This window comes from Pinus tabuliformis, chromosome 1_2 (assembly GCF_031772625.1).
Source record: "Pinus tabuliformis cultivar Carrire ecotype Pingquan chromosome 1_2, CPIR1, whole genome shotgun sequence".
Lineage (NCBI taxonomy): Eukaryota > Viridiplantae > Streptophyta > Pinopsida > Pinales > Pinaceae > Pinus > Pinus tabuliformis.
Window position 1 is genome coordinate 683,096,935 of NC_142298.1, and position 144,179 is coordinate 683,241,113.

Below are 144,179 nucleotides of genomic sequence, written 5' to 3' on the forward strand. Positions count from 1 at the left end.
AGGAAATTATAGTTCATGTCTTTCTGATCTCATCAAGATGAAGAATTTCAAGTGTTTTCGCGAGCCATTTTGGGGGATATTTCTGTTATGGTTTTGGATGATCTCTTAACTGAGATAGGGTTGCATCAAGATTTATCCTTCCAATCCTTTCAATCACATCACTCAAAGGTTCTTCTTGATATGAAGGAGTGGCTAGAATGGCAGTTATAGCGGTAAATGTTGCATTTGTTACGGTTGCACAAGATAACTTAGAGTATTTGCTAAATGAGAATGTGATGGTAAAAAGAGAACTTGTTGTGATGAAGCAATAGGTAGAGTATCTTGTAGCAGAGAACCAACGACTGTCATAAAAAAACTTCAGTTCCACAGAGTGGCAGTCAACAATGTTAGAAGAGTTGGGAGAAATGGAGGATACCATGGCACAACTATATGATGAGATGATACTTATACAACATGTCATGGCCCCTCTCATTGGCATTCAGAAGAATGCCTAGGAAATAGTGAAACTCCCTAAGATAGAAACTAGAGGAGTTGACCAGATGCAAGGATGGACTGCCAAATATCCAAATGCTCTGCAACACTTGGAAAGAAAGGAAAAGATCGCCACAAAAGTTGACAGAGTGCAGTTGAGTCCACCTACATAACTAATCACATCTTAGCACACAATTGGTTAACACCATGGTTTCTTACAATCAACTGCATAATGGGTTTGATTCTCTTACACAAAAGCACGGGATGAATGCCATCAGATCTCTTGAAGCAATCAAAGGTACGGAGGTCATCTTTCAGTCGATCAGAGATTACATTGAACAAATCAAGCAACTAACAGAACAACAAGGCTTGGAAGTGACCAAATATTTTATTCAACAGTATGCCTTGCACCAGTCAAAGCGCACATAAAGCTTTCATGGTTGTGGAATAATGTTTAGTCGAGCTCTAAGAACATAATGTCAAAGGCATTGGAGGTGAGGGTAGGTTATAAAGGAGACTTGCTAGACTGAATCAAAGCCATTGCAAAGGAGTTCAGAACATGATAGACTTATATCACAAATGAACTCCATGAAGAAGAAGATGATTTATCCATTTGATGAGTTTTTTCTTTTAGAATTTTTGTCTTATTAGGCCACTATCTAATGTGTAAATTGTCTTATGTAATGAAGTCCAAGGGACACAAGTGAAATATGAATGGCCACACATTGGATGTAGCATGAGTCATATTAGAATATGAATAGTCATAGAAGTCAAAGAGTCATGTGAAGCTCAAGGGTCATTGTATTTGTTATAAATAACTCCTCATAACTCAAGCAAATGGGCTTTTGGGGACCAATATTCTTGTCAAGCTTTTGGAGGCTTGGCCTTGGTTTCTCTTGTACTACATAGGAGATAGATTATTCTTTGGAGAATCAAGTTGTGGCTTTGTCTTCCACTATTGGATACAATGTTTCACTCATGTAATAGATTTCTCGGGATCTTATACCTATAATCAAAAGCTCAATGAGCCGACATTCCTTCATACGTGTATCGAGTATATAGTTGTACTATTCTAGTTATGTGTACGATATATGTTTCTTTAGTTACATGCTAAGTTGAGGAACTATTTCATTGTTTGGTTATGGATGTTATTGAATGAATGTTGTTATGCTTTAACTAGTGTTGTTTATTATGTGGACTAATCTGCACGTACACAACAAGTGTTTCTCTTTACCCCGGGTCCCCCATTAGGATAGTAATATTACTTTTCTAACTGGTGGATTGTTCCCTTCACCATTCGTGGAAGTCTCCCTCGTACACCTTACATTGAGTGTCTCACAAAGCTCACATTCTAGTTGACCCAATGAGGCGTTGTGTTTTCTTATATCCAATTGTAACCAAGACATTCCTTGGAAAACCATTCCAACGGTGGTCGAACTGTATGATCGGATGTGACTCCTACACCATTAGGACTTTACATTGGGGAGACCACCTTGAAATGTTGGCGGAATCAACAAAACCTAAAGAGAACAATATATTTAAAGAATTTTTTATTAAAGATTGTATACTTCAAAGACATTCAGATGAATTTAACTAATGTTAAATTGTATAGATATGTTTGAATTTGAAAAACAAAACTAAGTTCAAATGAAATAAATAGTCACAAAGTAGAAAATTAAAATTATATGATATCGTCACACTGCATCATAGTCATGTGTGTTTTGATAAAACCAACTTACCCTCTAATTAAATAAATATTCAAATGTAATAATGAAATTTAATTTTCATAATTAACATTCAAACTAAAATAATTAATCTAAATATATAGACAAAATAATTTGAAAATAAATATTTAAATTTAAATAATAATAAAATTCAAAAAAAATCTTAATAATGGTTAAATGAACTAAACTAATTAATTTTAAAAATAGATATCTGAACCAGAAAATTTCAATTTAGATTTATAAAAATTAATAATGTGATAAGCTGGAAATGTCCCTTGTGAGTAACCTTATGTGTAAGAAATTTGTGGAGGTTAGCAATGGTTTGTGAATTCAATATTGACTCTCGTAATTGCACGAGAGCAATAACCCACGAATAGAAAGTGCTGCACTCATTCTTTGGCTGCCCTTTTCTATTTCAGTTACCGCATCAAATTGATGCGTATTATCAATAGAAATTTATGCGATAAGAATGTTTTTAGTTACAATATATTTTTCATAATGAATATTTAAATTAAATAAATAAATCTTAATAATGGTTATATAAACAAAATCAATTAATTTCGAATATAAAGATATTTGAACCAAAAATCTAGGCTGCTGCAGACAGACACCAACCTGATTCTTTTGTTAAGTTGCACTGTGGAATATTTACAGCCATAAATTAATACAAATGTTATTTAAAAAGAGCTTTGTTATAAAAAAACAAATGTTATCTAAAAAAGGAGTTGTTTTTAGTGTGATTTTTTGGACTTTTCAGTGCTCGAATTTGGTGGAAAAATTTGAGATGAAATCTTGATTTGTATTATTTAAACTAGTTTTTTTATTGTATATATGGATTTAGCACCCTGGAAAACCCCTAGGTCACTTCGATTGCACAGGATTACCCATCAAGCTTGTGATTTCAATAAATTCCTGACGGATTTTAGAGAAATTACATCCGAAAAACCCACTGTAAAAGCTTCCAAAAAATCGCACTAAAAACAACTCCCGTAAAAAGATGTCTACCACTCATTGTCTTGCCCAAAAACAGTTTATTAGAAAAGAAATAAAAAATTGAAATAATTTACACAGTGATATGGGGTTTAACGGTAAGTTTCTTTGGGTGAAACCCATGAGATGGAGGTTCAAATCTCATTGAGTATATGGCTTGTTGTGTCTTGGCTAGAAGAGTAGGCAACCCTCAAGCGGACGTCTCAGCTCTTGTTGAGGTATAAGTTAATTGCTATTATGTGCGGCTTGCAGGCTGTTGCACCGCCTAGGTTTTTAGTGGCAGCGAGTTGGATTTGATCTCCTAGATTGATTTGATCTCCTAGATTTATAGTGGCAGCAAGTTGGATTTGATCTTGAGCAGAAGTCTCGGCGCTTGTTGAGGCATAAGTTAATTGCTATTGTGTGCGGCTGGCGGTCTGTTGCACCTAGCCTAGGTTTTTAGTGGCAGCGAGTTGGATTTGATCTCCTAGGTTTATAATGGCAGCGAGTTGGATTTGATCTTCAGCAGACGTCTCGACGCTTGTTGAGGCATAAGTTAATTGCTATTGGGTGTGGCTTGCAGGCTCCAGGCTGTTGCACCTAGCCTAGGTAGGCATAAGTTAATTGCTATTGTGTGTGGCTTGCAGGCTGTTGCACCTAGCCTTGGTAGGCATAAGTTAATTGCTATTGTGTGTGGCTTGCAGGTTGTTGCACCTAGCCTAGGTTTATAGTGGCAGCCAGTTGGATTTGATCTTGGGTGACTTGCAGGCTGTTGCACCTAGCCTAGGTTTATAGTGGCAGCCAGTTGGATTTGATCTTGGGCTTGTTCAGGATAACGCTCTTGTTGAGGCATAATTTAATTGCTATTGTGTGTGGCTTGCAGGCTGTTGCACCTAGCCTAGGTTTATAGTGGCAACCAGTTGGATTTGATCTTGGGCCTGTTCAAGATAACACTCTTGTTCAGGCATAATTTAATTGCTATTGTGTGTGGCTTGCACGCTGTTGCACCTAGTCTAGGTTTATAGTGGCAGCCAATTGGATTTGATCTCAGTTGGATTTGATCTTGGGCCTACTCAGGGTAACGCTCTTGTTGAGGCATAAGTTAATTGCTATTGTGTGTGGCTTGCAGACTCTTGCACCTAGCCTAGGTTTATAGTGGCGCCCAGTTACATTTGATCTTGGACCTGTTTAAGATAACTCTCACTAGTTGCCAATTATCCTAGATTAAAAAAAAAAAAAAAAAAAAAATTAAATTAATATATCAAAGATGAATTAATTTGTTATCATATACCGTTATAAAAAAATTCAATTACCGTTATAAAAAAATTCAATTGTGGTATAATTAATATTAATAATTTGATACATAGAAAAAAAAACCAAATTAACTAATTTTAATAATGAGTGCTTAGAATAATTAATATTAATAACGGTTATCTAAACAAAACGAATTATCTAACGGTGTCACTCGTTGCCAGCGCACTATTAACTACATGCGGTGTGTAGTTGTTAGCGCGCACTCTTATTCGTCGCTTCTTTGACTCATTTTCTTTCACAAGTGTATAGTTGTCAGCGCTCCAATCACGTACCACTTCAAGTCTGACTGGGTCTGAGTTGAATTCTATTCGTTTTACTTTCACATATTTTTTTATTTTTTAAGTCGCTTTTTGTTTTCAATAATAATTTTACCACAAATTAAAATTAACATATAATATATGGGTTATAATTTTTTTTTTAAACTACCTTTTGTTTTTAATACTTGTAGTTAACATTTAGGTTATTGGATTATATTTAAAACAAATATAACATTTATAATAAATAGTAATAATATTTTATATTAAAAGAAAAATCTGAAGTATAAGAAGAAATTATAAAAATATATGTTTATCTTAAAAAATAAATAAATTTGAAGTATAAGAAGAAATTATAAAAATATATGTTTATATTAAAAAATAAATAAATTTGTAACATATAAGTATATAGAGAAATAAAAATAATAAAGAGTTATGCGATTTTTGATGGTTCCTGTGGAATATTTATATTTATAGGACCACGTCTGGGACTCCAACTCGAATTCCATGTGTGTCTAATTCTTTGTGGCCTGTACAGTGGTCAGCGTTCTAATCTTGTATATCTTTCATCCCATATTTAGAGATATAGGGGTAATAATTTATTATTATTATTATTATTATTATTAATAAGTATTTTATTTTATATTTTAATTTTAAATAATATCTGAAATAAAAGGTCCACATGGGTTAGCTCAAGCGGTAAGGGCCGTGGAAATGAAGTCTCACCGAACCGGAGATCTTGGGTTCAAATATTGGGCTACCCTTCCCCCGTAGAGGGGTTCATAATGGACATGTAAATCGGAGAGTCCCACCCCGGCCTACAAAAAAAATATATATATATATATCTGAAATAAAAGATCTAGGATTTTTATTTAAAATGACATGATTTTATTTAAATATGGATGTATTTTATTTTTAAAATTATGTAGAGTGATAATTTTTTTAGCATTTTATTATTAATATAAAACAAGAGCTATATAGTAGTTAGTTCTTGCTGCATAATTTAAATATAATTAAGTCAAAATAAAAATATTAAATTTAAATTAGTATTTAGATTTAAAATCAAATTAATTTAAATTCTACTATTTAATAAATTAAAATATTTAACCATTTATATTTCAACATTCTCATGCTAGAAAATCCAATCCTACCTAACAATAATAATAAAATTTTAATTAGTTGATCAAACGCCTATGTTGAAAACAAAGAAAGAGAAATGTGAGGAAAAGAACGAGGACTCCAACTCCATGCGCTCTCTTATTCCTCGCCACCTGTGCAGTTGTCAGCGTTCCAATACCGTATTCATTTTGTGCGCTGTCTTATTCCTTGCCACGTGTGCCCTATCGTATTTCTTTCGGTCACTGGTGAAAGCATGGCATGATGGTGTTCTTGAATCCATATCCATATTCATTTTACTTTCACATATTTTTAATTTTTATATATTTTTGTTTTTAATAATAATTTCACTGTTACTTAATATACAGGTAATAATTTTGTTTAACTGGAATATTCAATGTTTCAATTTCAAGTAATGTGTGAAGTAATAAATACTAGGCTTAGGTTTTCTATTTGTAAAATATAATTATTTTCAATATACAATGAGTTGATGTTATTCAGATATAAATTTATTTTATTTTTAGAAATATGTAAAGTAATAGTTTTTTGGTTTTTTATTTGCAATATACAATGAGTGATGTTGTTTAAATATAATTTTATTATATTTGTAAATGAAAAATATTTTTTTAGAAATATGTGAAGTGATAGTTCTTAGACTTATAGTTATTAATAGTGATGAACTATCTTAAGATGTTTATTTAATAGTTTTCTAATCTATTGCTTTTTTTAATACATTGAACTACAAACAAATTATGTTGGAAGGATCATGCTTAATATAGATATTTATTATATATATATATGCTTAATATAGGTATTTATTATTTATTTATATATATATATATATATATTTGTCTATTTATTTATTTATTTATTTGTCTATTCCATACTCTATATTCAATAAAACTTTGAAATTGAGGTGAATATTTCTTATATACGAGATATAAAATTCTAATGTAATATTAGAGACTCATAAATCATCACATATTGCTATCATATTGCTATGGGACTTCTAAATTATATGTTAGTTTGAAATACTTCAAGTATGATTATGATATATGTGTGTGTGTGTGTTGGTTAAAGGAGTGAAGCATTGAAAACATTATTTCACGTTGAAAACTTTCATGGACATGATCTCAAAATTTGCATGGGTTGTCGATCATTTTGATCTAGTATTTAATGTGGATAATATAACAATGTATAAATGTTTGATGTTTGTAACAACCCAGCTGAAATTGACTTGATTTTTGCCTTGTAATTACATCATCTAATTGAATTTTAAAAATTAAAATTGGTTCAGTTAAGGGACACGAATTCCAGAGCTAAGGAGGTTACTTGCTTGGGATGTTCAAAATTTTCCTTGTTGCCGAAAATCTAAAATTTTTTGACAATCATTAAAGGTTGGTTGTTGAGCCTTACATGGGCTCGTTTTTTAATTAAATTTGGTTGAAGATGAAGGACAAAGGCCATGCTTCCTTGGGAAAGATTTACAAGGCAAAGAGGAGGAAATTAATGTGTTTCACATCAGTGTGCCAATTCCTTGCGTATTTTCGTTAGTGGAGAGAGCATGGCATATAAGATGGTCTTATTGAATACACATTTATTTTACTTTCACAAGTTTTTAACTTTTAGATATTCTATGTGATAATACAAGTGCCATAAGTATTTCAAAAAATCCTGTCATGCACTCCAAGACCAAGCACATACCCATTAAGTGCCATTTTCTATGAGAACAAGTGCTTGAACAAAAGGTTAAATTGGAGTATGTTCCCTCCAAAGAACAAGTTGATGATATATTCACTAAACTGCTTCCCAGAGAAACATTTGAATATCTCAGGCAAAATTTGGGACTAGTTTTTGCATCATCGTGTTGTTAAATCCAGTTTTTCAGAGGAAGGTTATTATACACGGGTTTCATGAAGTATGGTCGGGTATACACGCGGGTTTCTGTGGCTGAAGAAGCGTATATGTTTTTCTGACAGAAAAACAGTGGGTCAGACTCTAATATGGGTGCTCTGTCTGATATTGATGATTACAATCTAACGATATGATTTGTTCATTGATTTTTATCTGACTGACAAAGATGCCTTGATGAATGACTTGTTGACAATGCACATGTAGCACAGGTTCAGGGGGAGCATTAGCCTTCACACACATTCAACATTGTTGGCATCATGGTTACTGAGTTCAGCTATGGCTTCAGATACTTATCATTTGTTGCATAAGTCATGTAAAGATCTAGGGTGTGATATGACTTCTTCTATCATGATCTATATTTCAATGAGTCCTATTGGACATATGATGTAATTTTTATCCCCACTTTACATGAGATGGATGATGTAACAATTGTTGTATTTCTATCATGTATAAACAATTGGTATATCCCCACTTGATTGGGTGGATGAGTTAAATGTGGTGTATCCCCACTTGGTTGGGTGATTGATGTATATATGAGTCATTGGTCATAAGGAGGTCATACTCACTTAGTTGAGTTATAGAGTCATGTTATTCCTTTGAATCATATCTCTGCAGAGTCAGCATGTACTCAGGGGGAGTATGGACATCATAACGTATATCAAAGGTGGAAAGTTGCTTGGTTCGCCCTTTGCCCTTGATGTCAAAGGGGGAGAATACTTTGGTGTTGCATGTTATCTCTAACAATTTCTAAAGCTTGCAGTAATCAACACCATCATGGTTTCCATCAAGTCCAAAGGGGGGTCTGTGTTGGCATTATGATACAAGTGTTGTCCTTGATGGCAATTCACTCACAGGTCAATTCAGTTTTGATAAAAGGCAACTCATAGTACAACAGGAATATTTAGAGGTAACAGGGCAGTGTTACAGAAGAACAGGAAGATGGAACTAAGGTCTACTGATCAGAATAAAGAAAGTGAAGGAAAAGGTTGATGTAAAGCAGTTTAAGAAGTATACACAGGTCCACTTAATCAAAACGGTGTATACACACTGGTTCACAAAACAAAAAAAGCATATGCATATACACGCACTATCACAAGAGGAAAAGCGTGTGCAAGTTGGAAAATCAAGTTTTTGGTCCGAGGTATTTAGTCCGAGGTATTGGTCTGAGGTATTTGGTCCAAGATATTGGTCCTAAGTGGTTTTGGTCCAAGGTATTAAGAAAGGCCTAAAACTATATAAGGAGGAGAATATCATTAGGCCATGGTGTGCAAGTGAAAAGGGTTTCTAAGGAATACTTCTATCTGAAGTATATTTTATGTTGCAGGGGCTATTTTGGTGATTTGATCTGAAATATTTTGTGCACCTTGAATCAATGTTGGATTAGGATCATGAGATCTGAAATGACTTATCATTGAATGATTTGATATTGGTTGGGCCAGGTCTAATTGTGTACACCTGTTTTATTCTTTGAATGTCATGATCTGGGTTTTTCTGAAGTCCGAAATAGCAGCGAAGTTATGAGTTAATATTTGCAGATCCGTATGCTGGTTTGCTTTGGTGAAGTTGCGTATACACACTGGTTTGGCTCTTCCAAGTAGTGTATGCAAAAGAAAAAGTATATTGTTTAGAGATGACTAATCTATTTGATTCGTTCTATTGTTTTACTATTGTCTGTCAATGAAGCCTTCTTAGATGTGAATGTAAAACTGAATGCATAAGGAGTTTGATATCTGATTGATTGATTGTATAAGTAAGAAGGGTGATCTCTGCTACTGCCTATGTAAGGCTTTGTAAATTGACAGTAGATTGCTGGTTGGTACAGACTTGATTCATAAGTTTTATGTTTCAGTAGTTTTGAAGGTATATGTAGGTTTGATTAAAGGAAGAAGCATATACACACAGGTTGGGTTCAGTAAAGTAGCGTATACATTCTGATGCATGATTTTTGAGGTTGCAGCTGATTCTGAATGATGATGCAAGATTTTGGGTTCAACAAAGTGATCTGGTGATTGTGATTTGATTGTTCAGATTAACTGATTGTTGGTTGATGCAGTTTGAGTTTAAAATTTTCTGATGGGTCCAGTATGAAAATTTGATGAAACAAAGCCAACATGTGTATTGTTGTACCAGGAGCATCCAGTCTGAAAATTTATGAAACGTGGTCCCTGGAGGAAGAGAGAAGGTCGTAACCTTCTGTAGGCCAACACCTACATACTAGTAAACACATTGGCTAGTACAAGAGCTAGGGGGTTGTAGCTCCCTTCCAGTAGAAGTTGGAAAACAAGAGAAGGTTGTAGCCTTCTGCAGGTGGGTACCTGCATACTGGTATGAGTCTGCACAAATACAAGATTATAAATAGATTTTATTATTATTAAAAGAAGACAAAGATGACAGCACTAGGTGATTTTCACCCACATTGGGTTTCTGCCTTAAATCTTGGTGTTCATGTATGTTGCTTATGTGTGATGGTTCATTCTATTTTTACTGCACTGTTTAATAAGTTACCGATACACTGGTTATAAATAATCACATGATAGATTAACTAAATCACGAGCTCTCTGGGTATACACTGGTTTCACTAATCACAATAGCGTATACACGCTAGTTCACCTCACAGAAGTAGCGTATACAGATATGTTTGTGAAATGAAAAATTATTGATCTGATAATACTGATTCACCCCCCCTCTCAGTGTTATTTCCAACAATTGGTATTAGAGCAGGTCCTTCAGAAGAAGCTTGATCGCTTGAAGGAAGATCTTGCAAGATGAATAATCACAAAGGCATGGGATCCATCAGACCACCAATACTAAATGGGAGCAACTTAGTATATTGGAAAATAAGAACCAGAGCCTATCTTCAATCACTTGGAGCCGATGTTTGGGAAATTATGGAAGGAGGATATCAATTTCCAGCAACAATTCCTATAGACTCTGTAGGTAAGAAGTTATATGAAACCAATGCCAAAGTTGTCAATACGTTATTGGGAAGTCTGTCAGAATCAGAATTTGTCAAAGTCATGCAGCTCAAAACAGCCAAAGAGATATGGGACAAAATCATTTAGAGCTACGAAGGAGACTCTCAGATAAAACATGTTAAGCTTCAAACTCTCAGAATTTAGTATGAAACTCTTAAGATGCATAGTGATGAGAGTGTTGCTAGATACATCTTATGTATAGATGAGATTGTTAATTGTATGAAGAATCTGGGTGAAGAGATAAAGGAAGTTACTTTAGTTGAGAAAATTTTGAGATATTTGTCTTCTAAATTTGAGTCAAAATTGTCTGCCATAGAAGAAAAACAAGATCTTAAGACTATGATTGTGACTCAACTTCATGGAATCCTAACTTCCTTTGAAATGAGAAAAGGAGGTCCATCAGATATGAGAGAATCCGCATTTAAAGCATCAGCAAAGGGAAAAGAAAAGGAAGAGCCCAATGAATCAGGACACATTTCAGAAGAAGAAGATGAGGTAAATTTTGTCAAGAAGCTTCAACAAGGTTCCGAAAGATTCAGATGTAAGCTACCTTTCAAATGCTTTTCTTGTGGTAAAGTCAGTCACTATGTTGCCAAATGTCCTCATAAAGATAAATATGAAAAAGGGAAGGAATATGCAAAAGGCAATAGAAAATAGGTTGTGAATAGAAGGAGTTACTATACGCATGAAGATAGTGATGGTTTATCTAATAGTGATGAAGATGAAACTGAACAAGATTATAGACTACTCATGGCTTATGACAATGATGATTTTTTGGATGCATTAGAAGAGGAAGACTTTCTTGAAGAAATCACTAAACTCAAAATATGTGTAGAAGAAAAGAATATGATCATAGATACTTTGACACACCAACTTGTTGAAAGAGAAAAACACAATGAAAATATAGAATGTGAAATTGTGGGTCTAAGAAAAGATATTGAGAAGACAAAATCTCTTAATCATAGATTTTCTAAAGGAGTAGAAAATTTAAATGAAATCATCAATGTTCAGCGTTCTCCTCTGATAAAGACAGGTCTTGGATATACTAAAGATTCATCTCAATCACAAAAGTCGTCAGCCTCCACCAGAAGCTATCTTGATGCAGCAAAGACCAGTGAAAAATATGTCAATCGTCAACAAAAGTCTAAAATTACTCATCAGGTAAATCATACTCAATTTACTACAAGGATGAATATCAGTAGAAGTCGAAATCAACAGATAAACAATACCAAAAGATACTATGATTGCAGAAATTTCTTTAATAGGTAATGTTTTTCATGTCATAACTTTGGGCACAAGGTTGCTCAATGTGTTTCTTACAAAACCATCATGACTAGAGAAGCATGAAATCAAACGAGTGTGACAGGAATCAAGAAAAGTTCCTATAATAACTTTTTTCCTCTTGAAAATGAAAGAGAATGTTCGATTTGTAACAACTTTGGTCATGAAGAATCTGGATGAAGGAGCAAATTTCGGCCAACACTTAAAAAGGAGAAAACACCATTAAATCCCAAGATATGGAGAAGAAAGGAATCTCAATCAGAAATATGTGGCATAGCTCTGTATGCAGAAGGACAAGAAAATCAGTGGTACATTGACAACAAATTCTCCAAACACATGATAGGTGATAAAGAGAAACTGCATTCATATAATTCTTTAGAAAAAGAAAAGAATGTCTCATTTTGAAATGACACAACTGCTATCATTAAACATAAAGGCTCAGTTTTCTTGAAAGAAAAGGTTAAAGCTGGAAATGTCATGTATGTAGATAGTTTAAAGCATAATTTGTTGAGTGTTAGTCAAATGTGTGATCAAGGAAATGAAGTGGTATTTCGATCAAATGGATGTGTGGTTCATGAGCTTGATACAGGAAAGACCGTGATCAAAGGAACAAGAACTCCAGACAACTTATACATACTCAAAGGAGGAGAACAACAATGTTATCTAAGCAAAACAGATGAAAATTGTCTATGGCATATAATATTGGGACATCTAAGCTTTTCTCAAATAAGAAAAGCATGTAGGCTCAAGGTGGTACGTGATCTTCCAGACATCAGCATCCCAGAAAATACCATATGCAAACCATGTCAAATCGGTAAGCAAAACATAGTTCACTTGAATGAAAAGGAAGGGTCAGCAAGTAAGCCTCTTGAACTCATCCATATTGATTTATGTGGTCCAACAAGGAAAAAGTCACCTCGTGGAGAAGAATACTTTATTTTATTTATTGATGATTTTTCCAGGATGTGTTGGATAGGTCTACTAAAGCATAAATATGAAGCATTTGAAAATTTCAAAGCTTCAAAGATTTAGTTGAAAATGAATCAGATCAAAAAATAAAATGTCTCAGATCTGATCGAGGGGGAGAATTCATATCAGATGAATTCTTTGACTTTTGTGAACAACATGGAATAAAGAGGAAATTCTTCATCGCAAGAACTCCTCAGCAAAATGGCGTGGTGGAAATAATGAACAGAACAATTCAACAAATGGCTCGAGCAATGCTTGATGAATCTGGAACTCCTGCAACCTTCTGGGGTGAAGCTGCATTTGCTACTGTGACTATTCTCAACAAAGCAAATGTTTGGATAAATAGCAATCAAACTCCATATGAACTTTGGTATGGTAAGCCTCCTACTGTAAAACACTTTAGAGTGTTTAGAAGCAAATGTTTCATCAAAAGGACTGATGAAAAACTTGGTAAGTTCGAACCCAGAGAAGACGAAGGAATTCTTCTTGGTTATTCATCTAGAAGTAAAGGATAAAAATGTTATAATAAAAGACTTCGAAAAATTGTTGAAAGCATTGATGTTGTATTTGATGAAACATGTAGAAATTTGTAACAAATGAAATCAACAAAATAATATGACAGTGAGGAAGTTGGGGAATGCTTTCCCGCATCAAATCAAAATGATATAGAAGAAGAAACCAATGAAGCACCAGAAGAAGATACAATAGACAAAGAAAAGACTCCATCCAGGTATGTTCAGAAGAATCATCCAGAATCTCAAATTGTAGGAGAAAAGGGGGCTGGTGTACAGATAAGAAAAACTCTTACAGGGACCTCAAGCTACCTAGCATTACTATCCTCCACTGAACCTTAGAATGTAAATGAAGCCTGCAAACATGAATGTTGGGTTAAGGCCATGGATGAAGAACTTGACCAAATTAAAAAGAGTGATACTTGGGAGTTAGTTTCTAGAGCTCATGATAAAAATGTTATAGGAACAAAATGGATATTTAAGAACAAGCTGAATGAAAATGGAGAAGTTATTAGAAACAAGGCCAGACTTGTCTATAAAAGGTATGCTCAACAAGAAGGTACAGATTTTGAAGAAACTTTTTCACTTGTTGCCAGACTTGAAGCCATAAGGATGTTTCTTGCTCTTTCTAGTTTTCGAAAATTCAAAGTATATCAAATGGATGTAAAATCAACCTTCCTTAATGGAGACTTAGAAGAAGAGGTTTATATTGAAAAACCAGAAGGATTCATTCTTGGAAATGATGCAAAACTCGTATGCAAGCTTAAAAAGGCTCTCTATAGTCTGAAACAGACTCCAAGGGCTTGGTATTACCGCCTTGACAAATATCTACAACAACAAGGTTTCACAAAAGGTTCTGCAGATAGAAATTTATACACAAAGGTTGAAAATGATAAACTGCTAATTATTGTCGTTTATGTTGATGATATCATATTTGGCAGCAATGAAGAATCCATGAGTCAAAATTTTTCTTCAGTAATGCAACAAGAATTTGAAATGTCCTTACTTGGTGAACTTACTTATTTTCTTGGACTACAAGTACATGAAACTAAAGATGGCATCTTTCTTTCACAAACCAAATATCTCAAGAAGATATTGAAGAAGTACATAATGGAAGATTCTAAACCAGTATGTACTCCAATGGTAACAGGATATAGTCTCAGTTCTAACGATGAATCACCAGCAGTAAACCAACCAACTTATAGATCTATGATTGGAAGTTTGCTATATCTAACAGGTACCAAACCCGATATCATGCATGCAGTAAGAATTGTTGGAAGGTTCCAAGCAAATCCAAAGGAATCGCATCTCCAAGCAATCAAAAGAATTTTCAAATATCTTCAAGAAACTCGGGACTTTGGACTATGGTATCCTAAAGATACAAATCTTACTATTCATGCACATACATATGCAGATTGGGCAGGAAATGTTGATGATCGAAAGATCACTAGTGGAGGTGCATTCTATATGGGTTCTCGATTAGTATCATGGTTCAGCAAGAAACAAAGTTCGATTGCCTTATCTACAGCTGAAGCAGAATATGTGGTTGTTGCATCTTGCTGCACACAACTACTTTGGATGATGCAAACATTGAAAGAAATTCAAATCACATGTACTCCACCCATCTCCATTCTATGTGATAATACAAGTGCCATCATTATTCGGAAAAATCCTGCCATGCACTCCAAGACCAAGCACATACCCATTAAGTACCATTTTCTACGAGAACAAGTGCTTGAACGAAAGGTTAAATTGGAGTATGTTCCCTCCAAAGAACAGGTTGTTGTTATATTCATAAAACTGCTCTCCCAAAGAAACATTTGAATATCTCAGACAAAAGTTGAGAGTAGTTGTTGCATCATCCATCCTGCTGTTAAATCCAGTTTTTCAGAGAAAGGTTATTATACACTGGTTTCATGAAGTATGGTCGCGTGTACAAGCAGGTTTCTGTGGCTGAAGGGGCGTATATGTTTTTCTTACAGAAAAATAGTGGGTCAGACTCTGATATGGGTGCTCTACCTGATATTGATGATTATAGTCTGACGATATACTTTGTTCATTGATTTTTATTTGACCGACGAAGATGCCTTGATGAATGACTTGTTGACAATGCACATGTAGCACAGGTCCAGGGGGGGCATTAGCCTTCACACACATTCAACATTGTTGGCATCATGGTTGCTGAGTTCAGCTATGGCTTCAGATACTTATATCATTTGTTGCATAAGTCATGTAAAGATCTAGGGTATGATATGACTTCTTCTATCATGATCTATATTTCAATGAGTCCTATTGGACATATGATGTAATTCTTATCCCCACTTTTCATGGGATGGATGATGTAATAATTGTTGTATTTCTATCATGTATAAACAATTGGTATATCCCCACTTGATTGGGTGGATGAGTTAAATGTGGTGTATCCCCACTTAATTAGGTGATTGATGTATGTATGAGTCATTGGTCATAAGGAGGTCATTCTCACTTAGTTGAGTTATAGAGTCATGTTATTCCTTTGAATCATATCTCTGCAGAGTCGGCATGTACTCAGGGGGAGTATGGATAGCATAATGTATATCAAAGGAGGAAAGTTGCTTGGTCTGCCCTTTGCCCTTCATGTCAAAGGGGGAGAGTATTTTGGTGTTGCATGTTATCTCTAACAATTTCTACAGGTTGTAGTAATCAACACCATCGTGGTTGCGATCAAGTCCAAAGGGGGAGCTTGTTGGCATTATGATATAAGTGTTGTCCTTGGTGGAAACTCACTCATAGGTCAATTCAGTTTTGATAAAAGGAAACTCATAGTACAACAGGAATATTTAGAGGTAACAGGGCAATGGTATAGAAGAACGAGAAGATGGAACTAAGGTCTACTGATCATAATAAAGAAGGTGAAGGAAAAGGTTGATGTAAATCAGTTTAAGAAGTATACGCAGGTCCACTTAGTCGAAACAGCGTATACACACTGGTTCACAGAACAAAAAGAGCGTATATGTATACACGCACTATCACAAGAGGAAAAGCGTGTATAGGCTGGAAAATCAAGGTTTTGGTCCAAGGTATTTAGTTCAAGGTATTTGGTCTGAGGTATTGGTCCGAGGTATTTGGTCCAAGGTATTGGTCCTAAGTGGTTTTGGTCCAAGGTATTAAGAAAGGCCTAAAACTATATAAGGAGGAGAAGATCATTAGGCCATGGTGTGCAAGTGAAAAGGGTTTCTAAGGAATACTTCTATCTGAAGTATATTTTATGTTGCAGGGACTAACTTGGTGATTTGATCTGAAATATTTTGTGCACCTTGAATTCAATGTTGGATCTGGATCATGAGATCTGAAATGACTTATCATTGAATGATATGATATTGGTTGGACCAGATCTAATTGTGTACACCTGTTTTATTCTTTGAATGTCATGATCTGGGTTTGTCTAAAGTCCAGAATAGCAGTAGATTTATGAGTTAATATTTGCAGATTTGTACGTTGGTTCGCGTTGGTGAAGTTGCGTATACACGCTGGTTCAGCTCTTCCAAGTAGCGTATGCAAAAGAAAAAGTATGTTGTTCAGAGATGACTAATGTATTTGATTAGTTATGTTGTTTTACTGTTGTTTTTCAATGAAGTCTTCTTAGATCTGAATGTAAAACTGAATGCATAAGGAGTTTGATATCTGATTGATTGATTGTGTAAGTAAGAAGGGTGATCTTTACCACTTCCTATGTAAGGCTCTGTAAATTGACAATAGATTGTTGGTTGCTATAGACTTGATTCAGAAGTTTTATGTTTCAGTAGTTTTGAAGGTATATGCAGGTTTGATTAAAGGAAGAAGGGCATACATGTAGGTTGGGTTCAGTAAAGTAGTGTATACATTCTGATGCATGATTTTTGTGGTTGCAACTGGTTCTAAATGATGATGCAGGTTTCTCGGTTCAACACAGTGATCTGGTGACAGTGATCTGATTGTTTAGATTAATTGATTGTTGGTTGATGCAGTTTGAGTTTAAAAGTTTCTGATGGGTCCAGTATGAAAATTTGATGAAACAAAGCCATCATGTGTATTGTTGTGTACCAGGAGCATCCAGTCTGAAAATTTATGAAATGTGGTCCCTGGAGGAAGAGAGAAGGTCGTATCCTTCTGTAGGTCGATGCCTACATACTAGTAAACACATTGGCTAGTACAAGAGCTAGGGGGTTGTAGCTCCCTTCCAATAGAAGCTGGAAAATGAGAGAAGGTTGTAGCCTTCTGCAGGTGGGTACCTGCATACTGGTATGAGTATGCACCAATACAAGATTGTAAACAGATTTTCTTATTATTAAAAGAAGACAGAGACGACAGCAGCAGGTGGTTTTCATCCACATTGGGTTTCCACCTTAAATTTTGGTGTTCATGTGTGTTGCTTATGTGTGATGGTTCATTATGTTTTTACTGCACTGTTTAATAAGTTACTGAATGGGAAAATTTTAGGGGCTAATATTCACCCATGGGCTAATTTTCTATACTTTTTACAAAAAAAAGATTCGCTCATTTCCATTTTTTTGTAAAAATGATTTGCCCAAATTTTATAGAATGAAATTATTTTACCATAAAAATCGCCAAAATATTATATATAAACTATATAAAAATATTATAAATTTGAATATTTTTACAAAAATATCTCCAAACATTTTACAGATTTCATATTATGGACTAGTGGAATTCGCCAGGGTTTCTAAACTTTAAGATAAATTTCCATCATTAAAATTTTCCATATTACTAATGCACTGGTTATAGATAATCACATGATAAATTAACTAAATCACGAGTTCTCTAGGTATACACTGGTTTCACTAATCACAGTAGTGTGTACATGCTAGTTCACCTCACAGAAGTGGCGTATACAAATATGTTTGTGAAATGAAAAATTATTGATCTGATAATACTAATTCACCCCCCCTCTCAGTATTATTTCCAACAATCTGCGCCACATTGTAGGGACCAGGAATAGTGGGAGGCTGCTTTGGTTATTTTAGTGGCTCCATCTTCTGCTTGACTGCGTCTTTGAATGATGTTGGGCCTTTTGAACTAGTTCCAAAACATCCTCCTAGAAGTCTCATGTTAAGGATGACGATTGAATCGGGGCGAATGCCATAATCCCGAAACTTGTATTCCCTTGCAAAGATTTCCCTACATGAATCATATTTCGTAGGCTAGCTGGGATACCCACCTTGTCTTGCATCTTTCTATTAAGAGTTTTTATCCACTCCCAATACCAGACTCTCATAAAAACTAATTTTCCTTCGAGTTTTCTAATAAATATTTGGATCAAGGCTCATTTAGGTGGATCTCGTATTTGATCTTCAAGAATAAAATTATACACAATTGGTCGACGCTCTCTTCTTGCCTTCTTCAATTCCACACCCATCAGGTGGCTCGTAGAGTCGTATATATACTACACCCTTAAGACATTAATCACATAATGGATGAGAAGAGCAGTAGAAATATTGTTTTGCATAACCCCTACATGGATCTAGTAAGTACATTGAGTATAAATCAATCGTGACTTTTGTGTCATTATTTAAAATAGGGCATGTAGATTTGGTGAATATTTTGTTGTCGGAGGTCCCTCTCTTCAGAAAATCATAGGATCCATCGACAAACAATGAGAATGATGATTTTAGACTGAATAATATTGTCTGGTGAAGGCCTCCCACCCTCGCCTATCTATATCGATTGATGTTGCACAGGGATACACTTTGGGGCTCTTTTATAATGAAAACCACAACTTGGATCTCCCCAATACTTCATGATCGATCCAATAAATCATCTGTTACGTGCCAGGGATATAGAGTGTCGTCTTCATATTTGAGAGAATCATGTTATTTCACTATGTTAATGGGAGTGAGTAAGGCTAAGGCGAATACTTTATGGCTTTTGTGATCCACATACCACACATAATAACCCACCACCATGTGATCCGTGAATTCACGGTGATCTATGTACCCCTCAGCGTGTAGGATCAGTTCAGAAAGATAGTTCTGATATTTTTTTTCTACATTCCACCTCAGCATTCATGCATATTTTACTTCCACATGTATGTCGATATTTCGAAAACAAGTGTGAGAGCGAAGAATGACCCACGCAGGCTAGGTAATCGATAGATCTATCATCACGCCATGAGCTAGAAATAGTGTTTGAGACAGAGCCTTTCCCCTCCTCCCTTCGTCATCTATCAACATCCACTTGCAACTAGAATTACAAATTTGCCACATGGTTGTTCATAGTCAATAACATGTTAGTCTTATCCATACATCTATGTTTTCTTGGCATCATGTTGTCTTTAGATTTATCATTTTCTTTCTTGGACTTGTTTTTCATACTCCTTTATCGTCATCCTCGTCCCCTCCTACCACCCTTTGCAGAAGAATGTGCAACCCCTTCATTCGGTCAAATTCCATTGGAATAATATGTGTTGTGTTCATGGTGATCATCATTTGTTTGCAAGATTAAAGATAAAGATAATATGCAAATTAAACCATCAACCCACGGTTTTCACAATATGTGTCCATTAAAGATTAAGTGTCACATATGATGAAAACAGTCGGCACAATGTTTACTTTCCATATTTTTTGCCCATACTGCTGCACTTTTCATCTATTTTGGGCCTATTGTTGCACTTTTCATAATCATCTCGTTATCTCTTGTGATTCTTGATGTCAGCATCTACATGAATGAATGAGTTATGGAGATATTTACATTCGTTGTGGAATATTTATATTTATAGGAATCTAACTCTAATTTTCATGTCATGTATAAGCGCACTCTAACTCCATGCAGTGTCTAATTTCTTGCCACATGTCTAAGCTATAGTGATTTAATTTGATGTTAGCATCTACATGACTAAATGACTTGTGCGATTCTTGATGGTGCAAAATATATATAGAGGCATGAATCTAACTCCATGGCATGTCTAATTCCTTTCCAACCAACTCTAACTCCATGTTGTGTCTAATTCCTTGCCACGTGTGCAGTTGTCAGCGCTCCAATTCCTTGCTTCTTTCACATGTGTGCAATTGTTAGCTCTCTGATCGCATATAGTTTAGTCATTGAAGAGTACATGGCACATGAGATGGTGTTGATGAATACAGATTCACTTCTTTTCAAAGGTGGGAAAACCTATCATAACTCAGTTTTCAAAACCAGCAATGAGGACAACTATCTCTAGCTGCTAACCGTGAAGGTAGGCTAACTCATCACTGTTTTTTCAAGGAAAGCCACGCCACCTGGAATAACTCATTGGTGGTCCGTAAGGGGGAGGGATTTCACTCCTTCCAGATGCCTCTAGGTCTTGGGTCCTTAACATGTTTACTAACGTCTGAAGAAGAAAATCTCTTAGCCCAACAAGAGTAGTTTAGGGCATACTCTTTTACTTTCACATATTTTTTATTTTTAGATACTTTTTGTTTTTACTAATAATTTTAGTGCTAGTTAATATGTAGGGATTTTTTTTTTAAGTGGAATATTTAATATTTTAATTCTACATAATATGTGAAGTAATAGATCAGAGGCTTTCCATTTGTAATATAAAATCATTTTCAATATATAATGAGAAGATGTTGTTTGAATATAGATTCATATTATTTTTTGTTAGGTCCCTATAATACTAGTGATTCCCCCATTACTATTGTCATTGTAGCCATTATCGTTATTGTTGTGCCCCTATTGTCCCCATAGTGTTATTATTGTGCCCCATAGAAGCCCACTATTGTTATTGTTACACCCTTATATTATTATTTTTATGTCTGCTTTGATTATATTGTGACCCCTTGACTCCTATATATAGAAAGGAGGTTTTTTCATTTGAATCATCCAAGAATTGTTCATTTGTGTAAGGTAAAGGAGGTTTCTCCCTCGAAGAGACTGATTTTGAAGTCGCTGATCTACCTTTTCTTCTATTTTGTGAGCTAGTTGCATAACATTTGGCATTAGAGTTTTGGATTCTAGGGTTTCATTGCTCCAAAAAGTCATGATGGAATTTTCGTTGTAACTTGTTTTCTATGATGTTTCAGAAGATGAAATTAAAATCCTTTTGAGCCGAAATATTGATAAACCTTGGGTCTAAATTTAATATCTTTTCTCGTGATATTTACGGAGATATGATCCAATGAAGTTAGGGTTTTTGGAGGCTCCTGAATTACATCCCAAACAGGTGACCTGGAAAATCGTCATAACTTTATCTATGAGAATCAGATTGAAATTTCGTAAGAAGTTGCAGAAAGAGGATAGACTTTAATTTTCGGTGTATCATTTTCAGGTCTGAAGGTCCAACCAGTGATACGTTGCAATCGTAAAGTCCACTCTATTGAACCATCTATAATCATGTCATCACGGGAGATTTGTCATAACTCTTTCTTCAAGAATCCAATATTGATCAGACTAGTGGGGTTAGAAATATGACTCAGAGGGATACCACAACAATCAATTTCAGACCTTGGAGATCTGAAATTACAGAGATACAACAGATTCAATATCGATCTCCTACAAAGTAAAAAAAGGTGTGTAGTTTTTCTTTTTAAATTTGCATAAGTTTGGTTTGAAAAATTAGTTTGAATTGATTCAAAGGGAATAGTAAGGCACAATTATCATTAATTGGTTCCTTGAAGAAAGAAAATGGAAACACCTAGTAAGCAACCTGAAATCTTTACCATGACTCATGAAGAACAGGAAGAAATGCAACATGATATATCAAAATTATGAGACCAAGTGCAACAATTTTCACTCTCACAAAAAGTAATAGAAGCTAAAATGGATGGATTAAAAAAAGGAATGGAAGGTAATATGAATGGCATGGAAGCTAAGATGGATGGTGTGGAAGCTAAGATGGATGGCATGGAAGCTAATATGAATGGCGTGGAAGTTAAGATGGATGGCATGGAAGCTAAGATAGAGGGTATACAAGCAAATATTAAAGGAAACATGGAAGATTTAAAGATATATTTGACAAAGTTGCTGCAAGAAATGCTTAGTAATTGCGAAAGGGTAGTAAAGGAAACTCATGATGAGAACAAAAGAAATGTTAATCATGATTTCATAGACTCTAACGTTGGATTGAATACCCACCATTTTCCAAAGATCGATATGAGGAATTTTGATGGCAAGGATCCCGTACCATGGATACTACAGATGGAGCAATATTTTGATCTCCATAATGTTCAAAACACAAAAAATGTACGCATAGCAACTTTATATTTGGAACCAAATCAGTTTGTATGGTATCGATGACTTTTCTCTCGTAAATAAATTGTCGCTGGGGAAATTTTTACAGAAGAAATGATAACACATTATAAGGATACAAAAAGCAACACCTTTTTTAGCCAATTGATAAATCTCAAACAAAAGGGTTCAATGATGGAGCACATTGAGGACTTCTAAAAATTGAATATAAGGGTAAAATATATTCCAGAGGAACATAGTATTGATGTGTTCATAGGGACTTTAAAGGATAACATCCAACATGAGGTTGGCCTTTGGGAACTTGATTCATTGGAGAAGGCATTCAGGTTGGCAAGAAAAATTGAAAGCAAAATTATGGCAACAAGGAAGCCTACCACTCACAAGTATAAAGATGGAAGTGTTGTTGCCCCTAGCCTTCCACAACCTACAAGGTTGACACCACAACAATTGGAAGAAAAAAGAGAAAGAGGGCTTTGTTACAGTTGTGATAGAAAATACACTAAAGATCATAAGTGTGTTGAGAAGAAATTATTTTACATAGATTGTGAAGAGGAAGAAAAGGAACAAGAAACGTCAAAAGAAGAGGATATACACCAGGAACAAACCCTGGAGAAAAAAGAAATGAATCTGACCATATCTTGTAATGCATTGGCTAGAATTACCACTCAAACTCTCAAGATAGAAGGACATGTCAAGAAGAAAAAGGTAATAGTGTTGATTGATTCAGGAAGTACCCATAATTTTATTCATTGTAAGATAGTCAAGGAATTGAATTTCTTCCTATATCCAGTACCAGAGTGTCAAGTGATGATTGCAAATGGATGAAGCATAAATTGCTCTGGAAAGTGCCATAATATCAAGCTATCCATGGGAGAATATGTATTGAATAGTCCAATGCTTTCCATTCCAATGGGTGGTGCTGATGTTGTACTAGGAGTCCAATGGCTACAATCTTTGGGTAAGATAGATTTTAATTTTCAAGAACGTTTTTTGAAAAAAAATGGAAATGAAAGGAATTTGAATTAAGGGGTATCGCAGGGAAACTAGCAAAGATAATAAGATCTAACGGCATGACAAAGCTTCTAAATAACTAACAACGAGGCGTAATTGCATAATTATGTTCGCTAGAGGTTCCCACATCAAAATCATATATTTCTCCATATCTCCAAAAGGTCTTGGACAATCATTCCAAGCTATTTGAGACTCCCAAATGCCTCCCACCTATTCGTGATCATGATCATGCTATTCATTTGATTCCAAGAAGTGTTCCTCCAAACATCAGGCCTTACAAATACCCCTATTCCCAAAAGAATGAAATTGAACGCATGGTTGCAAAAATGATAGAGGTTGGTATAATTCAACCTAGTCAAAGTTCTTTCTCTGCTCCAGTAGTATTGGTGCACAAAAAGGATGGATCATGGAGCAAAATTATAGGGAGCTCAACAAGCTCACTATTAAAGATAAATGTCCCATTCCTGTCATTGATGAATTATTGGATGAATTGCATGGACCAATTTACTTCACCAAGTTGGATCTTCATTCAAGATATCATCAAATCAGAATGAAGATTGAAGACTTTATGAAAACCACATTTAGAACTCATGATGGTCATTGTGAATTTTTGGTCATGCCTTTTGGCCTTACGAGTGCACCTTCTACATTTCAAGGTGATCAGAAAGTGATCATCGATGACTTTTAATCCTCAAAAATGAAAGTCAACGGATGCTTTTGGAAATAGTCTCATTGCATAGATTTCTTCATCTTGAATCTAACGCAATTTGAACGGACTTAAACGGACTTCGGACGAAGGAGTTATTGTAAAATGAAAGTGCCTAATATCCTTAGAAAAGGAGGCCTTCTCTTATTAAAGTGGAATAAGGGTAAATATGTTTTAACGTAAGTCCCTTAAAGATTATCACATCGGCAACCTTTCATCGGATCACAAATATGTATTATAGCAGAGCAATGGATATATCACATTGTAATTATCCAAAGGGGAAGACTTAGTCGAGGCATAAAGGTTTTGCGATAAGCGATCAACGATTGCATGTGGACTGTTGGAGCGGGTGCGCAGATCAACGGTCAGGATATGATCCCTGATCGGCGATCGGAGAAGGTTGAGGACCATGACCCATGGCATTACGACTTGCGACCATACGACTGTGCGATATGCGATAACTTCGATCAGCAATCGGTGAATCGCATCGCAAACAATACAAAAGCCAATGCACATGCGACTTGCAAATAAAGCAATGGGCCGATTGCGATGAGAGCTTATAGCCGTCGGATCAGAAAAGGAATCAATGGTCAGGATCTGATTAAAGATCATTGATTGGGGAATCTAAAGGGTTGCGGACCATGGAAGCAGCAACCGCCGATAAGCGATATAGCGATAATGCCGATAGCCGATGAGGCGCCGATCGGAGTGATCAGAGATCGGTAAATCGGATCATGATAATACAAGGGAGAAATAGACCATGCGACATTGTGATTTGCGATGGATGCACGGACCCAAAATATTATAGATGCAAGTCTATATTTCTTTGAAATTTGACTAAGGCTCACAGTCGGTTTTTCAATGTATTTTTGTGTATTCTGTGAATGGTTAATGTATTGTTCTTAATCGGGATTTTAGTTCCAGAGAAAGGTCGGATGGTCGGGTTTGCCTGCGCCCGCCGGTCCTTTCATTCAAACTGTTTCTATTTCAAAATTTTCGTTCCACGCTATAAGCGGTGCTTTGTAACAAAAACGTGTTCTAAAACACGATGAATGCAAATCAGACAGAGGGGGATTCCTCAGACATAGAAAAGAGGAACAAAGGACAGAAAGCCGAAAAGAGGATTCCTTGGGAAGAAGATAGAGAGCTTGAGTGACCGAGAGCCTGAGTGCCAGAGAGTAGAAAAGAGGATAGAGAGTGCAGAGACAGATAGTTCCTCGGGAAGAAGACAAAAGAATAAACAGACAGAAAACTTAAGAGCTGCAGAGCCAGAGGGCTAGACAAAGCCCGAGAGCTACCCATAGAGCTTGAAAACTAAAGAGCATGAAAGCCAGAGAGACGCAAAGCCGCAGAACCACAGAGCTTGATAGAGGCAAAGCGAGATACAAAGCTAAAGAGCCATAGATCTTGAGAGCCAGAGATTCCAGAGAAGCATCGGAAGACTACTAAAGGCTGAGACAGTGCCATCCATGGAGGAAGGCTTAAGAACGGAATGCAGTGCAATCCTTTAATCTATTTCACGGAGACAAAGAGGGATGTAGATGGTATTCTAAGCCCAATTGGTTCAACCAATAACCATTGTAGTTGAGCGTGGAGCTTGTAAAAGAATTCAAGCCATAATCCCAAAGAGCCTAGTCGAAATGACAAGTGCTCACGGAGACGTGGCCCATGAGAGTTGGGTAACTCCTTTATTATATTGTTGTTATGAGTGTGTTTATTTGTTGCATTGTTCACTGTTATGAGTTTATATCAGTTTAAACAAATGAGTCATTAAAGGACTTAATCAACATAAGTCAAACATAAGCATACACCTATTCAAGTATTTAATTCCGCAAATTATCAATCATAAGCATAGATCTTGGAATTTGTTTAAGCTTTGGAGTGGGAGAGGTTCTTATAAGTATGACAAGAAGCCTAGACCCCCATTTCAGATCAGGTGGTATCGAAGCTTAAGTTATACTAGAGAAAGTTGTATCATGATGTATCATGATGCGGGTGATATCAGATCAGGATGCTTGATTGACAGAGCAATCTACATGCTTGTTTGACTTGAAAGGTGTTCAAACAGTAGAAAGAATTTAGTTGTTTGATTGTTTGTAAACTAACTATTGTGTGAGTTTGCAGAGGTGAAAGCTATTGATAGCTAAGTCCAGGAGAGGACAGGAAGGAAAAAGAGTTGAAGGCATTTTCCTTATCCCAAAGGACCTCAAGTAATCCTTGAAGCACAAGAGGTTTGTTGCAAAAGGCTGCTTGAATAAGAGCTTGACTCTGAAGTCATTTAATTCAGAATCTATTGAATTGTATTGAAGTTCTATTCTGACTTTTGTTGAAGTTCTTTTGTTCATTTTTATAATGACAACTTCTACAAGTGAGTCCTCAAAATCTTCTTTCTTCACAACATTCTTTGATGACGGCTTGAAGAGAGATTTTTCCACCATGATGGATATGGTGAGAGAAATGAGCACTACACTTCGAGAGCAGTTGAATTCCATGAAGGAAGAAAAGCAGTTGCTTTCTAACAAATTGCAAGAAGTGGAGAGACAACTTCATATTGCAAATATGGATCTGGAAAGGATGCATGGGTTGGAGACAAAGCTCCTTATTGCCAAAGAATCCTTAGTCAAGTATCAGCTTGAAGAAGAGGTAAACAATTCTGGTTTTTCCTCAAATTCCTCTAAGAATGTTTATGTTGGTTCTTTTGAAAAACATACCAGAGGCATAGGGTCCAAGTTAATGTCCAAGATGGGCTATGAAGGAAAAGGATTGGGCAAACATGCACAGGGTATTGTTGAGCCAATTATGGTTGAGGAAAGGCCTAAGTATTTGGGTCTTGGCTATGGACAATCTTATGGAGAAAGTTCCAAAGCATCCATGAAGGCAAATGAAACAATTCCTAGAAGGAGTTTCATGTCAGGTCTTCTACCTCAAGAGTGTAAAGATTGTATTCATGGGGAATGAAATAGCTTGAAACATCATTTGCAGGACGAAGGTGTTCATAAGCATACACTTGAACCAAAGAGTTGTGGAAACTCTGAAACAATTGAAGAGGTTGATGGTGTTCCAAAGGGAGCTACTTCTTCATGTGATTCACCTCCTCGTGAAGGTAACATAGGTGAAAAAGAAAGGTATAAATCTGGTTCTAATCATATTCCTTTTGATTATGTAAAGCATGATAAATTTCCATATAAGCATGGGAAAAGAATTGCATGTTCCTTTTATGGTTTGGATAACATAATGTTTCTAGGTGTTGGAAGAGAATGGCCACATACAGGAAACTTTTGAAGGAAAGAAAGCAAGAAGCTAAAGGTCCACTAGACAAAACAAATCATGCTGTCAAGAAGATGCACATTTGTTGTACTTATTGCTATCAGCAAGGACACATTGCTGAAAAATGTTGGACTCTGAATCCAACAATGCTTCCACAAAAATTGAAGAAAGTGGAAAGAAAGAATGGAAAAGAAGATTTCATGATTGATGTGTTTCAGGATGATTCACATGTTGATGTGCAGACAAAGGAAGCACCTTTGAAATGGATTGGTAAGAAATGGTTAGAGTTCTTATCCAAACAAATCTGCATATCCTTTAATGTGAAAAGAAATGCATCATATCTATATTTCTTTGTTAATGGAATGCAAGTTGCAGGGTTTTACCAAGAAGGTCAATGGAAAAGTTGAGTATGCAGACTCACTTTATTGCAGCAAAATTGTTTTCATTTCAGCTTTGAAAGTACAGTGTACTTAAGAGAAAGTTGAAGGATGGAGTACATGCATAAGCATGATATGCATGAACATAGGGATGTTGATGATTTCCTTGTATTTGAACATGTATGTAATTGACTTGATGGAAAGCTATCGACCATCATATTGTGTTGTTTAAATGGGCATGTTTTTTTTGTCGTCTTGGGATTTAATCGATCATTTTTACACAAGATGTAAAGAAATGATGATGATTCACATGATGTGAAATTTGTTTCTTTTGATGGAGCAAGAATTTATGTCGTCAAGTTGTTTTCTTGTATTTTGGCATTGTCTGCTGAAGGAGATTTGTCACAGTAAAGGTCGCCAAGGAAGTGGTTTGGAAGCAATGTTCAGATACCTTCTGTACACTCTGAATAAGTTCAAGGAAGACAAATTCTTAACAGGAGGACAAGCGCATCCAGGAAGGGAAGTGTCGACTACCTTCGAGTTTTGGTTCAAAGGCACCCTCCATGTAGGAAAGTGTATGGAGGCTGAAACAAGAGGGTGTTGTTACTCTCATCTACTGTACAGATCAGTATATTAATCTTTTTGGGTCCAAAATATTCCCAATGGGAAGGAGTGATCAGAAAACGATCATCAATGACTTTTTAATCCTCAAAAATGAAAGTTAATGGATGCTTTTGGAAATAGTCTCATTGCGTAAATTTCTTCATCCTGAATCTAACGCAATTTGAACGGACTCCGGATGGAGTTATTGTAAAATGAAAGTGCCCAATATCCTTAGAAAAGGAGGCCTTTTCTTATTAAAGTGGACTTAAAGGTAAAAATGTTTTAACTTAAGTCCCTTAAAGATTATCGCATCAGCAACCTTTCATCAGATCGCAAATATGTATTACAACGGAGCAATGGATATATCGCATCGCAATTATCCAAAGGGGAAGACTTAGTCGAGGCATAAAGGTTTTGCGATAAGTGATCAGTGATTGCACATGGACTGTTGGATCGGGTGCACAGATCAACGGTCAGGATATGATCACTGATCATCGATTGGAGAAGGTTGAGGACCATGACCCGTGGAATTGCGACTTTCCACCATGCGACTATGCGATATGCAATAACGTCGATCGACATCAGTGAATCGCATCGCAAACAATACAAAGGCCAATGGACATGCGACCTGCGAATAAAGCGATGGGTCGATTATGATGAGAGCCTATAGCTGTCGGATCAGAAAAGGAATCAACGGTGAGGATCTGATCGGAGATTGCTGATCGGGGAAGCTTAAGGGCTGCAGACCATGGAAGCAGCGATTGCCGATAAGCGATATAGCGATAATGTCAATAGCCGATGAGGTGTCGATTAGAGTGATCGGTAAATCGGATCGCGATAATACAAGGGAGCAACAAACCATGCGACATTGCAATTTTTGATGGATGTGCAGACCCAAAATATTATAGATGCGAGTCTATATTTCTTTGAAATCCAGCTAAGGCTCACAATCAGTTTTTCAATGTATTTTCGTGTATTCTGTGAATGGTTAATGTATTGTTCTTAATTGGTATTTTAGTTCCGGAGAAAGGCCGGATGGTCGGGTTTTCCCACGCCCGCCGGTCCTTTCGTTCAAACTGTTTCTATTTCAAACTTTTCGTTCCACTCTATAAGCGGTGCTTTGTAACGAAAACATGTTATAAAACACGATGAATGCAAAGCATACAGAGGGGGATTCCTCAAACAGAGAAAAGAGGAACAAAGGACAAAAGCCGAAAAGAGGATTCCTCGAGAAGAAGACAGAGAGCTTTAGTGTCCGAGAGCCTGAGTGCTAGAGAGCAGAAAAGAGGACAGAGAGCCACAGAGACAGATAGTTGCTCGGGAAGAAGACAGAAGAATAAATAGACAAAAAGCTTAAGAGTTGCAGAGCCAGAGGGCCAGACAGAGCTCGAGAGCTACCCATAGAGCTTGAAAACCAGAGAGCGTGAAAGCCAGAGAGCCGCAGAGCCACAGAGCCACAAAGATTGATAGAGGCAGAGCGATATACAAAGCCAAAGAGACATAGAGCTTGAGAGCCAGAGAGTCCAGAGAAGCATCGGAAGACTACTAAAGGCTGAGACAGTGCCATCCGTGGAGGAAGGCTTAAGAATGGGATGCAGTGCAATCCTTGAATCTGTTTCATGGAGACAACGAGGGATGTAGATGGTATTCTAAGCCCAATTGGTTCAATCAATAACCATTGGAGTTGAGTGTGGAGCTTGTAAAAGAATTCAAGCCATAATCCCAAAGAGCCTAGTCGAATTGACAAGTGCTCACGGAGACGTAGCCCACGAGAGTTGGGTGAACTCCTTTATTATATTGTTGTTATGAGTGTGTTTATTTGATGCATTGTTTACTGTTATGAGTTTATATCAGTTTAATCAAATGAATCATTAAAGGACTTAGTCAACATAAGTCAAACATAAGCATACACCTATTCAAGTATTCAATTCCACAAATTATCAATCATAAGCATAGATCTTGGAAATTGTTTAAGCTTTGGAGTGGGAGAGGTTCTTGTAAGTATGACAAGAAGCCTAGACCCCCATTTCAGATCACAAGGTTTGATGAATTCCATTTTCAAACCCTTCCTTAGAAAATTATGGGAGAATAATAGCACCTTTAACAAAATTATTGAAGAAAGATGCATTTTCATGAACTCTAGAAGCAACTAAGACCTTTGAACATCTTAAAGAGGCAATGTGTCAAGCACTAGTCTTAGCTACCCCAGACTTCACAAAAACCTTTATTGTGGAATGTGACGCCTCAGCAAATGGAATTGGTGTTGTTTTAATGCAAGAAGAAAGACCCATTATTTTCGAAAGTTGTCCAATCAAAGGAAAGTATTTACAAACATATATTTATGAGAAGGAAATGTTGGCAATACTACATGCACTTAAGAAATGGCGACCCTACCTAATGGGAAGACACTTCAAGATAAAAACGGATCAAGATAGTCTTAAATACTTTTTAGAACAAAGATTATCTTCATAAGAGCAACAAAAATGGTTCACAAAGATGTTGGCTTATGACTTTGAAATCATCTATAAAAAAGGGAAGAAAAATGTTGTTGCAGATGCACTCTCAAGAAAGGATGAGGATGTGGAAGCATTGCTTTGCGCCATTTCTATTATGTAACCAGATCGGATAAATGAAGCAAGGGATGAATGGAAGAATGATGAAGAAGTGTAGACACTCATTCAAAATCTACAACAAGATCTCAGTACATTTGATACATTTAGCTAGAAAAATGATTTGTTATGGTACAAAGATCGTTTATACCTCTGTAAGAATTCCCAACTCAAACAAAATATTCTTATGGAATTACACACCTCTCCCTTAGGAGGGCACTCAGGATTTTTAAAAAACTACCACAGGGTTAAGAAGGAATTTTTTTGGGATGGCCTTAAATCTGATATTCAAAAGTTTGTGGTAGAAAGTTTGGTTTTCCAACAAAATAAAGTTGAAACAATTAAGACCCTGTAGAAATTTATCTATAGATCAGCTAGCTCTAATACCATGTATAAATTCTCACCGTAGATTAAACTGATTATGCAATGTACTAAAGCAAAATACTTAATCTACTTCTACAATCAAACTTGTGGAAGCTTAATAGATTTGAGAAAGATCAAGCACAACACATATAATAGAGAATAAGATTCAATCACACATGAAACACAGAAGAATACTCTAGGGAAAGCGTAAGCTAAAAACCCCGCTATATGTATTATCATACAAGTGGAAATATCTCAGGATTACACAAAGCTTTAGCTCTCAAGCTATCCAACTCTCAGTACAATCCCTCACTACTGCTCATAAACAGAATAGACAGTGCATATGCCTTCCTTTAGTCCTCCAAGCCTCCTATTTCCTTGTGTAGTTTCTCCTGGGTCCTCAAGCTGCCACTTGTGTGTAATAATCCCTCACACACTACTCTGACCTCTGAAATAACTGTGCAATCCTGAAGGACTGAATTCCTTCTGCATGGATGAGTTTCCTTTATAGGAAAATTCCCCCAACTGATAGTACAATGTCCCTATCTTTAATCTCAACTGGGTCTTTCTCTGAACTAACATGCATGAGTTATTTATGAGTGAATATTCAGTTATCTGGAGAACACTAGTTGCATGCATGCATGCATTAACTGATTGAACCCACAATTAGTTCCTCCAACTGTTTGGAACTAATTTAACTGGACTTAACTCAGTTGACTGAGCTAACTAATTACAACTCAAATACAACTCATCCTTTTCTCCTTAATTAAGGGATAACTTCCTCAATCAAAGGGATAACTATTGGATGCCTTCACATAGACTTCATGTTTGATTTTCTCCAACTAATTAACTCAAGATCAATTAATTAATTATTTTTCAAATAGCTAGTGAGACTAAATTCGAATTTTAATTCTCAATTTTAATGCAGGGACTAATTAAAATTGGAATATATCTTGAAATGATATATATAGCAATGTTATTTTTAGCATTTCTATTTTATCATTTCTTGTTGCTATTTTACACACTGGTACCTGAAATGCTATCTATAGCAATGCTATTTATAGCATTTCTATTTTTTGTATTTCTTGTTGTTATTTTCAACGCTTCCTCTCAACAAGAAAGGCATTCAACTCGAACCTGATCCAGAACCTTTGGAATGTTCTGCATGCAACACTTCTCTCAAGTTTTGTTGCTCCAGCAACTCCAGAAACAAAAATATCCAACCTGAATCAGAATGATGCCTCTGTCATCAAAGTATCTAACTGTTATTGCCTCTGTCGTCTAAAAACTTTGCACCTCTATGCCCTTCAGTATCTGACTGCTCTAGCCTCTATCACTTTGATCTATAACTGCATCAATCACATTGATTCCTCCTGCTGCATCCGTGTTGCTGCTGGTCCTATCTCCCAGCACTACATCCACACTGCACCTCCTCTCATCATGTTGCATCATGATGCCCACTGTTGCACTGCAACTCAATTACTGAGAAGTAAGTAACTGATCTCCCAACTGACCTCCCTGTTGGGCTAGAAACACCCTCTGATGTTGAAGCTTCCTCTGTCGCTCCATCTGCATCTGTCTCTACCCACTTAGCCAGTCCTGCTACTCCTCATCAAGGCTCCCATAGCAAGGTCTAATCAAAGAGGCTGGGTACCTCAAGGATCCTACCCCTATTTCAGCCTTCTTGGGACTATCACTTCACATCGCCCCACCTCCCACCTGGAGGTATGGATGCATGTGATCCCTCTGCCCACTTGGCTTGAAATTTCCCCCTACTGGAGGTCTCTGCATGAGTGGATGCCTCCACTCGATCTCCTCTCGGCTTCTCCAGTTGTGGCTACTCCACAACCTCCTAAAGCTGCTTCACCAATTGTGGCTCCTCCACAATTGTATGAGACTTCTTCTGGCGTTGCATATTGAGAGGTAATGTACTCTCCCTCTCAACCACCAAGTCTCTAACAGTTGCCTTGCTCTTCAAGGCTTTGCGTGCATCTTGAACCTCAAGAGCATACAGGTTCTTGACTCGTGAACCGATCTGCTTCACCTATCTCATGGTGATGTGTCTAAGGAAAACCTTTCCCTTATTGAAGACTACATCATAGCCTTTGTCCCCCAACATCACGATCAATACCAAGTTCTTCTTCAGTCCTAGCACATACTTCACATATGTCAAGGTGATGCGAGCTCCAGGCTCCCTCTAAAAAGCAACCGTGCCTACTCCTGAAACACTATACTTTTCATCATTGCCCATCTCTATGCACATTTGGAGGTCTTTCTCCTCCAAGGTACTGAACAAACTCTTATTGTCAGTCATGTGGAATGAGGCTCCACTGTCTAGAAACCAACCATAACCCGTCATCGATGAAACCATGCATGCGATGAGGGTAAAATCCAATTCGAACTGAGAGGCCAATGCCTCACCTTCAGATCCTTCCGAGGATCCCTTCTTGGATTTCTTCAATGGAAAATTAGTTTCATAATGGCCCACCTCATGACAATTAAAGCATCTCAATTTAGATTTTTCAATATTCTTCCCTCCATGAGAAGAACTCGATTTGGGATGAGAATCCTTCTCCTTCCCTTTCCTTGCCTTACTTGCTAAGGCGGAATTTTCTTCATCCTCCTTGGATGAAGAACCATCTCTGGTGCTTCTCCTGATCTCCTCTTGCATTAGATCTGACCACAGTCATTCCCAATCTGGCAGTTTCTCTCTTCCATTCACTGAGTCTTGGTAGCTATGCCAGCTCTTAAGAAGACCGAGGAGAGCAAGACTCACCATATCATCATCGGTTGTCGTGATTCCTACACTTCCAAGCTCATGTCTGCAGGTGGTGAGCTTTTTTAGACATGTAGAGATCATGTCACCCTTTTCACACTTGATTTTCCAAAGCTTGTCCTTCAGCGCCAGCTTCCTTTGGTCGTTGTTGTTCTGATATAGATCCTTCAATGTCTTCCACATTGAAAATGAAGTCTCCTTCCCATGGAGACTCGAGACAATATGGTCTCGAACTCCCTCTAGAAGAATCCTCCTTGCTCTCCCCACACATTTCTTCCATTCCGCTAATTCTTGGGCATTAGTTGTTGCTGGCTTGGGGACTTCTTGCTCAATGAAGTCCTTCAAACCATTGTCCTCTAATACCGCTTCCATGCGATCCTTCCATGCTATGTAATTCAAGCTGCCATCCAGGGCATACTCGAGTCTCAAGCTATTGAACGCCATTGGTGAACTTTGAGATGTGATAAGAAATCGATTTTATACCTACAATCAAGAACTTCAAACTTCGAACTTCTCCCTTCTTTGTATAATGTTCTCCGCTTTGATCACCTTTGCTCTAATACCATGTAGAAATTTCTCTATAGATCAGCTAGCTCTGATACCATGTACAAATTCTCACCATAGATTAAACTGATTATGCAATGTACTAAAGCAAAATACTTAATTTACTTCTACAATCAAACTTGCGAAGGCTTAATCAATTTGAGCAAGATCAAGCAGAACACATATAACAGAGAAGAAGATTCAATCACACATGAAACACAGAAGAATACTCTGGGGAAAGCCTCAGCTAAAAACCCCACTATCTATATTATCATACAAGTGGAAATATCTCAGGATTGCACAAAGCTTTAGCTCTCAAGCTATTCAGCTCTCATTACAATCCCTCACTGCTGCTTAGACAGAATAGACAAAACATATGCCTTCCTTCAGTCCTCCTAGCCTCCTATTTCCTTGTGCAGTTTCTCCTGGGTCCTCAAGATGCCACCTGTGTGTAATAATCGCTCACACACTGCTCCGACCTCTACAATAACTGCGCAATCCTGAAGGAGTGAATTCATTCTGCATGGATGAGTTTCCTTTATAGGAAAATTCCCCCAACTGATAGTACAATGTCGTTATCTTTAATCTCAACTGGGTTTTCTTTGAACTGACATGCATGAGTTATTTATGAGAGAATATTCAGTTATCTAGAGAACACTAGTTGCATGCATGCATGCATTAACTAACTGAACTCACAATTAGTTCCTCTAACTGTTTGGAGCTAATTTAACTGGACTTAACTCAGTTAACTAAGCTAACTAATTACAGCTCATCCTTATCTCCTTAATTAAGGGATAACTTCCTCAATCAAAGGGATAACTGTTGCATGTCTTCACATAGACTTCATGTTTGATTTTCTCCAACTAATTAACTCAAGATCAATTAATTAATTATTTTTCAAACAGCTAGTGAGACTAAATTCAAATTTTAATTCTCAATTTTAATTCAGGGACTAATTAAAATTGGAATATATCCTGAAATGCTATATATAGCAATGATATTTTTAGCATTTCTATTTTATCGTTTCTTGTTGCTATTTTCCACACTGGTACCTGAAATGCTATCTATAGCAATGTTATTTATAGCATTTCTTGTTGCTATTTTCAATAGACCCTAGGTCAATTACAACCTTTATTCATTCAAGTCAACATTGGGAGGAGGTTTCAATGGATTTTATCACAAGTTTACGTAAGTCTGAAGGAAAGAGTGTCATCATGGTGGTAGTTGATAGACTTACCAAGTATGCACACTTTTGTGCATTATCTCATCCATTAAAGCCAGTACAGTTTCTACTGCAATTATGGAAACAATTCAAAAGCTACATGGAAACCCAAATATTATTGTTAGCGATAGAGATCCCATTCTCATTGGAAATTTTTGGACATAATTATTTTTTTGTTTGGGTACTCAGTTAGCTCATAGTTGATGTTATCATCCTCAATCTGATGGGAAAATTGAGATAGTAAACAAATGTTTGGAAGGATATCTTCGTTGCTTTGTATCTGATAAACATACACAATGGATCAAACGGTTGCCTCTAGTTGAATGGTGGTATAACACTTCCTTCCATACTGCAGCAAAAATGACCCCATTTACGACACTTTATGGATATCATCCACCATCCATCACATCATATTTAAGAGAAAATTCTAAGGTTCAAACAGTGGATGATCACATCGAGCATCAACAACAATTTCTCCAACTCTTAAAGGATAACCTCACTTTGGTGTAGAATAGAATGAAATAACAGGTAGATCAACATCATAGCGAAAGAATTTTTGATGTAGGTGACCGGGTATTTCTACGGCTACAACCATATAAAAAAATGTCTCTCAAGAAAGCTAAGAAGGATAATAAATTATCACCAAAATATTATGGTCTATACGAGGTGTTGCAAAAGATTGGTTCTATGCCATACAAATTGGAGCTTCCTACAGCTTCCTGAGTGCACCCAATTTTCCATGTTTCATCTTGAAAGAAGGTTATAGGTGATAACCTCCCAGTTCAAACAATATTTCCAGAACTTGGCGAGGAAGGAAAAATCATATTGGAACTTGAGCCAATCACAAAAACAAGAACTTGACAGCTACGAAATCGATCAATTTCAGAGTATCTCATCAAGTGGAAGAACTTACCCACTGAAGATTCCACATGGGAAGATGAAAATTCTATATAGAAGCATCCAGGACTACTCAAACGTTGAGGACAACACTTTTTTGAAGTAGAAGGGCATGTTAGGTCCCTATAATACTAGTGATTCCTCCATTACTATTGTCATTGTAGCCCTTATTGTTATTTTTGTGCCCCGATTGTCCCCATATTATTATTATTGTGCCCCATAAAGGACCACTATTGTTATTGTTGTGCCCTTATATTATTATTGTTATGTCGACTTTGATTATATTATGACCCCTTAGACTCTTATATATAGAAAGGAGGTATTTTCATTTGAATCATCCAAGAATTGTTCATTTGTGTAATTTAAAGGAGGTTAACCCCTCAAAGAGGTTGATTTTGAAGTCATTGATTTATCTTTTCTTCTATTTTGTGAGTTGGTTGCATAACATTTTTAGAAATGTGTTATGTGGTAGTTCTTTGGCTTTCTATTTGAAATATATAATAAGATGATGTTGTTTAAATATAGATCCATTTTATTTTTAGAAATATGTGAAGTGATAGTTCTTAGGCTTTCTATTTTCAATATAGAATTGAGATGATGTTGTTTAAATATAGATCTATTTTATTTTTAGAAGTGTTTTATTTTTAGATATTGTTTGCTTATGTAATATCATTTTTGATCTTGTATCGTTATGAAATTAATAATTTTGAAGTTAATAATTATGAAATTAAGTGACGTTCACAAATTGAGCTATGGGTCCATCAGGTGCAATGATATGATCCACAAAGTATTCAATGTGATGCGAATCACATTTGTTATGTAGTATGTTGCCCCAAAATTAAGTTATGCCAATGTTGAGTTAGTTACTGAACCATACACGTCGAACCATACGTTGTCACAGAGAGCAATCCATAGAATAGTATGTGTGATCTACTGTACATGGAACCCACTATATATATAAACCATAGTGATCTATTGTAATGCGAGTTTGAATCAATGTTTAAATTACAAGTGTGAGCCACAAGAAGGGCCTTGTCATGTGAGTTGCTTGAGTGATTTTCATATTATATCATGTCATACAAACTAATTTCAATAAAACCATAGAAAAATATCCTTCAAAGATGAATCAGACTTCTACCAACAAAGTGTGATATGCAGTCCTCCTTTGCCAAACCTTCGCTCTAGTACCATGTTAGAGAAATAGAAGGTTTGCAAATTAAATTTGTTTTTCTCCTTAAAATATTCACCAAAGTTTAGATATTCTATACCTTGAAATAAAGTGAGATCAAGAATCATTAGGGACAATAACCATTAATGCATGATAGCATACCATATATAATGCTAAGGACACAAACATACTTCATACAAAACTCACCTTCAAATGTCTAACTAGATCAGGATATGCAACACTGTCCAAAATTTTGGCCCGCATCCAATTTCGGATCCTCCCTTGAGTTTTTACTTGATGTTTACAAGCACTTGATCTCACCCCATGGGCTCGTGTTGAGTCTTTGCACCCACCTTGCTTAACCATTCAACAAACAACTTTTGTGTGTTAGTAGAAATGGCTCGCTTGCGACCACATTCTAGTCGTGCACAAGGTTTTCGCTTCATGTGTACATGTTGTGTTCGCTATGTAAACATCCGTCGTGCTCGCACATGAAGTTGTATGCACTATCGTGCAAGTGTCATCGCGTTCGTTTAACGATCTATCACAAGTGTCGTGCTTGTCGCTCACACCGCCAGTCAATCATGTTGAGCATGTGTGTCATGATTGTTTGAGGCATCTTGTCGTCAAGTCATGTGAGTGTGTGTTTGCAAGGTTGCATATGCATAAATTCACTCACTCACACACTTAATCATTTTTGTTGAAGTTCTGAAGACCAGATCACCCTCTAACAACCAGATCTTCACCATGCCATCGACACGACCAACTGTCACCCAGAACAGTGCAGAAGCATCTAGCAAACTATTTCAAGTTGTGCTACTCACAAGCTAATCAATCAAGCCTCCTACTTATCAACTGGAGAGTTTGACCGGGCAGTCACCCTGGGACTCATTCCCCTCAAAAATTGCGCAAAGGCTGCAGACCTTGTTCGCTCTGTTGAATGAGAAAATTGCACAGATAGGCCAGACAAACACCCAGTTCCCATCCCTGTCTCCCTTAGAAAATTGTGCAATTTTCCCATCCAGTCACCTAGTCAGCTGGCCAGCTGCTCACTCAAAAAAATTTGCAGATTTCATGAGCAAGCCCTCTACAATGCTACACCCAGCACAACTTAGAAACTGCGCAGAGGTTGTTAGCAGGTTAGCCTCCCAGAAACTGTGCAGTTTTTCTTGCCAGTAGTTCCCAACAGCCTATTGCCATCTCCGTCCAGGAATTGTGCATTTTTTGCTGCCAAGCTCCAGTAGCCCATTGCCTGCTCCATCTAGAAATTATGCAGATTTTTCTGCCAAGTCTTCCCGTAGATCGCACTAATTCCCTGCGGAAATTGCGTAGATCTGTCCTCTAGCCGAACTAGATCCCGCGGACAGACACCACTGATCCAGATTGCCTGTCTCCATCTCTCAATGAATTCTGTGCAATTTTCACCAACAGTGCCCGGAGCCCAAATCCTAGCTCAAAACTTGCCTCCCACAGTTTCATAACCTTGTCATCTCTCCCGGTCACCTACAGCCGAAAATGATCATGCATCATGGTAAACTAGGAGGTTTATGGATTTGATGTCATCTCGTCATGAGTGACTGCAGATACAGGTACATGAATAGACATGACGCGATGAAAGATGGGATGAGAAAGGAGTGTGCATGCAAAAGGACATGTTCGCGAACGGATAGACAACTATGCATGCAAAGAGATGTGTTCACAAATGGACGACCATGCGAAGGGATATGATGGACAGCGCTTCAGATTCGCTTCCCCTGATGATGGACTCACTTTGTAGTCCGAAACGTTGGGTTCACAAAACTCTACAACAGGTCATTCCTCCTCCATCTAAAACCGCTCTCACCTGTATGGATTCTCTATTTAACAACATCAAGTCCTACCATGGAAGGGATATGATGGACAGCGCTTCAGATTCGCTTCCCCTGATGATGGACTCACTTTGTAGTCCGAAACGTTGGGTTCACAAAACTCTACAACAGGTCATTCCTCCTCCATCTAAAACCACTCTCACCTATATGGATTCTCTATTTAACAACATCAAGTCCTACCATGGAAGGGATATGATGGACAGCGCTTCAGATTCGCTTCCCCTAATGATGGACTCACTTTGTAGTCTGAAACGTTGGGTTCACAAAACTCTACAACAAGTCATTCCTCCTCCATCTAAAACCACTCTCACCTGTATGGATTCTCTATTTAACAACATCAAGTCCTACCATGGAAGGGATATGATGGACAGCGCTTCAGATTCGCTTCCCCTGATGATGGACTCACTTTGTAGTCCGAAACGTTGGGTTCACAAAACTCTACAACAGGTCATTCCTCCTCCATCTAAAACCACTATCACCTGTATGGATTCTCTATTTAACAACATCAAGTCCTACCATGGAAGGGATATGATGGACAGCGCTTCAGATTCGCTTCCCCTGATGATGGACTCACTTTGTAGTCCGAAACGTTGGGTTCACAAAACTCTACAACAGGTCATTCCTCCTCCATCTAAAACCATTCTCACCTGTATGGATTTCAAGTCCTACCATGGAAGGGATATGATGGACAGCGCTCTATTGTCGCTTCCCCTGATGATGGACTCACTTTGTAGTCTGAAACGTTGGGTTCACAAAACTCTACAACAGGTCATTCCTCCTCCATCTAAAACCACTCTCACCTGTATGGATTCTCTATTTAACATGCGAATATGTGTTCATGTATAGACGAACAGGCAAACATGTGAAGATGTGTTCATGGATGGACGTACAGAAGAACATGCAAGGATGAATTCACAGATGGACGAACGGATGAACATGCATTTTCGTGAACAGACGAACATGTTAAGCGTGCAAAGTACAAGCAAGGAGAAACGTGCGAACACAACATCAAGTGAACCCAATGACCATCGAAGACTCCACACACCTTGCCATGTGGAGGTGAAGCTGTGACACACCATGAGGACATCCATCACTCAAGAGCACTGCAGGTCGACATGCACCAGCAGAAGCACGAACATACCAGTACTGTCATGTCGAGTCATGTCATGAGTCATGTCAACCACATCACTACTGTGGGCCATACTGTGTCAATAAATGTAATGTAACGTGGAATTCCAAGAGACCCACTTGTAAGTTGAAAATTCGTGAATGTCAAACAGTCATGAGGGAAGTCGAACAGTCACAAGGGTCAATTTTACCCTTGGCTCTAAATAGCCCTCATTTGTACATGCAAAGGACTTGTCACCTTGGCTCCTCCCACACAGCATTGAGAGTTTGTTATCTTTTCTTTAAGGAGTGAGTAATGACTCCAATGCCCCGTCCACGGGGTTAGTGATGTATGGTGTATCGATGCATCTTGGAACTTTCGCTTAATTAAGAAGCCTGCTAATGGGCCAGCACGTTTTCACACATGTGTTGTAACTGTTTGTAAGATTAATATTGAACACTTGTAATACATGTTGTTGTAACCTGTGTTTAACACTTTAATTCATTCAACTCTTCTAATACATATATTAATGACAATGTGTTGTATAAGTTGTTAACATTGTCCTGCTTATGTTGGTTACCTCCCTGGACATCGCACAAAAACCTTTCACATAAACTTGTTATAATGACCATTGCACTCGTACAGATTGACCCACTTAGTGTTTTACGTTATAACTTTCCTTGTGTTGTGATTGCCGCATCTGCGTGGATTTCTCCTCCAGAAGTTGTGCATGTCCTGTTGTTTTGTGTGTTCCTAAAAGAGTTGGGGCTTCCTCCCGTCCGACTCGGGACTCACTCCCACCCTCTCTCTCTGCAGTGAAAGAACCTTGACACAAGTAACACTAGCAATCAAGAGGCACGCAAACCTCACTACTCGAAGACAAAAAGTACCACTTCCCTGTGCTGACAAGAAAGATCTAAAGCAAACATTTAAGATAATGGAAAATGGGCCATCATACCAAATGGGACTCCCACACCAAACAGTGTGAGGTCTAGTTGGGACTTCATACCGGGGTGATCCCCTGAATGTTGGCAGGTCCAGCACCGTCAACATAATATTGAAACAAGGTTGGATTTTATTGGAAAAAACTTGTAGTCCAAATATATTTGAGCGCTCTTGAATGTATTCACAATGTTTAATGAGTAGTTAGTAGGAAATTCATGTGTTACTTATCCCTGTCAGTGTTTCTCTGTTATGTAATTGTCTTCTTCCATGTCTGAGAATGTTAGTTTGTGAGATTAGATTTCATTGATGCTCCTCCCTTAAATTATCAGACATTAATATTTGTTATTCTAGTCATCTATAAACTTTGTTTTCCTTCAGTTCTCTTTCTTCCAAATCCCCCAAACAGTCAAAGGACTTGTGACTTACGTGCTTTGTACAATCTGCTCATTGGAGCTATGATCTCATTTGTTTAATAGCTAGACTCCATGCCCAATGGTTTTGAAGATCACCCAACCAATTCGTCCATAGATCTAAATCTAGCCACCTTAACTCAATTGTACAAAACCTTCTACTACAGTGACCATAGGGTAGTTGAGTTTTTATGGAGAGATCCCTATCTGGGTTGAAGGGCGAGCTTCAACCTAAAAGAGGTTTGAGGTTATCTCGATTATTTCCTTCCATAGGCAGGGAAATTTATGAGTGATAATAGGAGCTATAAAAGGTTTTTTATATGAAATACTTGGGTGTACTTCATTATTATTTAGGAATTAAAGTCGATCATAAATCTAAGCATATTTTTATTTCTCAGAAAAAACATATTGGACAGTTATTGAGTAAATTTGGAATGCAGGCTTGTAATTTTGTTTTTATTTCAATGGAGAAGAACCTAAAGCTCACCTCAAATGAAGACATTCCATTTGAAGATTCAACAAAGCATAGGCAAGTCATGGAAGTTTGATTTATCTTACTACTACTCATCCTAACGTAACCTTTGTTGTAGGAATACTTTCTAGGGTTATGCATCCACCCTGTGAAGGTCATTGGATCATAGCAAAATGAGTGCTCAAATGTTTAAAAGGCACTTAGTTGTATGGCAAAAAATATTCTAAAGTCTCGTACTTCCATCTCATTATTTATTTAGATGTTGATTTTGATGGTGATAAAGAGCATGTGGTGTCTGCTTCTAGCTATTTGATGACTCTCGGATCAACAACTATTACTTGAAGATCACGAAATCAATCTGTCCCTGTTGATTCTACCACTAAAGCCGAATATGTTACTGCAGCTCAAGCTACAAAAAAATCATTTGGATTTAGAAAATACTTGATGATTTGCAAGAGAAACAAAAGATTTTACTGTCTCTCTTTACTGATAGCACTTATGCAATTCAATTGGCCAAGAATCCTAGATTCCATTATCGAACCAAACATATGAACACAAAATATCGCTCGATTCAACATCATTCGAAATTGAACTAAAAAAATGATTTCAATTTCAATACATCAATTTTTTTGTGGAGTTTATTCACAAGCGAATCTACGTTCTAAAGTGTTGAAGAGTAGGTAGGAATCCTAGTTACACGCTCTCATCCCAATATGGAAGAGGTGTTGTAATTTTATGTTATCTTATGTAAACATTTTGACTTGGTTTTAAATAAAAATAAGAAAAATAAAATTCAAATGATCTAAAATAAAATTAAAATTAAGCCAACCTAAACCCATCTAAACTTTAAAACTATGAAGCACCAAGAAGGATTAAATATCTCAAGGTACAAATCTATTTTTCGAATGAAAAACTTGAGGATTGGTTTACACCTCAGGAGATTTGATCCCTCTTGACATATCTAAAGTTAAGATGGATCTAGGTCAGTATTTTATCAAATTAGATTAAAAAGGAAATTGGGGAGCTGCTAGAAGCTTGAAGTGAAACACATCAAAGTAGCTATAAGTTAATTTTCCTTGTTTAGTAAAATAGTTTTATAGAAGAAACAATTTATTCAATTTAATAAAATAATTGAATAAGAAACAATTTAATCAGGATATTTTTTGTAAATACGTAATGTTGAATTAGAAATATAAAATCACATAGAATTCAATAACATGAGATGCATATCTTATTGGTCATATATTGAGATAAGTACCAAAATTTTTAGTGGCATCTATGTATTACACCAGAAACTCAAAAATTAAAATTATGTAATATTTGCAAACTTGATTATGTGTTTCTTGATAAACGGATTCATTCTATAATTACATCAATATTTAAATGTTGTCATGATCCATTTCCAATTGAATCGCAATTAATTTAATAATTATATTGAAACAAACTAATTAATTTTAATAATTAATATTTAAATAAAATTAAGTTATTAAGTGATAATTAATATTTAAAATAATTAAGTTAATTTTGATGATAAATATTTAATGCAAAGCCATTAATCTTAATTATCAACTAGTTATATAAATATTTAATCAAAATTATTCAATTTAAATTATAATATCATACAATCTATATCATAATAATTCATCTAATTTAATTAGATTAAAATTATAATAATAATAATAATTAATTAACATATAAATAAATAAAAGTAACACCTTTTTATCAATAATATGAAAATAAAAATATAATTAATCATTGTAAATTAAAAATTTTGAAAATCATTAAATTCATTTATATTATAAATATGTATAAATAAAATAAAAATAAGAAGACAAATGAGCAACTATATTTTAGTTTCACCTTATTAAAAAAAAAAAAAAAAACACACCCTAGTGAACAGAATATCACAAAAGTTTCCTTTAAGCACCCGTAGATAGAAACTCACACCCCTGAAATGGCTTTTTTCATTGATATTGCAATATTTTTTACGTACAACTTTGCTATTTAAAACTATTATCAAATGAAGAGCATTTTTCATGTTGCGGTTGCACAAGGTTTTATTTGTAGCGTAAAATTTTCCAAATTCAATATGTCATAACAAGATATCTGGAAACATTATAAATTAATTCTAATTTTATAGAAACAATGTTTATATGTTTTCTTTTCAAAGTGTATAGATGTTTTTCTTTTAAATGAATCTATAATTATATTGATAAAAATTTTGATTTATCCAAAAAAAAAATACTATTTAAATAGCAATAGCTAGTTTTGAGGATGAATCACATTAGCTGGTTTGAAATGTCGACCAAATTCTATCAATGTGATTAATTCGAAAAGTTTTCTTTTACATTATGGATCACAAAAGTCTTAGATCTAACAATGCTCAAATACTTTTGACACCTGCTCCAAAGAGTCCAGAATGTCTAAAAATGGCTATCTAGCCTCTTTGTTTATCCAATTTGGTGGAAAACTGAAGAAGTTATGATTTCCCCTTGTTTTCCCATTATTCGCTCCACAAATTGCTCCATTTCCGGCATGATCCTACAAATTATTGCCAAAAATCCGCTAATTGGGCGAAACTTTCGCCGCGCGGCAGGCCATAATTTGTCGGCTGACTCGCAAATCGCAATCGACGAGGAAACCAACGGTATTATGGCCTATGATCGCAACGAGGTAATGTGCGATTGCAATCTGGTGGACCCAACGAAACAATTAACCGGAACCTATAGTCACATCGCATCTGGGAACCTATCGCATTTCGCAATCGACAAAGAACCGGTCGTAATATAATGCAGGACTCTGCTCTGTTTGTGATATGCAATTGCGATATCGCATCGCAACTCGGTACCTATCGGGGGTTGATTCTGTAGCGTCGTTCCCTTCACCAATCTGCGATTGTGATCCATCGCAACCGCAACTCCATCTAATCCATCACATCGCAACTCCGGGTTCGATCCTTTAACACCTTTCGCCTGTCTTTTGCGAAGTGCTATTGCGATTTATCGCATTGCAACCCTGGTTGTTCTGGGGCCTATTTTTAACACGATCCGCCTGCGACATGCGATATGCGGGGGCCAATGGCGTCTTGCCACTTGGTGCTTCCTCATTCACTGAAGGACTTTTCCACATCATCCAATCCTGCCATGCGAGCAAGTCAAACCTAAACTTTGACTTGCTATAAATTTTGCATACAAGCTCGGATTTGAGTGTCGTTCACATCGTTGGAATCAAAATGACGAGCTCTCCAATTTGAAGCTATGTTTATCAAGATTCTGACACTTCTATTTTTGAGCCTAATTTTGAGCACCTGACCAATGACAGTATGAAGTTAATGGTCTATTCAATCAATCCAGATACTGGAACCAAATTAAAATGTATAACTTTCCCTATATGGACTTGCAAATTTTCTCCTTTAGTAATATAATTATTTTTCTCTGTCCTTCTCCTCCACAAATATCTTGAAAGCAAGCCATAGAGCTAGCATCCAAAGCATAGTGTGGCAATGCTAAATATACAAAACCCAAGTACAAAGAAAATGGCCTTGTATACCCAACACACCATAAACCATCAAAACATGGGTGAGAAATCGAATTGAAGATCTGATCTTCTATTAGAGATGAAGAAAAAAAATTAGGAACTTGACATTTAGTACCATTTGTTGCCCCAAGAAATCCATATCAAGTTTGTTGGCTCATCCTCAAATCAAATTCCATTGCAATGCTTACATCTGAAGATTTGGAAAGCTAATCGTTGCATCCATATTTTGGGGTTCTATGCTCTACCATTCATTTTTATCCCATTTATTGCAATTATAGGTCATACCATTTATTGTATCCAGTTAGTTAATGGCAGTTCCCTATAATATCTAAAGATTTGTAAGTAATAATGCTACCTGTGTGTGAAAATGAAAATTTAAGTGGATTGTTGTTTCTTTGGATTCCAATACCCAATCAATTTCAACATGTGCCTTGCTTGTTGATCCACATAGAACTATATTAGAGTTCTCTTCCTTTGGTAGATTGATTAGTAATGTTCTTTTAGAGTATGTGAAGTCCAAGTATGCCTCAATTCTGTCATGTTTCATCGTTTTCTGAGATGAGATTTGATGTATGTAAAATGGGGTTGTTAAATGAGTTCCATGTGATTTTTTTTCCCTTCAGAGGAAGGGATTCAAGATAATGTATGTGCATTTTGAGTCATTTTTTATATCAATTCCAGCAGGTTGTCACAATTCTGTTTTTTTTATTATCAAGAGTATAAAAATTTTAGGGTGGTGTTATATGTGCACTAAAATATCTATGAGATCCACCACTATGTAGGGGGTTTCGATTCACGATATATTTGTCCAGAGTAAGGAAGTTTTCAAAGGTTTTCTACAATAAGCGGAAAACTAGGTTGCTAAACTTTTTAATGGCCATGTCTCTCTTGAAAAAAATCTAGAAAACAAGAAGTAAGGAAGGTGAAAATTTTATTTGAGTAACGCAATAGCAGCTACAACCCGAGCTTATGATTTAGAATCTTGGAAATAATTTTATATAGCAGATTTTTCATTATTTCTTCGAACATCAATTGGTTACATAGTTGATGAAGACAAATGAGTGTTGTATGTTTCTCTAGCTTTATAAAATGTCATCACACATCTACTAACCAATGTGATGCTTCAAATTTTATTATGTCTTTTGAACTAGCAAAGGACAAACATGTGGCAATAGTCAATAAATCATTTCCAATATGTTATTCACATAAGTTAAGCTACAATGACAACTAAGAACAATGTAGTAGACTAATATTTACTAGTTCATTGCATAATTTTTTTACTTATTTCTTCTATGTTATTCTTTCTTATGCTATAATGTGTTTCCTTTGCAACATGTGGTGCAATTGCTAGTATAGATCCCAGTATGGCGGAGATGTTGTAGTTTCTATAAACTAGTGTAAACATTTAAATGTTGGCTCAATTAATAACAAAAAGTTAAAATTAATAAAATTCAATTTGTTATATTGTAATTTTTTTGTTGGTTTGACCCACGAGGGTGGGGTTTGAACATTGAATCTATTTTGAATCTCTTCGTTTACAAAATACTTCATAACCTGACTGTCACCAATTGAACTACCCCCGTGGGGTTATATTGTAATTTTTTTATTAATAAAATTACCAACTATTTTTTACATAAAATAAAATCATAATATACATATCACATTAAAATATATAACATATAAATAGTAGTTATAAATTAAGATCCATTTTACCATATAAATTAAAATAATGATTCCATAACCACATTTAAATTTAATTAATAAACACATAAAAACTTAATAGTTACAATAAACTTAGAATATAACAAGATTTTTAACCATGGATATTCACCCCCGCTTTACATGGATAATATTAACTTGTAAATAGGCTTTGCTAGAATACCATGGCTTATCATCACGACATGCCCAAAAACCATAACTCGTTTCACAATCAATTTTTTTATAAAGATCTTATTCTAATTTAATTTTATAACATTTTTTAATTAAATATAAAAGCAAAAAGGTTATAATTACTTTCAGATTATATCTAAACTCTCTATCCTCACTACTACTAAAACTATTGTGTGGATGTCGCGTAGAAATTTAAATTAAGGTTTTGTTAATAAAATTAAAAATGAGAATACTTTTATATATAGATAGGCTTTGCTACAATACCATGACCCAATACCATGGCTTATCAACACCACATGCCCAAAAACCATAACTCATTTCACAATAATTTTTTTTTATAAATATCTTATTCCATTTTTTATTTTTTTTGTCAAGTTGTTTGAGTTTGACTTTAGGCTTCACCTGTGGCTTTACAAACTGCGACCCAGGGGCATCTAAGCCATAAAAATCACCCAAGGATCGCACCCGACCTGGACCACACAAACCCTTAACATGGTTGGATATTTTCCCACATAGTTTCAGACAAGTGACCTTCACATCATGGAGTGACTTAATAGTACACCCCATCACCATCTATTTTAGGCTCCATGGGCATATCTTATTTTAATTTAATTTTATAGCATTTTTTTAATTAAATATAAAAGAAAAAAGGTTATAATTACTTTGAGATATATCTTAACCCTCTATCCTCACTCCTACTAAAAATATTTTGGGGATATCCCATAGAAATTTAAATTAAGATTTGTCAATAAAATTAAAAATGAGAATACTTATGTGTGTGTAGACGTATAATTTATATAATATAAATAATATGTGTGTGTGTGATATACATATAGATGTGAAATTTATATCATATGAATAATATTATTTAGAACCAGCATAGATCCATCTTAACTAAGGATAACAATGAAAGGAATCAAATCTCTCAATGTGCAAACATTTCCGAGTTTGCATCTTGAGAGACTTGATACCTATTGGTGATTGGTAGATCCAGAGTTAAGATGGATCTATGCTAGTTATCAATAATATTAATCAAGTCTCTAATAATAACACTTCATCATTATTTCATAGACACGCACTCAATTATTGGTAAATTATTTATTCAGTATAAGCATTTATTTATTTATTTTCTAAATTTTTTTACATTTAATTAGAGATTTTGAAGATGAATGGAGTGTCCACTTGTAATATTAATTTTTTTTTTAACTTCAACATACTTTTTCTTTTGGTAAGCTATGTAAGGTTTTCTAGGTTAACTGCACCAAAAAAAAAAAAACGCATTGTGTAGATTGTGTTGTTGGTTTCTCACTAGGGAAACTAGATCAATAATAAAAAATGAGTGTTTTAGTCCATAATGTTTAAGATGAATTATCAATTCATATGTAATAAAAAAGAAGATCAAAACTAAGGTACAATTGTCTTAAAAGACAATGCCTAGAAAAATAAGAAGCAATGCTTCCATACCTAAGTAAAATAGACAAAAAACTAAGAGAACAAAGCATGCAATAACTTAAGCATGAGGGAATTTATCATCAGAGTCCCAAACCTGAACATAAGTTCCTTCAAATGTTGGAAACTCTTAACCTACTTATTAATTTGGCCATAATTGAAACTTTGCAATTGACCTCTTTAATTTGTAGTTGCAGAGTATTTAACTAGAGCGGGGTGGCTTGATACTACTCATTTCTTTCCACAAAAACCCTGCCCAAAATGGTGTAAATCTACCAAAATAAATCTTTTTTTTTTAAGTAGTTCATGTCTTAGGTCATGGAGGTGCCCGTGTCTAGAATATAGGGGATTGACTTCTCATGAATTTCCTCACTGGGGAGGAAATCCCTCTCTAGTCAATCTTAAATTTTGGTTGATTCAATCGCAACCCTACCCACAAGAGGAGTACGTTGGTGGAAAATCACTATTGAGGTTGCAACCTCAAACTTCAACATAACTTACTATTAAAAAATGCATTACAAAAAATATTGGAACTCTTGGTGTTCTAGTGGAAGTTGCTAGGTTTGATTTGGGCCTCTTCCATATTACTCCAATGAGTTACCAATTCACCATGATTAAGGAAAAAAAAAACATTACAATTATAAGTGTGAAAGCCTACATACTCAAACATAATTTGTTTTAATTAAAAGTCTTTCAAAGGTTATTAAATTTGTAGGCATTCCAAATTAAAACTTAGGACCACTCTAAACATTCTATGTTTTTTACTTTTTCTAACAACCACATTGGAAGTCAATGATGTAATTGTTGGTGAAATTATAGAGGGTTCTCCAACCCAATATAGAAGAGATGTTGCAATGTCCTGTCCTGTAAACATTTTGATGCGGCCAAACTACATAAAAATAAAATATAATAAAAAAATAAATTAATAATTAAACATTATTGGACTCTAGATTTCCATAACTCATGGTTTTTCCCATGGTATTCTTGGACCCTCAACGTGGGATACACTTATCCTTATCCTTATGGCAATACACTTCCTAAATATGATGTTGCAATTTCCTGTCCTGTAAACATTTTGACTCGGCCAAACTACATAAAAATAAAATATAATAAAAAAAAAATTAATAATTAAACATTATCGGACTCTAGATTTTGATAACCAATGGTTTTTCCCATAGTATTCTTCGGCCCTCAACGCGGGATGTGCTTATCCTTATCCTTATGACACTACACTTCCTAAATATGTTCATGTTACTATAACTCCAATACCATTTTTTCTTTCTGCTTGCACGTGTAGAGAGCATTACCATTTCATTCAAGGTGCAAACCCATGAGATTACATTCCTCTTCCATTGAAAACGACACATATCAATTTTAGAATCATGGTGATGAAAATATAGAAGATTTTTCTTTAGACAAAGTGAAAAAATCAACAGTGGCTCTCCACACTTTGCAAAACATTGAAAAAATGGAGATAATTTTAAAGCTTTATTTATTTATTTATTTTTAAAGTGTTCATGAAATTTTAAATAAATGGAGATATTTTTCATGTTCTTATAGAGGTTTAGCCAAAATTTGGAAAAAAATGGAGATATGCTTAGCCCCTTTTTTTAATAGATTTTTCTTTATGGGAGAGAAATGGAAATATTTCTCACCAATTTTATTTTCTTATAGTTTTTACCATATTTTGAAGAAGTGGAAACATATTGGCAAGAAGTTTTACGTAGTTTCTTTAAGAGCCATTTTAAGGATTTTATTTTAGTGATTATAGCGATTTTGTTTAAGATGAATTTAAATGTTTTATTTTTAATTTTTTTGTAATATTATTCAATTTTAAATTTATAATAGTTTGTAAAATTAGAATTTTTTATAATTTAAATTGTATTTTTAAATGTAAAGATAAATGTAACGTTTTTACAATTAAAAAATTAAAACCTTAACCATTTAAATTTACAATAAATAGTTTTTTTTTTTTAATATTTGAAAGGATGTTGGTTAAAAAATATGTTTTAAATTACTTATTTTTATTAAATTTTTAACTTTCCAAAATCATGGTAATTTTGGAATGTTCCTCTCACTTATTTTTTAATATAGAAATAAAATTTTAAATAATTCTCATTTATTTCTTACTTTCTTAAAATTAATAAAGCGCATAAATTTTAATGGACATTTTTTTTAACATAAATGAGTAGTTTTGCTATTAAGTATGTGCCCAATCATAACAAATTACTTAGATGATTACATGGATTTTCCATACATCTAATTTTTCAAGGAAGAACTCGAGAGAAATATCAAAACTTCACACTGTAAACCTGCTACTACAAAATATTTGACCTACGCTATAACATCGACAGACATATAGTCTACAAAATTGATCTAACAATAAAACATATTTACATGGGGAATTCATAAACCAAAGGGAGAGTGTTCATCTTTTGGGGTCTTATTTAAATCGATCAACAAATGTCTTGGATGTTGGTTGGGAGCATTGGCTGCATAACTATCATTTTCTCTCGTTTCAAACTGCAATTCAAGCTTTTTTAATTGCCTACGTAGAGCATCCACTTCATTTTCTTGACAATTGACTTTGGAGTGGAGAGATTGAATTTCTTCTATGAGGAACATAATTGTGTTTGCTTGATGATGAACAATCCATTGCAGGTTCAAGATCTCAGTGAGAAGGTCCTCAAGTTATTGTGGTTGTTTAATGCCTTTACTATTATCACCATTGATGTCAGAGGGGTCTTGTCGACTTGACATCATCCAAATTCCACTAGAAGGGATACAATTGTTAGGGTGGGCTTGTTGTCGGAGGGTCCCAGGGTCAACAAAATGGATGTTAGGAGGGTTAACAATTAGGAGAAAGGCCAAGGGGGGAATTTGGGATAGTTAAGAAGCCCCCTGGGGGTGGCTGAGGGGATTACAATTGCTTAGAGAGAAAATTCTCATACCAATGGTGAAAAAAAAAACCTTGGTGACAAAGGAAAAATATGTCAAATTGATTGAGTGCTATCCAAAGTGAAGAACAAAGGAATAATACTCTGATGGACGAGATACTGAGTAGGAGATTGTCTGAGTGTAAGAAGAAAGTCAGTGAGACCAAGGAACTTCTCATGGAAGCCCAAGTTGAGGTTGAATTCCTGACCAGAAAGAACGAATTTAAGATCTTTCAATAGGGTTGAAATGACCCACTATGCGCCTCGCCCAACAAATATGGGGAGAAGGGAAGAATTTAGAGCGACGTTGACTTCATCTTCCAACAAAGAGAACCGAGATGCCTCAGAATGTCTAAACAACTCGAAACTCCACCTCCCGACCATAATTGATACGACTTTCTCTCCTCAGAGTATTGGACCGAAGAAATACCCCAAGTAGTTCCCAAGTCGAAGTTGATGAAGTTTTTCCTATAAGAGTTATTTTCCCAACTCAGGCCATTAATCCAACCGTGCCATTATATGTGCAAGTTACATGGATGCCATAACCAAGATATTCGATCTTTTCCATCAATTTAGCCCCATTACTGACGCTCCCACACTCTACAAAAATCATATCACCATTAAATTTCACCACAAAGCACCACCTCAAAGCCATTAAAGGTTCGGGTGCACGATCTGATATTTGGTTATGTCATCAATTGTCCAAAACACCATTTCACCTTTGATGAATGGTACATAAAATAGGTTGCGAGAAATATGGGAGGGCTCCATGTGAGGGAGAGGGGGGTATTAAAAGGGAATGCTTTGGTCCTTATATAATCTCCATGTTTGACAAACAAAGGTGCAATTTGCATAGGGATTGGGAACATCAAGCAATAACCAAGTTGAGTTCCTTGCTCTATGGCAAGGATTACATCTAATAATTGATCATAAAATTTAGGAAATATTGATATTTGGTGACTCAATGATAGTTATCTAACGAGTTTTGGAGGCTTATCGTCACTCTAAAGTGACCTTCTCTTCCATAGAGATGATGATCCTTCTCCAACTCTAGCATTTTGCAAAGGTTGGAATTTTTTACGTGTCAACAAATTTAAACCCCTCAGCAAATATATTGGAAAATCGAGGAGCTAGGATGGCACAAGGAACATTAGAACTTGCTAACAATCATATACCATTCTCCTCCTTTCCATTAGGTTCCAAAATCATATAGTGGGTTCATTTTTTTCAAATCATGAACAATTAATCGGGAGAAATGTTGAAGCATGTCCGATGCATGGGATAAGATGACAATTCATTTTATTTGAATTGTGATCCAACATGGTTTGGCGTCTGTCGCTATGGATCAGCCTCGATCATCTCCCAAGGAGTACTCCTGCCACCTCATTAAAAGCACTTGACTTGTGCTCTTCCTTCCTTTTTGCATGGCATATTATAAAACATGTGTTGGGTAGTGAATAACTAGAATGTTAAGATAAAATCATTTATTTCACATTATGTTGGAGTCATTTCCCTATTCTCATCATAGCAAGTGGTTTTTCCATTAAGGATCTCTCAGTGGTTTCACTTTGGATTTCTTACGAATGCATTCAATGGAGGCTAAGCAAGATATCAGAGGTCACATGGGTTATGGTAGTGGGATTTCTCAGGATCACATCTGTAGACTTAATATTTAGACCCCCCCTTCGGGCTTTAAATTGGGCGTGGTCTGAATCTATTATCCCTGGTCATAATCGAGTCTGTTTCTCCGAATTAGTGTCACTGTTGGACAAATTTTCTATGGATATTGCAGGTTCTTCTTCATGTGACCCCGAATCTATGGATATTAACTTAATTATGGACAATGTTCTTGTGATGATGGAGAGCATGCATATTGGTTTCAAGCAGAGGCAGGAAGTGAAGGAACATGCTTGTAATTCTTAGCAACTGATAATTAATTCTAAGCTTGAGCTTATGCAAGTCAAAATCAACCATCTCCAATGTGAGTTTAGGACATAACTAATAACTCTCCATTGTAAGATGGTGGAGATGGAAGACTTGTAAATCCTCGGGCTTTATTTTTCCCTAGAGGACCCTAAGTCAGAAGATGAAGCAACAAGGAATTAGAGAGGAAGGTCGGGCTGAGCTTCTGGTCATCCAGGTTAATCTGTCGAGGTGCTTGGCATCGAGCTTCAGAACTCCTTTTAATAAATTTTTTTTTAATGTAGTGTGCATATAGTTTCTATTTAGGCATCTTTATTAGGATATTTAGCATGCACATCTTTTAAATTATTGGGAAAATATGTCACAATATTAGACTGCATGTGTATTGGACCTCATAACATAGGATTTTGATGGAACTAGATGAATTAAGTAAGGGTTTGGCCCATATTCTAGATTTTGCCTTTTTAATATAAAAATTCTAACTACTTCTTTGAAAAACTTTTATCAATAAAACATTTAAAAAAAAATTATGTTCATCATAATTATATAATTTTGAGTTTGGTTTTATAATATGACTTGAAGCTACTTATATTTAGCTAACATCATGTCTTTCTCATATGTAAGGAAAAAAGTTAACGACTAAAATCCAAAGGCATTTAGCAAGAGTGAAAGCACCCCCCCTTTGTACTAGTTTTTGGTCATTCCAGGTGGTGGTTTTCCATAAATAACATTAATGAATCAACTACAACAGCAAGTGATAACTATCTTCACTATATAACTTTGAGTTTCTAAGAAAGAAAAAAAATCAGCAATAATCACACCGAGAAACATTTGTCCACGTGTTTCGAACCATCCAGGGTGGTTCATCGTCATGACAAGATGAAGCAACAAATCATGGCAACAGGTTAAATAGAAAAACAAATCGTTTCAACGGCTATAAGGAAATGACTACTTTTTCAATGGGTCAAAAAATAGGAGAATGATTAATTTAAATAATTAAGTCAAATATATATAAAAATAAATATTAATATTATTTTTCACATAAATATGAAATTTCCTTTTACTAGACTAAAAAAATTAAATTAGTTTGATTATATATATATATATATATATATTATTTTATTTTTCTTCATAAATTCGGAAAAACTCTTAACTACTAAATTTTTTATAGAAAAAAAATATTATTCTTTTATTTTATAATATATATATATATATATGAAGATATACTCCATAATATTTCCCATTATTTTTTAATGCATCGTAGGCATCTTAGTCTAGGCAAAGGCAATTTCATATTTATGTGAAAATTAATATTAATATTTATTTATATATATTTGACTTAATTATTTAAATTAATCATTCTCCTATTTTTTGACCTAGTCAAAAAGTAGTTGTTTCCTTATAGTGGTTGGAACTATTTGTTTTTCTATTTAACCTGTTTCCATGATCTGATTCTTCATCTTGTCCTCATGATGAACCACACTAGATGGTTCGAAACGTGTCGACAAATGTTTCTTGATGTGATTATTGCCGGTTTTTTTTCTTAGAAACTAGATATGGATCACATAAGGCTAAACTCAATAACTTTGAGTTATTAATTTTCAATTTGTTTACATTTCCAATATTAACATGTGCAACCATATAAATTAAATGGCTAGTAATGAATAGTAAATTCAGAGAGGTATTAATCCATAATAAACATAAAAAAACTTGGTTCATGAAAATTGTGGTGGTGGAGGAACATTTTGCGCGAAGTCTACATGGACATTTCTTGAGCGGGAGATTATCAAATCCTGGTCGAAACTCTTCTATGGCTCCCAATTACATTGGCGGTGATAATTGATCTTCCACTCTAGATAATTCTGCACTTGAACATCCATTTTGCATCTATAAAGCTAGAGATTTTAAGGTTTCCAGGGAGGTTCAAGAGCTTAGATTCGATAGGGACGTTTATTGGAACAAATTTTTAGGGTTACAAAAGTATGCTTTTATTGGTAAGTGGGTTTTTGCAAATGTGAATGGGGAACATATGCGAGATTGGGTCAACTTTCATTGGGTCCCTGTTATAAATTATAAGCCATGAATTTGTATGTTGTTAAACAAGTGGTTCTATTTTCATTTCCTCCATTTAGAGGAAGTTGAAAAATCTTGAGCACTCCTTGGGTTCTTAATTGAAGTTTCTTATCCTTACAACATTGCGATGTTGGTTTCAATCCTTTAATAGAGGTTCCAAAGCACAAATTAATCTAGTTCAAGATCCTTGGGCTTCCCTTGGAGCTTTGGATTCAACCAACGTTGATGCCCATCATAAATTTAATAGAGAGATTTATTTATTTAGAGGACGACAATATATGTGACATGGACAAGCACATAGTTTGGACTCTTGTGGAAATTGATTTCTCTAGTGATCTTCCTGCTGACCTCAACCTGTTATGGGTTGATTCGTTAGAGGTTCCAATATTAGGGTATCCCCTTCAGGTTTCTAAGATTCCATTTAACGACTCATCTACTTGCTAATTGTCCTCAGTAGTTTGGGGGTGTGTGTCATGTATCTATATCGATGGATCATCTGCAGTTAGATTTTAGGGTTAGGACCTTATGTAATGGGTCGAGGAAGATTGTGCATCCTACTACTATTCAAACATCCTCTCTAGATACATATTTACAACATGGTACAATTTCTTTTGTATCATTTATTAGTGGTTTTGATAAGCGTCATTTTGTTGATAAATCTCAAGATGTCTTAAATGTACATATTTCACCATGTAAAAATCCTTTGATTTGGGTTAATAATTTTGAGGTTCATCCATTTTTAAGTCTCTTTCCCATTTATTGTCTCACTTTGGTGTGCTTGTCCGGGGGTCTCATTGGATGCCCCTATTCAATCCGACCGGGATATGCATGCCCACCCACCCTCACTGCTTTTGTCTCTGATTATCTATTTTGGTTCCTATTCGAGGGAAACATTTCCTACTAACTCGATTGGTAGTGATTTGGAGTTCCTAAAGAACATTTTGACCCTGGATATGGCATCCTTAACTATCCATTCATCATTATCTCATGAGCATTATCTACCCATTAGCCTTAACTCCCAATGAAATGTTACCATCAAGAATAAAAGGCGGGGTAAGCTTAATCAGAGTTCACCTGGTGCACCAACACAAATTGGCACGTCATTAATTTTTTTGGATGAGTTGGACTCACATATTTCTCCTTTACATGGGGTTTCTACTAATCAGGCTCTTAGAGAGATATAGCTCCAAAAGATCATTCCCCCATGAATATTATGTGTTTTAACATCAAGGGCTTTGGGAATGCCTTGAAATGGAATTCCCTCCATTTGTTTGATCAATGTTCATCGCCCATTTGTAATCCTCATACAGGAGACTATGGCCCTAGGGGTTAAGACTTAGACATACTTCTTGAAATTGTGTTTGGGGTGGCATATTTGGTCGGCGGATGCACATGGTATATCGAGGGGTTTGGCTGCAATGTGGAATCTTTTGGTCATTAAATTTATGGCTTTTAAAACTATTGTAGTTTTTTCCAGTTTCACCAGGGAATCAAAGGAACGCTTTCACATTTCAACGTTTATGCATCATATGGATTTGTACAGGAGTTCTAGAGTCATTTGGATGATTGTGGTATGTTAAAGATCCATTCACTTATTTTAGCTAGTGATCTTAATCTAACTATGATGACGGGGAGATTTAGGGAACTAACTACATGATAGGTCCTCTGGGGTTTTTTTAAGGATTTATTTAGGTCAAATCACCCTGTGGATATTATGTCAGCCCCTCTTTTACCTACATAGAAGAATGGTTGACTTGGCGTAGATGGGATTGCAAAAATATTAGATAGTTTCTTGGTACATGAGAACTTGGTGGAGCGTCTAGGGGTGATGCATTCATGGGTCATTCTAGAGATGATGTCTAACTATGATCCTATAATCCTTGAATGGTGCAGTGACAATGGTTTTGGGAATTTGGTGTTGACTACATGGACTAAGGCCGATTATCATAAGGAGACATCTTGTATGGATGCGATTTGTTGAAAATTATCTGAATTAAAAAAGGAAGTTTGAAATTGGGAAAGAAGGAAGAAGAGGAACAATATTAATGTTGAAAATAGCAACAAGAAATGCTAAATATAGAAGTGCTAAATTTAGTACTACTATAAATAGCATTTCGAGATACCTTCCTATTTTAGTTAGTCCCTGAACTAAAATAGAGAAGTAAAATTCGAATTTGATATTAGCAGTTGTTTGTAAAATAATTAATTAATTCACCATGAGTAATTAGTTGTAGAAAATCAAACATGAAGTCTATGTGGGGACATGCAACAATTTCTCCATTAATTGAGGAATTTATCCATCAGTTAAAGAGATAAGGATGAGTTGTAATATTGAGTTGTAATTGGTTGGCTCAATTAACTGAGTCAAGTCTAGTTAGATTAATTCAAACAATTTGTTGAATTAATTGTGAGTTCAGTTAGTTAATGCATGCATGCATGTAACTGCTGCACTTCAGATAACTGAATATTCTCTCATAAATAACTCATGCATGTTAGTTTAGAAAGAGACCCAGTTGAGATCAAATGGAGGGACAGTGTACTATCAGTTGCTATAATATTCCATTGTGAATATCCCTTGCATGCAGAAGGAATTATTTCCTAGAGGATTGCGCAGTTACTTCTTCAGGTTTTGTGAGTGTGATGAGGCCAATTCACACATGTGGCTTCACTGGACCCCAAGAAAAAATGCGCAAGGAAATAGGAGGTTTGGAGGGCTTGAGGAGGACATATATTGTGTCTATTCAGTCTGTGAGTTGTATTGTTTGATCGTAGAGAGAGCAGGATAGCTTGAGAGCTGATTCTTTTTGTAACTTGAACATATTTTCACTTGTATGATAATACAAAGATTGGGGTTTTAGGCTGAGGCTTTCCCCGAGTTATTTCTTATGTGTTATGTGTGATTGATTTCTCATTCTTAGTTATATGTGTTCTCATTGATCGTGCTCAAATTGATTAAGCTTCCGCAAAGTTTATTGTAGAAGTAGATCTTGTATTTTGCTTTAGTCTATTGCATAATCTGTTGATCTATAGTGGGAATTTCTACATGGTATCAGAGCAAAGGTGATCAAGGAGAAGAACAATATACAAGAAGGGAGAAGTTTGAAGTTTGAGGTTCGTGAATATAGAAATCGAGTTCTTAAAACATCTCAATTTCACCAATGGCATTCAGTGGTTTAAGACTCGAGTATGCCCTTGATGGCAGGTCGAATTATATAGCCTGGAAGGATCGCATGGAAGTATTAGAGGATAACGGTGTAAAGGACTTCATTGATCAAGAAGTCCCCAAGCCGACTGATGGTACTCAATTGGCGGAATGGAAGAAATGTGTGGCTAGAGCAAGGAGAATCGTCCTGGAGGGAGTTCGAGACCACATTGTCTCGAGCCTCCATGGGAAGGAGACATTGTTTTCAATGTGTAAAACATTGAAAGATCTATATCAGAACAACATCGATCAGAGGAAGCTGGCGCTGAAAGACAAGATTCGTAAGATTAAGTGTGAAAAGGGCGACAGGATCTCTACATATCTGAACAAGCTCACCACCTGCAGGGATGAGCTTGGAAGTGTAGGGATCATGATCGCTGATGATGACATGGTGAGTCTTGCACTCCTCGGTCTTCCTAAGAGCTAGCATAGCTACCAAGACTCGGTTAATGGAAGAGAAAAACTACTAGACTGGGAACGACTTTGGTTGGATCTGATGTAGGAGGAAATAAGAAGAAGCACCAGAGATGGATCCTCATCGAAGCAAGATGATGAAGAAAATCTAGCCTTAGCGAGTAAGGTGAGGAAAGGGAAAGGGAAGGTGTCCCATCCCAAATCTGGTTCTTCCCATGGTGGGAAGAATATTGACAAATCGAAAGTGTGATGCTTCCATTGTCATGAAGTGGGCCATTATGCTACGAATTGTCCACAGAAGAAATCCAAGAAGGGTTCCTCGAAGGGATCTGAAGGTGAGGCATTGGCCTCACAGTTTGAGCTGGATTTCTCTCTTATCACATGCATGGTTTCATCCATGGTGGGATGTGTGTGGTACCTGGACAGTGGAGCTTCATTCCACATGTCAGGTGACAAGAATATTTTCAGTACCTTGGAGGAGAAGGATCTCCAGATGCGGATCGAGATGGGCAATGATGGAAAGTATCGTGTTTCAAGTGAAGGTACGGTTGTGTTTCAGAGGGAGCATGGAGCTCCCCTCACCCTGACTGATGTAAAGTATGTACCAGGTCTGAAGAAGAATCTTGTGTATGTCTCTATGCTAGAAGATAAAGGCTATGATGTAGTATTTAGTAAAGGAAAGGTATTCCTGAGGCATATCGGTACTGGACAGACAAAGCGAATAGGGATTTGAGTTAAGAATCTCTACAAGCTGGAGGTACACGACTGTGCTACATTGAGTTCCAAATCCGAGATGGTGCAGAGGCAAGATGTTGGCGAGCTATGGCATAGAAGACTGGGCCACTTGCACCATGGAGCCCTAAATATCATGTAGCAGATTTCTATCGGATTACCCAAGGGAAAACTTGAGTAGACGAATACATGCAAAGGTTGTACCTTGGGTAAGTATGCGAAATCTTCCTTTCTGGATCGAGATAGTAGAGCTGGAGCAATCCTGGAGCGAGTTCACTCAAATGTTTGTGGACCATTCTCTACAGCCTCCACCACTAAACAAAGGTACTATGTTATTTTTATTGATGATTTTTCTCGTAGATGTTGGATCTACTTTATGCAAAAGAACAATCAGACCTTCTTGAGGTTTTGTGAGTTTAAAGCCTTGGCAGAGAAAGAATATGGAAAGAAAATAAAAGCCTTGCGTAGCGACAATGGTGGAGAGTATGTCTCCCAACAGTTTAAAGACTTTTGCGTTGCAGAAGGAATTAAACGGGAGTTGACGGCACCCCATAACCCACAGCAGAATGGGGTGGCCGAAAGGAAGAATAGATCGATTGTGGTAGCAGCTCGAGCGATGTTGCATGACCAAAACCTACCACTGCATTTGTGGGTTGATGCATGCAATAAAGTAGTATACTTGCAGAACAGAAGCCCGCACCGTATACTGGGGATGAAGACACCTATGGAGGCCTTTTCTGGGAAGCGACCTGATGTACGTCACTTCTGAATCTTTGGATCATCAGTTTACTGTCATGTGACCAAAGATGCCAGGAAGAAGCTAGACCCAACAACTAAGTTGGGAATACTTGTTGGGTACACGAATACACCCCACAAATATCGGGTGTACCTGCCTTCCACTCAGAGGACTGTGGTACGCAAGGATCTGGAGTTCGACGAGCAGAAAGCCATGCAATTATCACTTGAGAGGGAGCTCAAGTTGCATGTAGAGGAGGAACTTTCAATTCCTAAGGAGGAGGAGCCTCAGATTAATGCGGAGCAGCTACATGAAGAGGATTCGGGAGTGGAGACATCCACTCATGCTGATACTTCCAGAGATGGGCAGAAACGCTCAAGGGAAGCTGATAGGTTGATGTTGGATGCGTGGGAGAATGTGGGATAGCCATCTTCTTAGTGCAGATAGAGGAGGTCACCCGAGTGGTACACTGGGTACATGGTCGTGGTTGGGGAGTGTGTAGATACCGAACCTTCTTCATTTGAGGAGGCAGTGCAGCAACCAGTCTGGGTTGATGCAATGGTAGAGGAGTACGACTCTATCATTTGGAATAGTGTGTGGGATGTTGTCCCAAGACCTCAGGGAAAGTCAGTGGTGAGTTCCAGATGGCTTTACAAGGTAAAGCACGAAGCTGATGGCAGTGTTGAGAAACATAAGGCAAGGTTTGTTTCTCGGGGTTTCTCACAGGTCGAGGGGATCGACTACGATGAGACTTTTGCTCTCGTAGCAAGGTACTCATCGATTAGATCGATGTTGGCACTATCAGCTCAGATGGGGTGGAAGATCCACTAGATGGACTTGAAGACAACTTTCCTTAATGAGAATATTGAGGAGGAGTTGTACATTGAGCAGCCAGAAGGTTTCGAGACCTTCGATCATGAGTCGCATGTGTACAGACTCAAGAGGGCTTTGTATGGGCTGAAGCAAGCACCCCGTGCTTGGTACACCAAGATCAACATCTATTTCACCAGGTTAGGCTTCACCAAGAGTGAAGCAGATGTGAACCTTTACCACATCATGGTAGAAGGTAAGCCATTGATCATTGTTCTTTATGTCGATGATCTGATTTTGACAGGTGATGATCAGCTGATACAATCTTGCAAAGAGGACCTTGCAAGAGAGTTCGAAATGAAAGACATGGGTCTTATGCACTATTTTCTAGGCATGGAGGTGTGGAAGAAAGATGGTGAAGTATTTGTGTCTCAAGCCAAGTATGCCAATGAGATACTCAGGTGCTTTCACATGGAGAAGTACAAGCCCATGCAGACTCCTCTAGCTAGGAACTGGAGGAAGGAGGATGCTACTTCAAGTGAGGTAGTAGCTACTATTGTTTATCAGCAGCTAGTGGGTTCACTTATGTATCTGGTGAACACACGACCCGACTTATGCTTTGTGGTGAACCAGCTGAGTCAAGCTATGGTTCAATCTACCAAGCTGTTTTGGAAGGCAGCGAAGCATGTGCTAAGATACCTCAGAGGCACATCTCAATTTGGGTTGTAGTACAGACAGACAGAGGGAGTGAAGCTTCATGGCTTCACAGATGCGGATTGGGCAGGGAGTCCATCGGACCGAAAGAGCACTTCTAGAGGGATCTTCAACCTTGGTTTAGCTGCAGTTTCCTGGTACAACAGGAAATAGAGGTCAGTTGCACTTAGCTTAACAGAGGTTGAATACATGGCTGCTAGTCAGGCTACATGTGAGGCCATTTGGATGCGGAAGATTCTAGTGGGATTGTTTGGTCAGAGGATGGATCCTACAGTGATCTACTGCGATAATTAGATTTGCATCAAACTCTCTGAGAATCCAGTTTTTCATGACAGGTCCAAGTACATTGATATCTGGTATCACCATCTTCGAGACTGTGTGGTCAAAAGGATCATGTTTTTGCGGTATGTTTCAACCGAGGAACAAGATGCAGATATTTTGACTAAGGCATTGTCAAAATGCAAGTTCGAGTTCCACAGAGACAAGATTGGGGTTACTGATAATCCCTTTCTTGTTGAGAGGGAGTGTTGAAAATAGCAACAAGAAATGCTAAATATAGAAGTGCTAAATTTAGTACTGCTATAAATAGCATTTCGAGATACCTTCCTATTTTAGTTAGTCCTTGAACTAAAATAAAGAAGTAAAATTCGAATTTGATCATAGCAGTTGTTTGTAAAATAATTAATTAATTCACCATGAGTTAATTAGTTGTAGAAAATCAAACATGAAGTCTATGTGGGGACTTGCAACAGTTTCTCCATTAATTGAGGAATTTATCCATCATTTAAAGAGATAAGGATGAGTTGTAATTAGTTGGCTCAGTTAACTGAATCAAGTCCAGTTAGATCAATTCAAACAGTTTGTTGAATTAATTGTGAGTTCAGTTAGTTAATGCATGCATGCATGTAACTGTTGCACTTCGAATAACTGAATATTCTCTCATAAATAACTCATGCATGTCAGTTCAGACAGAGACCCAGTTGAGATCAGATGGAGGGACAATGTACTATCAGTTGCTAGAATATTCCATTGTGAATATCCCTTGCATGCAGAAGGAATTCTTTCCTAGAGGATTGTGTAGTTACTTCTTCAGGTTTTGTGAGTGTGATGAGGCCAATTCACACATGTGGCTTCACTGGACCCCAAGAAAAATTGTGCAAGGAAATAGGAGGCTTGGAGGGCTTGAGGAGGACATATACTGTGTCTATTCAGTCTGTGAGTTGTATTGTTTGATTGCAGAGAGAGAAGGATAGCTTGAGAGCCGATTCTTTTTGTAACTTGAACATATTTCCACTTGTATGATAATACAGAGATTGGGGTTTTAGGCTGAGGCTTTCCTCAGTTTATTTCTTCTGTGTTATGTGTGATTGATTTCTCATTCGCAGTTATATGTGTTCTCATTGATTGTGCTCAAATTGATTAAGCTTCCGGAAAGTTTATTGTAGAAATAGATCTTGTATTTTGCTTTAGTCTATTGCATAATATGTTGATCTACAGTGGGAATTTCTACAATTAAAGAACTGATTGATATAGACAAAAACATCTCTATGTTATCTAACTCATTTGATCCAGTTTTCTTCACTAATGCGTAGAACCAATTGATACTAATATTGAAGGGCGTAAACAGGTGATCTTAAAACATCAAGAGGAGTGAAGGATTAAAATCCTTGTAATTTGGTTATCTAGGGGTGATAAAATCACTAAATGTTTTCATAATTTTGCTTCCCAGCAGAGCCGGGCAAACACCATATGGGAGCTTCAGGATGGTGAGGGAAGATGCATCTCTTCACTAAAGAATTTGCATAAGGAATATGTGTGTTTTTTTAATAATTTGTATTGTGCCAAGGAGAATGTGGACATCGAAAATCAGTTGAAGGTCATTCAAATATATCCAAAAATGTTTAATGAATTTGACAATGTTATTATTGGTTATTCAATTACATATGATTAATTGGCTTCTATTTTAAAGTCATTCGCAAAGGGAAATATTCATGGCCCAGATGGGTGGAATATGGAATTATTTCTTCATTTCTTGGACTTCATGGGACATGACCTATTGCAGTTGGTTGAGGAATCACAGACCACTTGTAATATTTCAGGTGCTTTAAATTCCACCTTCATCACATTTATTCCAAAAGTCTTTGTGCCATCATCATTTATAGATTTCAGGCCTATATCTCTATGCCATATCATCTACAAATTAATATCGAAGACTATTGCTACTCTATTAAAAGATACATTGTCAAAACACTTTACTCCCAAGAATTTTGGGTTCTGTTGTAGCAGCTGCAACACCCTCCAAAATTTTGGCATGTACTCAAATTGCAGGGCCTATTGTGGATCGTGTGATAAATTGTTCCATAGCCACTTCTTGGTAAGTTGATGATCTCAAGCTCCCCTCTTCTATCTTAAGAGTCATTCATGCTTTATCTTATACATCATGTGTCATCTTTGGGCATGGGGATTATTGTTTGTCATGCAAAGGGAAGTTTGTTCTGCTTCAAGGGGAAATCTTTGTGCGTATGATTTGTTCTCATCACATAGACATGTCTCGTACTCACTTCATGCACTCTTGTCATAAAGGTTGTTGCATTAAGAGAAGTAGGTTTTCTTATGTTCTGGACGGTCTATGTTGTATCGCTAATCGTTCAAGTGTGTGATCATAGTCAATTTCTATCATTGTTCACATTATTTCCACTGATCCCACACTTAGCCAAATTCTGGAGTTTCCCTAGCAACTTAGCCTCATCCAACTTTCCGGAACTACACACTTCGCATCTACAACCCTCAAGATTTTCCCCTTGCCTGTTGGAATTGCGTAATGAGCAGAGAGCCCAACCTCCCTTGGCATCCAAAACTACGCAATGGTTTCCTCTAATGTCCTTCCCTTAGTCAGAACCTACTATTTCCAAAACCTACACAATGTTGTCCCTTAGTTACCTAGTCTTCCTTGCATCTAGAAACGGTTCAGAGGTGTCCTCCCAGGACCTCATCCCGCAACAGTGTCTTGCATCCCAAAATTGCACAGTGTTGTCCCTTAGTTGTCTAGTCTGCCTTCCATCCTGAAAATGCACAAATGTCTCCTCCCAGGGTCTCATCCTAGCACTAGTCACTGCCCGCTAAAACTACGCAGATGTATCTCTCAGCGACCACAAATAAAGATGACATGTTAGACGACTCTCAAATATCCAAGGAGAAATATAAGCAGGCCAAGAAACCCAAGTTATGATAAAATATCGGGACCACATGGAGGCTCCGTCGGATGCATAACCCTTTGGAGGGTAGGTATGGAAAACAAAGCACATCTTTTGAAATACATCTCTTAGTGTAGCTTGAAGGATTACTTATCTTTGTCATATCATTATGTCTTCAAAGACATGCATGGTTGCGAGCACCGAAAGTCATTCCATGTGTTTCCTCTACGTGTCTTGCTCCCTTTTGATTGTTGGACCAACTGTCGTCTTTGGCGTGTTTATTTCTTTGTCGTGCTTGCGATCTTGTTCTTGTGAATTCAAAGTTTTGTCTTTGTGTGTTTGGGTTGTCTTAGCTATGTGAACATTCATTGTACGTACACACAAAGTTGTAAGTGTTGTCACGATCATCTAAATGGTCTATCTCAAGTGTCGCACTTGTCGCTCTCAACTCAAGACAATCTCACAAAGGGTCGTGCTTTGTTATGTTCTCCCGGTCGTCAGTGTTGTCATGTTGTTGAAATATGCTAAGTGTGTGGTCACAATGTTGAGTCCTCACAAGTCCACTTGCCTTTCACACGTAGCCATTTTCTTGCAAAACTCTCGACGAAGCAACTCCACTTCACCGAACCCCGACAGAGTTGCACTGTGTAGTCTTTGCCCTCAGTGGTTTTACTATGTCTTCTAAAACTGCACAATACTTGAAATTGTCCTCCTGGCCAGCTACACTGTGCAATCCCAGGAATGAGAAGTTGTCTTCCTTCCCATAACTACACAAAAATTGCCTCCTAGCCTATTTGAACTATGCATTTCTCAAGCACAGTCATCAAGCCTCCTTCCTGCCTACTAGAACCCCACATTGCACAAAGACCTGGGTCTGCGCTACTCTCAAAAACTGCACAGAAATTTCCACTGGTCCCCTATTGCCTTGTCATGTCTTCCCCTTGGAAAATGCGCAAAAATGCCCAATTGATCCCCTGCTTCCCTGTCATGTCTTCCTCCTGAAAATTACGCAGAACTGCCCAGTTGGCCCTCTGTATCCCTGTCTTGTCTTCCCTCCAACAACTGCGTATAAATTCCCCTCAGGATCCCACCATGTTGTTGCCACTTGTGTCCTTCACTACGCGGTTTTCCCCGACAGTGAAGATTGTGCCTCCGAGTTCCTCATCCCAACCTGATCTGTGTTGTCCTAGTGACCAGTCCTCCCTCCTTGTCATCTGGAACTGCGCATTGTGCAATTGTTGGGCCCTCTTCCCATCCTTTCATTTGTCACGGGTTCGGAACACGAAAATAATGCATCATGTTAGACTAGGAGGTTCTTGATTTGATGTCGTCCCATCAAGAGAGCATGGCGAGATGATGAATGGATGAAGAAGGAGTACACATGCTAGAAGACTTTCTTGTAGGTAGACAGTCGTACCAAGCACATCAAGCAACAAGTGAAAGGAACATATGCATTGAACCATCATGCAAGACCAAGACCATCGATGACCCCGCAACACTAAGCCATGTGGAGAAGAAGACAAAGCACACCTGAGAGTACATCCATCACTCAGCAGTGCAACAACTTGACATGGACACCACAGTTAGCCAGTACATGTCAGCAGTGTCATGTCGAGTTGTGTCATGAGTTGTCGTGGCCACATCACCACTATGGGCCATATCTGTTGTAACTAAATGTAATGTAAAGTGAAAGTCCAATGGACGCACACAAGAAGTTGAAGAGTCATGTCAGTTGAAAAGTCATAGGAAGTTGAACGGTCATGAGGGTAGTCCAAGAGTCACAAGGATCAAGCATCACCCTTGGCTATATATACCCCTCCCATTGTATGAGAAAGGACTTTTCACCTTGGCTCCTCCCACATAGCCTTGAGATTTTTCAGTCTGTTCTTTGAGGAGCGAGGAGTGGCTCCAATGTCCCACTATTGGGACTAGTGATGTATGGTGTACATATGTGTCTTGGGACTTTTGCTTAATTCATAAGACTGTTAAGGTTATACATTTTCACGCATGTTTTGTAGATGTTTGTAAGACTACTCTTTAAACATTTGTAATGCATGTTTGCTTAACCTTTACTAAGATAGTTGAACTACTTTGGTTGTTTTAGTACTTACATTGTTGAGAATGTGTTGTACTAGGTATCATTGTTGTCTCGTCCTTGTGGACTACTCCGTAGGACATTAGAGAGACTTGCCTTTTTTACAAGTTATAACGACTGTCACATCCCTGTGGACTACTCTACTGGATGGTGTACGTGTTTTCCCTTGCACCTCAGTTTATGGACTACTCCATTGGATGTTGGACATACCCTTTCTGATTTGCATTTGTCTCTTCTTGGGTGGTACTACTACCTCTCACTAAGAGGCCCACTTTACCCTCCCCCTCTACAGTATGAGAACCTTGACACAGTTACATTACGCACTCACCAGGGACACGTACCTTGTTGTTTGAAGATACCAACACAACACTCTCATGTGATGATAGCTAGAGCCAAGGCAGATCTCTAAGTATATGGAAACTAGGCCATTATACCATATGAGACTCCTACACCAAACGGTGTGAGGTCTAGTTGATACTGTTGACACCTAATCCTCAACGGATGGGTGAACTGGACAGTCATCAAGAAGATGAACTGATCCGTCATATTTGTGTATATAACTGATAGTTAGCTAATGAATAAATCAATCAGTTTTTTCTTGCGCTCATTCATTCTGGAGTTACCCTGGCCTAACATGGTATCAGAGCACAGGTCCCAGGTTCTTAAAATAGCCGTAACTCCTTCATTTCTGCTGTTGTCCTTTGTCTCTTTGCGCATTGACTGCCAACGCTCTGACCTGCATCTGCCACACCTGCTCTGCCTCTGCCTGGCTCTGACATTGATTCCCTGGGCATCTGCTGGGTAAACGTTTCCAAGCATCCCGCTACCTTAGTATCATTGATTGTCCTGCGTAAACGCTTTGTTCATGGCCGCATGCCTTTTTTCTTTGTAACTCCGAAATAGCTCTTCGTTTTTCTGCTTTCTACCAAGCCGCAAATTTGCAGCCAAAGTTTCATCTAGTAAAGGAACTCCTGTTGCATCTATTGCAGCTCCACCCACAAGCATTTCATTGAACTTAAAGTTTACATCTTGTTGGGAGCCCACGAGACGCAGCACATTTTCGCGACAGACATAATCTCTGGTCCAATGCCATCACCTGGAAGAATGATCATTTTATATGTTTTTGAGGCTACTGCTGCGCATATGAGATGCCCACAGACGAACCAAGATAATCAGATGATTTAGACTACGAGGAAGTTTAATCTGTTTGAAGCAACCGGGAAGTTTCATCTGCATCTTTCTTTTGCCTGATTTCATTCAAGTTTGTTTATTCCAATGGACACATTTAGTTAAAGAATCCCTCGCTGTCATAAACTGAATCGACCTTTATAGTTAGATTGACAGTGGCCATTTTGCACATTATTACGATTTCTCTATTTTGGGCATAACTGCAATCCTGTCGTTTCATTGTTGTAATTCCTCTGCAATTCCATCTGGAAAGAGATAACAACAAGTTCCAGTTTCTGATAGTCGGCATCCTGAGTGCTATCTTTGGATTGTTAGTGTTTTTCATGGTCGTCGAGGCGAATACATTATAACAACCCGGAAGACAGGCTCGTCTACGAAACAATAACGAAGGAAATCATGGATATGCTAGCTGAGGTCACCAGATCTATGATGAAAATTGCTGAAACGTCTGAGACCGAATTGAAGGCATTGCTCCGGTCGAATTGAAGGCTTTTCTGACAAGTCACTTGAATTTGGTAACCGGCAATTGCAGATCCTAATATTCACATCTTTTACGTCTTAGAAAAATTATAATGATATGTTTTATAGATTTTTAGTCGACTGAATGGGAGCTGAACTATATTCGTCAAAACATTTTGGCCTGGCCTGATCGGGCAAGGCAGTTGGAGGATCGGGTGGTTCGATAAGTTTGAATGCGTTGTATCTCTTTGTATTGTAATCGATACACTAGTTCATCTCCTAGAAATATCTCTGCGAAGTTTCAATATGTTGGTTAAAATATGTTGAATTCTATGTGCGTTGAGCTTTGAAGTCTGTGAGCAGTCAGTCCATGTGTTGGAATACTACATGTGCGTTGCTGAAACTGTGGTGCGTTGCTAAAACTGTGGTGCGTTGCTGAACTGTGGTGTTTCCAGAATGCCGATATATGACATAAGAGATGATCTTTACTTCAGTATGGCGGTTCTGATATAGTGCTGAGCAGTTCTTCAGTGTATATTTATGATAGCAATTTTGGTATAGTGTTGAGCAGTTTTGATATTACACAGTTTAAAATAATTCAAAGCGTTTTCATTCAAAATATTGTGGTGTTTCCAGAAGTCTTATATACCAACGCATTTGTAGTATTGATATATTGAAGTAATCCATTGCGCATTTTTCAAAACATAGTAGTATTGCAGAGATATGTACAATGAAATGATTATGCTTTTAGCAAAATATTAGAGGAATTTGAAGGCTGTAACGTAAGGATTTTCTATCAGTAGAAATAATTTTGTTACAGTATGCATTCAAGAGAAAGAAGAAGATATTTCAGAGGCAGGGGGGGCAGACACCCTCAAGAAGAAAAGGCAGACTTACATTGCATTCGTTGCAAACGAAATGGATCACATGATGCTTCTACATACAAGCTACCATGGGAAAAGATTGAGCAGAGAAGAAATCAGCAGAAAGGTAAAACTGATGACACAGACAAAGGTAAAGCACCTGAATCCGCTCACTATATTGAGGCACAATGTAACATTGGAGTAAATGAAGATTTGTTTAATGCTTCACTTGCTTCTTCGAAAAATGACTGGTTGCTTGATTCAGGAGCAACCTGTCATATGACTCATAGGAAAGATTTTTTTGAAGATTTCACTGATAATGTTGATGGAGCAGTATACTTTGCAGATCAGTCAAAAATCAAGCCATCAGGGCTTGGCACAATCAAGCTTAAACTGCCTGGTCTTCCAGACTTTCTTCTGGATCATGTTCTATATCTCCCACAGCTCAAGAGAAACTTGTTGTCCCTGGTCCACATCCGCCAGCAAGGTCACTCCATTCACATGTTTGATGGCAAGCTTGAGGTAAGAAAGGCATCTGACCACTCACTTGTCATGAGGGGTATAGAAGAAGAAAGACTTCTTAAACTGCAAGGAACTTCTGCTCATGCACAACATTTCTCATATATTTCTCATCATGAAGAAAGTACACTTCCATCAAGTTTATTATGGCATGCTAGATTTGGACATTTAAACTATGACAGTCTTCGCTTATTAAAGAAAAATGGTGTTGCTGGTTTGCCTACAATTCCTAGAAAACATAAGCAATGTGATGCCTGCATTCTAGGAAAGCATATCAAACAGTCTTTTCATGATTCACATTCAAGAGCACATAGGAAACTTGAACTCATTCATTCAGATTTATGTGGTCCAATGCCTATTTCTTCTGCAAATGGAAATAAGTATATCATGACATTTATTGATGATTACACCAGAATGCGTTGGGTTTATTTATTGAAGAACAAATCTGATGCTTTTCAAACATTCAAGAATTTTCATAAGTGGATTGAAAATGATGCACAATCTCATATTGGGTCTATTCACACTGATAATGGAAAAGAATATACATCAAATGAATTTGAACACTATCTTCGCCAACATGGGATTAAACATCAAACAACTGTACCTTATAACCCCCAACAGAATGGTGTAGCAGAAAGAATGAATAGAACAATCTTGAATATGGTACAATCCATGCTTTTCTTCAAAAATGTAAAGACAATGTTTTGGGCTGATGTTGTTCTATGTGCTGCATATATAAAGAATAGATGTCCATCTAGTGCTATAAGAAACAAGACTCCTTATGAATTGTGGTATGGACATGTTCCTTCGGTAAAACATCTCAGGATCTTTGGTTCCACTTGTTATGCTTTAATACCAAAGGTACATAGAAACAAACTTGGTGCTAGAAGTCGTAAGTGTATCTTCCTGGGGTATTCAAACACATCTAAAGCATACCGCCTCTATGATGAAGTAAATAAAAAGTTTGTTTTATCTAGAGATGTCATTTTTCTTGAATCATCCAAATCTGACAGTGTTGTTGAGCGGCAACTTGATCGCTTGGATAGATTCACAAAACCGAAATCATTTCAAGAGTTTGATAATCAGATTCCACATCTTGAAGGGGGGATTCCTATACTAGATCAACATGTGGAATCTTCTTCTGAAGAACAATCTCCCCTGCATGACACTCCAACAACGGATGATGCTTTAAGTGATGTAATTGATAGAATTGGGAGACTCAATCTTGATTCAGACCCAACTCAATCGACAGAGCAGCCTGGACCATCTCAGAAAGGTCCCCCAAAGTGGCTGACAAAGACACTTGAAAGTGTTCATCCTGATGAAATTGGAAAAACAGGAACCAGAAATACAAACCGACAAGATGGAGGTGATGTAGATAACTCTAATTCACCTGTTGATATGGATGTTACTTATGATTGTGAATTGAACTTGTCTACAGATTTTGAACCAACTTCCTTCAAAGAAGCTGCTTCTCATGATGAATGGAAAGAAGCGATGCAGAAGGAGTATGATGCCCTCATAAAGAATGGCACTTGGAAGCTGGTTGATCCTCCATTTGGAACCAAACCAATTGGCTGCAAGTGGGTCTACAAGAACAAGTACAAAGCTGATGGCTCACTTGACAAGCACAAAGCTAGGCTTGTGGCAAAGGTTTTGCACAGAAGGAAGGGGTCGATTATGAGGAAACTTTTGCCCCCACAACAAAATGGGCAACCATCCGGACACTCTTTGCACTAGCTGCGCAGAACGGTTGGAAAGTCCATCAAATGGATGTAAAAACTGCATTCTTGAATGGAGATCTAAAAGAGAATGTTTTTATGTCCCAGCCTGAAGGATTTGCTGTGAAAGGACATGAACATAAAGTATGCAAACTTGTGAAGTCCTTGTATGGCCTCAAACAAGCACCACGAGCCTGGTATGAAAAACTAACTGAGCATCTTCTGAAACTCAACTTCAATCATTTTGATCTTGATGATGCAACTTTATTTGTCAAGAAAGTTGGCAAAACAGTTGTATATCTTGTGGTATATGTAGATGATCTTTTAATGACAGGGAACAATGAAAGCTATATTGCATCCATAAAGAAAGAATTAGGAAAAAAATTTGAAATGACTGATTTGGGCTATGTTCATTACTATCTTGGCATTGAAGTAACCCAACATCCAAAGTCCATATTTCTTTCTCAAAAGAAATACATTGGAGATTTGTTAAACAGATTTGGCATGACAGAGTGTAATCCTCTTTCTACTCCAATGGAACAAAACTTGAAGCTCACATCTATTGAAGGAAAGGAATTTGAGGATGCAACAAAGTATAGACAGCTTGTAGGAAGTCTCATCTACCTCACTACTACCATACCAGACATTTCATTTGCTGTTGGAATCCTCTCCAGATTTATGCAAAAGCCTTGTGAGGGACATTGGTTTGCTGCAAAAAGAGTTCTAAGGTACTTGAAGGGAATTCAAGACCTTGGAATCAAGTATACACAGGTGGACGACTTCAACTTGATTGGATACTCTGATTCAAACTTCGATGGAGACAAAGAAACTGGGGTATCTACTTCAGGATATGCTATGAGTCTTGGATCAGGAGCTGTCTCCTGGAGATCACGCAAACAATCAGTACCAGCAGATTCCACAACAGAAGCAGAATATGTGGCAGCAGCTGAAGCAACGAAAGAAATTGTGTGGCTCAGGAAAATTCTTGAAGATTTGCAGGTAAAACAAATTCAATCAACTCCACTCATGATTGATAACACCTCTGCAATAAAGTTGGCCAAGAACCCAAAGTTCCATGATCGTACTAAGCACATCAATACTAAATATCATCTGATCCGACATCATGTTGAGGCCAAAACAATCCATCTCCGTCATTGTTCCACAAACAAGCAAATTGCAGACATCTTCACCAAAGCGCTTGGAAGAGAAAAGCTTGAAAGATTCAGAACGATGCTTGGACTCACCAACATCCCTTCAGATTAAGGGGGGGAATGTTGACACCTAATCCTCAACGGATGGGTGAACTGGACAGTCATCAAGAAGATGAACTGATCCGTCATATTTGTGTATATAACTGATAGTTAGCTAATGAATAAATCAATCAGTTTTTTCTTGCGCTCATTCATTCTGGAGTTACCCTGGCCTGACAGATACTTCACATTGGGGAGATCCCCTTGGTTGACATATTTCCAACACCGTCAATAGGTTCTTAAAGCACCATCAAATTCAAGATGTCATGGCTATAACTTAAGAATGCATACATTCTATTAAGGCTAAAAAGAGGGATGCTCTAATTATGAAAATTGATTTGATCAAAGCATATGATTGTGTTGACTGGGGATATTTGAGGATGGATTGGTCTTTATTTGATGGTGGTAGATTGTATTATGGCTTGTGTCACATTTGATAATTTTGTTGTTTTGACTAATGGGGTGCCTTCATGTTTCTTCAAGGATTCATGGGGATTAAGCCAGGAATGTTCACTATCACCTCTATTATTTCTAATGGTGATTGATGGGAAGAGTAGGTTGATTTCAGAGGCACACACTTGTGGGTCTTTCTTGGGGCTTTGGATCACAAAAGATGTTTCCATTACCCACCTTATATTTGTGGATGATGTTCTCATTCTGGGGAAAATCAAAATCTTTGTTGATTGCAGTGACACGGGGGGTGAACTTTGTATCGGAGGTTACTAATATTTTTGATGTGGTGTCGATCCACTTGGATGTGGGTTTCAAGTATCTTGGTTTCCATTTGAAACCAAATAATTATGGTGTTAAAGACTAGTGTTGGTTGATTGACAAATTCAAATGAAAATTATCTGTAACAACCCTGGTTAAAAAATCATGTAAAAATATATATAAGACCACAGTCACGGGACACTTATTCCAAGTAAAATGGTAGGCAGAACATCCTAGTGGGTGTTCATTCGGTTTATTATGGCTAAAGGAATTAGAAAAGGCAATGGCAAAGGCTTTGGAAAGGCATGACACATTAATTAGCATTTTGTTTATGAAAATAATGGAAATTAGGAGAAAAGGAAGGTGAAAGGTCACAGGTTGCATGTGAGGAGGAAAATGAAGGAAAATAATGGAAATTAAAGAAAATAGAGGCCTCATTGATAAAAAGGTTTTTGAGGATCAGTGTATAGGCTTGGTTAGTTCAATTTTGGTGGAGCTCTCTTCTATTCTCTCTCTCTCATACTCTTGGATACTTAGGGTTTCTTGGAGCACTCTTGGAGAGTGTGGCACACTTGGAGTTTTAGAGCAAGAAAGCGCAAGAGGACATCGGGATCAACAGCTACAATTGCAGGTATCGAGTAGCATGTATGTTTTCCTCACTAGTTTTGGCATGCAAGACATGTCCATGTGGTTTATTGGTCACGATATGTCACTGGCATGAAGGATTGCCTAGATTGACAATGGATTTGCCTAGCCTTGCCATTTCCTGGATAGCCATGGTGATTATGGAGTTATTTCCTTGTTTTGTTTTGGTTGGTTCTCATGTTTCCTTTAGCTTGGGTTGAGTTACTAGTTCCTAGAAGCCCTGGTTGGACAAACTTTCTGGAAGCCCTATAACAACTTGGGTTGAGTTACTAGTCCTGGAAGCCTTGGTTGGACAAACACTTTGAAGCCCTTATATGGGTAGGAGTTACTAGTCCTAGAAGCCCTGGTTGGAAAAACACTTTAGAAGTCCAGAATAAGTTGTGGGTTGAGTTACTAGTCCTGGAAGCCTTGGTTGGAACAAACACTCCAGGGCCCTGGAAGCCTTGGGTAGAGACCAACCTTATGATGGTTTTATGATGTACGATCGTGAGGTGGAATCACTATTTGATGGGTTGAGGTGGATGGCCTATGGAAGCCCTGGATGGTTTTGGACTGATGTGTTCTATGAGATCCCAAATTCATGCTTGGAATATGGCACGGGGGTGAATGGATGAAGAGAGATTTGGCTCAACCATTCTACGGTCAAGTGGAACGTGGTAGTCCCATACCAGGTTGGATTTTGTCTCATTAATATGAGATTATTTCTCCTTGTTATCGCATGAGTATTATACTGGTTTATAGGTGGATTCTATGGCTATTGTATCCTTGGTATTTCTGTTGTTATTATGTTGGTTATGAATATGTATTATGACAGTCGCTATGTATGGTTCCCATCATGTTTTTACTTGTATATGAATGAACAATGTATCTATGACCTAATGGATGAAACTACAACTAGAGTGATAAGGAAACAATGCCTCATAGCCTGAATCCCAGATAAATATGAGACCCCCATTCTTATATCTATTATTTAAACATGTACATTTCATTCATGTCAAGTGTTTGACATAATGTCAGTCATAGTTGGGGATGGTCAGGCCTAGTCTTGGAGTTAGTTTTTGGTTTATTAGTCTTGTCATCACTTGTTTAATGGATTCTGGAAGTTACAACAAGTTCTGGGTAGTGGCCAGATTTCTAGGCTTGAAAAGTGTCTTAAATTCCTTGAACTCTAGCACAGGTTTGTTGGAAATAGTCTCTGGATGCAGGAATGCAGGCTTGTGGGAGAATCCAGAGCTCTCTAGACGCTGGCATACCCATAGCATGGGAGCGTCCAAAGGTTTAATAGCTTAAAGACTTAGTGGGACCGAGTGGTTGGTTAGTAGAAAGGTTTGGATGGTTCCTAAGGGTCCTATTATTGATGTTGAAGGTATGTATGGTGTGTTTCCGTCGGTTCGACTTCCTTAATGTGACTTAGGAGGTCAATCATATCATAGTAACTTCTTGTCACATGTTTACCCCGGTTGGCCGGTTACTTGGGTAGATATGGGAGGAGGGTGTTACAAAGTGGTATTAGAGCATGGTGCACCCCTCGGACTGGATGGGCAATGTGTTGGTCATGCATTCATGTAGGTTGTATATGCTCCTTGTTTGTAATCCATGTGCTTGTTGCATTTGCATGGTGTTGATCATGGTTGTAGTGATGTCACCATGTGAAGGTTTATGATGTTGTTGTGAGGATGATTTAGTCATGGATGCATGTCAGTTGTATATGCATTTTTTATGCATGTCAATGTCTATATGTTGATATGCATGCATTTTCATGGTGAAGGTTGTTGTGCATGAGGTCATTGTATGCAATTAGGTCATCATGATGATATTGGTATGTTATGATGCTAATTTGTTCGCCGAGATAGAGCAGGGGTTGTAGATAATTAAAGTGAAGTTGCAATGATGGAATTCAGGGTAAGAGCATACCATCATACAGGTATTGTATGTTTGACATGCATGTATGTTATTTAATGGATTGTTGTATGCATTAGGGTTATATACATGTTTTTCATTTTATTGTTGTTGCGGTTACATGCATGGTAGATACTAGTTGATCAATGTAGTCATATGCAAATGTGTCAAATATTCATGAATGATAGTAACCTGTGGTTGTATGCATTGTTGTTGATTGTTTTATGTTAGCTGACTTGATGATTATACTATATGTCGTTGATGAATATGTTATATGTTAACTTGTAGTTAGCTCGATGATTATGTTATATGTTGTTGGTGAGCATGTTATATGTTAGTTAACTTGATGATTAGGGTTATAGCATTAACATATTGTTGTTATATGTATTAGACTAACTTGGATTAGTCTATGCAAACGGTTAGGGCTATGACATTCATGTATGAGTTAATATGTTGTGATATTATGTCATACTAATCTAGATTGACTGTGCGGATGTGATTATTATGTATGAATGATAATTGTTATGAGCTTATGATGTGAACATGTTAGCTAGTTATTCTTATATCATGACCTTATTTATGGTTGAGTGGATATGTTGTGAAGTTATATCGTGCTAATATAGCTTGATTGTGCAGACAAGATTGCCTCCCCTGAGATACATTAAGGTATGAGTTACTTATGTCGTATATTTGATGCTTGACTGTTTGATGATGTCGTCTATTTAATGTTTGAGTGTTTGGTGTCTATTATATTGTCTAGTTGATTTATCTAACATGGTACATTTATAGTTGGTTGAATGTTTGATTAATCGCATGATATGGGTATGTGTTCAAATGATCTTGTTTTAAGATGGTTGTACTAATACATATGTGTTGAAACAACTGATATGGACTTGAGTGTAAGCAGGTGATAGTTGTAGCATTATGTATTATCACTGATGGACCTTGGTTGATTGTTGAGTATGACATGGTTATTAGACTTGGTAAAGGTTGATTGGAAATTAATATACATGATGTCTTGATCTTTGGAACGCGAGACTGACATGTGTAAGCATTTGCAAGATAACATGATTTGCACAACAATAATCTGTGTATTTTTATGTTTTATTTATGCAGTGACAGGTATGTGTTGATGGAAGTATGATGCAAGGGATTGCATGAAAAAGAGGCTGCCATGAAATCTCGAAAAAGGATTGAGATTTTCCTTGGAAGCACTAGGAACCATGGGGATTGAGTCATGGTGTCTATTGTTAGTCTTGTGCTTTTGGTCTTTTGTGATTTTTTGAGCTCGATTTGCAAATTTGTTTATGTCTAGTGTATGGCCGTACCACTTTGTTTGCAGTGTCGTATTATTATTGGTTTTCATGGTTTTCTTCTTGTTTGCATTTTTTCTTGCCTTTTATGTCTTGAGAGTCTTGGTAATTGGTTGGGAAAGAAGAAAGTTAATGGAGCTCGGGGAGAGATGAATGAAACCTAGCAAGTAATGTAAGACCTGAATGAAGCTCGGTGCATGAGTAAGGACAATTGAAGATAAGAATATGACAACTGTTGGATTGGTTATGTCCATTGGTGTAAATTGACAGTGGCCGGATAGTCATGAGAAAAGTTATCAAGAAAGGTAAAGTGAATGGATGTGAGGCATTTGATTCCTTGGCTATGTTGGAAACGATTGTTCTCAATGTTGTGCGTGTTGTGCATAGATAAAGAGAGTTTTCTTAACCTTGACCTTATGATATATGGTAATAATGTGGTGATCACAATTATGATGATGTCTATATATGTATACATGTATGTATGTATGTTTGTCATGTCTGACAGGGTCATCATGGATCAACGTTGTTTTTATGCTAATGTTTATGTGTATACATGTATGTATGTATATATGTCATGTTTGACAGGGTCATCATGGATCATGATTGTTTTTATGTTGATGTTTATATGTATACATGTATGCATGTATGTCGTTGTCTAACAAGGTTGTCAAGGATCATTCTTGTGGAGGAATGATTGCTTATGCAGGTGAATGGCATGATGATGTTCTTGGTTCATGAGGAATCAAGTGGGAAGAGTAGCCTAACATATCTATGATGTCAGTATCATGTGGTTATGAGTTGATATTATGTGATTATATTATGTCTATGTTATGGACAGGCTATACCGAGGGATACATCAGTGAAATGAAAGTAGTGTGGTCTACGACATGTTGGGACAAGCATGGATACGACACTGGAAGCAAGGTTGCTTAGTAGAGACAATATGGTTTTGGATATGTGGTACTATTGTTGTGCATATGTTGTATATGTTGTACATGTTTAATATGTGATATTGTATGCATGCGGTGTTGTGCATATATAATGTATGTACATGTTGTTTATGAAATGATATGTATAGGGTGGTATAGATAATGTTGTGTGAATGTTGCATATGCAGTGCTAGGTATAGATGGTGCTATGTACATGTTGGATATGCGGTGTTGTGTACATATTGTATTGTGTGCATGATGGATAAGTGTTGTGGGCATATGGTGTTGTGCACATGTTGGATATGTAGTGTTGTGTACATAGGGTGTTACGTACATGTTGTATATTCAATGATATGTACACATGGTGTTGTGTGCATGTTGTACATATGGTGTTGTGTGCATGATTGTACAAGTGTTGTTGTGAGCATGTGGTGTTGTGTACATGTCGTGCATGTGTTTCTATGTACATGTGGTAGTGTGTACATGCCATGCATGTGGTAATGTGTACATGTGGTATTGTGTACACGTTGTACATGCGGTGCAGTGTAAATGTGGCATTGTGTGCACATTGTGCAGGAGGTGTCGTGTACATGTGATGTTGTGCACACATTATGCAAGTGGTGCGATGTACAGGTGGTGTCGTGTACATATGATGTTGTGCACACATTATGCAAGTGGTGCGATGTACAGGTGGCACTGTGTACATGTTGTACCTATGGTACTGGTGTACGTGTGGTACTGTGTGCATGCCATACATACTGTGTTGAGGGCATGTAGTACTATGTATGTGCATTGTATAGTAGGGGTATTGTGATATGTGTATTCATTATGTTGTACTTTGTGTACATATATGTATTGTGTTGTACATCGGGTGTAGGTGTATGTATTGTGTGGTGGTGTGCACCATATGTAGGTGTATGTATTGTTTTGTGTTTTACAGTAGGTGTAAGTGTATGTGTTGTATGTCAGGTATAGGTGCATGTATTGCATGGTGTTGTATGCCGAGTGTGGTTGTATGTGTATGTGCACATGGTTGAGGAGAAGGCACTGGGTGTTTGTCAGGTGTGGCAATTAACCTAGGTAGTGTGTACATGCCATGCATGTGGTATTGTGTACACGTTGTACATGTGGTGCAGTGTACATGTGGCATTGTGTAAACATTGTGCAAGAGGTGTCGTGTACCTGTGATGTTGTGCACACATTATGCAGGTGGTGCGATGTACAGGTGGTGTCGTGTACATATGATGTTGTGCACACATTATGCAGGTGGTGCGATGTACGGGTGGTACTATGTACATGTTGTACCTATGGTACTGGTGTACATGTGGTACTGTGTGCATGCCATACATGCTGTGTTGAGGGCATGTAGTACTATGTATGTGCATTGTATAGTAGGGGTATTGTGATATGTGTATTCATTATGTTGTACTTTGTGTACGTATATGTATTGTGTTGTACATCGGGTGTAGGTGTATGTATTGTGTGGTGGTGTACACCATATGTAGGTGTATGTATTGTTTTGTGTTTTACACTGGGTGTAAGTGTATGTGTTGTATGTCAGGTATAGGTGCATGTATTGCATGGTGTTGTATGCCGTGTGTGGTTGTATGTGTGTGATGCACACTATGTGTATGTGCACATGGTTGAGGAGAAGGCACTGGGTGTTTGTTAGGTGTGGCAACTGATCTAGAGTGCGTACATAATAAGGACAAAGGTAGAATATAAGGATTGATTAAAGGATAAGTATCAATATTTTATTTCAGTTTTATTATGCATGTGATTTATGATTATGGTCTATGATGATTACATGTGATCTATGATTTTGGTTTATGATGGTTACATGTGATTTATGATTTTGATTTATGATGGTTGTGTTTTGAGCTAACCTGATGTGATATGTTTATACATGATGATTTGGTCAAAGATGCTAGTTTGACTTGTTTTGATAGGAAGTGAACAGGATTGCAAGTGCACCTAATTGACGGGCCACCAATGAGGTATGATTTGAAATTATTTCAATTTATTTTGAATTTAATGTAAATTATGTGCTTGGTACAGGAAAGCATGGGAAATGCTTGGGTTGGGTGGTTGAAACTGAAGACAAGCATTAGTAGCAACAAAAAAAGGAATTGGAATAGGCAACAATATTTTGGTAAAGCATTCACGAGTAGGGTCATTGTGGGACACTGGTACCCAATAGTGTCCATTGATTGCCATGAGCATGCTATGACCGATATGATGGTTTTGAGGCATGATATGCCTTTGTTTTTTGTATCTTCCGATGCGAGGAAGCCTTGCCAAGGGATGGACTGCAGGATGGGGTTGCCAGTGAAACTCGGAAGGTGTGTGACTGCATGGAAGGGGGTAATCAGATTTCCCGAGGGACTGTGTAGCAGAGAAGGGAAGGTCGGGGATGGATTTGTTTTGGTCATTAGCATAGCCAGATGGAATCAAATGCACATAGGGAGTGTGCCTTAGAACAATGAGCCGATAACTATTCACTGAGAGGACAAGTGGCGCAAGATTGTAGCACTGGGCATGGGATGCAACTTTGACTTTGGAAGTGGATTCTGGACTTCCTGGGAAGGAGGTGAATCGTGGTACTACTTTTGAGGGTGGAGGCGTGAGCCTCTAGATTCCCTTGTTTATTGATATGGGCATCATATCCTTTTATTTGATGGATGAGCAAATGTTCACATGTGTATATTATTGTAAATATTATATTGAGCTAGATTTATAAAGCTCCATAGACAAATGATTATTTTCTGGTTGAAGCAAATGTGTATGTGCGTATGTGTGGTTATTATTGTAAATACCGCAATGAGCTGTGTTATAAATCTCCAGTAAATGGTATGTTTGTCATGTTTTAGTAGATGGTCATTATAAATATTGCAACGTGCTGTGTTATAAAGCTCCATGGGAAATATGTTTTGTTTTCAACAATCTTGTTGGTTATAGGTGTCATTGAACATCGAGGATGGTGTTCCCCCAAGGGAGAGGGTTATGTAACAACCCTGGTTAAAAAAAATGTAAAAAATACATAATACCACGATTCCAAGTTGCATGGTGGGAAAACATCCTAGTGGGTGTCCATTTTGTTTATTATGGCTAGATGAAATTGACAAAGGCTTTGGAAAGGCATGAGACATTAATTGGCATTTTATTTATGAAAATAATGGAAATAGGGAGAAAAGGAAGGTGAAAGGTCACAGGTTGCATGTGAGGAGGAAAATGAAGGAAAAAAATGGATATTGAAGAAAATAGAGGCCTCATTGATAAAAAGGCTTCTAAGGATCAGTGTATAGGCTTGGTCAGTGTAAGCTTGGTTTGTTCAGCTTTTGTGGAACTCTCTTCTATTCTATCTCTTTCATAATCTTGGATACTTAAGAGTTTCTTGGAGCACTCTTGGAGAGTGTGGCACAATTGGAGTTTTGGAGCAAGAAGGCAAAGGAAGAGAAGGAAGGCGCAAGAGGACATCGGGATCAACAACTACAATGGGTTTTTTTTGCAGGTACCGAGTTGCATGTATGTTTTCCTCAGTGCTTTATTAGTCATGATATGTCACTAACATGGAGGATTTCCTGGATTGACAGTGGATTTGCCTAGACTTTGCCATTTCTTGGATAACCATGGTGATTGTGGAGTTATTTACTTGTTTTGTTTTTGGTTCTCATGTTTCCTTTAACTTGGGTTGAGTTACTAGTTCCTGGAAGCCCTGGTAGGACAAACGCTCTGGAAGCCCTGTAACAACTTGGGTTGAGTTACTAGTCATAGAAGCCTTGGCTGGAAAAACACTTTGAAGGCCCTAGATGGGTAGGAGTTACTAGTCCTGGAAGCCCTAGTTGGAAAAACACTCTGGAAGCCCAAAATAAATTGTGGGTTGAGTTACTAGTCTTGGAAGCATTGGTTGGAAAAAACACTTTGGAGCCATGGAAGGGTTGGGTAGAGACCAATCTGATGAAGGTTTTGTGATGTCCAACTGTGAGGTGGAATCATTGTTTTATGGGTTGAGGTGGATGGCCTCTGGAAGGCCTAGATGGTTTTGGATTGACTTGTTCTATGAGATCCCACAATCATGCTTGGAATATGGCACGGGGGGTGAATGGTTGAAGAGAGATTTGGGTCAGCCATTCTACGGTCTGGTGGAATGTTGTAGTCCCGTACCGGGTTGGGTTTTACATCATTAATATGAGATTATTTCTCCTTGTTATATCATGGGTATTATACTAGTTTATTGGTGGATTCTATGGCTATTGTATCCTTGGTATTTCTGTTGTTATTATGCCGATTATGAATATGTATTATGACAGTGGCTATGTATGACTCTCATCATGTTTTTACTTGTATATGAATGAACAATGTATCTATGACCTAATGGATGAAACTACAACTAAAGTGATAAGGAAATAATGCCTCATAATGAATCCCAGATAAGTACGAGACCCCCATGCTTAGATCTGTTATTTAAACCTCTAGATTTCATTCATGCCAAGTGTTTGACAAAATGTCAGCCCCGGTTGGGTATGGTCAGGCCTAGTCTTGGAGTTAATTTTGGGTTTATTAGTATTGCCATCACGTGTTTAATGGATTTCGGAAGTTACAACAAGTTCTGGGTAGTGGCCGAAATTCTAGGCTTGAAAAGTGCTTTAAATTCCCCAGACTCTGGCACAAGTCTACTAGAAATAGTCCCTGGACACAGGCATGCAGGTTTGTGGGAGTGTCCAAAGGTTTAATAGCTTAAAGACTCAGTGGGACCCAGGGGCTGGTCAACAGAAAAGTTGGGATGGTTCCTAGGGGTTCTATTGCTAATGTTGAAGGTCTATATGGTGTGTTTCCATCGGTTCCACTTCCTTAACGTGACTTAGGAGGTTGATTCATATCATAGTAGCTTCTCGTCACATGTTTAGACCGGTTGGCCAGTTACTTGGGTAGATGTGGGAGGAGGGTGTTACATTATCTTCCTGGGCACATAGATGGTTGACTCTTGGGGGTGGATTTTTCCTTGTACAATCTGTCTTACAAAGTATAACTATTTATTGGATGCAACATTGTATGATGCCCAAGAATATCATCAGAAGGATTCGCTTCTTTATTTCCAAGTTCTTATGGGCGAGATCCAAGAATGTAAACAAGATCCATCTTGTTCATCTGGAGGTAATTTCTATGAAGTTTGAGGAGGGAGGATGGGGTATAAAGGACATTGAAAAGTTCGGATGGGCACTGCTAGTTAAGAGCATGTGGCACACAATAAATGGTTATGGAATATGACAGAGGATTATTAAGGATAAGTACCTTAGAAACTTATCTGTATTAGAGTGGATAAAGGAAGGGGTCCAGGTTCCTAGCTTTGTCTCTTACATATGGAACATTATGATAAAAGTGAAACGTTGGATAATTGGGAATTTAAAATGGGAGATAGTATTTGGTACATTGGTGGAGGTAGGTCTTGATCCTATTAAAGGGTTTGATGGAAATCATACATTACTTGTCACTCTTATCAGGCACATCTATAATTTGGCTATTTATTACTTAAATAAAATTTAGTTTTCACATGATCACAACAACCTATATTCTTTTTGGATTTCCTCGGAGGATTTAGGATTATTTGGGGTATTGGCAAAGTCTTGGGATAACTATGTGAGCGATTTGCACATGGCTGGTGTCACTTTGATTAGAAAGGATGATATATTCAAAGGGGATGGAAAAATTTTGCAGAGACAAATCTCGGTTTCTGAGGCTTATAGGTATATCTCTATTGTGAACCCACATTTTGAAGGTAAAGGTTGGTACAACAAAATTTTGAAGTGGAAGCTTCCCCATGAGCTCAAATGCTTCAGGTGGCTAGCATGGTAGAATAAAATATTAACATGGGATAATTTGTGCCGTCCTGGCTTCAGTGGTCTTGGAAGATATGTATTCTGTAAGGAGGAGGTTGAGGATGTGGTCCACCTTTTCCTTAAATTTCCTTTCACAATTTCCATATGGTATGGTGTCCTGAATATCTTAAAAAAATCTGTTGACTGGAATTCATCGTCTATTGAGGCTTGTTTGCTAGATTAGATGCCAGGATATAAAAAATACCATACACTTCCCCTTTACATTTTTTGGGGTATTTGGAGAAGTATGAATGCAAATATATTTGATAACTGTTCTTTGTAGGGAAAATTTTAGGGCAAAATTTAACTAATTTATTAATTTTTGGAGATTTTCTGAAATAATATTAGCCAATTTGGTGAAAAATTCGCCCATTTTTTACATATATATGATTAAATGGAAGATATTCACAAAAAAATTACCAATTTTAATAGTAAATTACATGTTTTTTTATTAAATATTCGCCTACATTCTATATGCATGACTTTTCAAACCAGAATAGTCATCTATGATACGATAAATAGGCATAATATTTGAACCTGTTGTGCTATACAACAACCCCCCATTTCTTAATTTTTTACACAAAAAAATTTAATTAGAAATGGGTCCTTTTTTAACAAACCTAGTAAATTAGGGATTCAATAAAAACGCTTGCATGGCATTAACCATATAACACATGAAATCCCTTATCAAAAGGCCCGATACAATAGAACTCCTATCTAAAAAACCTTTTGATAAAATGTGAAGTATCCTTTTGAAAAGTCATCATAAACAATTCTTCGATGCGATAAAGCGATTGAAGATCACATATCGCAATGATAAAAGGATGCACTTAAAAAGGTCCTTATTAAAACCTCCGATTTGATAACATAATCGCAATTGGCAGCCGGAGGTATCACACAACACATAGCGAGAAGGACTTAAAATCCCCGGATTGCAATTTTATAAAGAAAGGCGCTCATTTCAAGGAAACCTCGTTAAAAGGTATTGTTGCGAAGATAAATTTTAAAAGCAATAAACCAAACTATTCGTTGAACATATCCCACCTTATTATATTTTCCTTTATCGCGATTGGAGCTATTAGTCTGAAGCGCTAAGCCCGACCCATTGAATCTCCCTATTGCGGTTCGCGATTTATCGTCGATCGCTGATCGTGGAAATCTAAAGACATGCATGAAAGGATCATTAAGCATATGGCTGATGCGACGGGTAATTATGACATTTATTTACTACGATTAGCGGATATGATGGTTATTAATTTCACAGTTAAGGGTGAATCCTTTGAGGATTTCACCCGTGGTGATTATTAATTACATTGGGTTTATCATATGCGAATTGCCTTAACTGTTTTCATTCCATTTTAGCTTTCAGCACAAATATTTCTTTGTTACGTTTTCCACTATCTGTGCAGAGCTACTCTAAGCTTATGAATCTGCAAAAGATGGGAAAGAAGGTGAAGAAAGCCAAGGCCCCTGTCTTAGTTAAAGAACCAAGCCAACCAGAGCCGAATAAGAAAGGATTGATTTCAGATACGACTTGCCTCAATTTAAGAAAAGCAAGCTGGGAGAGAGTCTATAATTTATTAGAAGCGAAAGAGCTCGAAGAACTCAAAGAAGAAGCTACTGTAGATTCTACCAGCAAATCAGAAAATACATTGAAAGATTTGGCCTGCTCATTCCTACACAGGATAGCAACGCGTGCTAAGGCTTTGCCATATAATTACATGGTCAGATGGATTGTTGAAAGCATTGCAACTACAGACAGGACGTTTAGTACAGCTAAAGGAAAAGTGTTCAGGTCGTTTAGAGCGGAGGACCTCAAACAAATGTATCATTTACCCAAGCCAGAGAAGTATTATAATAAAGCATTCTTAGAAGCTTTTGCGAAGGAAAATGACATTGAATCAGACCTTATCAGGGAATGGAGACACTTCCCGACCAAACACAAGCACGAGACATCAGGTATGTACTCTGTAGATTCATTAGCCTCTCCTTATTGTTATTTTGGCGCATTGATGTGCAGACTCTTCGGAGTCCATAATTTTGCTAAGTTCTCTATAGATATGGTTCCTTTAATGGAAGTTGCAGTTCATGGCTATATTATGGACTGGGCAAACATTCTGTCTGACAAAATGGCCACCGAGATACTTGAATATAGAAGAAAGAGGTCTGTGGTTTCCCGGGTGATTCTTTCTTTTTACTTCAGTGCCTATACTATGGACACCATCTGTTTTAATTCCAAATACCCCATTCTCGGATGGAAATGGACTCCCCAGGATCCCAATCCCGTTCACATCTATCACAAAGAGCTATGGAAGGCCCATTATAAGAACCATTTGTATAGAATTTGTAATGGTTTTATTCTTCATGTACATTACTCCTTATTCAATAAGCCTGCCCCTAGGATATCCGAGGAAGCAGCAATTGACCTAACAACAGTGGGTAGTTGGTTTGGAGAAGAGAAATTCACCTATATAAGGATTTTCGGCAGTCTCACTGATCCTCATGTTCTTCCTCTGTACATCCTCGATAAACTATTGGCCCGGGAATTAGCATATTAGATAATAGTTGCAGGAATGTCAAAGACCCTTAGGGATTCCAAGAAACACATGTGGCCTACATTTCCCCTTCGGTGTGGCGCCTTTACTCTGCATGATTATAAACATGCAGAGAAAGAGGCCGAGAAAATCAAGTTGTTAAATCTTGCAACTATTCCAAAAAGGCAGTATGACCCTGCCTATAATGTTACTTCTCAGGCTAAAATCGCCAGATTTGATCATGAAGAGGATAGCTTTGATGACTTGTTTTCTTCAGCAGAACTATTTTTCCAGGTCAAAGGATTGGCTAAGACTAAATTGGGAACATGAGGATTAGAAAAATTCAATAGGCTCAGGGCCCAGAGATTGGAAACCTTGCCTTTAGATTTATTAGCTACAACCTCAACGGTTCAACCACAAGGCCACAGTGAACAGAAAATCACTAAGAATGCTCCCAAAATGGAGAAGGTTCTTGAGAAGAAAAAGACACCAGAACAGGAGCAGAAGCAGGTAACAGTTAGTGAACCCCTTGATACACACATTAATGTTGACCCTAAGTTGATCAAGGAATGGGAACAATTCGATTCTATCATCAGTAATCCAGAGAACACCCAAGGGTTCACTACACCAGAGGTGTCTACAGCACATAAAATAGTAGTCGACACAGTTCCGATTACAGGAACAAGCAGCCCACCCAAGTTCCATAAAGAAATTGAGATCATCCCTGAAAATCCCACTGATGAAATTGTTTTGCATGTAGAAGAGATACCACCACTAGATGTTTTCTATAGCCCTAAGCATAGGGCTGTAGTAAAAAGGCAGAGAAAGAAGAGGAAAATTGATCACTCTCCTCTTTTGACTCCTCAGATGGAAATGATGAATGTGGTATGGAGGGAGGAAGTAAATCCCTCCGAAGATTTAACCAAACTTTCTCAGTATGTCGGAGCATATACAGCAGCAACAATAGATAAGGTTTCAGAGGTTAATCATTTATTGAAGGAAAAAGATTAGGCGATCACTCAGCTAGAGGCACAATCGGTAGAGCGGCAACAAAAAATAGAGCAGCTTGAACAACAGTTGGCAGAGCAAAGACAACTTAATGAGCAATTAATTAATGAAAAGTAGAGAATTGGTGAACATGCCATCCTTAAGCAACAAGTTGAGTAAACTACAGCTATTGAATGAGCAGGTTAATAAATCAAAAGAAGAGCAAATCGCTCAAATGAAGGATCAAATAGAGCTATTCAAAGGATATCCAAAGGTAGAAGAATTCAGAACTGAAGCCTTGGAGATGACCATGGCTCTATCTCGGCAGTTGGACCTTCTGTGTTATAATATCTCGTTGGTTGTTCCTTTATGTGATATCTTAGTAGCTATTATCGATAAGTCAGTAGATGCAACGCTTGAGCTAGAGAAGACAGATGAAAGCTTAACTAAGTTTCTATCTTGACAAGATTCAAATGAAGGAAAAGCTGGCAACCTGCCAAAGATACAGGAGTCACATAAAGAAATTCTATTTTCCGAATGGGAGTCTCAGTTAACGAAAGCTGAGAGAGCTACATCCAGATGCAGATAAACGATAAATAATTTAATTGAATTAATCAACAACAGTCTGTATTTATGTAATCTAATAACAGAATGCTCTCAAGGCAAACTCCCACAGGTGAAAGCATTAGAACAACAGTGGAAACAAGAGCTAATGCATAGAGAAAAACTGATCGGAGGCATTCACAACTTAACATGGGAAACATTTTGGTTTTTCCTTGTAAAACCACATAGTCAGCGAATGGCGATGAAGTGTCTCACAAATGCGATCAATCACATGATCCCTGAACTTGTCGATGCCACATTTGCAACTCAGTTACACTCTCGTATGAGTCAGCCACCAGAGGTCCAGCCAATGCTTGCCATTTGTCAACTCCGATCACAAGAAGATAAGTCGATTCAATGAATCCTTTCAACCGACTGCAGCACTGCTATTTCAAGATGAATTCCATATTTTTATGTTTTGGTTATACCAACGCATAACATATTTCTTTCATAGTTTGTTATTTTTGTAGTATTTATAGACCCTTTCATGTTTTTAGAAAGGGTCCTCATTTTTTGTATTAAGACTTAAGTCGGGAGTTGCACTACTGTGCTTCCGATATATTTATTTTTATAAAAGACTGGACCTGAATTCTGAATTTTGACAAAGAAGGCTTTTATGAGATATGCACTTTTGCTTCCTATGAAAGTATTCTCAAATTAGAAGATAGAATTTGAATGTGATTCACATCGGAGGAGATCCAAATGCATACGGTACTACTATCTATGTTTTCGCTTTATTTTTCTATGTGAATTAAGCATTTATCAACTTTTCTATTATTGATGTGTATATGTTTCTACGACAATTCTTTAACCTTTCACTATTGAATGTTTCTGAATTATCATCTTTCATATATATATATATGTCAATGATATATTACGGTTAGTGCGATAATGTTTTAATTATTACTTTGTTCAATTAATTGAACAAAGTAATTATCATATGAATGCATATTTTTATTTATGAGTATGTCATCTTCATGTTTACTTGTCAATAAGAACAATCAAGAATCACACTAAGAGAAAGAATTCCCGGGATAGATTAGTTATCTTTGTATATTTTTTCACTTTAGAATAGAGCACTTATCACTCCCGTTATACATTATCAACCAATCATCCATCAACTCATATATCACTGGGAAACTGGTCCCATTACATCCAGTCGGAGCCACCACACCAAACGGAAAAGGAGCTGCTTTAAGGTTCGGACCGGGTGGTTTTCCCCAATGTTGATGCAGTGATTTTAGAGGCATCAACATTTTTGGCGCTAGAAGGAGGGCATGAACTATGAATGGCGAGCAAATCCAAATCTATAGCCCATTTTGAGAGTAAATCTCCCTCCACATCACCTCCGACTTCTCCCTCGCATTCTCAATCTCCAATTTCTAAGCGAGAAGTTGAGAAAACAACAACCACTGCTGAACCCCAAAACATCTCAGATAAATCCACTCTTGAACCTCCTGAAGTTTAGTCTTTAATTCATAAACTTCAAGGATTTTCAATATCACCACAGAAATTTGAGTTATCTCAAGGTAGTGTGACTTCGCAATACATTCCTTCCCATCCTCTTACTAGACTACAGAGTGAAAAGCTTGGTATTGAACCTACAGAATTCCCTCTGCCTAAAAGGAAAAGAGCAAGGAAGACACCTGAAGAGTCTGATAGTGAGACTCTTTCATCATCATCATCCATTTCATCTTCTCCATTGCAAAGTCAACCATCCACTCCTCCACTCCATATTGTTGTTCAACAGGGTACTAGAACTTCAACATCTTCTTCCCAACCACTAGGAACTTCATCTGCGCTTTCCTCTGTTAGTAGCTCAACAATGGCTCAAAGACCATGGAACAATCCAGGGGAAGTCACAATGCCTGCACTCTTGAGTTAATTGCCGGCTCATCCCGAAAAATGGTTGCCAAAGTTTAACCCAGATGTAGGCATTCTAGCAGAAGAACATATAAACAACTTTATGTTGTCAGTAAACTTAAAAGGAGTAACTGAAGAAGATGTGGTTGTTAGGATTTTCCCATATACCTTCCAAGGAGTAGCTAGGTCTTGATATTTTTCATTACCATCAGGATCCACACTAGTTGGAATATTTTCCAAGAGCAGTTCTTGACTAAATTCGGAGATGATAGGTCAACAACGACATTAATCAACGATCTCTCAAATCTCAAAACTAAGCCAAGAGAACCAGTCAAAGATTTTAACTCACGATTTAATAAGCTCTTAAATAAGATTCCTACTGCATCTAAACCTAGTGAAGAGGTTCGAAGTGAATGGTACATATCGGCCTTACCTTCAAACATAGCAATCTTTGTTGACAGAGCTGCAAAGCTCACTTTAGCAGAAAATATGAAAGAAGCAATCACTGTTGAAAAACGTATCATTTCCTTAGAGAAGAAAACTTCCCTTGAAGAGCGAAATTCCAAAAAGGTTACTTTTAAAGATGATTCAAAGAAGAAAATGGCTAAAGATCCATATGATATGGAAGGTCTACAAAAGGTTTTAAAGACTATGTCAAATGAGATGGTAGAAATTAAAAAACAAGTAGCCAAGACCTCCACTAAAAAGCCATTTAGAAACTTCAAAAGACCTGAATCAAAACCACCTAATGCTATATCTAATGCAGAATCAGATCCGGAGAACAATGAAGAGGAAGATACAATCTTATCATCTGAGGAAACTGAGGAAGAAGAGGTTGTAGAATGTCATGGTATGTGGGACTTCATCTTTCCCAATTCAGATACTGAAAATGAACAGGAAGCTTTCCCAGTAAGTACCAGGAGTAAAGGAGCCGCAGAACCTGTTCAACCAACTCAAAAGAAGAAAAATATGGGTCCTACTACCAAAGATAAGGTTCCCACAAAGAAGTCTACAACAGTGCCTACTCAAAATCAGCCATCATCTTCCAATCCACCTTCATCATCCAAGACATTAGTAGTTGCTGACTCTATGGATTACAACATCATTGAAGACATGAAGAAGACTAGAGCAAATATCTCTATATTTGAGCTTAGCAAGCTCAAACATCAACAAAAATTGCTACTCAAAGAATTAAATGCAGTACCTTCTTCTCCTCTTCCAAATGTTGTACTGTCCAAGGCAGCTAATGGAACATGTAAGCCACCATCTGATAGAGTAGAAGCTACTGATGTTGTGTTGATCGGAGACAGATCTAATTCTCATACCCCTCCTTTTCTTTTGACTTATGAAATCTACAATAGAAACTTACATAATTGTTTGATAGATTCAGGGGCTTCATCGAATATAATGTCAGCTTTAGTCTGTTCAAAATTGAATATTGAGCCACAAAAATCTGCAGTGCATATTGTTCAGTTGGATAGAACTAAGGTTCAAGTATTGGGGGAAATCAATTCAGTTACCATTAAGTTATCAGTTGATCCAAGAGTAGTTCAAAATTGATATATTGATTGCTGACATCCCTGAGTTTTATGGTTTAATTCTAAGTAGAGATTGGTCTGAGAAACTCCATGGTTACATTTCTGTCGATTGGTCTCATATGTGGCTTCCTTACAAAGGGAAGCCAAATCAGATCAAGATTGATCGAGAGAAGCATATGACTCATACTGTAACAGAATTTGAGCAAGAAAACCATTCCATAGAATTCAACAATAACATCCTTGGCAACTACTCATCTGAATCATTCTTTGGTAATTTTAATGCTCAATCATCACCATTCTCAATTAATAGTTTCACATCTCAAATAAGTTTTTTTCTCATACAGATACATCAAGGTGTGCTAATATTGCTGAGGAAATTATAAATAAAACTCTAGATAAACCTGTATTTTGGTCTTTATATTTTGATGGGTCAAAATTTAATGACGGTGCAGGAGCAGGATGTATTTTAGTTAGTCCTGAAGGAGAAAAAACTATGTTATCCTGTAGACTAGAATTCGAGTGTGCAAATAATACTGCTAAAAATGAGGCGTTGATCCAAGGACTTTACAAAGCAATAGGCCTGAAAGTGCAATATCTTAAAGTATTTGGTGACTCTGAAATTGTTATTAAGCAAGTAAGAAATACTATACATTGCCTTTCTGGTCATCTTAAACATTATCAGTCCTTGGTTCAAGACCTTATATCTCATTTTCTAGCATTTAATATTTCTCCCATTCCTAGATCTCAGAATGTAGCAGCTGATTTACTAGCTAATGTTGCTTCTAAGCTCCTTCCATCCAAGGATTATAGCCCTGATAGATTTTCAGTAGAATTAATTTTCAGACCATCAGTTCCAGACAATGTCACTAACTGGCGGGTATTCAATCATGACGACAACATTTTGAATTTCTTAACTTCTGATAAATCCTATGATGACCAGATTATTGATGAGAGTGAGCATGATCTTCAAATAAAGCAAAGACTTGAAGAAAATTCTATACCTAAATCAGTAGTCAAGCTTGAGGATCTATATGATATCAATGATAGGTTTAAACAAGTTACTAATTCAAAACTTCAAAGTTCTACTTTGAGATTCGAATTAATAAATCTTGGCACTGAGGCCAAACCACAAAATATCAATTTGGGATTAGGACTTACTTCAGAAGAAAGACTTACTTTTATAAGACTTTTGAGTAGATACAAAAATGTTTTCGCTTGGAATTATGACGACTTAAAAACATATGATACTTCTATCATACAACATACAATTCCAATGATATCCGAAGAGAAACCAGTACAACAAAAATTGAGGAAAATTCATCCGAACCTAGAAAGTCAGATTAAAGCAGAGTTAAAAAAACTCTTGAAGGCTAAGATAATTTTTCTTGTTAGACATTCAAGGTGGGTTTCTAACTTAGTGCTTGTTAGGAATAAGAACGGTGACATTAGAATTTGCATTGATTTTAGAAATCTTAATAAAGCTAGTCAAAAAGATAACTTCCCACTACCAATAATGGAACAAACTCTTCATTCAGTAGTTGGTTCTGAATTAATGTCTTTCTTAGATGGTTTTTCTGGATATAACCAAATATTGGTACATCCAGATGACAGACTCATGACTACTTTCATGACTAAGTGGGGAACATATGCCTACCAAAAAATGCCTTTCGAATTGATTAATGCTAGGGCTACATTCCACAGAGCAATGGATATAGCATTCAAAGATTTAATTAATAAGTCGGTTGTTGTCTATTTAGATGACATTACTGTCTTCTCCAAGAAAAGAGCAAATCATTTACATGATTTGAAACAAATCTTTGAACGCTGTAAAAGGTATGGGATTTCATTGAATCCTAAGAAATCATTTTTTTCTCTTGACCAAGGTAAACTCTTGGGGTTTATTGTTTCAAAAGATGGTATTTATATCGATCCAGAAAGGATCAAGGAGATTTCTGATATTCCACTTCCACATAATAAAAAATTGATGCAATCATTTTTAGGTCAAATAAATTTTGTAAAAAGGTTTGTTCCAGATTTTTCACAGATTGTTTTACCATTACAGACCATGATCAAGAAAAACTCAGTGTTCAAATGGGGGCATAAAGAAAAGGAAGCTTTTGATTCAATCAAATAGGAAATCATAAATGCTCCTGCATTAAACACTCCCAATTTTTCAAATCATTTCATTTTATATACTTTGGCATCTGATACTTCCTATGCAGCTGTGTTGACACAAATCAATGATCAAAACATGGAAGCACTCATATCGTTTTTTAGTTCAAATATTCAAGGTGCTGAGCTTAATTACTCCGAAGTAGAAAAGCAAGCCTTCACTGTGTTCAAATCCATTAAACACTTTAGGCCCTTCCTCTTAAAGACTCATACAAAAGTAATAGTCCCTTTTTCAGTAGTGAGACAATTACTAGTCCAAAGGGAGTTAGGAGAAAAGAGGGCAAACTGGGTTACATCATTACAAGAATATGATCTAGACATTAAACTAGTGAAGATTGTCAAAGGTCAAGGTTTTTGCAGGTTGTTAGCAGGAGCTTCTAACATTCAGGAACATGAAGGTTCTAACAATATTGAGGAGATCAATGAGATAAGTACCATCAATCCTGAATCTCAATATGCAGATTTGATATTTTATTTGAAAAATGGATATGCTCCTTCTAATCTTTCCTATAAAAATAAACATGCCATAAGATTGAAAGCTAAAAACTTCGAGATTATTGATGATGTGTTATTTAGAAGGAATTATGATTCGGTTTTGTTAAGATGCCTTGAAAAAACTGAGGCACAAAAGGTCTTGCAGGAATTACATGATGGTCCAGCAGGAGGACATTTTGGAGGTGATACAACAGCTCACAAAATTATACATGCTGGTTATTATTGGCCCACGTTGTTTAAAGATTCCCATGAATATGTAAGGAAATGAAAAATGTGTCAAACTGCTAATGGAAGACAAAGAAAGTCAACCTTTCCTTTGCAACCAGTCAACATCGAACAACCTTTTGAACAATGGGGACTGGATATCATCGGAGAAATTATTCCACATTCATCCAAACAGCACAGATATATCCTTACAGCCATGGATTACTTTACAAAGTGGGTAGAAGCAATTCCTTTGAAGGTAGCCAATTCTGAGGCAATTATCAACTTCATAAATCAGTTCATCATTACCAAGTTTGGCGTACCTAATGCTCTCATTTTCGATAATGCATCTTATTTCTCTAGAAATACCATACTTGAATTTTCTATTAAAAGAGAGTTTAAATTGAAATACTCTGCAAACTACTACCCTCAGGGTAATGGTTTAGCAGAATCAACCAATAAAAATCTCATCAAAATCATTAAGAGAAATGTTGATTAGAATCAAAACAATTGGCACAAGTCTTTAATATGTGCACTATGGGCAGATCGCATAACGCAGAAGGCCTCAATAGGCACTTCTCCATTCAATTTAGTGTATGGAAAGGAAGCTGTCATACCATCAAACTTAGCACTCCCATCACTAGCCTTAGTGTAGTTTATTGAAGAAAATCCCTCATCTTCTATTCAATTGAGATATAATCAAATCCTTAAATTAGAAGAAGAGGGAAAATGCCAGAATAACACATGCAAAGCATCAACAAGTTATTAAGTCCTCTTTTGATACAACTTCCACCGGCCCAAAATTTTTACAGATTGGTGATCTTGTTTTGAAATGGGACAAAGCCCACGAAGATAAAGGTAAACACACTAAATTTCAGAAAATGTGGCTAGGACCGTTTCAAATCATCGAGAAGATAGGCCCATCAACATTTATATTGCAATATCTATCAGGAAAGAGAGATTCTCTTCCTGTCAATGGGCTTATCTTGAAGAAATTCCTGTACTTAAGAAGGTAACCCCTTCTTATTTATAAATATTCATTTTGTGAGAATTTGTGTGGATTTGCAGTTTTGTTTGTTTGCTCGAAAATAACGTTGGAAATAGCCTTCTATTGGACTTTACTGTTTTGAAAGTTGCTTAAAGGAAATAGTGTTAATATTTACTTTTGATAAATGGAAGCCTTAAAGGAAAAGAAGGAAGTACTAGGGAATTAGATACAATTAAACTCTGAAAAACTCTTTTATTTTTGTAAGATCTTTTCAAATCTTGAAAATACTATAAATCATTCTAAGATGATAAAGCCCGAATGAGGTTATCTATAAAAAGCAAAGGCCTATCCAAACTTAGCATCTTCAACTCTTACATTGCCATCCATATTCTTTTAAGGAGTTAATCATTCACCTCATCCACAAAGATTGTGATTTTTCAGAGTGTAATTCTAAAATATATTTGATATAAAAGATAAGGAGTCTCTTTACGACACTGCTTACCATGATCATAGGGAACTAATTAAACTGACATTACCAATACTGCATATCAAAACAGGGTAATGACTTATAATTATAAGACAAGGGGTTTCATCACGAGCTAGATTTTTAAGTTCAATTACAACCAGTGAATGGCATTGTCAATAGCTAGCCAACAAACCAGGGCAATGGCTTTTTATCTTTTAAAATAAAAATAAACAAAATGAAAAATGAAATAAAGAAAATATGTGGAAACATATCTTTTTGGATTTACTCTTAGAAATTATACTCTGAAATGGATGGGACAATGAATGATTGAATGGTTAAAAGGTAATCCTGTCGAGACTATAGACGTTTGCTAGCAGCAGAGGCTCTATCTATGACAACAGAGTCATTATATAAGCTAAGTTGGAGAAATCTTCTTGTTTTATCTTTATCAACCAATTGAGGCTTAAATAAACTTATAATGTTTTTATTTTCAAGATGAGAAAGAGATTGCAGAAACATTTTTTTATTATATTCAGAGTTCATGATTATCTAGTTGTCCTTAGATTTTCTCTATACTAAAAGGTTTTCAAATAAAGAAAGTTAGAATATTGCATTACTTTCTCAGAGATAATTGTTTCTTCCAGTGAATCGCCAATTGTTGTGCTATACAACAACCCCCCATTTCTTAATTTTTTACACAAAAGACTTTAATTAGAAATGGGTCCCTTTTTAATAAACTTAGTAAATTAGTGATTCAATAAAATCACTTGCATGGCATTAACCATAAAACACATGAAAGCCCTTATCAAAAGGCCCGATACAATAGAAATCCTATCTAAAAAACCTTTTGATAAAATGTGAAGTATCCTCTTGAAAAGTCATCATAAACAATTCTTCGATGCAATAAAGCGATCGAAGATCGCATAACGCAATGATAAAAGGATGCACTTAAAAAGGTCCTCATTAAAACCTCCGATCCGATAACGTAATCGCAATTGGCAGTCGGAGGTATCACACAACACATAGCGAGAAGGACTTAAATCCCCCGATTGCGATTTTATAAAGAAAGACACTCATTTCAAGGAAACCTCGTTAAAAGGTATTGTTGCGAATATAAATTTTAAGAGCAATAAACCAAACTATTCGCTAAACATATCCCGCCTTATTATATTTTCCTTTATCGCGATTGGAGCTATTAGTCTGAAGCGCTAAGCCTGACCCATTGAATCTCCCGATTGTGATTCGCGATTTATCGTTGATCGATGATCGGGGAAATCTAAAGACACGCATGAAAGGATTATTAAGCATATGGCCGATGCGACAGGTAATTATGACATTTATTTACTACGATTGGTGGATATGATGGTTATTAATTTCGCATTTAAGGGTGAATCCTTCGAGGATTTCACCTGTGGTGATTCTTAATTACATTGGGTTTATCATATGCAAATTGCCTTAACTGTTTTCATTCCGTTTTAGCTTTCAACACAAATATTTCTCTATTACGTTTTCCACTGTCTATTTAGAGCTACTCTAAGCTTATGAACTTGGAAAAGATGGGAAAGAAGGTGAAGAATGCCAAGGCCCCTGTCTTAGTTAAAGAACCAAGACGACCAGAGTCGAATAAGAAAGGATTGATTTCAGATACGACTTGCCTCGATTTAGGAAAAGCAAGTTGGGAGAGTGTCTATAATTTACTAGAAGCGGAAGAGCCTAAAGAACTCGAAGAAGAAGCTATTGCAGATTCTACCAGCAAATCGGAAAATACATTGAAAGAATTGGCCTACTCATTCCTACACAGGATAGCAACGCATGCCAAGGTTTTGCCATATAATGACATGGTCAGATGGATTGTTGAAAGCATTGCAACTATAGACAGGACGTTTAGTATAGCCGAAGGAAAAGTGTTCGGGTCGTTTAGAGCGAAGGATCTCAAACAAATGTATCATTTACCCAAGCCAGAGAAGTATTATAATAAAGCATTCTTAGAAGCTTTTGCGAAGGAAAATGACATTGAATCAGACCCTATCAGGCAATGGAGACACTTCCCGACCAAACACAAGCACGAGACATCGGGTATGTACTCTGTAGATTCATTAGCCTCTCCTTATTGTTATGCTGGCGCATTGATGTGTAGACTCTTCGGAGTCCATAATTCTGCTAAGTTCTCTATAGATATGGTTCCTTTAATGGAAGCTGCAGTTCATGGCTATATTATGGACTGGGAAAACATTCTGTCCAACAAAATGGCCACCGAGATACTTGAATATAGAAGAAAGAGGTCTGTGGTTTCCCGGGTGATACCTCCTTTTTACTTCAGTGCCTATATTATGGACACCATCTGTTTTAATTCCGAATACCCCATTCTCGGATGGAAATGGACTCCCCAGGATCCCAATCCCATTCACATCTATCACAAAGAGCTATGGAAGGCCCATTATAAGAACCATTTGTATAGAATTTGTAATGGTTTTATTCTTCTTATACATTACTCCTTATTCAATAAGCCTGCCCTTAGGATATCCAAGGAAGCAGCAATTGACCTAACAACAGTGGGTAGTTGGTTTGGAGAAGAGAAATTCACCTATATAAGGCTTTTCGGTAGTCTCACTGATCCTCATGTTCTTCCTCTGTACATCCTCGATAAACTATTGGCCTGGGAATTATCATATCAGATAATAGTTGCAGGAATGTCAAAGACCCTTAGGGATTCCAAGAAACACATGTGGCCTACATTTCCCCTTCGGTGTGGCACCTTTACTCTGCATGATTATAAACATGCAGAGAAAGAGGCCGAGAAAATCAAGTTGTTAAATCTTGCAACTATTCCAAAAAGGCAGTATGACCCTAAAAAGGTTGCCTATAATGTTACTTCTCAGGCTAAAATCGCCAGATTTGATCATGAAGAGGATAGCTTTGACAACTTGTTTTCTTTAGCAGAACTATTTTTCACTGGCTTGGCTAAGACTAAATTGGGAACAGGAGGATTAGAAAAATTCAATAGGCTCAAGGCCCAGAGATTGGAAACCCTACCTTTAGATTTATTAGCTACAACCTCAACGGTTCAACCACAAGGCCACAGTGAACAGAAAATCACTAAGAATGCTCCCGAAATGGAGAAGGTTCCTGAGAAGAAAAAGACACCAGAACAGGAGCAGAAGCAGGTAACAATTAGTGAACCCCTTGATACACACATTAATGTTGACCCTAAGTTGATCAAGGAATGGGAACAATTCGATTCTATCATCAGTAATCCAGAGAACACCCAAGGGTTCACTACACCAGAGGTGTCTACAACATAGAAAACAGTAGTCGACACAGTTCCGATTGCAGGAACAAGCGGCCCACCCAAGTTCCATAAAGAAATTGAGATCATCCCTAAAAATCCCACTGATGAAATTGTTTTGCATGTAGAAGAGATACCACCACTAGATGTCTTCTATAGCCCTAAGCATAGGGTTGTAGTCAAAAGACAGAGGAAGAAGAGGAAAATTGATCACTCTCCTCTTTTGACTCCTCAGATGGAAATGATGAATGTGGTATGGAGGGAGGAAGTAAATCCCTCCGAAGATTTAACCAAACTTTCTTAGTATGCCGGAGCATATATAGCAGCAACAATAAATAAGGTTTCAGAGGTTAATCATTTATTGAAGGAAAAAGATCAGGCGATCACTCAGCTAGAGGCACAATCAGTAGAGCGGCAACAAAAAATAGAGCAGCTTAAACAACAGTTGGCGGAGCAGAGACAGCTTAATGAGCAATTAATTAATGAAAAGCAAAGAATTGATGAATAGGCCATCCTTAAGAAACAAGAGTTATCCCAAGCATTTAGCAAACTACAACTATTGAACGAGCAGGTTAATAAATCAAAAGAAGAGCAAATCGCTCAAATGAAGGATCAAATAGAACAATTCAAAGAATATCCAAAGGTAGAAGAAATCAGAACTTAAGCCCTGGAGATGATCAAGGCTCTATCTCGGCAGTTGGACCTTCTGTGTTATAATATCTCGTTGGCTGTTCCTTTATGTGATATCTCAGCAGCTATGATCGATAAGTCAGTAGATGCAAGGCTTGAGCTAGAGAAGGCAGATGAAAGCTTAACTAAGTTTCTATCTTGGCAAGATTCAAATGAAGGAAAAGCTGCCAACCTGCCAAAGATACAGGAGTCACATAAAGAAATTCTATTTTCCGAATGGGAGTCTTAGTTAATGAAAGCTGAGAGAGCTACATCCAGATGTAGATCAACGACAAATAATTTGATTGAATTAATCAACAACAGTCTGTATTTATGTAATCTAATAACAGAATGCTCTCAAGGCAAACTCCCACGGGTGAAAGCATTAGAACAATAGTGGAAATAGGAGCTAATGCATAGAGAAAAACTGATCGAAGGCATTCACAGCTTAACATGGGAAACGTTTTGGTTTTTCCTTGTAAAACCACATAGTCAGCGAATGGCGATGAAGTGTCTCACAGATGCGATCAATCACATGATCCCCGAACTTGCCGATGCCACATTTGCAGCTCAGTTACACTCTCGTATGAGTCAGCCACCAGAGGTCCAGCCAATGCTTGCCATTTGTCAACTCTAATCACAAGAAGATAAGCCGATTCAATGAATCCTTTCAACTGACTGCAGCACTGCTATTTCAAGATGAATTCCATATTTTTATGTTTTGGTTATACCAACGCATAACATATTTCTTTCATAGTTTGTTATTTTTGTAGTATTTATAGACCCTTTCATGTTTTTAAAAATGGTCCTCATTTTTTGTATTAAAACTTAAGTCGGGAGTTGCACTACTGTGCTTCCGATATATTTATTTTTATAAAAGACTGGACTTGAATTTTGAATTTTGACAAAGAAGGCTTTTATGAGATATGCACTTTTGCTTCCTATGAAAGTATTCTCAAATTAGAAGACAAAATTTTAATGTGATTCACATCGGAGGAGATCCAAATGCATACAGTACTACTATCTATGTTTTCGCTTTATTTTTCTATGTGAATTAAGCATTTATCAACTTTGCTATTATTGATGTGTATATGTTTCTACTTTAACCTTTCACTATTGAATGTTTCTGAATTGTCATCTATATATATATATATATATATATATATATATATATATATATATATATATATATATATATATATATGTCAGTGATATATTACGGTTAGTGTGATAATGTTTTAATTATTACTTTGTTCAATTAATTGAACAAAGTAATTATCATATGAATGCATATTTTTATTTATGAGTATGCCATCTCCATGTTTACTTGTCAATAAGAACAATCAAGAATCGCACTAAGAGAAAGAATTCCCGGGATAGATTAGTTATCTTTTTACATTATCAACCAATCATCCATCAACTCATATATCACTGGGAAAGTAGTCTCATTACATCCAGTCGGAGCCACCACACCAAATGGAAAAGGAGCTGCCTTAAGGTCCAGACCGGGTGGTTTTCCCCGATGTTGATGCAGCGATTTTAGAGGCATCAACAGAACCCTCAAAAAAATTCTTGGTTCTCTGAGCATCAAATGTATTTGCATGAAGATATGCACTTATTTTAATAAAACAATGCTTGTGGTCTATACGGGAAATTTGAGAAATATTCATCTCTCAAATATTTGGTGCAAATATCCTATGGGGTTTTTTCATTGTTATAAAGCCCGATCATTATTATCACTTCTGTTGGAACAGTGGGATGGGTACCAATACTCGGGTGAAGATCATTACTCTTTAAGAGGTTTTATACTATGCTCACTAGTTATCCAACGAGTCTTTGGATGTCTTTGGTGATTCAAAGGTTGTCATAGATTAGGTTATGGAACGATCAAATTTCAAGCCACCCATGCTTACTAATTGGATGCAAAGAATCAAATTGTTGGTGGGACTCTTCAAGGGGGTGACTTTTTTCGAAATTTATAGAGAACAAAATGGAATTGCAGATGCTCTTTCAAAATTAAGCCCCAGATATCATCCTGACGAGACAATATATTCTACCTTCCAAAATGACAATATGCATTGGACGAGAAAATCTTCTTCTCATAAGTTTTCTCTTTCTTGTGGCGGATTTACTACTTGCCATACTACTATTTTGTGGGACCATTTGTTGTGATACAAGGAATATTGTATTAGCTTTGACATATAGACTCATTTTTGCTTACATATTTTCAGTCATGTGATGTTGTTTTTGGGCATATTGATATTTCTGAGTTTGATGATAACTTGTATTAAATGCCATATTTTGGACATGTATTAGACCTTTTATTCATGGTGGTAGTTATAAGGTTTGGTGATTATGTATTAATTGCAATACGTAAACAACTTGTTATATAATACAAAAGCATGTTGTTTTTTCTTCCTGAAAAGCATGTTGTTTTTTTTTCCAAAAAATTCATGTGACTAAAATTAAAAAATAATAAAACTAATTAAATTATAATTTTATTTTAAATTATCATAATTATTAATTATAAAAAAAATTAATGCATAATGTTAGATCTAAAACTTTTGTGATCTATATTGTAAATAATAATTTTTTTCAGATTAATCATATCATTAAAATTTAATCAACCATTCAAACCAACTAATAAACACACTTGCAAACATAATTAAATATATTATTTTTATTAAAATTAAAAAACAACTCCAAGAAAATTTAAATTTAATAATTAAAAATATATATTTCTGGGTTAAACAATAAGATTTTAAATCCATGAACTATGTAAGAGAAACCCAAGTTTAAGTGCATTTATCAAAAGGAAAATCACGGGGAATTAGCTAACTCCACAACCCTAAGTTTTAAACATCTGGAAAAAGCATGGGGCCGGAACTACCTGCACAACCCTAAGTTTTAAACATCTGGAAAAAGCATGGGGCCGGAACTACCTGCACAACCCTAAGTTTTAAACATCTGGAAAAAGCATGGGGCAGTAACTACCTGGGTCCTGCACAACCCTAAGTTTTACATATATTATTGTGACCACGTTTATCGAAGGGGAAATCACGGGGAAGAAATACCTGCAGAACCCTAATTTCGGAAGCTGTTGAAACTGATTACCTACAATCCTCATTTACGCATTCCTAAGGTCCTGGTTTCTGGAGATTTCAAGCGATAAGGTGGAAATTGAATTCAATTGGTAGGATGGACAGCAAATTTTCTCGAATTAAGCCTTGAGCAAGAGGTACTCCGTCTCCATGCCAGCAATTCTGATAATGCTTCACCCTCAATGCCCAATTTTTATTTCAACAATTTCACTTGTGCACAGATTGGGCAGTGAGGGTGAATCATTACAGAATTAGCGGCAGCGTTCATACCTCGAGAGGGCAAAACTATGGAGTCATTTACAGGCCAGGATTGCTGTATCTAGAGAACGGGATCAATCAAATATGTTTACAAATGCTTTGCACAGGGCATTGGGGTTTTGGAAAGAAAACACAGATCGAAGATTGCTATATGTAAGGAGTTAAGGCCTTTGGAGGAAAACAAATTTTAGAATTATTGAGGCATAAGCTGTGGATTTTGGGGCTTTCAGAGAAAAACTGGAGCTTCATGTGGATTTCATGGTCAAATCTGTATGGCTTCCATTAGTTAATGTTGGGAAGTATCCAGTTATTCTGCTTGGATGCAACTCGTAGAATAGGTTAATCAATTCCTTCGTATAAAGTAATGGATGCATTGATGTCGGTGCGAGTGCAATTGTTGAAAGAAGCACGAGTTTTCCTCAGATTGCTCCATTTTGTAGAATTTCTCAAAGTAATACAACTGCTATCTAACATCCACAAGAAGCAGATTCATAAATAGGAGCAATTTGACTGTATTGCTTCATCCATTTCAATTGAAGGTACAACTACTGCTTCTTGTCCTCCATTGCATTTAAATGTAGAAATAGATTTCTGATACCAGCACGAGAAGGACACAACAAATATTAAAATGTTCTTAAGACAGCACCTTATTGTCTGTCATGAACTCTCACATTAATCTACATGCAGATCTAAAATGATTCATGAACTCTCACATTGATCTACATGCAGATCTAAAGTGATTCAGAAAGGAGAGAATAACACAGATGTTCTGGACAAGAATACCACAATACCACCATTTATTATGAGGTAGAGATTTGCATTTTATAAACATGCAAAACTTTCTCCTTATTTTAATTAATATAACAAAATATATGAATTAAAAATCAATTACATTATTAGTTAAAACAACTATAGAGATGTTTCCATCTTTCCTAGATTTTTGATGTTTCTTTTTTGAGTTTTTGATGTAGCCAAGAATGCAGTGTGTTTTTTCCTTGTTGCCCATTTAAGTAGATGTTTCTCATTCGTAAGCCTTTCTTGGTTGCCCAATTCCTACCTGTTTAGAGTGGGAAGCGTCGTGGCTTCCTCCACCAAATGATTTAAGATATGCTTCAATGTTTCTATTGTCAGCGATTTGGTTTGCATATGATCAGGAACCACATTGGCACCCCTAACCGGTGCCATTCAGCTCCGTGAGATTTGCCCCTGTGAAACAGCAGATCGATTTGCAGGCTTGCCCATCAGAAGCAGTGAGCGGTTGAAATTATTCATGCAGATAAAGTAGCATGAATTTGAGAACAAGACGAAATCTTCCACAACAGGGCCCTTCATTGACTGCCATTCTACAGCCGTTTGCTTGTTGTTGAATAAAGTGTCTACACTCTGCCCAAAAGTTGCTGACACTGACTTTGCCCCAACTTGTGTGGCGCTATTGCTACTAGAATTTGAACTTGAGCTTTCAGCCATTGTTACCATTGATGGCTTTCTTTGAACCCCATTATTACCACCATTGGAGGTTGCATATCCCAGCCATTGTTATCATTGATGGCTTTCTTTGAACCCCATTATTACCACCATTGGAGGTTGCATATCCCTTTACAACCTGCAGATTTTTGTCTCTAGTCCGACCTTTGGAAACAACATGTTTCTTTGATGAATTAGGTCCAATAGACTATTTGCCAGCAAGGCAAAAGGATGGGGCATTGGATAATGAAGCACCTCAAATAAGATCGATGTGGTGTTCAATAGAGCATGGGGGATGCAACCCCATGGGTTTGGTGAAGACATTTGCAAATTCTGGCTTTAGTGGAGCCATGGCAGGAGGTATTGAGTTGGTGATGTTTTCTGGCTTGACAAAGTGGACTAAACACAAAGAAATGCATTGGTTTATATTGACTTTCTTAATGGGAGCTTTGCCAGTAAGGTTGATGTGAGCACATAGGTGCGGCCCTCATGATGCAGGTGGTATTTGTGATCTTTAACATGATAAACAACGTGTCAGGCTTGTTGGGATGGAATCAATGTTGCTTAAGGTTGATGTGAGCACATAGGTGCGGCCCTCATGATGCAGGTGGTATTTGTGATCTTTAACATGATAAACAATGTGTCAGGCTTGTTGGGATGGAATCAATGTTGCTTGGGAGCGGGAGCTGGGATGGAATCAATGTTGCTTGGGAGCGGGAGCGGGAGCGAAAACGGGAGCGACCATTTTCAGAAGCTCTCGGTTTGGGAGCGAATCTGGGTGCGATTTTTTAAAAATATATATATTTTTTAATTTTTGATACATATATGTCAACAAAAACATGTAGAATGATGAATTAGACATAAAAAACATAGATTGATCATTGAACCATATCACATCAATCATCTAGAAATTATAATCGTCATCAACCATGTCCACAAGTTAGTAAAATACATGTTACAACTGCAACATATTAAGTCTCGTGAATCATGATTCATCAAATTCAATCTTAAAGTTTCAACTTCAAGCTTTCAAAATTGAAAATTCAATAACATTTATCATCATTGATCACCAAAGTTGTACTTGTAAGCTAAGTTTAACCATTACAAGAAGTAATATCTTAGATATTTCTAAGTCGTAACCTCTAACGGTTAACATGATATGAAATGTTATAAATTTATAAATGAAACATGAATAATGAAATGAAATGAAACAACTTTAGTCTTTCACGAAGCATCATATTCATAATTCACAATCATTACCAATGAGTTATAATTGCCAAGGCCCAACTTCAAACTTCAAATTTTCATTGTCACAGTGATATATTTTTTACAAAAAATATCATTATGATATGAAAGAGTCAAGAGTCAAGAGTAAAGGACTCAAAACTCAACAGTTATGAAAACTAAAGTCTAATAGAAACTAAAAAATACAAGTAAACTGTAAATCTACATGTGGCCCTTGCCACGAGAGTCTCCAGGAGTATAAGCAGGTCGTGGTGGTCTTCTAGGAGTCTCCCGCACAGATCGACGACCAGAACTAGAACCTCCACGTGAGGGTGTTGATGGAGGTGGCGGCAGCAAAGGAACAAGACTCGAACCTCGAGCATTGCCACTGGATGGTGGAGGTGGAGGTGGCATGGCTGCTGCAACTACTTCATCTTCATCCCTTACAAGTTCCTCTTCCAGTTCTTCAAGATGTACAATGCCATCCTCCAAATTGTCATCCTCTGGGTGATTGTCCCAAATTTTATATGTGGGATCCTCATAAGCCCGATCACAGTAATGACTTAGCAACCTCAAGTTGTAGTGCACATAAACCAAGCTTTCTGCTCGGTTTTCATTGAGTCTGTTTCTTTTCACGTTATGTATGTAGCTGTAGGTGCTCCAACACCTCTCTGCAGAATAAGTATTTACAACCCGTGAAAGAACTTTTTTTGCCAATTTTGGCAAAAGTCCCTGGCCGCCATATGTTTCCCACCATGTGAGAGTATCAAATCTATCTTTGTTGTCCATTGCATGGAAGTTACCATACAAACCAATGCCACTGAAGTATTTGCCTATTTCAAGGCGCACAGCTGCACATTCCTCCCTGTCAGGTATCAACTTTTCTAGTGCTTCCAAATATCCTCTAGTTACCTCTGCATCTAAATGGGGTTTGGTCCTAATCCCACCCCCTGGTGCAGGTTGGCCCAACCAAGATGTAGAGTAGTATTTTGGCGTAAGGATATACGCCAAGCAATGTAGTGGAAGATTAAGTCTATTCCACCGTTCACACACACAATCGCGAATCAGTTTGTACAAGTTGGGATCTCTGTTATGAACAATATCTTTTATTTGCCCCAACATGGTATCCATCTGCTCATACACCTCGCCAATCACTGGTTTGTCTGTATCTGCAAATTGAATCATGTGATAAATGGGCTTGGTGAAATCCAATACTTGCCTCACACTTGTCCAAAATTGACCATCAAGAGCGGCCTCCTCCACCAGTTCAAAACCTCGCCTGTCAGTTGCATTTGTAGCCCTTTCCTTTAACACCTGCCAATGTGGACTTGATACCATGCTAGCCAATGACTCTCTTACCTTCAAAAGGCGCCTGAAGGTGAGGTAATAGCTACCAAATCTGGTCTTTGCAATCTTCAACAACTCCAATCTCGAGTGACTGCGTAAAAGGCCATGGGTATTGCTATGATTTGCAATAAATTTTATCATTTGTTTGCCTTTCTTGTACAAATCACCAATCCATTGGTATTGTGCATTTTTGTTCTTGACAACATCATGCATCAGGAGGTTCAATGTGTGAACCAAACATCCAGACCAAAATATGTTGGGGTATTTATCCTCAATAATTGCTCCCGCTGCTTTACAAATAGGAGCATTATCAGTGATGACTTGGATGACATTGTATGGCCCAATACGGTCAATTGTTTCAAGTAATGCTTCTGCAATGTTGATGGCGGTCCTGAACTTGTCTGAGTAATCATGTGCAGTTAGAAAGATGGGACCACTAACAGACATAGCAAGAACACTTATCAATGACTTGCCTTTTACATTTGTTCATCCATCAGATACAATGGACACCCCATGGTCAGTCCAAGAACTTGTCATTCTATTCAAAGAATGTGATATTTTTGCTTTTTCATGATCAAGGCCAACGGTTCTTGCCTTGTCATACCCAGGGCTCTTGTATCCTTTAGGGGCATCATTTATGGCAGAAACCATTTCGTGCCAATAAGGTGAGCGAAGAATCTTTGAATCCACATCATTCCTACACCCCTCATCAAGGAACTCTGATATGGTTCTACACCTTAAAGCTGATGACCCTGTGCCTCCATATCCACTGCCTTGGGAGGATGCTGAAGGAGTTCTTTGTGATTGTGAGCTTGGTTCAAAGAAACCCCTTGATTTTTTTGATTTGTATTGGGCTTTCTCCTCTTCCCTTATGTATTTGGCTCTGTCCGCTGCTGACACCGCTGGACAAGTTTTGATTCCTATTTGTTTGTCTCCATCCCATGGCCTTTTCCCGCAGAGGTGTCTTCTAGCACGGGTGTATGAACCTGTGTAATCATTGTTGCAATGGGGGCAATGAAATTTAGTGGTTCCACCCCCTCTCTCTGTTTCAGCCCTGTTAACATATTTCCACAATGGGGTTTGGTCTTGTTTAGTTTTTTGAGGGTCATGTTCACCCTCCTCCAGCTCCTCCTCATCGGGGTTTTCATCAATTCGACTTTCTCCAGCTTCTTCATCCCCCTCTTCAGTTTGGCCCCTTCGTTTCCTACTCTCCAGCACCATAATAACCATAAAAGGGACCAAGGAGAGGAAAATGCCAAGAAATATAGCTAGGTCCATGGTGTTTGATGTTTGTAGGGTTTTGAATCTGCAAATTAATTTAATTTATTGGGATTAATTAATTTAATTTATTAATTTAATTTAAATTCATGATTTTTAAACTAAATAAACTAAATTAAATTAACTAAATTACTACCTAACTAAATTAAACTAACTAAACTAACTAAATTACTAAGTTACTTACCTCTTTGCAGGCTTGCTCCTCGCTTCTCCTTGCTCCTTTGCTCCTGCTCTCCAAGAAACTCAACTCAATGAAGTGATAATGAATTTTTATAGGCCCATTGGGCTTTTAAAACAAATTTATTTATTTATTTTTTAAATTTAATTTTTATTTATTTTTATTTTTATTTTTTTGGTTTTTCGGGTCCGTGGATTTTTATTTATTTATTTATTTTTTTAATTTTATTTTTTTGTTTTTCGGGTCTGCGGTTTATTTTTATTTTTATTTTTTTTTCTCCACCGGATCGCTCCCGGTGCCCCCCGAAACGCTCCCGGAGCGATATTTTAATGCTCGGGAGCGATCGCTCCCCGATCTCTCCCGGGCTTAAAATTTCGCTCCAGGAGCGATGGAGCGATCGCTCCATACAACGCTCCCGAAAATAGCAGGGAGCGCAATTTTTTTTATCGGGAGCGCGCTCCCGAGCCGCTCCTGCCTGGAGCGCGGATTGGGAGCGGGTTCAAGGGGGGGGGGGGCGCTCCCCCACAACTCTGGATGGAATGCCTAGTAACAAATCAGCACAATCGAGAGGAGAAACATCACATACCACAATATCTCAAAAAGGACCAATAGCAAAGGTGACAACACAATGTAGACAGTGAGACGAGGGTCTTCTTTTTGAACCCAACCTAGCTGATATGGGTTGGGGTGTGGAGTGGTGGGAAGGCTAAGGCGGTGAACCAAGTCCTGTGCAACAAAGGTGCCAACTTCATTAGCAGTCATGAGCATGAGAGGGGTCTACTTCGGTAGGATTGGCAAGAGAAACAACTGCAAGTGAGGTAGAGGAATTTGGTTGCTCTACCTCTGTAAAAAGAGTCTTGTTGGGGGTTCATATTTTGAAGTACTCGACACACTGTTGAAGCATGTGAGTTGGTCTTATGAAATGTACACCAGGGGGATGAGGGAGGGGCCACATTAGATGGACCAGTAGGAGATGGACCATTTTTGGTTTGAGGACATCGGTTTTGAGGAGCCACTTTATGTTATATAGCCAAGGCCCGAATAAAGGCCTAGTTCAAGGAAGTACTATCAAACAACTCAACTTCTCGACGAAAAACCATTAGCAAACCAGAATGAAATTTAATAATTAATACCTCTTTTGGATCAAAGATATGGAGTTGAATGCACAATTTGTAGAAGACATCAATGTATGCTTGCACTGATTGATTTGGTAGTTGTTGGAGTTGCAACCATTTGGCAAGGAGATTTTGGAGATATCCTAGGGGATAAAAACGTGCTCTTAAGGCTTGACAGAAGTCATCCCAAGATGTGATATGTGTGGATTTGGTCTCTGCTGGTTCCCTGAGCTCGACGACCAAGGATATATTCTCGAGTTGAGTATCCCACCATGTTTGCGCCAGGCCCTCCAACTATAGACTGGTGATTTGAAGCTTCATGTCCTCTTCCATCGTGAGACATGTTTTGAAATAGGTAGAGAGACTGCGGAGCCAAGAATCGATTCATTTGGCCCGAGAGTTTGGGCAATTTAAAGCGTGTATCCAGCTGCATTTATCAAGGAGGGTGTCTCTGTAGTTGTAGCGTAATTAGCTCTTGAAGAGCCATGGCTAAATCATGGACTGGGGAGTTCCTCGGATGAGGGTTCTCGACGGGGTGGCATGATTTTCATCCACCAAAGGAATTGAAAGGTATGACCCCAAGCAACTATCTGTGATGGGAATCTGAAGCAAGGAGGGCACACTAAGAAGGGTGCTGAATTGTTAAGCCACAAATCCCCTAAAAGAATTTCTTTGAACAGGTGGATAGCTTCCAAGATCTTATGCTCTGATACCAATTGATCTACATGCAGATCTAAAAAGATTCACAAAGGAGAGAATAACACAGATGTTCTGGAAACAATACCACCATTTTATTATGAGGGAGAGCTTTGCAATTTTGCATTTTATAAGCAATGCAAAACATTCTCCTTATTTTAATTACAAAATATATGAGATAAAAATCAATTAAATTATTAGATAAAACAACTATATAGATGTTTCCATCTTTACTATATTTTTGATGTCTTTTTTTTGAGTTTTAGATGTTGCCAAAAAGCAGTGTTTTTTCCTTGTTGCCCAATTAGTTAGATGTTTCTCATTGGTGAGCCTTTCTTGGTTGCCCACACATCTAGAGCGGCAATTTTCTATGTGGCATAACAGAGTGCGGGTTGCCTCTAAATGCAGGCTTTTCATGTCCGCAAAGACATCATCTTTGCAAAAAACAAACCCAGTTATATCAACTCATCAATAAAAAAATACTGCAAATTATTTGCTTTTGGGATTTTGGTGTTAACAGAATAATCTAGTTGTACCATACGATGCCTTTCTTCATTTGTTTGATGCGGTTGCTGAATTTACTTACTAATATATGCATTTTGGATAAAAACAGTGTATTTTATCGATACTGCAACTTTTTTGTTAGTTCCTAGTCATATTTGTACACTTTTGCTGCTGCGTTAGATGAACACAGACAAATATGAAGCTCTCATTTGCGTGACTCTACTCCAAGTCAAGAAATTCACATGATATTATATTTTTAAGATAATTTGTGTATCCTTGGGCTGATTGTTGTGCCTTGCAAAGTTGTAAGGGGTAATGCTGTGCAAGCCCACAAGTTCTCTTGCACGAAGGGGCACACAACAGAAGCATGAGAAAAAGAGAGAATATTTCTTCTAAATTATGACTCTATTTGTATTACCCATGAGTAGGTAATTCTAATTCAAATTTGTGACAAAATTGGTGATGGAAAACTAATATGGGTCTGCAGCTTATTATAGACTAGCTTAGAATAACTTTTAAGTTTTCACACATAAGAATGCTAAATATTGTTGGACATTTAAGATAGACAATATACTAAACTCGTCAGGTATCACCATTAGGTTTTCGGCATAGCTAAGGTTATAAAGGGGTTTTATAGTTATATAGGTTGATAATTAGGTTCATTTATAATGTGATGATCTTGGCCTATTTTTGTGCTAATACTATACTCTCTTGTTTATATTTTATATTAAAAATTTTAACCATAATTGGTGAATTTTGTATTAAGAGTGGCCAAAGTGGTAAAAGATTACAAAGAGAGCATATCTGCTGTTTCAAAATTTTTTACCATCAGCACCATCAGATTTTTCCTATCATCTAAGACTTTCTTTCCTAGTTTTACATTGGCTTGCATAGATACTAGCATGGCATGTATAACGCCTATAATAAACATTCAAAATGTATATGGATTTACAGGACATTTAACAGAATTGTTGTTGTAGATTTGGCTTTGGATGAATAGAAGGCTGGTACACTTCCATTGGTTCCTTATTATGCTATATTTCTCTTCCTTGGCTTTGTCCTCTGTCTGACCTGTAGTCTGTCCTGTAGATGTAGGGTCTAAAATAGATGCATTGCTTGTGTACTGAAGAGAGCACTTTATTTTGTACCAATCCATTTCAATTTCCGATTTTGTTTTGTTTTTTTTTTGTTTTTCCATATTCTCCTAAAATTCCCATAATCCTGTTGTATTGCTCCTGCTGTTTTCTTTTCATGTTATGTATGATTGCAAAGAGGAATCTGAAGAAATGTCATTGTTGGCGAGAGACTCTTTATATTCCTCAAAAGCCTGTAAACATCTTTGATATCTTTTGGATCCATTATATGCCAATTCCAAAAGGAGTCCTCTGCTTTCTACTAAAGTTTATGAAGACTGGGATGACCAGAGAAATACCAAAAACCCTCTTAACAAAGCTGAGGAGAAGTGAAAGCAAAACAGGGCGGCGTAAAAACCAGGCCAGATGAGATATTCCAACTCCATGCTAATCCAAAAGGGAAAATCCTGATGCTGACAATGAAATCTGTCCCACTGGCAAAACAGAGCCAGAGAAACAAAACCGCAAATCTCCAATAGGCCAAAAGACCAGCTTGCAAAGTCCACACTTCCTCAGAAGAGGGCGCCACACCAAATTTGGTTAATAGGGCCATCGACACACAATGATAACAAGACAAGAAACCAAAAAGGAAACAGACATTGAGACAAAATGAGGTGTTGAAAAATGTAACTAGTATCGGTCTTCATAATTGTATTTGAGTCATGATGTAATGTATTTGTCAAAAGAATGACTTTTTTTATTGTAAAAGATTTTGACTTATTAAAGCATGGGTTTCATGCTTGGGTCAATGATTAATAGGTCAAAGCCTCCATTGTACGCTTCTAGGGTTTGTGTCAAGAGTCCTTGCCCTTGTCATCATGTAAAAGACCTTTCTTGGACTTTATCATTCAAGAAAGAAATTTATTTTGATGTAAATTAGGTCTTTTTGCCCTTGTCATCATGTAAAAGACCCTTCTTGGACTTTATCATTCAAGAAAGAAATTTATTTTGATGTAAATTAGGTCTTTTAGGCCTTCTCCTCCAAGTCGGCCTCAACCTGGACAAATCAGCCTAATTGGGAGGCAAAATCTACTATATAAAGGCAACAACTCGACCTTATTTGGAGCACACTCACATAAGTTCAATCTTCAGTTGCCAGGGAATAAAAGAGGGTGCAAAATTCAAGGAGGAGAAAAACCTAGCAAAGGAGAAGGAAGTCTTTGTCAAGCAAAAGAAGTCAAATTTTCTCTCTCTACTACCACACGTGCGAAGTTTCTGGGTTACTGGGAAGGCCGAAATTGTGGACTTGAAGCTGGGTCGGAAATTCTGAAGCAGTAGGGCTGAAATTTTGTCTTTGATGCAGTATTGATGCAATATTGTTGTAGTTGATCTTTGAAGTTTGGAAGGACAATTTGAGGGCTGACTTGGTGGAGTGAGGAAGGTCTTTTGGTCTGGTCTAAGGTCTTGGTCTATTTCAATTTGATTTGAATCTATTAGTGGAAGAGTTTGACTGGGTTTTCCCTTATAGAGGGGTTTTAGCCTTGGCTGAGTGCCTACATCTGGTGTCGTTGATCTTCATGTTTTGATTTGATAATTGCTTGATGAAAATAAAGATAAAATAAGAACATAAAGAAAGGTAATAAGCCTATAAGATATCACAAGTAATTATCAATATAAGAAAATATTTCCGCCTTTTTGTTTTTCTAACATTGTATCAAAGCTAAGGTAAAGGAGGAAAGAAAAAGGCAGCTTGAATTTCTATTGAAAGAAGGGTTAAGAAGGAAGGAATAAAATAAGATCATTAAGGAAAGGATCATATAAGAAGAAAAACCTACTATCTATATCAAGTGAAGGAGATATTATAAAGTCTATGGCAACCTCAATGAAAACAAAAAATAAGCTAGAAGGAGCCTCCAATTACAGGGCATGGAAGAAAAGGATGGATCTTATTGTGGCTAAGCATAAAGTTTTGGATTTTTCTCAAGGAAAAGTTAAGAAACCTACAGATGATGTTGGAAAGGAAAAGTACAAGGAAACTGACATCTTGGCCATGAATCTAATAATAGATGGAGTGACGAACAATCTAATTCCATACATATCCAATATAGACTCTGCACAAGAAATGTATGAAGCCCTCTCCAAGTTGTTTACCATCAAGAACATTGGTCAGATAACTAATCTCAAGAATGAACTAAGAACAATAAAGATGACAAAAAATGATACTGTCATGATATTTTGTAAGGATCTCTAGAATAAGAGATGAACTCCAAACTATTGATGAAGTTGTACCAGAGAAAGAACTCGTGATTGCTGCACTACTAGGTCTACCAAAATTTTGGAGCTCTTTTGCATCAAGAATTAACAGTTGGAAGGATACACCAACTTTTGAACAAATGTGGAATGCATGCAGTCAAGAAGAAGCCCGAATCTCATTAGTAAGTGACAAAGGGACGATGAAGAAAACAACACTTCAAATTCCTACTCTGCCAATAATAAGAAGGGAGTATACAAAAAGTTTAAAGGACCAAAGTAGAAGGTTGATCTATCAAAGATTGAATGCTACCATTGTCATAAGATGGGACACTACAAAATTCAATATCCTGAGAATCCAAGATATAAGAACAGAGAAAAAGAAAATGCAAATGTTGCTGATGAAGCTTCACCCAAGAAAAATAAGATTGAAGAATCCAAAGTCAAAGACTTATTTGCTAAAGTCTCTTAGGGATACTATCCCTTGCATATCCTTCTACTTTAAGTTTTGTAATGTTTTTCTTTTATGTTTTGATTTCTATAGTTTGTAGATCTAATATATCTTGTTAGAACATTTTTGGATTGTTTAAGTTGTAGGTATCTCTTACAAAGATTGGATTAAGAGGGAGCCTTTCACCATTTTACCAAAAGATAAATATGTTGTTTTTTGTTTCATCTTTCATGTTTGGTTTTCTCCTCACATCAAGATTTATTTGTATTGTATACTCAATTTTTTATTTTTCCTTTTTCCTTTGTAGGAAAACTTGCAAAGTATTAAGGTTATGGAGGAAACTTCAAGGGAAAGACTTGAATCATGAAAGAAGTTTTGTTGCAAAGGAATCCCTTTAAAATTTGATGTCCTACAAGGTTTGTTAAAGAACAACTCAAGTTATGTCTTAAACTACAAGTTTTGTTGCTGAAGGTATGATCATTCTCACTTGAAATTTGCTTTATATTACTAACATCTTGATGTCTAGGGTTTTGAATCATAAAAATTCTTGTTAGGGTGATTAATCATTAGATTGAATCTACCCTTGGTAGGCTATCACTGTGAAACCCTAATCTTTAGGGTTCACTGTAAAACCCTAACCTCTTGATGCTAAGGGTATGCCAATGTTAATAATGAAACCCTAGTCTACTTAGGGGTTGTTGATAAAGTCTAGAACATATAATGAAATCCTATTCTTTTGAAGTTTAGGGTTTTGGTAATGTTGTGCTAAAAACCCTAGTTTTTAGGGTTTGGTGAATTAGGGTTTATAAACATAACTCTTGTAATAGTTATAGTAAGATCCTAGGAATGAAACCCTAGGTGTATATTCTTCCGTATGATTGAAACCCTAGTTTGGTCAAAATTGTTATCTAATTTTGGAATTTGATGTTTGCATCTAGGGTTTACATCATAGAAAGAAATTGATATAAGGAAATAACAATGAAACCCTAGAGATGAAATGTTGGTATGCTAACTTAATTGTTGATATTCATGTTTTAGTTTTTGAAATCTAGGGTTTGTAACAAAAACTTAGTAGAGATTGATATTCTAGGGTATGATAATGAAACCCTAGAAATATATTGTTTTTGATTATTGATATGATTTAGTTTTGATGATGAAATCTAGGGTTTGCAACAAACCCTAGTAGAGTTTGACATGTAATTCTAAAAGCACATTGTTGAAACTTTATGATTAGATTGATATTTTGATTGAGTTGTTGATATCTAAGGCTTTGTCTCGTATATGGAGTCTAGGGTTTATGACAAAACACTAGCGAGATGTTGAAGTCTAGTATATAAAAGATGTGACCCTTGCTATTAATGAACCTAACTAGGTTTAGGTATTTGGTGTCTAAAGCTTGAATGTTTTAATGCTTCCATTATAATGACATGATTTTGATATGGTTGACTTCATGCTTCTGTATATTTGTATTTGGTTGTACTCGCTATTAAATTTTGCAGGTACATAATCTTCAAGATGTTGAAGATGTTCATAATTATAGATGATAATAATAATGAGCATGAAGGAAGCTACAAGGATGATGATGATCAAGATGACCTTGATGCCATGAGAAGGAATGAAGCCTTGAAAGGTTGAAGTTTTTCTGATGTTATAAAAGAAGGTAGTTGTTGATCTCCCTAAGTTGAGAGAGAGCTTGGATAGAAGAAAGGGTCCCCAGTTAAGAGGGAGGGCATATTATGACAGTCATAAGTAAATGCCTTGAAGAAAGAATGAAACCAAAGAATGAATGAAAGTACTATAAAGGGATTTGCAAACAAAAGACTTGAGAAGTACTGACGTTGTATTTGGTGCTACTTGAGAAGTGAAAGAAGAAGAAAGCTTCCAACAAGTTGTATAACTTGATGATGATATAAGTAGCATCAAAATGATTGAGGACCTCGAAGGTTTGTGTTTACTTGTATATATACTTGAAGGTTTATTACTAATTATGGTTCTGAATGTATAGGATCTCTCTGTAAAAAGGTTGAACGTTTGAAGCATGCTTGGTTTAGTGGATATATCTGGTTTAGTGGCAACAAGATGCTTAGGAGGACATCTGGCCAACCTATGTGTTGATGTCTAGATCCCGAAGTAGGGAGAGTGGCGTTGGTCTTGGAGCTCCGACCTTGGAGACGCACCTAGATCCCTGGGTTGGTGTTAGATCTTAACAACATGATGGTACCTAGAGTGGCTAAAGCTTGAGTACACCTTAGTCCCACCCGATTAGAGTACCCAGGTCAGGTATCTAATCTATAGCACTGTGTTCTATGACTCTTCATAGAGCATATCATTTTGAGATCTTCCATGTACCTTTGTATATATGTAATTATGAATACCTCCCTAGTTAAGAGGGAGTGTTGAAAAATGTAAGTAGTGTTTGTCTTCATAATTGTATCTGAGTCATGATTTAATGTATTTATCAAAAGAATGAAAAATAAATTTTATTGTAAAAGAAATTGACTTATTAAAGCATGGGTTTCATGCTTGGGTCAAAGGCTCCATTGTAGGCTTCTAGGGTTTGTGTCAAGAGTCGTTATCCTTGTCATCATGTAAAAGACCCTTCTTGGGCTTTATCTTTCGAGAAATATTTTTTTTTGATGTAAATTAGGTCTTTTAGGCTTCCTACACCAAGTCGGCTTCAACCTGGACAAGTTGACCTATTTGGGAGCAAAATCTACTATTTAGAGTCAACAACTCGATCTCATTTGGAGCACACTCACATAAGTTCGATTTGCAGTTGCTGGGGAAGAAAAGAGGGTGCGAAATTCAAGGAAGGAGAAAAACCTAGCGTAGGAGAAGGAAATCTTTGTCAAGCAAAAGGAGTCGCATTTTCTCTCTCTACTACCACACGTGTGAAGTTTTTGGGTTGCTAGGAAGGCCGAAATTGCAAACCTGAAGCTGGGCTGAAACTTTGAAGTTGTAGGGCCGAAATTTTGTCTTTATGGCAGTATTGTTGCAGTTGATCTTTGAAGTTTGGACGGACAGTTTGAGGGCTGACTTGGTGGAGTGAGGAAGGTCTTTTGATCTAGTCTGTGGTCATGGTCTATCTCAATTTGATTTGAATCTATTAATGGAAGAATTTGATTGGGTTTTCCCCTATAGAGGGGTTTTAGCCCTGTTTGAGTGTCTACATTTGGTGTCGTTGATCTTCATGTTTTGATTTGGTAATTGCTTGATGAAAAGAAGATAAAAGAAGAACATAAACAAAGTTAATAGGACTATAAGAATATCACAAGTAGTTACCAATATAAGAAAATCTTTTTGCCTTTTATGATTTTCTAACATGAGGGACTGGGAAAGGTTTTCCCAAGCCCCTCCCACTAAATATAGAACCAAAAAAATAACCTCCTAAAAAGCCAATACTAGACAAAGATACCGAAGGACATATGAATGAAGACAACCACTATGTTGCTCTATGAAATAACAAGCTAAGGGAGTCGAACACTTAAACACAAGGTTCCAGAAACATGTTGACATATTTAGAGAGTTACCATCTAAATATGATCTTGGGAACTGTTTGTAATGTCCCAAGGGATGAAGTAGCCTATCAATCCTTGTATGCTATAGTCTTTGATAAAGGGGAAAACCCCAATACCCAATGTTTGGGCAGCATAGAGCAAGTTATGGGGCAACTGGGGCCAAAAGCCCAAAGTTGGGGTTTGCTATGAAACCCCACTCAATTAATTAAGGAGGAGAAAACCCCATAATGAAATCTATAAATACAAGAGAGTTAGAATCATTTGATCATCATTGGATGGATTAATTTGTCTCAATTTTTCTTGAGCCCGAGGTTCTAAGGGTTTTAAGACCCCTTTCTCTTCTTTGGCTAGTTCCGATGGAGGTGATCCCACTCTACCTAGTCACCCTTTCTTTCTTGTTTTGACGTAGGTCATTGGAGCAGTTTTGGCTTTGATTGAAGATCACCTATTTCCTGTTCTAGCACAATATAATTCATGGAGTAGTTTTGATCAATTTTGTCACATTGGAGCAATTCAATTTAGTTGGAAAATTTGATTTGAGACAGTTAGCCATCTTTTGTCTGGTACATTATCTGGCTTTGACATTCAAATGAATTCGTGGGATGCTTTGCTATTGTGATGTTTTGTAGTAGAGGACCAACGAATAACAAGGATCAACAAGTTAGATATTAATTACCCAATTAGGGCAGTGTCCTGTGCACAACGAATCATGAGATATTTATGTGACAGAGCAAAGCTTGGGCCATTTGAAAGCAACCAACCGCGGGTTTGAATGGGCAGTCCTAGAAAAATCAAAATCTTTGGTTAAAGTTCCATCTGCAGGTCTTCTTCCTCGGTTCTATAAAAATTTACGCATACTCTGTGTTGAGATTTGTAGCGTGGGAGGTACTCCAAACCCTAGGCTAGAGGGTTGTGGAGGAGTTGGCACACAAGTGTGGCTTGTGGGCGTGAAACCCAAGCTTGGGGTTTTGTACCCAAAGGTGTTGGGCTAAAACCATGAGGAGATTTCTACATGTGATGATTTGAATTGATAGAGGACTCCGAGAGTAACCAGACGCAATGAAAATCACCTGAATCCGAGTTGTAGAAGTGAAGATATGAATTTTTGAAGTTGCTGGTGGGTTTTTTGTGACACAAAAGTTAGGTCGGCTTGGTGATTTTGTGTGTCACATGACAGTTGGATGACACCACATGGACCCCTTATGTTTTGTATAAATATAAGGTGAGCTGGGAGGAATTTGACACAGCCAAGATGCATCTTCTCATAGAGATCACATCTAAGGCAGTCGCAGCTAAGAGAGGAGGCGCAAGTTAGGGCGCGCAAGTTATTCAGGACAGTCGTGAGGGCCGTGTGAGTTTGTCCTGAACAGTTGCGAGAGTTGCATGGGTTTTCTTAGAATAAACGTGAGGATCACGCGAGATCGCCTGATACAGCCGCGAGGCGTGCAAAGATTTTTCTGGAGTAGTTGCAGATTCAGGCAGCGCAGGTTTTCTCAGGACAGTCACAAGGACTGCGCGAGATTACCGGGTACAGCCGCAAGGTATGATTTGATGTGTTTATGTTGAGTTGGATGCTAGGTGGATGTGGGTCCAGGTTGGACTAGTTGTGGGACTCTGTAAGAGGAAGGGTATTCCTAGTGGTTGGATGCTCTAACTAGAGTGCAGATGCTACAACAAGGATTGGTCACTCGTGGTCTGTTGGAGGGCAGCGTGAGAGTGGACCAAGTGTGGACAATGGATTGGACATTTATGGTTTGTTGGAGGACAGCGTGATAGTCCCTAAGTTGGAGCCCGGGTGCACCATCTTGATGGTCTAAGGTGGTTGCTAGAGTGGCAGAAGAAGAGCTCAAGGGTTCTGATAAGCCAAGAGCAGTTTGAGTTGCCCTAGAATTGCCTCGTGGAGAAGGATATCTACAACAGAAGTTGGGCAGTGCTCCTAGCCCATGTTCATTGTTGGAGAAGGACTTCTAGTAGTGATAGGTGGCAACCCTCTATGCCCTATGTTAGTCTTCATTGGAGCAAGGCAACAAGACTATAGTGGGCTGAAGTCTCTGAGTAGCAGTGGGTTGAGAATTGTTCACAAACGGAGTTGTGAATAACTCGACAAGAGTCTCGATGTGTTGAAGGACTAACGGTTAGCGAGAGAGAAGGTGGAGCCGAGTTCAGTGACCTAATGGAGCTGGTACATTGATTGAGGCAAATTAGAGTTGCTGCAGATCAGGAGCCAAAGGACCTGGCATATGTGTTCAGGGTATGACCAAGAGGAGCTGAGAGAGCGTGTGACAGCCAGATGGGCAAAGTATCTTGATCAGGGTAGATTGGTGGTCATCACGACAGACACCAAGCCCTAGTTGTTGTTGTCTTGTATCAATGGATGCATGAGGGCCATTATCCCTAGTACGGGAGCCCTAGATTGTTGTATTATTCAATTGAATTAATATAACAAAGTTGGGTTATTGTACAAATCTGTGTAAAAATTTGTCTTTATTTGTGCAAGTGTGATTTACTGCTGTTTATATTTCGCTGTAGTATGTTTTGATACTTGGTTTGGTAGCGTTAGTGATTTAAGATTCTATCCTAGACACCAATATTGTGGAAAAACAACATGGTATTAAAACTACTTTAGAGGGCCAGTGAATCAGAGTGTGCACAACGAAGCAGCTCAAAGGGAGTTGTGGTTGTCTAGATCATGGAGCTGATTGTTCAGTTGAAGACATGGAGATGTGGTCTTAACTAGTTTGGCAGCGAGATTAGCTGGGAGTTTTGGTTGTGAGCTTGGGGAACAACAATTTGTTGTAGTACAGGTTGCTGATCATGGACTTCCTATGACTTGTCATAGATGGTTGGGACAACTTGAGGATTGCTTTGGCATGGATAAGATTAGCATGATCGAGATTGCTTCATGTGATGGAATGGATGTTGGTAGACTAGTTTCTCCATTGGATCGCGATGCTGCATATCCATGATTGGAGGGATTTGCACGAGTTGTGTTTGATCCAAGAGGATGAGGTATTGCAGGATTGGGTTGCGGGGATGGTGAAACATGTTCGACCACAACTCATACTGACCTTGTAGGACATGAGATCAATGACTGGTTGAGCCAGTGGAGATCGTGTAGACTCAAAGCGAGTCTAGCTTTAGAGGGAGCAACCCTATGGAGGATTGGGATCTTCAGGGTTAGATGTGATGAGGTAGAGGCACTACCAAGATTGCATGGTTCATTCTACAGAGTATGCTGCAGTGATGGACGCTAGATGGGGTAGTGTCGCCGATGATGGTGATGGAGGCTTCCTAGTGTTGGAAGTACCTCCCTCACCAAGAGGGAGTGTTGAGATTTGTAGCTTGGGAGGTACGTCAAACCCTAGGCTAGAGGGTTGTGGAGGAGTTGGCACACAAGTGTGGCTTGTGGGTGTGAAACCCAAGCTTGGGGTTTTGTACCCAAAGGTGCTGGGGCCAAAACCATGAGGATATTTCTACATGTGATGATTTGAGTTGATAGAGGACTCTGAGAGTAACAAGACGCAAAGAAAATCACTCGAATCCGAGTTGTAGAAGTGAAGATACGAATTTTTGAAGCTGGTGTTGGGTTTTTTGTGACATAAAAGTCAGGTCAGCTTGGTAATTTTGTGTCACATGATAGTTGGATGACAGCACATGGAGCCCTTATGTTTTGTATAAATGTAAGGTGAGTTGGGAGACATTTGACACATCCAAGGTTGTCTTCTCATAGAGATCACATCTGAGGCAACCGTAGCTAGGAAAGGAGGCATAGGTTCGGGCGCGCAAGTTGTTCAGTATAGGTGCAGGTTTGGGCGCGTGAGTTTGTCCTGAACAATCACGAGAGCTGTGCGGGTTTTCTCAGAACATATATGAAGATTGCGCGAGATCGCCCAATACAGCTGCGAGGTGCGCATAGATTTTTCTAGAGTAGTTGCAAATTCGGGCTGCACGGGTTTTTTCAGGACAATCACGATGACTGCGTGAGATTACTGGGTACAATCGCAAGGTATGATTTGATGTGTCTATGTTGAGTTGGATGCTAGGTGGATGTGCGTCTAGGTTGGACTAGTTGTGGGAGATTGTTAGCATCCAAGAGGAAGGGTATTCCTAGTGGTTGGATGCCCTAACCAGAGTGCAGATGCTACAACAAGGATTGGTCACTTATGGTTTGTTGGAGGGCAGCGTGAGAGTGGACCAAGTGTGGACAATGGTTTGGGCATTTATGGTTCGTTGGAGGACAACGTGATAGTGTCCAAGTTGGAGCTCGATGTGCACCATCTTGATGGACTAAGGTGGTTGCTAGAGTGGCAGAAGAAGAGCTCAAGGGTCTGATAAGTCAGGAGCAGTTTGAGTTACACTAGACTTGCCTTGTGGAGAAGGACATCTACAACAGAAGTTGGGCAATCCTCCTAGCCCGTGTTCATTGTTGGAGAAGGACTTCTAGCAGTGATAGGTGGCAACCCTCCATGCCCTATGTTAGTCTTCATTGGAGCAGCGCAGGAGGTCTGAAGTCCCTAAGTAGTTGAGTAGCAATGGGCAATTCAGAGTTGTTCACAAACGGAGTTGTGAACAACTCGACAAAAGTCTCGATGTGTTGATGGACTAACGGTTAGCGAGAGAGTAGATGGAGCCGAGTTCAGTGACCTAATGGAGCTGGTACATTGATAGACACAGATTAGAGTTGCTGTAGATCAGGAGCTGAAGGATCGGGCATATGTGTTTAGCGTACAACCAAGAGGAGTTGAGAGAGTGCGCGACAACCAAGTGGATGAAGTATCTTGATCAGGGTAGATTAGTGGTCATCACGACAAACACCAAGCCCTAGTTGTTGTTGTCTTGTATTAGTGGATGTATGAGGTCATTATCCATACGGGAGCCCTAGACTGTTGTATTATTTAGTTGGATTAATATAACGAAATTGGGTTATTGTACAAATTTGTGTAAAAAGTTGTCTATATTTGTGCATGTGTGATTTACTGCTATTTATATTTTGCTGTAATATGTTGTGATACTTCGATTGGTAGCGTCAGTGATTTAAGATTCTATCCTAGACACCAGTATCATGGAAAAACAACACTCTATATACAAACAAACATTCGGTGGTGTGACGCAAGATGGTCAGCGACGCTTTTTCGGTGGGTCTCGTCTCAGTTATAGTGGCGAAAATATTTGCATAACAGTGGAACAGATGAAACAAGAGTTTTCATGACTGTCGAGGGTTCCCGTGATCATAACTGTGTAAGGGTAGGGAGGCCGTTGTTCATTTTCCTGAAGTCGTGCTGAGTAACAGATGACAACCTGAGGTAATTGTGGGCTAGTTAGGATCACGTCATTTAGTGGCATAGTTCAAAACACTGCAAGACCAAAAGGGAATTCGTTGCAAAGGACATCCTGAGGCTTGGTTTGGACATTGTGGCCAACACAGTCCAAGGTATCTCTGCTAATAGGGGTTCTAAAAGGGGCTGACGCTAGCTCGTAGGACCTATTTGAGACTATTCTAGATTGGCCAACTATTCCCAGAGTAACTTGGCCTTCTAGGCTGAAAAGTCAGAGCAATATTACTTAATAGATTAATATAGTGTTATAGCACAGAGAGCTAGAATACTGATTTACTAAATTTGAACTTTGGTGGATTTATTGTTTCTGGATATTTAGCCTCATTTTATTGTGTTATTGAGGCAATCATATTGTTATTGGAAATGTTTATTGATGTTGGACATCCTTATGCTATTCAATGATATCCTCTGTTGAATGAATGAATATGTACTTATAGTCATATAATCTATTTGATTGATTGAAGAACTCCTAGCTAGAGCAATAATCTTAAGGGAAAAATTCACCCTAGGATTTTACAATGGTATTAGAGTTGGAATTCTCCCAGCTTGTGAGTGTATAAGCCTTGTACGCTTCCAGGGGATACAAGTAACATTACGGTAAAAAAAAGAACAAGGAGGACCAAATTCCAGGTATCTTTTACATGTACCAATTCATGGACATAGAAAAATGGCAATTTTGTTATTACAAGGACATCAGTTAATTCAGAGACAACATGAAATAGCCCGGGTATTAGCTCAAGGACAACAACAATTAACACAACTACTTGCCCAACTCTTAGGGAATTCAAACGTTGCTGGTAATAATGATAATAGATTGAATTTTGGTAACATGGCTAGTGTTGAAGGAAGTAGCAGCCATAATCCAAACCCCATCAATACTTTCGTACAACCTAATGCCAGGTCAATCGATGGAAGTGACCAAAGATCCTTACTTTTTAGGTTTTTGGACAGTGAACAAGCCGCAATTTAAGGATCAATAGAACAAGATGGACTCTTTAACGAGTACTTTCGGGAGCATGCAACACTAGAAGAAAGTACATAAGCAGGCCCAACTTTCTGAGAATACAACAACATCAAATACCATAATAGACCTAGGGAACAACGAAATCCAGATTTGATGCGCAAGGTAGGAAAGCTACCCATCCCCTCTTTTGATGGGTCATCAAAATGCTCAACAAGGGCTTGGGTACAAAAGTTGGACACCTATTTTCGACTTAATTCGATTAAGGAAGTAGACGTTATCCAATTTGCTGCACTACATATGGAGGTAGAAGCACACAAATGTTGGTATCATGGACTGGCTATGTTGGGGCATGCAAACATCACTTCTTATGTAGACTTTACACAGAGGATGATGGATCGATTTGATCGAAGAAACCCAGATACACACTTCAAAGAGATGTACAACTCAAACAAATGGGATCACACAAAGACTATATCATGAAATTCAAATGAACTGTAGTCACGGTGATAGACATATCTGAAGAAAGACTAATCATGCTCTTCATAGAGGGATTATCCGAACCCTTACAAGGTTGGGTTAAGGCATTCAATCCCGCAACTCTACAAGATGCCTTCAAGAAGACTTCAGATATGGGCCACAAGTCCCTCCAAAAGACAAGGTCAAGAAGATATCTTTGGACAATGAAACTAAGAAGGATCGGTTGGATGAAGAAACTTGAAACAAGCTTAGAAGAAAGAACCTTTGTTTCACTTGCAAAGAGCCATGGGAACCTGGTCGCTGATGTTTGGGGAAGGGAAAGATTCACTACATTGAAGTACTGCCCGATAGCAATAATGAGCGCGACATGGCACAACCGCCAAGCAAGGAGTGTAGCATTTATGAAGAAGCACCAACCTCTAAAAGCAGTGAGGAGACCACTTCCGAGAATAGGAGGAGATACTATCGCAGCTCTCTCAGGAGTCCCTAAATATGACACCTTCAAATAGGCAACGAATCATAGCATTGATAGATGGTGGAGCAACATACAACTTTATTGATGTAGCTATGGTGGTAAGGAGAAGCATCCTTGCCCAAAAATTTTGGGCTTTGAAGTGAGGGCAACTGATGGATATCATAAGACATGCACTCAGGTAATTCCATGTTTGAGTGTCACATTAGGTAAGTATGCACTTACTGATGATTTTTATATGATATAATTGGCAGATACTAATGTGTTTCTTGGAGTACAATGGTTGTACTTGCTAGGGAGGTTCGTAATGAACTACCAAGCAATGGAAATGGAATTTCGAGACCCAAAAGGCAGCAAGGTAGTGCTAAGAGGCATGACTAATGGTGGTCCCTGAGTTGTAACAACCCAACAAATGGAGGTCATACCCAAACAAGGCAAAGTCACTTGCATGTCAGCTTGTAGAACTACAAGTAACAGCTTACAATCTAATGAGGCCAGGTTTGAAGAGACTGTGGAACATGACACATTATTGAGAGATTGGAGAGCCCATCTCTAAGTAGAGTACTCTAAGAATAAATTTGCATGCGAAATATTGGACATTCTCATTCATGATGGCAGGTACAAGGTGGAAAACGAGAGGCACTCTACAACCCAATATAGGGGAGATGTGTAGGTGTTAGATGTTAGAAGTTAGATGTAAACATTTTTTAAATTCATTTTTTTTATATTGTAATTTTGTTTTTATTAATAAAATTATGGACAATTTTTTGGATAAAAAAATCATAATATACATAACATATAAATAGTAGTCATAATTTAAGATCCATTTTGCCATAGAAATTAAAATAATGATTCCATAACCATATTTAAATTTATTTAATAAGTACATCAAAATTTAATATTTACAATATAACAAGATTTTTAACCATGAATATTCACTTCACTTTACCATGGATATTTTTAACTTCTAAATAGGCTTTGTTACAATACCATGGGCTAATACCATGACTTATCAATACCACATGTCCAAAAACCATAATTCATTTCAAAATCAAAATATTTTATTTTAATTTAATTTTATAACATTTTTAAAATTAAAACTTAATACTTACAATCAACTTACTATATAACAATTTTTTTAACCATGGATATTCACCCCATTTTAACATGGATATTATTAACTTGTAAATAGACTTTCTTACAGTACCATGGCTTATCAATACTACTTGACCAAAACCATAACTCATTTGAAAATCAAAATATTTTATGAATATTTTGTTTTAATTTAATTTTATAACATTTTTTAAATTAAACCTAAAAGCAAAAAAGTATGGGAGAGATGTTGTAGTGGTGTAAATGTTTGTAAATGTTTACATGTGGGCTCAATTAAAAATAATAAAAGGTCTATGTAGAGATGTTGTAATGTTCAGTACACATTTTGATTCAATCAAAAAAGAATTAAAAAATAAAATAAATTAATAATGATAATTATCAATAAAACATTTTTACTTGGTCAATTACGTAAAACTAAAATAAATAATAAATAAAAAATAAATAATTATATTTATATTTATAATTATAATTAATATTAAAACCAACATAGATCCATCTTAACTCTAGATCTACCAAGCGTCGAGGGGGATTAAATATCTTGAGATGTAAACCTCTTTTAGAGTGAAAAGAGATTTGATCCCTCTTAATGCTTGATAGATCCAGAGTTAAGATGGATATAGGCTGGTTTGTTCCTGAATCTACACTGAGGGAGAAGCTCATTAGAATTACACATGACAAACCAACTGAAGTCACTCACCCTCAACTCAAGAACTATACAACAGTGCGTATAGAACAGACTGATCTTAAGATACAGGCCATGAAGAAGCACAGATTGTAGTCCCAGAGCCCTCCAAAAGGCTTAAGGGAAGAAGCACATGCCACATTGGTTATAAGGGGCACTTCAAGGGACATGGAAAAAGGTATATAGCAACAAAACTACCTCTTGGGATGACCAAAATTACAGGAAGAAAAGATCTGATCCATGGAAATAAGATGATTTTCAGCCCACCTCCAAGTCAGGTAGTCATTATGAAGGCTGCCAAATCATTCTTGTCAAAGGCAAATGGCTGCAAAATTGCAAGGGCAATTGTTGCCATTGAATCTTCGTAGTATAATGGTCTATTCTCTCACACAGGGCTGAAGATTTTCAATGGCCAGCCATGCCTAGAAGACAACACCATAAAAATTGGAAATAAGTCACCTTCAAGGAAAAAGGAGCAAGTAGTAAAGCATGGACAGCATGTGGAAAATATTGCAAAGGTTTCACTACTTAAGGGAGGATCCACCACCAACAAACTGTTTCTAAAGATTGTTTCTATGCTAAGAGAAGGAGCATCAATAAGAACATACAACTATATCTTTTGCCCATAATTCATTTATGATGAAACAAGTGAAAACAACAACTGTGGTGTGATGATGATCCCTGTTGGCATGTAAAGGAAGTTACAAAGGCTGAAGAAGAGTTTTTGGAAGGGAAAATTTTGTTGCGCCTAGATTTGTCATTGCTTGGGGACAAACAATGTCAAGAAGGGGGGATTGTAATGCCCCTAAGGGATTAATTGGTCCAAGGGACGAAGTAGCCTATCAATCCCCGTAGGCTAGTCTTTGATAAAGGGGAAAACCCAAAATACCCAATTCATGCGTAGCGGAGAGCAAGTTTTGAGGCAGCTTGGCAAAAAGCCCAAAGTTGGGGTTTGCTATGAAGCCCACTCGATTAATTAAGGAGGAGAAACCTCCACAAGGGAATCTATAAAATACAAGAGAGTTAGAATCATTTGATCATTATTAGATTGGATTAATTTGTCTTTGTTTTTCTTTAGCCCGAGGCTCTGAGGGTTTTAAGACCCCTTTCTCTTCTTTGACTAGTTTCGATGGAGATGATCCTACCTTACCTAGTCACCTTCTCTTTTTTGTTATGGCACAAGTCATTGGAGCAGTTCTCATTTTGATTGAAGATCATCTATTTCTTGTTCTAACACAATATAATTCATGTAGTAGTTTCTGATCAATTTTGGCACATTGAAGCAATGCTCTATTTAGTTGGAAAATTTGATTTGAGACAGTTAGCCATCTTTTGTTTGGTACGTTATTTGGCTTTGACATTCAAAGGAATTCGTGGGCTGCTTTGTTGTTGTGATGTTTTGTAGCATAGAACCAACGAATAACAAGGATCAATGAGTTAGATTTTAATTACCCAATTAGGGCAATGTACTGTGCACAACGAATAAGGATATATCTATGTGATAGAATGAAGTTTGGGCCATTTGAAAGCAACCAAGCGTGGGTTTGAATGGCTAGTCCTGGAAAAAGAAGTCTCTGGTTAAAGTTCCATCTGTGGGTCTTGTTCCTCAGGCCTGTAAAAATTTACGGTGGCTCTGTATACAAGCCGCCATTTAGTGGTGTGATGCGAGACGGTCGACGGGGCTTTTCTGGCAGTTCCCATCTCAATTATAGTGGCTAAAACATCTGCATAATAATGAAAGAGACAAAACAAAAATTTCCGTGACCGTCGAGGGTTCTTGTGATCATAATTGCATAGGGGTAGGGAGGTCGTTGTTCATTTTCCTGAAGTCCTACTGAGTAATGAACGACACCTTGAGGAAATCATGGATGAGTTAGGGTCATGTCATTTAGTGGCATAGTTCGGAATAGTGCGAAACCACAACAAAAAGGGAATTCGTTGCAAAGGATGTCTTGAGGCATGGTTTGGGCACTGTGGCCAACCCACCATGAGGCATCTCTGTGGATAGGGCTTCTAAAAGGGGTTGAGGCTAGTCTGTAGGACCCATTTGAAATTACCATTCTAGATCGACCAACTATTCCCAAAGCAGCTCGGGCTTCTAGGTTGGAAAGTTAGAGCGATATGAGTTAATAGATTAATATAGTATAATAGCACAGAGAGTTGGAATACTGTTAAAATTGGCAATTAGGGCCAAACTCCATGTGGGTCGTCCTATTTATGGAAGCTGATATTTTTCTTGGATTCCTCTCGTCGAAAGGTGTAGGATTGATCTAAAGATCATTCGATTCCGACATGTATTCATGGAGATATGAATTTATTTGTGTTATGTGACAATTCGTCAAGGTCGGCCAGCAACCAAATTAACCCCAACTTATCTCAACATTGCACTATAAATAGAGATGGCTTACAAGTCATTTTAGACACACATATCTTGTGATCTCTCTCCACTTGTTTGGGTTTTGGTGGTAGGAGAGATCTAATGGAGAATACGCTGCCCTAGAGGAAATCTAGCCCTAGCCCTAGATGCACTCAAAAGAGAAGGCTCTTCGCAGTCAAGGAGGGAGCTCTATTCGTAGTTCTAAAGTGACCTAGCCACAGTTCTAGGAGGAGACACTTCTACGCAGTTAAGAAGGGTTTCATATGCAACAAGAGGAGGCATTTATACGCAGTTAAGATGAAGTCTAAAATGCTATCTTAATGGAGACCTAGCCGTAGTTAAGAAAAGGAGAATATGTTGTCTCAATGTGCCCTGTTGACCACTACGTGTCAACTTCCCAGCAGTACACCCCCTTTTCTTCGCAAAAAAGGGATAGCGCTTGATCGACATGTCCGTGCCATTCGACAGTCATCGACAACTTGATCAATTTATGTTGTAAACTCAGTCTGCATGTGTGAATTGTAAATGATCTTAGCAGATATGAGTCATGTATGTAAATTGCCTAGGTGGACCTAACTTTCTAGTGATAATCTACGTTCCGGAAGGTTTTTCGTCTCACCGATCCATGATCGCAGAGTTTTCCTTTAGCCTAACCCCAAAGTCGGAATGGCTTTTGTTATTAGAATCTTAGGAGAATCCTAGTGTGTTAATCTGCTAGATTATAGTTGTGTCGCAGAACTGGGTGGTTTATGAGGGTCTATGTCAAATGGGTTCTCCCCCTTGAGATGTAAAGTTGTAAAAGTCATGATGTAAAGTGTCTTGAGGGTTAGAAAATGTTTTTAATCCCCTCTTAAGTCCTAAGTCCTAGGTCACTTTTCCAAAGGCTAAGTTCGAGGATCCATTTAAAAATAAATTAAAAAAATTAAAAAATTGAAAAAAAAAAAAAAAAAATAATAAATAAAAAAAAAATAATAAAAAAATAAAATAAAGTAAAAACTTAAAAATCATAAAATAATAATATTTTGAGTAAATAAATGCAGAATTTCAATTTTTTAATGCATTAAAAATTCGACGGATGAGATTAAGAGATATCTTGATCCTCATCGACGGTCGAAATCATTTTGACATGGATCACTCGAACTAGCTGTTGGGAATTTTTATTTTAAATAGGGTGCTAGGGGTCATTTGAGAGGAGATTTGATCTAAAAGTCTGGTGCTAAAGAAAGCTCTCTTGTAGTCATTTTTTGTGCAATAAAGAAGACTTTGGGGTTAAAAATCTTGCTAGTGTTATTCTTCTGAAAATGTTGTAAGATTGTTTTAGTTTTTCTGCATAATTTTATTTTCAGCCATTGATGATAGCTTAATGAAGATTGATCTAGGCACAGGTATCTTGTCTGATCTTTGGGGTTTGAATAATAGTTTAGATTCTGAAATATAGTGGCAGGTATCTCCATTTGATCGGGGTTTCACTATTGTTTTCTCCTTCTATGTTAATGGTTGATTTTAAGCTGTGTAGGAAATCCTTTTTTCAGATTACTGGGCGTTAGGGGAAGTTTTCGGCTGAGCCAGCCAACTCCCGGGTTGTGTTTTCTGAAAGAGCCCAGCCAGTTCTTGACCCCGGGCTTATCATTCGAAATATTTTTTATGAATGTATGCAGGGTTTTCTGAAGTGTTTTACATTAAAATTAAATTCTGATAATATTACTGTGATTATTGATAAATCTGGCTTCTTAAGAGCTTTCAGTTTGTAAATACTGTAAATTTTTTGCTGGGTTTAGGGTTTTCAGTTTTTGTTTTATGCACATATCATTTTTGGGTGATTTTTCCTTCCAGGTTGCAGGGTTTCTGAAGATCTCCAAGGTTTATCTGTGCCGTTTCGCTGCCCAAGGGTTTCAATTTCAATTGTTTTTCAGGTCCGGAAGAAATTTTACATCGGTTTCATCAATATCCGCTTCTGGGGTTTGGAATATTTTTCTAAGGACTGCAAAATCGTTTTTCAAATCCCCCAACTATCTTCAGCTGCCCAAACTGCAAATCTATTTTCACTCAATCTCGTACAGCCACCCTCATTTGCTGCAAAATCCCTTGCATAATCAATTCTTCTTGTGTTGTCTCCTCATATCTGCAAACGAAAATTGAGAGCCCGCAAATCTGAAGGCAAAATAAAAATAAAAAAAAGGAGGCAGACTTGGTTTCAAATCATTTCCCGTATCCCTCTTGTTGTCATCAATCTGTTCTCCAGAATCCAGATCCTGCGTATTTACTTACGGCTGCGGCAAGAAATTATCCTTGTTTTATATGGTTGTTGGAAGCTGCAAAACGTTTTGGGTGGCATTACTGCGCTTAAAAGGCTGAACTGTGCTCACTCATCCGCCCGAAATTGTCAGATCCGCGCTGCTGCATCCTTACTTCACAATGGCCGCCGTTCAGCTGTGAACCCATGAACGTTACCCGCATTTCACGCACGCGCCATGATCTGCAAACTGCACGCAGCAAAAAAGGGAATGTTTTGAAATTTTACAGTTCTTCCCTCAAGCACTGACCTGCTCTTCGATCTACGCCGACAACATGCTCGTTAGCCTCAATCTGCGCATTGGCTTCGTTTCAGACATCATCAAACTGCAGTGAGGACGGTCATGTTGATACACACGGGCCAGGTAACGTATTATGCACAGGTGAGCTGTGTATGCGTAGATCTCTTTTCCGTTTGTAGGGAGTAGTCAATATTTTTTTTGGGTTTTTAGCATAAATGCAATCAGGTGAGTTTAGGTGTTTAGCATAGGTTTAGTTTTTATTTATTATCATTTTTAGTTCATAGCGTAGGTTGATTCTTTAATTAGATTTAAATTGTTCAGTTTCATTTTAGATTTACGTTTCTTTTTTTTAGATTTTGCTTGTGATCAAATTTTAATGTAAAGTTTTGTTTTGAAAACATAAAAAAAAATAAAAATCGATTTTCAAATTTTTCTTTTCATATAGTTAGCATAGTCAACTTTAGATTTAGCTTTGATTTTTATGATTTTAGTGTTGGATTAGATTAGATTAAATTTTATTTTGCATGTTTTCTTAGTTTTAAAACATAATTTTTTTTTTTTAATTTTTTCAAAAAATTATAATTTTTTTTTTTAAAAAAAAAAGAGAGTTTTTTTTTAGATATATAGATCATAATGTTGATTATAGTTTTAGATTTAATCCTTATTTTAGATTTAGATTTAGGTTCTCAGTTATTTTGTTTTTCATTTAAATAAATAAAAAAATAAAAAAATCTGAGAAAAGTTAAAAAAATAAAAAAGAAATTATATTTGGATTTTCATTTAAAAAAAAATAAAAATGTTTCTTTTAGTTTAGTTTTATATAGATTTTTTGATTTAATCTTTAATTTTCTTCGAAAAATATAAAAATATTTTGGCAATTTCAGTCTTGGCTCTGGAATTTCTTAGGTTTCATCTTCTATGCTGAGGCTAAAAATAAAATAAAATTTTGACGTGGGTTTTAGTGTTTAATATGATTAAATTTTCATCTAAGGATTAACTGCATGAATGTGGTCTCTGGTTAGTATTTTACGTGATTGTTCGAAGCACTTTATCTTTCGAAATTTTAAATTGCTGGAGTATCATTAAGCCGTTAAGCATTTTCTCGCATTCGATAAAAGTTAATCTTCGCTCAGGCTTTGATGATAAATGATTGGTCTTAATGAGTTCATATTTCTGCAACATCTGATAATTAATCGTTTAAACATTAACTCCACAAGGCACTGGTCTATTAATTCAGTAAAATCTATATAGTGTTTGTTTCTTCGTGTCTCCCAACCCAACTGATTCACAGTTGGTCAATCATTTTCCCATAGGGTCTACCCCCCTTAGCCGCGGGAGACAGGGTTAAACGGAGAGATCGGGGATCAGAGTGACAGCCCCTGGTCTGAGCGTTGTCGTGACAATCTGTGCGACAACATTTTTTGGCGCCGTTGCCGGGGATACTTTATTCTCGGTGTTTCAACGATTTTTCATCATTCATTGTTCATCTTTCTATCATTCGTTTGAGCCGGCAACGCCAACATTTTTTGGCGCCGTTGCCGGGGACAAAGTTTTTTTGTCCCTGGCGTTTCAACGACATTCATATTCTCATTTCTCATCATTCTTTCTCATCTTGTGTTTGAGCTGGCAAATTCAACATTTTTTGGCTTCATTTGGATCTCTTTTCATCACCTTATCTTTCGTCATATTAGCAACTTCTCTTCGATTTGTTTCTTGTTTGGGTGGCAACTCCATTTTCTTATTTTTCCCAGACAAGAAGCCTCCCTCATATCTACTTGTTGGTTGCTTTTTGGATCTTAGAATTAGATTCATTGTTCAAGTGGCGACTCCACTTCTTTCATCTCTTAATTTTCTTGAGCAGAAATATCTTTCTATCATCCATTTGATCCCTTATTATTCATCATGGATTATTCATTTAAACCATGTCATTTTACTGATAATCTCCATGATTTTCCGAAAGAGGCCATTTCTAAATTATTTAAGTTCTCAGGTGGTGATTCGGTCGCTGTTCGACAACATTTAAACAGGTTTACTTGTGTAATGATCATATATTGTAGACTTCCTCAATATAATCATGAAGATGTCAAGATGCGTCTATTTGTCCATTCTTTAAAGGGTGATGCTTTGAACTGGTTTAATAGTTGTCCTGAAGATTCCTTCATTTCTTTGCAAGACATTCATGCTTTTAAAGATAGATATGGTGATCCAGATAGCTCGCCTTGTGCCCCTAAAATTGTGCAACAAAATGAAAGTAATCTTGTAAAAGGTCCAGCTGTCCAAGACAATTCTTCATATCAGAATGTTCCATCCACTTGTACCATTGCAGATCATAGTAGTGTTGACAATGAAAAGGAAGATCATAAGCAAATTATACAAGATCTATTGCTACTAGTAAGAAATATGGAGATAAATCAAACTAATTACGCCAATGATGTGAGAACTTTATGCACCCACCTGGAAAAGCGTAATAGGGAGATGGAGATCATGCAAAATCAACATAGTAAGGAAATTGAAGCCATGAAGATTAATCATGACACAGAAATTAGTTTTATGCAAAGCAAGATGTCAGGCTTAGAGGAAAACATGACGACCATGCAAGCAAATCGTAAGAAAGAGATAAACTCTATGCAACATTGCTTGATGACCATCGAAGAAGACCATGCCAGGGAAATCAGTGCTATAAAGGTTGAACACTCTAGTCAAATAGACGCCATTAAAATACAGTTTCAGAAATTTCAACAGCAGTCGGAAGATGAAGGAAACCAGGAAAAATCAATAGATCAAGAGCCTTCTCATCTGCTGCAACAAGCTCCATCTTACTATGAGGAGGTCATTGGTTCGATTGAAAGGTGGTTAATTGAAGGTGATCCAGATAGAATTAAAAATGATAAAGATCAGATGCAGGATAAAGAAAGACATGTCACACATATCTTACATACTTCATCTGATAACTTTGAAGCAGAAAGTTCCATGTCATCAATGATGCAGCCTGCCAGGAAGAAAAAGTGCAAGAGAAAGAAAACAAAAAGAAGATTTGATGCATCAGACGGCCGCGAGCAGCTTGATTTTCGGATAGGAAAAAGTCCTACCATATGTAGAATTGGACATGGCACATCCGACAAGCAGCCGACAGATTTGCCTGAAAGCAGGCAAATGCTCAGTATACACTATATTGAACACATCTGATGCCATGGGGCATCCCCTGTATTTCTAACCTTACTCCTTGTTTTTTCAGCATTTCCATTTCTGTTTTAGGATTAAGATTTACTTTTCATGTTACTAGATAGTTAATAAATGAAGAGCTTATATTTTTCCTGTGCTTAACGTTATATGATGATTTTTTGGATGGACGCTACTTATATTTTGTTGTGTGTTGCATGGGTGCAGATTTTGGATTCTCACATTCCTACAGTGCAGCAACGTGTCCCCAAGTGGAGTCAGATGTTGACCACTATGTGTCAACTTCCCAGCAGTACACCCCCTTTTCTTCGCAAAAAAGGGATAGCGCTTGATCGACATGTCCGTGCCATTCGAGAATCATCGACAGCTTGATCAATTTATGTTGTAAACCCAGTCTGCATGTGTGAATTGTAAATGATCTTAGTAGATATGAGTCATGTATGTAAATTGTCTAGGTGGACCTAACTTTCTAGTGATAATCTATGTTCCGGAAGGTTTTTCGTCTCACCGATCCATGATCGGCAGAGTTTTCCTTCAGCCTAACCCCAAAGCCAGAATGGATTTTGTCATTAGAATCTTAGGAGAATCCTAGTGTGTTAATCTGCTAGATTATAATTGTGTCGCAGAACTGGGTGGTTTATGAGGGTCTATGTCAAATGGGTTCTCCCTCTTGAGATGTAAAGTTGTAAAAGTCATGATGTAAAGTGTCTTGAGGGTTAGAAAATGTTTTTAATCCCTTCTTAAGTCCTAAGTCCTAGGTCCTAGGTGATTTTTCCAAAGGCTAAGTTCGAGGATCCATTTAAAAATAAATTAAAAAAATTGAAAAATAAAAAAAATAAAAAAATAAAAATAAAAATAATAAATAAAATAAAAATAATAAAAAAATAAAATAAAGTAAAAACTTAAAAAATAATAAAATAATAATATTGAGTAAATAAATGCAGAATTTCAATTTTTTAATGCATTAAAAATTCGACGGATGAGATTAAGAGATATCTTGATCCTCATTGACGGTCGAGATCATTTTGACATGGATCACTCGAACTAGCTATTGGGAATTTTCCTTTTAAATAGGGTGCTAGGGGTCATTTGAGAGGAGATTCGATCTGAAAGTTTGGTGCTAAAGAAAGCTTTCTTGTAGTCATTTTTTGTGCAATAAAGAAGACTTTGGGGTTAAAAATCTTGCTGGTGTTACTCTTCTGAAAATGTTGTAAGATTGTTTTAGTTTTTCTGCATAATTTTATTTTCAGCCATTGATGATAGCTTAATGAAGATTGATCTAGGCACAGGTATCTTGTCTGATCTTTGGGGTTTGAATAATAGTTTAGATTCTGAAATATAGTGGCAGGTATCTCCATTTGATCGGGGTTTCACTATTGTTTTCTCCTTCTATGTTAATGGTTGATTTTAAGCTATGCAGGAAATCCTTTTTTTCAGATTACTGGGCGTTAGGGGAAGTTCTCGGCTGAACTAGCCAACTCCCGGGTTGTGTTTTCTGAAGGAGCCCAGCCAGTTCTTGACTCCGGGCTTATCATTCGAAATATTTTTTATGAATGCATGCAAGGTTTTCTGAAGCGTTTTACATTAAAATTAAATTCTGATAATATTACTGTGATTATTGATAAATCTGGCTTCTTAAGAGCTTTCAGTTTGTAAATACTGTAAATTTTTTGCTAGGTTCAGGGTTTTCAGTTTTTGTTTTATGCACATATCATTTTTGGGTGATTTTTCCTTCCAGGTTGCAGGGTTTCTGAAGATCTCCAAGGTTTATCTGCGCCGTTTCGCTGTCCAAGGGTTTCAATTTCAATTGTTTTTCAGGTTCGGAAGAAATTTTACATCGGTTTCATCAATATCCGCTTCTGGGGTTTGGAATATTTTTCCAAGGACTGCAAAATCGTTTTTCAAATCCCCCAGCTATCTTCAGCTGCCCAAACTGCAAATCTATTTTCACTCAATCTCGTACAGCCACCCTCATCTGCTGCAAAATCCCTTGCATAATCAATTCTTCCTGTGTTGTCTCCTCATATCTGCAAACGAAAACTGAGAGCCCGCAAATCTGAAGGCAAAATAAAAATAAAAAAAAGGAGGCAGACGTGGTTTCAAATCATTTCCCGTATCCCTCTTGTTGTCATCAATCTGTTCTCCAAATCCTGCGTATTTACTTACGGGCTGCGGCAAGAAATTATCGTTGTTTTATATGGTTGTTGGAAGCTGCAAAACGTTTTGGGTGGCATTACTGCGCTTAAAAGGCTGAACTGTGCTCTCTCATCCCCCCGAAATTGTCAGATCTGCGCTGCTGCATCCTTACTTCACAATTGCCGCCGTTTAGCTGTGAACCCATGAACGTTACCCGCATTTCACGCACGCGCCATGATCTGCAAACTGCGCGTAACAAAAAAGGGATTTTTTTGAAATTTTACAGTTCTTCCCTCAAGCACTGACCTGCTCTTCGATCTACACCGACAGCATGCTCGTTAGCCTCAATTTGCGCATTGGCTTCGTTTCAGACATCATCAAACTGCAGTGAGGACGGTCATGTTGATACACACGGGCCAGGTAACGTATTATGCACAGGTGAGCTGTGTATGCGTAGATCTCTTTTCCGTTTGCGTAGGGAGTAGTCAATATTTTTTTTGGGTTTTCAGCGTAAATGCAATCAGGTGAGTTTAGGTGTTTAGCATAGGTTTAGTTTTTATTTATTATCATTTTTAGTTCATAGCATAGGTTGATTCTTTAATTAGATTTAAATTGTTCAGTTTCATTTTAGATTTACGTTTCTTTTTTAGATTTTGCTTGTGATCAAATTTTAATGTAAAGTTTTGTTTTGAAAACATAAAAAAAATAAAAATCGATTTTCTAATTTTTCTTTTCATATAGTTAGCATAGTCAGCTTTAGATTTAGCTTTGATTTTTATGATTTTAGTGTTGGATTAGATTAGATTAAATTTTATTTTGCATATTTTCTTAGTTTTAAAACATAATTTTTTTTTTTAAATTTTTCAAAAAATTATAAAAAAATATTTTTTTTTAAAAAGTGTCTTTTTTTTTTTAGATATATAGATCATAATTTTGATTATAGTTTTAGATTTAATCCTTATTTTAGATTTAGATTTAGGTTCTCAGTTATTTTGTTTTTCATTTAAATAAATAAAAAAATATAAAAATCTAGAAAAAGTTGAAAAAATAAAAAAGAAATTATATTTGGATTTTCATTTAAAAGAAAAATAAAAATGTTTCTTTTAGTTTAGTTTTATATAGATTTTTTGATTTAATCTTTAATTTTCTTCGAAAAATATAAAAATATTTTGGCAATTTCAGTCTTGGCTCGGGAATTTCTTAGGTTTCATCTTCTATGCTGAGGCTAAAAAAAAAATAAAAAAAATTTGATGTGGGAATTAGTGTTTAATATGATTAAATTTTCATCTGAGGATTAACTACATGAATGTGGTCTCTGGTTAGTATTTTACGTGATTGTTCGAAGCACTTTATTTTTCGAAATTTTAAATTGCTGGAGTATCATTAAGCCGTTAAGCATTTTCTCGCATTCGATAAAAGTTAATCTTCACTCAGGCTTTGATGATAAATGATTGCTCTTAATGAGTTCATATTTCTGCAGCATCTGATAATTAATCGTTTAAACATTAACTCCACAAGGCACTTGTCTATTAATTCAGTAAAATCTATTTAGTGCTTGTTTCTTCGTGTCTCCCAACCCAACTGATTCGCAGTTGGTCAATCATTTTCCCATAGGGTCTACCCCCCTTAGCCGTGGGAGACAGGCTTAAACGGAGAGATCGGGGATCAGAGTGACAGCCCCTGGTCTGAGCGTTGTTGTGACAATCTGTGTGACAACATGCCCTAAACGCAGTCAATGAAGGAAGCCCTATCCGCAGTCAAAAGAGAAACTTAGACGCAGTAGAAGGAAATCCCTAGCAGCCGTTAAGGAAGAGATATAGCCGTAGTGGAAGGGAGTTTTGGCCGCATTCAAAGGAGGCATATATCCGCAGCCAAAAGAGCCTAAGTCGCAAGAAGAAGGCTGGTCAGCGTGGACATTTAAGGGCTGTTTCAGGGGTCCAGTTTGAGGGCAGAATTGCTGGTTGGTAGGCCGAGGCTAGGAGGTTTGATTGAGCACTTGCTAGAGGGTTAACAATCACTCTAATAAGTTGCCACAGGCCTGTTCTAAGGGCTGTTGGATGCCATTGTAATAAGAGGAGGGTATAGCCATTATTCAACCACTATTAAGGCCTAGAAGGCTCCTCTGAATAGTAAAGGGGACAACCTTCCCTTGGAGAACAATTGCAAGAAAAATCTGGGCAGATTTTGAGACTGTTAGGAGATAGTACTTTGGACCTTATTCAGGCCCAGTCTTGCTGAGCTAGGCTGCAGGCCATAGCCAACCACATGATATTAGAAGGACTGTGTTGAGGTTGATTCAACCAACAAGGAGAAACATGGTGGTGTAAGGGTCTCACCTTGGAGAACCTTATTCTATAAGCTTGATATGCTACAATCAGTTGAAGATTGAGGGTTGCTCTATCGGTGTTCTGAGCTGCAGTCCTTGGTTGCCAAGAGTATATCTCCATTGTGTCATCTTCATGGTGAAGATCTTTTATTTGGCAAGTCAGTATTGACTTTGAATCATTGTACTCTATCTCTATCTCTCTCTCTTTGCTGAACCACTGAAGAATATAAGAAGAATTGATCAAGGGTTCCCCACATTGGGGTTTGTCCCTGGCTGGTGCCACATCTTGTGTCCTCTTGTCTTGGCTTGTCTTTTGCTGTTTATGTTTATGTTCTATCTGCACTTTAGTATCATGCTGATATGATTGCTAATCTGAATATTGTCATTGGGTTAATATGAAAAATTGAAGTAAATTTCTCTAAGCATAGAACATACCAAAATTTAACATGGTATCAAAGGTGAGGTGAAGACAAAGCCCAAGCAAGAGTGAAAAAGCAATCACTGAAGACAGTTGGACAAGGTCAAAGGCTCAATGGGTTCCTCATCCCACTTCCTGGTTGAAGATAAGCTCCGTGAAAAGTCTGACTATCATGAATGGAAGATGTCTCTGGATTTGGCATTGGAAGAGCAACAAGTGTTGGATTATGTGAAGGGTAAAATCCCTGAGCCTCCATCAAATGCACCAGCTGCTACAAAGAACAAGTACACTAAGGGTGAAGTCAAAGTGAAGAAGATTATCAGAGATTCCATTGACAAACATCTGGTAGCCTACATCTTCGATTTGATCACCTCCAAGGAGATCTACGATAGATTGGTAAGCATGTTCAAGGTTAGTGATGCAAATCAAATTTTGTTCCTCATAAACAAGCTGAAGGATATTAATAAGGGCAAGGAAGAGGATATTCAATCCTACTTCTTAAGGATCACTGAGATCAAGAATGATCTTCTATCGATTGGAGAAATCATATTTGACAGGGAACTTACTATCACTACCCTTGGAGGACTCCCACCCGAGTGGTATATATTTAGAACGACTATTCTCAATAATGATCGAATTCCAGGGTTTGAAGAATTGATGTCGAGATTCATTCAAGAAGAAACTCGGATGGTGGAGCAAGAACTGCCTTCTAATAGAGGCAACCCTACTGCTTTCTCTGCTCATGCCAAAAGGAGAAATTATGCAGGGTCTAAAGGTCATTTCAATGGAAAGCCTGGATCTAAGGGAGGAAGGAAAGGCGGATGCTTTGCTTGCAATAAGTTTGGCCACTATGCAAGGGAGTGTCCGTATAGAAGGGACACATCACATGATGATGATCACAATCATTCTAGGGGTAACTTCAATAACTTCAATGATCGAAGGAATGACAGGTACAATGGCAAAGGAAAAAGGAATGCAGGACATCAAGGTAATGGTCGACCCTCCAAGAAAGCAAGGAACTCCAGGTATGAAGAATCAAATGTTGTTTCTGATAAGCAAAAGGAGTATTATCTTATATCGACCTTCTCCTCTACCTCTTCTCCTGATACTTTGGGAATTTGTCTTATTGATAGTGGTGCTTCAAGGCACTTCACCGGATACTTTGGGAAATTGGCTTATTGATAGTGGTGCTTCAAGGCACTTCATCGGATACAAGGAAGCACTCTCTAATCTGATAGAGAAGGAAACAAACTTGGAGATTATTCTTGGAGACGATGCCACCTATCCCATAAAGGGTGTACGGAATGTTACCCTTCAATTGAGTCAGGGTAACACAATTCATTTACAAGAAGTTCTTTATGTACTTGATCTGAAGAAGAACCTAGTGTCCATTTTGGTAATGGAAGACAAAGTTTACAAGGTGTCATTCATTGATGGAAAGGTATGTGTTCGAAAAAGGAATTTTAAAGATGCTTTTACTCTTGGGTTCAGAGTTGGCGATTTGTATCAAGTTGCAGGAGGTCCATTGGGGACCATGTCTGATCTATGGCATCAGAGGTTTGTCCATCTTCATTGTAAAGCCCTACTCGATGTGAGACAGATGGTGATAGGGATCCCTGAATTCAAAGGAGAGCATGGAGGTACATGTCTAAGATGTACTGAAGGAAAACTTACAAGGGGACCTTTTCCCTCGTGTAATAGCAAGACCACAGATGTGGAACAACCCGAGGGGTTTGAGATTCATGTTCGGGAATCTCATGTATGGAGGTTGAAGAA